Here is a 115,922-nt window from a genome sequence, read left to right on the forward strand (position 1 = left end):
ACACTGGACACTATTCGTAATTGTCACAGACTAGTCTTCACAGTTGGTGTATCTCAACATATGCAAAAAAATAAAAACCTGTGAAAATTTGAGCTCAATCGGTCGTCGAAGTTGCGAGATAAAATAAATAACACCCTTGTCACACGAAGTTGTGTGCTTTCAGATGCTTGATTTCGAGACCTCAAATTCTAAATCTGAGGTCTCGATCAAATTCGTGGACAATTACTTTTTTTCTCGAAAACTACGTCACTTTAAAAGGAGCCTTTCTCACAATGTTTTATACCATAAACCTCCCCCATTACTTGTAATCAAGAAAGGTTTTATGCTTATAATTATTTTGAGTAATTACCAATAGTGTCCACTGCCTTCAAAACGACTCTAGTAATATGTTATTTCATTTCTACAAAAAAAAACATTTCGCAAAATACACCTCATTTTGAATTCATTTTCTAAGCTTATTTCTGGTTTGTTGTTATAAGATCCCTAAGCACCTTCGTTTGTAAATGCGTCCGTTGTCGGTGCTGTTTATTTTGTTACTGATATCATTTATTTATTTATTGAAATCAATTCTCAACAAAATGATATACAACACTCTCCAAGACCCGAACGCCAAAGGAGGATAAACACTCAGGAAAGGGAGATGCAGTCGCACCATGTAAAACAAACAATGATATTTTTGTATCTCAAGCTCGGCCAAAAACTCTATGGAATAATTTATAAAATAATTGAAACCTGACGTTTCGATCATAATACTCTGAATGTCTTCAAGGCTAAACCGGTTTCTTAAACTAACAACCATTTTATTTTACAGACAAATCAGTTGGGAGCACTATGCACATGTGTGGTAATGTATAACATATATAACTTACTTTCTAAAGAGCAATGGAGAGCTGTTGATAGTATACAACATCGTGGGAAACGAGTCCCCTTTAAGTAACGTATTTTTTAAGGAGGTAATTTCTCACAAAAATTTTAAAAGACTTTTTTCGAAGCCTTTTTTTTTTTTGTTTTTTTTTTTCTTCTTTTTTATTAAAACTCGTTGACTGATTGAGCAAAACATTACACAGGGCTGTTATTTTATGCAGGTGTTTGATCCAGCAAGGATTTGAAAACTGTGAACTATCAAACGTGTCCAGTACAAAACAAATACAAATAAAGACAAGTTAATTGCGTGTTGATTTTGTTTTATTTCTGCATTTTTTACGTTTAAAGGCAGTGGACACTATTGGTAATTACTCAAAATAATTATTAGCATAAAACCTTACTTTGTAACGAGTATTGGGGAGAGGTTGATGGTATAAAACATTGTGAGAAACAGCTCCCTCTGAAGTGGAGTATAGTTTTCGAGAAAGAAGTAATTTTCCACGAATTTGATTTCGAGACCTCAAGTTTAGAAATTGAGGTCTCGAAAGCAAGCATCTGAAAGCACACAACTTTGTGTGACCATAGTTATCTCGCAACTCCGACGACCAATCAAGCTCAAATTTTCATAGGTTTGTTATTTCGTGTATATGTTGAGATACACCAAGTGAGAAGACTGGTCTTTGACAATTACCAATAGTGTCCACTGGCTTTAAGTATTTTGTTTACCGTCTGGGCATTTCGGTTCACAAAAGCATTGGCAATAATGCCGCATGATTAAAAATAATTTAACATGCTTAAGATGTCGGCAGACAACCCTACTCAAACCTAACCCCCAGCAATTTGTTTTTAATATGCCATACTCTTTCAACCGTCATCTAAAAGAAAATGAACGCCCCGAGCAGAAGGCTCTCTCGGTTTGAGTCCATTATTAGTTATGGTCCTTCAATTTTCCAAATAATACCCTTTTTTCATTTCCAACTCGCACATTTGTCAGCTTCCATGACACTATAAATCAATCAACTTAAAGGCAGTGGACACTATTGGTAGTTGTCAAAGGCCAATCTTCTCACTTGGTGTATCTTAACATATGCATAAAATAACAAACCTGTGAAAATTTGAGCTCAATTGGTCGTCGAAGTTGCGAGATATGAATGAAATAAAAAACACCCTTGTCACACGAAGTTGTGTGCTTACAGATGCTTGATTTTGAGACCTTGAATTCTAAACTTGAGGTCTCGAAATCAAATTCGTGGAAAATTACTCCTTTCCCGAAAACTACGTTACTTCAGAGGGAGCCGTTTCTCACAATGTTTTATACTATCAACCTCTCCCCATTACTCGTTACCAACTAAGGTTTTTTGCTCATAATCATTTTGAGTAATTACCAATAGTGTCCACTGCCTTTAAAAGATCTCCAGCAAGGTTGCCATCATCTGCGTCTTGCAATCAGTTATACACAAGGTGTAACAATCATGGAGAGACTTAAAATAACATTCAACTTAAAAGAGAAGTTTGCATAATCACGGAGCTTTTCAAATGTGTTTATCATAACATGGACAGATTGATTTACAGACACTGGACACTATTGGTAATTGTCAAAGAGTAGTCTTCACATTTCGTGTATAATGCATAAAATAACAAAATTTGAGCTTAATCGGTCGTCGAAGTTGCGAGATAATAATGAAAGAAAAAACACCCTTGTCACACAAAGTTGTGTGCTTTCACTATGCTTGATTTCGAGACCTCAAACTCTAAGTCCGACGTCTCAAAATTCACATTACTTGTAAAATTCGTTTCTCACTATGTTTTGTACCATTAACCTCTCCTCATTACTCGTCACCAATTAAGGTTTTATGCTAGTAATTATTTTAAGTAATTACCAATAGTGTCCACTGCCTTTATTTTCAGGAATCTATCTGCAATTAGTGCAGAATCAGAGACAGTTGACAGCTCTGCTATAGCTTTGATGACTCAGAGCGTATTACATAATATTTAATCCCATTCTAAAGTGCTCAATGATTAAAGGCCAGTCTAAAATACTACATCCCACACAGTCAGTGTGCTATGTCAGACGCAGCTCAATCATAAGCTGCCCTTTAACATAAACGTACACAAAATCACACATTGGAATCGTTGTGCATAATTACTGCATTTTACTGTCAATAGAGTCCGGGTATTTTGATGAAAGGTCCTCTCAAAGAGGAATCGTGTATCTTCCATCACATAACAAAATGAAGAGAAAAAAACTCATGATATAAACTAACGGTGACTGAAAAATTCGTTACTGCAATACATTAAAGCCACTCGATAAACAGTATTGTCCAAAGGCCCACAATTCGTGAATCTCCACTGCTATATAAAATAACCACTCACGTTTCGCCGTGTCATGAAATGTGTTTAAAATAAATTCGTAATTCTCGATAGCGAGAATTGAAAACTGTTTTAATGTTTTTTTCCAAAAAGTAAATCATTTCATGGAGTGATAATTCAAGAGAAGTCTTTCACCATTACCTTATTTGTATTAAGTTATTTGTAAATCTGTTAAAAAATAAAAATTCTGTTATAAAAGTGTATAATGGCTTTAAGGGGAAGTTACACGTTTAGATTGTCAAACACCGGTCTTCTCACTTGGTGTATCTCAACATTAGCATAACATAACAAACCTGTGAAAATTTGAGTTCAATAAGTCGTTGAAGTTGCGAGGAAATGATTAGGAAAAAACACCCTTGTTGGACGAATTTGTGTGCTACTAGATATGAATAAAATATTTTAGTGAGAAATTACCTCTTTCTCAAAATCTATGCTACTTCAGAGGGAGCCGTTTCTCACAATGTTTTATACTATCAACAGCTCCCCAATGCTTGTTACCAAGTCAGCTTTTAAGTTAATATTATTTGTTTTGAGTCATTACCAAACGTGTACCTTCCCTTTAAAACACAAAGTTGACATGGTCCCCTGTTGTCTTCAAAACTTGTTTGTGTACAATAATAATGTCCGTGCATTTTCTGCACGCACTAAACCATTTCCCTTGGTTATACTATGAAAACGTTCACAACTTGTTACAATTCCATTCAATGCTTGCCAATCAAGGTGAACACATTACCGGCACATTCGGGAATACATCTGTGACGTCACAGATGGATCAGCTGCACCATCATAATTGGTTAAGTTATGTAAATAAAAAAAACAAAGATTACAGAGTAGTTCATTTTCTAAACGCTGTCCGTTCTCCCTCTGCGGATAGTTCTATGAGGTTGTGAATTATGTGACCTGGTTCATCATATATGGTGTGACAACCCATACGTTTCACAAGTGTACGGATACACATACAGATACCGATACGTCGACACTTTGTGACTGTTTACGTGACGCATACCTGCGACTATCGTATTTTGCACACACGTTAGCTACGGATACGGGAGCTCATACACGTCGTAGGAAGACGGATACTGCTTTGCAGACTTTTAGTTGTATTTTGGTCCCAGATCAAAAACATTTCCCACGGAGTTGCTTTCACTGGTATCGTGCTTGATATATAGAAAATTGTTAGTCATTTGCCGGCAAAATTATGAGAAAATGCAGCGTATAAAACACGGGGTCTCTATCGGTCATGTTTGTCAGAAAAACACTCATGATGAATGCGAGCGCACTCAAGAAAAACTTAGTTGGCGAAACGAAATCCAGCACTCGGCAGACGTGAACGGATACGGTTATCATATCCTTATCTGTATCTGTATCCGCACGCTTGCGAAATCTCTAATTAATACATTTTACACATCATTATCAAACTAGCGAGGCATTGAATTGTGACGTAGATCAATGTATTTGTTTTGCGGTAACACCATTGTGTGATATCTTCTTTCTGTCGGACAGATTTTGTTGTCTTGAGAACTTGCCCGGCTTTATTCTGCTGCTATATATATTTTAGTGGGTCGAGGTTGCCGCCGGGGTATGTTCTTCATGGGTCTTAAAGGCAGTGGACACTATTGGTAATTACTCAAAATAATTATTGGCATAAAACCTTTCTTGGTGACGAGTAATGGGGAGAGGTTGATGGTATAAAACATTGTGAGAAACGGCTCCCTCTGAAGTGCCATAGTTTTCGAGAAAGAAGTATTTAGACTTTGATGACCGATTGAGCTCAAATTTTCACAGGTTAGTTATTTTATGCATATGTTGAGATACACCAACTGTGAAGGCTAGTCTTTGACAATTACCAATAGTGTCCACTGCCTTTAACGTTTCGACTCATGCTCTTGTCATCGGCAGTATACTAAACAACGAGACGATGTTCTCAAACGATCATAATTAAACCCAGCAAGTAGATTACACATGGTGCTACACAACATATTCTTATTTATTATCGAGAAAACGCCATCTTGTTCATGTGTCTTGTTTCCAACTGCAGTAACCATTTGATTCACTATGTTCACTGTACACACAAAAAAAGCCATTGCCATTTCTCCTTCCAGCCTCGGTTTGGGATACACGGGGAAAAACCAAGATGGTCGCAACATTTTCCTTCATAATAGTGACAAGAAGTCTAGTGCGAGGGAAGGTTGCAAGAAAACATGCACAACGTAGTTATTTACTGACATGCTTACGGTAACCTTTGATCAATTTCGCAGCACGGTACTTTAACACAGTTTGGTTGTGGCAGTTGCATTTTTCAAAATAAAAAGATTTGTAGTGTTATTATTTGTATAATCTTGTGTATATACAAATCAAACTTACACCTTGACAGCTATCCAAATTTTATACAGTTTCCGTTTTGGAAAATAGGTATTTTTTTAGTATTTAATAATAGCCCTGTTTTATAGTACAGTTTTGATATCCATGGTCTCTTCTTTGTCGTCGTACACACTCATGAAATCATAGTCTTCATCATAGGGTTCCATTTCTCCCTCGATATACGGGTCCGCACTTAGGGCAGCTTTGACAGTTTTACGCACAAAATAAACAATCAAAGATGTGAGGGCGACGTGCCATGCGAAAATAAGGCCGACCGTTAGCCTGACAGCGTCTTCATTCTGCCACTGTCTACCGCTCACGCAGAGCGTGAACCCGACCTGAATACACCAAATTCCCTGCACCATGGTGCAGCCGCAGCGAATCCATCGTATACGTTGCATTTGGGGCAGAAAAGTCTCCCCAAGAATGACCATAGCAGTCGCCAGGGTGAGCAGTAGTTGGGGCTCGTACATCGCGCGGTCCGTTCCAACTGGGAATTTACACACGTGGTCCTTGAGAGCTGTAAAATGGCACAGGAACGTTGCGGCTAGACACAGCCGGCTGATGAAGCGCCATGCACTCGGCGTCCACCAACGGTCCGCGGCGATCCGGGCGAAGGAGTAAGGGATCAACGGCCCCCACACCATCCAAACATTCCACCTGTTTTGATGCCCGGAACTGCGACTTAATCCACTCCGGAGAAGCTCAATGAAGAGTACAAGTCCGGTGAAGCATAGCACGGCGACAGCCTCTAATGAAGACCGTTCGAAGCACGTATCCATCACATTGTTCCGGCATGAGGAGTCGCAATCCCGCGAGAATTCTCGGTAACACCGGCTGAATGTCCAGCCAATCCCCAAGAAAAAGAGAAACAATCCAAGCACGAGAAAATCACTCCAGTTGGTCAGGTTTGTCTCCATCGTTCCCTTCTAAAATACTTTACCCCGACAAAGAAGCTCACCCCAGCAATGCGACTCACTCGCTACGTCTCCACTGATTTCAGTGAGGAGAGAATTAAGCTAATGAAGATGACGATGATGGCAACGGCCAGTGTTTTGGATTGAAGTCAGTTTCCTCTGCCTATGCGACAAGAAAGCCCGCGCCCCACTGCTCACACTCAGAACATCGTCCTCCCCGTTCGCTCACTTCGCCGTCAAATAAGACGGCCCTGTGGGAAATTGGCAGATCGAATGCTGCTGTAATTGCTCTCCTAGTTACACGGTGAAAGAGAGCAAGCAAGATGGAATAGAGCGAGAAGGGGAAGAGGGTAAAATACAAAAATATCCCATCCCCCCATTTTATCTATCAATTCCTATGGGTTCGCAATAATTGTACATTAGAATTGACAAGCACACGAACTCTGTGTACCACCTACGGCAATATCCATTCACGACAAACATTTTCGCAGGGAAATTTCTCTCTTTTGTTGTTGAAGGCTGCTCTTATGAAAACCGTTTTACTATTTTTTTTTTTCCGTGCACCGTACATGTACGCGAGTAAACGCACGCCCGGTCAGCTCTTTTTTGTAATTACATAAATCACCGAGATAAAATCTTTAGCGAGTTGCGCTTATTCCTACGGGCATAATAAACGTAGCGTGGTTACCATGACGTATCTGCAGCCTGTCTACAACTACCATCATGGGATTTTGTTTTCCCTCTTCCATTGAATGTGCAATATTGACTTGCAAATCTAACACCCACTTTAACCCTAAGGGCTGTATGTTCAATACACGAGCTTTGCATTTTCTTTCAACTAAGGTACCATAAGGCTCCTCGAGCCAGTAGACTCGGAGTCCATAAACGACTGCCGATATAAAGTAACTACATCACTCAAAAGACAACAAACCCAGACAATGTGTTACTTCAAAATTAGTTCAGCTGCATACTTGGCAGCCTCACCAAAGGTGTCCAGTATGCATTTCACCTGTGTTATGTATTTTTGATTCATTTTGATTAATCAATGAGAGACTTTCAGGACGCTTGGTGGCAGCAGACCTACCAGGTTACCAATGCGCAAGCGCAGACTGTTGAATGAGTTGCATTGTGGGATATATATGGATCAAATTTGGATACCAGCAAGACCACAATGCACCTAATTCCAAGCTTTACGCGCGCGCCCCGGTATTTTGCGAAAAGATCTATTGTTCTCGATAATGTGCACACGCTCAGAACTACGTAATCAATAGACCTTTTCGCAAATACTGGGGCGCGCGCGTAAAGCTTGGAATTAGATGCATTGTGGTCTAGCTGGTAGCAAAATTTGATTCATATTTATCCCACAATGCACCTCACTCAACAGTCTACGCTTGCGCATTGGTTTTTGCGATAAGGTCTATGGAAATTTACCTGGTAAGTCTGCTGCCACCTAGCGCCTCAAATTCCCCCATTGGTCCGTTCAACTTAGGCCACCCACGCATTATTTTGCATTGAAAATGTTTACCCGGACGCTGACACTGCATGGAATAACCCTTAGTCACCCTCAGTCAGTTCTAGTAGAAAAATAAACAACACTATAAGCAATTATTAAAGGTACCTTTAAACAGGCAAACACTGTTTTCAGTGGACCAAATTGCATTGCCATACCCAAATTATTCATGGGTTTATCTATTTATTTATTTATTTAGCTACTTACTATTTCAATGATTGATTCATTTTGTTTTCATAAGACAAGCGCTCACATCACAGCTTATCAGGTCGTATATTATAATGGATGGGCAACTTTGTTTCCTGATCCACGTTAATGCTTGAACAATATTGGGGGGTTTTCTGTTTGAATAACTCATAAACGGACCTGTTCTAAATAGCTACCTAAACTAGAATAAAGTAAAAATTAATGGATGGTATAATAAAATTAATCTTTATAAAGCCAGTGGACACTATTGGTAATTGTCAAAGACCAGTCTTCTTACTTGTTGTATCTCAACATATGCATAAAATAACAAACCTGTGAAAATTGCGAGATAACTATGAAAGAAAAAATCACCATTGTCACACGAATTTGTGTGCTTTCAGATGCTTGATTTCGAGACCTCAAATTCTAAACTTGAGGTTTCGAAATCAAATTCGTAAAAAACTACTTCTTTCTCGAAAACTACTCCACTTCAGAGGGAGCTGTTTCTCACAATGTTTTGTACCACCAACCTCTCCCCATTACTCGTTACAAAGTAAGGTTTTCTGCTAATAATTATTTTGAGTAATTACCAATAGTGTCCACTGCCTTTAACACTACTTCCTGGTCAGAATGTACCTTATCCGTGCCCAAATGGGCCCGACTCATGTGGTCCATAAGATGTATAATTCCGAGTCAAAATGGCCCCAAAATGGGTCAACACGATCCAGAAATTGGTCAAAGTGACCCTTAGTCACAAAGATAAATCCCATTGGGTTAACATTTTCCGGGTCAAACTGACCCAGACAAAAATCATCCCTACAGCTTCCAAGAACAATTATTCACAAAAGTGGAAAATTTTACCAGCCAAAATTACAAGTGACAGGCAAAGTTGTGTCTGGTGCTCTATTCGTAACATTCACTTGAAGGTAAAAAACAACGGAAAACATTTTTTTTTTTTTTTACAAATATGTGTTGCAGTCCCGCCACACTGTGGGGGACACTCCTTTGTTATGTATCCCCCATAACGGTGTAAAAAACACTGTTTGGAAGTGTGTAGGTTCACTACAAGTTCATACATTGTGTTGACCTTTTTGTAATCGGGGCCCAATTTCATGGCTCTGCTTACCGCCGAATTCTGCGCTTACGATCACGATTCCCAGCTTTGCAAGTGCCGAATCTCTGCGCTAGCCTTGTAAGTGCAGAGGGAGTACGCACGCGTAGAAGCCAAAATTCATCGCTAACCCGTGAAATACGCTTACCGTTAGCACAGAATTCCCTGCTCCCGTAAGCGCTATTTCTGTGCTTACGGTAAGCAGAGCCATGAAACTCGGCCAAGGTCCACACTCCGTTAGCGTCAAAACACCCCATGGAACAATTTAACAAACATCTCAGCAAACAAACAAAAAACAACACCCAAAGCAACATACAACTGCACTCTAAGTCCACAACGCGTCCCTGAAAGAAGAAAAAACACAGAATTCACTGAAACGAGTGGATATCAACTGAGACGCTACCGTAATCTAACTATAATAAAACTCATTAGTTCCGAAGGTCTAGCTGTGATCAAATAACCTACTCAACACAGCGCTTCGACAAGAAGACGTTTGGAAAAGACTTGAGTGGATGTGACTCGAGAAAGTCAATTACACCTCGAGAATGTCAATGTCTTCCTTTCGCTACCGGGTTACAGTCCAGCTTCCGGCTTGCCCATTTTGGGGGTATAGTATTACTTACAAGTAATACCCTACAAGATTAACATGGACCTAATTCAATTTGAATCCAAGTCCAAGACTTAATTGAGACTAATGCAGCAAATGCTAAGTCGGTTTGCGAAATGTTTAGTGTTGCTGAACAAAATAAGCATGTGGTTGGTTACACACAAAGTACACTCATGTTAATCTAGCAAAGTGGGTCAAAGCGAATATTATTTGGAGACATTATAGCAATACTTTAAAGGGACACTATTGGTAATTACCTGCAAATAACAAGTGCTACCATAAAAACGTACTTCCTAACGAGCAAAAATGGTGAGATGTTGATAGTTAAAAACATCTGAAGGAACGCACTTTTTGAGAAAGAGTCTCACTCGCATATGAAACGACTTTAGGCCCGAAGCCTTTTGAAAGACATAGGCCTATGGAAGCACACAAATTTAGGCAACAAATACTTTTTTTTTTCTTCTTCTTCTTTTTTTCTTCTTTTTCTTTTTTCGTTTCTCTTGTTACTTCGACGACTATAATTGAGTTAAAATGTTCACATTTATAATTTTATGCATTGGGATACATCAAATGGGAATACTGGTCATTGACTAAATCAAAGGTGCCCATGGCCTTTAAAGCAAGAATCCAATGGGTTTTTTTCCGGGGTCCATTCCAGTCCCCTAAAGAAAGATGGTGCAGAATCAGAAGTCTTTAATACTTCACGTTAAAACAAATCTGCAACATGACACTGTGTTTTATACGCTTCGGGTGCAATTATTATGCTTAAAAAAACGTTAGATGACGTCACATTTAAAATAGCCGGAAATTATGTTTACCTGAAAATGTTTATGATTGATGTAAGTCAAACAAAAAGGCATTGACCTTTTGACATACCAATAATGTTTAATGCTCGTTAAAAGACTTCTCGTTTCAAAGTTCACTTTGAAAGAGTTTCAAATAAGACGACACGTTACACAAATTTTAAGGCGATGTTGAAGACTTGTAATGGTTAAAGACACTGGACACTATTGGTAATTGACGAAGACCAGGCTTCTTACTTGGTACATCTCAACATTATGCATGAAATAACAAACCTGTGAAAATTTGAGCTCAATATGGTCGTCGAAGTTGCGAGATAATAATGAAAGAAAAAAAAAAACCTTGTCACACGAAGTTGCGTGCTTTTAGATGCTTGATTTTGAGACCTCAAATTCTAAACCTAATGAGGTCTCGAAATCAAGTTCGTGGAAAATTACTTGCGTTCTCGAAAACTACATCACTTCATAGCCGTTTCTCACAATGTTTTGTACTATCAACCTCTCCCCCATAACTCGTCACCAAGTAAGGTTTTGTGCGAATAATTGTTTTGAGTAATTACCAATAGTGTCCACTGCCTTTAAATACACTTCCAGTTCGGTTGGCTTCGATGTTTGATTGCTCGGCTGTTTTATGTACACAAAAGTTGTTTACATTTAAATTTTGTTTAGAGTACTTTATTGCCTGGGGTTAATAGTTTTAATGTAAGGCACTTCGGGATATTTGACAGAAGCCGCCATATAAATGCATGTTAATATTAAAAGAGGCATCCGTGCAGTTTTCAACCACTATATGTATGATTCTAATCACAAATATAAGGATTTTTCTGTAGCCAGCCCTTTCCTATACCGTTGTTCAACAGAGGAATTTACATTTGAAACCAATCACGACAGCAATTTTCCATAACACGCTGAAGTGCCAGAAATCAATAATGTAAATACGATCAAGGGACAAGACATTTTAAATGTTGAAACGGTTACTGTGAACTGCAAAACGATTGATTCGTTTGCGCGGGAAGGAGGCACGCGACTGAATATTGTTAACTGAGGAATTAAATTATAGTAACAATTAATTTAACTTAATTAATATACATCGTATTAAGTTAGAACTTCGGAAGCGTGTTTGGGAGTGAAGATAAACACGAACCAATTCACCCCCTGGGGCGATACTTGATTTAATCAACTCCGAATGAATATAAATAAGTTATTTGGCTTCCCTTCAAGGCACTGGAAACCGTTGGTAGGTGGTGGATGAATAAAACAAGATTTGATCTGAATTAGCTTGTCTCCAGATTCCCAATCTATTTTGAAGCAGTATTATTTTTTTAATAACATTTTTAACGCACCGCCGTGGATTTCACAAAACTCTTCCTAACTTAAGACTAGTCGTAGGACTTAGGACGAGTCCCAACCATTCACTGTAGCATGCAGACCTTAAGATTAATCCTAAGTTAAGACGAGTTACTCGTCCTAACTCGAGATAAGACGAGTCCTAACTCTTTGTGAAATCGACGGCTGGACACCTTTCGTAATTGACAAAGACCAGGGCCCAATTTCATGGCTCTGCTTACCGTAAGCACAGAGTCGGCGCTTACTGAAGCAGGAAATTCTGAGCTTACGGCAAGCATATTTCACGGGTTAGCGGCGAATTTACGCTTCTGCGCGTGCGTACTCCACGTTACTAGGCATTCTACGCTTACAAGGCTAGCGCAGAAATTCGGCGCTTGCACGTAAGCGGGGAATCGTGATCGTAAGCGCAGAATTCGGCGGTAAGCAGAGCCATGAAATTGGGCCCTGTACAATCCCTTTGGGAATCCGAACATCCAACATATGCATGTGCATTACAAGCATTACATTAACAAATCTGTGATTTTATTTAACTCAATTGGTCATTGAAGCTACACGAGAATGATGTCAGAAAAACACCATTTTGCACAATAATGTGTGTGCTTTTGATATGCTAAAAGGCTTCATGCCGGAAATAAAGTTATTAGTTTATTAACAAATTACCCATTTCTCAACAACTACGTTCTTTCAGAAGTAGCTGTTTTACACTATCAACAGCTGCTCTCCGTTGCTCGTAATACCAAGCAAGTTCTCATGCTACTTTTTTTTTTTTTTTTTTTTTTTTTGCCAACAGTGTCCAGTGCCTTTAAAACAAATCATAAACCAGTTAGGTACATGAAATTAAATTACAACAGCCGTGTTGAGATATTTAATTAGCTGAGTTTATTCACACACGGGTGGGATGAAGGGAAACATTATATTTAACTAGAGGTATTTCTTTCTCTCTTTTTTTTTTTCTTTTTTAGAGGGCATGGCTAAGGAGCGTGTTCATGCGAAGGGCAGCCGTTCGTGTTCATGCGAAGGGCAGCCGTTGGTGCCTGCAAGTCTAAGCGCGGCACGGTAGGAAATACCCACGGGTAAATCCGGAACACCGGTATTTTTGTTTTGCTCCTCACTCCACGTGCAATGTTTACATTGTATACGTTGCTGAATATTATATGAGTAAAGTAATGGAGAAAATGAATATTGGATGGCATTTTATTTCCGTTTGTGGACGCAGGGAGAAGAAGGTCCCCAAAGTCTTGGATGCTTGGGCCTGCAGTAAATCCATTTTTTTTTTTTTCGTGTGACTCATATTACATATTTATAAGTATTGGGAAGTTCAATTTGACCAGAGACTCGGATGGGAGGAGGTTATATTTACAGATAAAAAAAAACACATGGCCTCGAGGTTTACAGCTCCTCTCTTATTTAGAGGAAGGCATTCAATTTATTATTTACATAATGGAAAAATAAAATTAAAAACTGAAATAAAACAAGCGTAGTGAACATTGAATGAAGGGACCGGGCTGCCATGTCAAAGTCTCTAGGTGACAAAGGTGCGACAAAGGTGATTTTTTTCTTCCATTATTCTCTGGCAACTTCGACGACCATTGATTACAAATTTTCACATGTTTTTGATGCATATATGTTGAGATACACCAAGCATGCACCAAGTGAGAATTTGACTGGTCTTTGGCAATTACCAAAAGCTGTCCAGTCCCTTTAACATACTAAATATAACAAGAAAGAAGAAGTTATTCGCTGGAGAGCTGGAGAATGTCAACGTAAGTGCACGAATAGGGGGTTCGTGTTTGCAGAACGGATATGCCCTTTCACTGGGTTATTTATATTACTGTATATAGTGCATGATATCTCTTCATCTATTATATTCATACGCTATTCAACTACATATCAGTGCCACAGCTTGGGTAAGTTCCAATTGCGAGGAGGCCAAGAAGATTAATGGTAAACCTTTGGGAAAACGAACATACATCTTTTCAATCTGTACGGGGGTGTGGCATATCGGTTTGGCTCCCTGAAAAGACAAATAAACACCCCTCACAAGCGTGAACAAATTTCTCCTATTTTGCATGATTTACATTGGCTTCCGATAAAACACTGTATTCAGTATAAGATACTTTCATTAAAGTCACCTGGAAATATAATTTTTTTCTTTCAAACATTAGAGTATATGCTTACGAACAATAAAACAATTTGTTTAGTAATTGTTTGTCACGATTTATATGTTTAAAAAATATATAAAGTTGTTTGGGGGCTGACTCCGCCTACCCCTTTTGTGACGTCAATCGAGGCAGACTTTGCCTGCAATGAGTATAGTAAACACACGTGCAAAGTACATGTACGTCTAAGTCGTGGGTTGGTACATTTCAAAAAGTGTTTTTCTGCATTCAGCAGCAATACACCTGGTCGGCATTTTTTTTTTAAACGTACAAACTCACGACTTGGTCCGTACATGTACTTTGCAATTGTGTTTACTCTACGCATTACAGGCAAAGTCTGCCTCGATTGACGTCACGAACAGCGCCCTCTCGGGTCGGGGGCTACTCTTAAATTTGTAAATAACATAAGAACTGATTGTTTACAACCTTAGTTAACTGTTTATTCACATTCCACTCATCAAAACACATATATTAGTGACAAAAGCTTTATTTTGAAAAAATACCACTTCCAGGTGACTTTAACTTTCTTATGTTTGCAAGGTTTAGGCCCAACTTATCTCCAGGAACTCATCAAAAAATATCATCCCGTTCGTAATCTCCGCTCTAAATCCAGGTCTCTCTTAGTTTGTCCCTCGACTTTTACTAAATTTTATGGGGCCAGAGCTTTTGCAGCAGCAGCAAACATAAAACAAGCTCAAACAGTGTATTTATTTAAGACAAAGTTAAAAACACATTTATTTTTGCAATAGCTTTCAGTACTTCTTTCTGTATCAACTAAATGTTGCTTTTGTATTATATTTCACATCTCTGTTAACCTTTACTTCTCTTTTGTTTTCATCTCAAAGCGCATAGGGACGTCTCTGTGATTGTGATATGCGCGCTCTACAAAAATGGTTCATTTTTATTATTATTAATATTATTATTATCCGTGATATTTGTTTTCATCATCTTCTCAAGTCGTTTCGTTGGTACTACGGGGTCTTATGAGAAAAGTCAACAACAGATACTAAACGAATCCATGATGGAGTATGACAAGGTGATGTAAATTGCCTTTTTAGGAAGATTGGATACTTGACTTGAAGCCCAGGTCAAGTAAATCAATTGAATCAAACTATTGAGTGTTGTATTTATTTTCATTTTTCAATATTAAAAAGGGAGTCATTTATTAGGCCTATGTTTTATTTTCGGCAATTTAAATAAAAAAACGCGTTGTATGTAGACTTAAATAAACAAGAAAAGCGAAAAGAGAAGAACACAAGGTGCTTCAAATTTCAAATAAAAAAAAAATAATAATAAAAAAATAAAGTTAGATGCTAACCAACCAAATCTACATGCAGGGTTCATGTGCGAATTTACAATGCCATGCCCAAATTAGTTGACATCATGTCGAGATATGGGATTGAACTAATTAATGTTTTCTAGGCTGTTGTGGCTGTGGAGTGAATCGCATATACAACGGTAGATACATTCCTATTGGGGGTAACATGCCGTCACCAAATCATTCCCAGCAGGAGAAATTTACACATACTATTTTTCTTTATCATAGCATTGGTATTTATTTATTATTTTACAGACATTTATTAGGATCTTATAAATACGTAAGAGTATAGGCACCTGCGCGTTCCCTATACCAATATATCCACTAACAGGATCGGAAGGAGTGCACAACCGGAACGCTCCGTTGAACATTTCGGAACGAATGCACAACCGGTGTCGCATGCAATTATGTCCTCTATGCAATACTATCCGGAGAACATTATTGCATATCCGCCGGACGGTTTTGCATATGCAATCGTGTCCGGCCGGACGCTGCTGCATATGCAATTGTGTCCATATGCAGTTGTGTCCGCCCCCGTGCACAACCGTCATTGCAGTAAATTAAATGCCCTTGGTCGACGGAACACGTTTGCCATTTTGTTTTTCAAGCGAAGTGTATGTCATGAATGACATGGGCAATGTTCGGCCGTTGGGTATTCGCTGCAATCATAAAATACGTGAATATTCATGCTGCATATTATGTAGGTTCAGTGCATGCACGCTCGCTTACCCGTGCACATACATGTACTGAGTCATGTACATGTCCGCCGGACGGTTTTTGCATAGCCCCGGACACGATTGCATATGCAAAAGTGTCCGGAGCGGACGGTATTGTATGGCGGACACAATTGCATCCGACACTGGAATGCATGTTCCTTTTGTCCATATAAACGGATTCCAGGGCCGCTGATTACAACAATTTAAAAAGAATCAGTTTACCGGGAGATGAATTGTAGAAGCATATTAACAAAGTGTACACACCTAGCGTTTGAAATATCTTTACCTCTGAATGACTGCAGTTTCGAAACGAAAGAGAAAAATATTCAAATGCCACGGACAATATTCTCGCAAAACAATAAAAACGTTGCACACACAAATCTGTTCATAAGCGGCTGGTGGGTGTGGTATACATGTAATATCGGTATCCCAACATTACTCGATTTTTAGTTTGTAATCAGATAGAACAAATCGGTTGCTGATTGTTTTTTCCCCATGCAAAAGCGAGCCTATAACTCTCTAAGATCTAAATAAAAAATAGCTATGTAAAATGTTAAAGAAGGTGCACGTTTGGCAATTACTCAAAACAAATTTTAACTTAAAAACTGACTTGGTAACGAGCATTGGAGAGCTGTTGATAGTATAAAACATTGTGGGAAACGGTTCCCTCTGAAGTAACGTTGTATTTGAGAAAGAGGTAATTTCTCACTAAAATAATAAAAGACCCCTAGCTAGAAGTCTTTTATTTTTATCTGAAAGCACACAAATTCGTCCAACAAGGGTGTTTTTTCTTTCATCATTTTCTCGCAACTTTAATGACCAATTGAGCCCAAATTTTCACAGGCTTGTTATTTTATGGTTAAGGTGGGATACACCAAGTGAGAAAACCTGTCTTTGACAATTACCAAACGTGTACCTTCCCTTTAATCTAAGTATTCCAGTCAAATCAGTCGGAAATCGTTGTTCACTTGTTTCAGGGATGCAATTTTACAAAGGTTTTGTTTCACTCGGTTGTTCCGTGGATGAGTTGGGCCTACTGCTAACAAAAAGTTCTAACGTTAGGATCAAAAGTTAAAATAGTATGTTAAAATTATAGCATTTCCACCTTCTGGTAATATCTACCATGTACATGAAGAATATGCTTCTTTTAAGAATATGCTTTATGGGATTAGCATACCACATGGAGGCACATGGTGCATAATTTACACATATCTTGGGGAAAATAACAACTGTTTTTTTACCACCAGTGAGACATACACATTTCGAATTCAGATAAGAATATGTCCTTTATTATCCTTGTTGTTCTGTAGTAAAATGTGGAGATGTCTCCATTTGGCATCTAAGATAGAACCAGCATGGTCAAGCATTGAGCATTTCTCTGACAATCATTTGGCTTGCTTTATGAGTTCTTTTCTATTAGATTTAACACTTCGAATAATTTTCATTTTCATTTTCATTTTCATTTCCATTTTCATAGTCAAACCCAACGACTCAGAAAATTGATGTTTATCAATGTACCAGCCAATAACCAAATGAGTATAAAGACAAACAACTTTTGGTTTTAGTTGTGGGAGGGAAAACCCCAGAGAAATATTCTAGGGAAAGCCCAGGCAGTCAGGTGGGGACTGAAAACCCAATCCAAGAAGTAATTCGAACCAGGGTCCTAGAGGTGGAAAAGGCGAGAGAAGATACCACTATGCCAACCTGTCCAATCACGCAGTTCTTTGCTAATGTCACAATTCCACATGACTGTATATTATCTAAAGCATGTTGTATTACATAGTTGCCTTTCTTTAAAGGCAGTGGACACTATTGGTAATTGTCAAAGACTAGCCTTCACATTTGGTGTATCTCAACCTATGCATAAAATAACAAACCTGTGAAAATTTGAGCTCAATCGGTCGTCGAACTTGCGAGATAATAATGAAAGAAAAAAACATCCATGTCACACGAAGTTGTGTGCGTTTAGATGCTTGATTTCGAGACCTCAAGTTCTAAACTTGAGGTCTCGAAATCAACTTCGTGGAAAATTACTTCTTTCTCGAAAACTATGGCTTTTCAGGGAGAGCCGTTTCTCACAATGTTTTATACTATCAACCTCTCCCCATTACTCGTCACCAAGAAAGGTTTTATGCTAAAAATTATTTTGAGTAATTACAAATAGTGTCCACTGCCTTTATAGACACTGGACACTATTGGTAATTTGTCAAAGACAAGTCTTCTCACTTGGTGTATCTCAACATATATGCATAAAATAACAACTCTGTGAAAATTTAAACTCAATTGGTCGTCGAAGTTGCGAGATAATAATGCGAGAAAGAACAACCTTGTCACACGAAGTTGTGTGCTTTTAGATGCGAGGTCTCGAAATCAAATTCGTGGAAAATTACCTATCTCTCCCAAAACTATGTTACTTCAGAGGGAGCCGTTTCTCACAATGTTTTAAGCTATCAACAGCTCCCCATTACTCGTTACCAAGTAAGGTTTTATGCAAATACTAATTTAGAGTACGACCAAATACCAATAAATTCAAGTGCCTTTAAGGACTCTACCTAAATTCCCGAGGAGTTGAGTCTCTTTAAGTTGTACATAACAAGTCAATAATTTCTTAAGTATGTGAGGAACAATAGTTCGTTATTGCATGAAGCTTATCTTCTCCCTATTTATCGAAATATTCATGTATTGAGAAAAAAACTAAACAGACCTCACCAACAATTTGATATTCAATCCATGATGCATAATCTTCACTGCCAATATTAAATATTTTATGATTATGAGAACGATAATACAATTTAATTTCTATTCACAACAACTCTTTGTGTATTTATCTTTATTTTTATGAGAATCGTGAAAATGATTTTGAGATTGATAATCAAATTCAATTTCCATAGACCACATCTCTTTGTGTATCTATATTTATACTCAGGAACAGAGTATAATTTAACAATCCAGCTTTCATTTGAGTGTGCAGCCATGCAGTTGCTGTCCATTGGTGAATTCATTATATCAATCTAGACACTCAAAGACAGTGCGTTCCAAACGGTACACCTAGGTGAGGAGAAGCACATTATGACCAAGTGCTGTGCCTAAATATATCAAGAAGGTGATTGCATATTTCAATCTCGATACTCAAGAGTAAATTTCCCAACAATACACCTAGGTGAGGGGAAGCACATTATGACCAAGTGCTGTGCCTAAAGATATCTAGAAAGTGATTGCATATTTCAATCTCGATACTCAAGAGTAAATTTCCCAACAATACGCATTATGACCAAGTGCTGTGCCTAAAGATATCAAGAAGGTGATTGCATATTTCAATCTAGACACTCAAAGAGTATGCGTTCCAAACAATACACCTAGGTGAGGGGAAGCACATTATGACCAAGTGCTGTGCCTAAAGATATCAAGAAGGTGATATATCAATCTCGATACTCAAGAGTAAAATTCCCACCAATACACCTAGGTGAGGGGAAGCACATTATGACCAAGTGCTGCGCCTAAAGATATCAAGAAGGTGATATATCAATCTCGATACTCAAGAGTAAAATTCCCACCAATACACCTAGGTGAGGGGAAGCACATTATGACCAAGTGCTGTGCCTAAAGACACACAGACTAGCAGCCTGTCCCTGATTGCCCTAATACCACAAAGTCAATCCAATCAGATAATTCTGATCATTGATTAATTTAGTGCAGTGGCTTAGCAAAAAATTGTGCACTTTTTGAGAAAAGCATGAAACTTCTAGCATAGTTAGGTTGGACCATAATCCACTGGGGGCCAAAGCCTATTCTGACCTACAACATGAAAACATGCCCACTAGCTCACTGGGTTACACAACATGCCCAAACCAAGATATATTCAGCAGTACAAACATGATGAACAAAATATGAAATAAAAATGCTCTCTCACATCTGATATTAAACTTGCAAAAAAAAACGTTATTAGCCAGACATAACTAGCTGAGTCTCTCTCGAAGGCCATACGGATAAACTGAAGTATATTTTGACATTATGCGGCTCCTTGACACCCCCCCCCCCCCCTCCTCTTCTGTAAATACAAGCCATATGGATAAACTGAAGTATATTTTAACATTATGTGGCTCCTTGGCACCCCCCCCCCCTCTATAAATACAAGCAACATGGATAAACTGAAGTATTTTTTGACATTTGTTTTGCTCCTGGGCCACCCCCCCCCCCCCTCTTCTATAAATACAAGCATGAAAAGCTTAACAAAAGAAAATTCAATTTACTTCCCGACCTGCACTCATCATCCTCTTCATCCTTTTGTGTCCATGCACTTTTAATGCTGGGACCATTTAATTTCCTTGATGTCGATGCCTTCCTGTACCATCTCCCACAACGGACTGAAAAGGATTAAAAAACAGGAAGAAAGAAAAACACTCATTGAATCATACATGAACATAAGAGAGAAAAAGACGACACTTGGGATGTGTCCTTGACATATGCCATTAGCCTCTCCATCATATGGAATGTCTAAGGTAGACTTCAATGCACTGGACACTATTGGTACATTATTGCCAAAGACTAGTCTTCTTAGTTGGTGTATCTCAACATGTGCATAAAATAACAAATTTGAGCTCAATCGATCATCGAAGTTGGGAGATAATAATGACAGAAAAAAAAACCTTGTCGCAACATGGTCACAGAAATTGTGTGCTTTCAGTTGCTTGATTTCGAGACCTCAGTGAGGTCTCAAAGTCAAATTAGTAGAAAATTACGTCACTTCAGAGGGAGCCGTTTCTCACAATGTTCCATACTATCAACCTCTCCCCATTACCTGTCATCAAGAAAGGTTTTATGACAATAATTATTTTGAGTAATTATCAATAGTGTCCACTGCCTTTAAAGCCATTATACATACTTTCGGAACAGAACAAAAAAATAAACGTTCACAGATTTACAAATAACTTACAGGGTTTACAGAAGGTAATGGTGAAAGACTTCTCTTGAAATATTATTTCATGAAATGCTTTACTTTTCGAAAAAATATTAAAACAATTATCAATTCTCGTTGTCGAGAATTACGGATTTATTTTAAACACATGTCATGACATGGCGAAACGTGCGGAAACAAGGGTGAGTTTTCCCGTTATTTTCTCCCAACTCCCATGACCTAAGTGTGGGCCTTGGACAATACTGTTTACCGAAAGTGTCCAATGGCTTTAACAAACTCAAATGCCATTAGCATGAGCTTATTTGAGCTAATAATAATTAAAGACTGAAACCCCAAGAACATGGGATAAACAAGTTATGATTTGGAGGGAGAGAGAAAAATGGGGGATATATATAAATCAATAAAAAGTGCTGAAAGATGTTTTGTACAAAAGCTCCAGAATAAAATATAACTAATAATAACTGTACAGGAATACATGGCAATAGAGACTCGCTGTTTTAATTTTGGTTTTAACCCATACACCGTAAAAAACAAATTTAATATTCTTTATCCCCGATGCAAATTTAACATCTCTTATGGAATATTACGGTAGCTGTTGTTTTTTTACCCATACCCCGATGTGTGTTAGCACTGTATACTCAGTACTTTCTGCGAATCCTTCGAAAAAATATCACAGGCATGTTACTTGGGTTGGATTCGAACCCATCACCCTTTTGCAATTCTAGAGCAGTGTCTTACACACTAGACTACCGAGGTTGCCCGGTAGCTACAGAGGCAGTTTAAATCCTATGTTTTTGCAGCGGGTACCACAACGATATAAGAGATGTTAAAATTGCATCGGGGATAAAGAATACTAATTTTGGTTTTTACCCATACACCAATGTGTGTTAGCACTGTATACTCAGTACTTTCCCGATTCCTGTGAAAAAATATCACAGGCATGTTCCTCGGGTGGGATTCGAACCCACGACACTTGCAGTTCTAGAGCAATTTCTATACCAACTATACTACCGAGGTTGCCCAGTAGCTATACACCCACTGTACCAAACAAAATCGTAGCCGTGTACTATATTTGTAGTTTACTAGATAAAATAGTAATTACAACTGATATCTCTTCAAATTTCTTTGGCCTTCGAGAAAGACTCTGCTAGGGTCGAAACGTCAGGCCATTAACTATTTTTTGCAAATATCTGAACAGTACATCTTCACTGTCATTTGAGTTTAAAAATAGACAGTCTTCTTTGTTGAACAGTACAGAGTGTTTCATACAATTATTGACTGCCTAGAGTACTATGGTAAATATGACGTCTCCCAAGGCAGGCTCAAAAATAGACCACTCCAGGTATCACAGAAGGAGTCAAAGTTATATCCAAAGCGCATTTAAGCAAAACCAGTGATTTTTTGTTATAAAAAGACACAAAGGTGTTTTGGGTAGAGTATACTAATAATAATAATAAAAATATAAGTGGCTTCTTATATTGACCCATCATCAGAACAATCTTGGAAGCGCCATTTTGGTGGTCAATGTCAACGTGTGTTATTCAGTGAAGTGCGCATTTTTAGGTGACGCGGCGTTTACACGTAAGCCTATTGACCACCAACATGGTGAGCGTGGCATCAGTCGCCGCGTGTGACGCGCGTGCGAGGGGTCAATAGACCGTATTGAATATGACGTCACCGTTCAAATATAAGATATGATGCCCTACAAGATAGACTGCGAGTGTCTGCGTGTGTGTGTGCTTGCTTGTGCCGAACAAATCAAACCGGCTGCGTGTTTCTTTGATGTACATGTTTAGACGCACATACGGTTTGACCTACAGGATGACGACTTTTCATGGCAAAAAGGGGTTATTCAATACCCTCTAGAGCATGCATATCCGTCACTCAATGACGCTCAAGGACCTGCAAGGTATGTCGGACGCTGCAAGGTACGTCGGACTTTGTTTGGACATTGAATTATGAGATCTAGGGTGGATTTCACAAAGGTAGTCCTACATGTAACTTAGGACTAGTCCTAGGCAATGCTAAGAGATAGGACCAGGTTTAAGTTAGGACCAGTAACTCATCCTAACTTAGGACCAGTCCTATCTCTTAGCATTGCCTAGGACTAGTCCTAAGTTAGGACTACCTTTGTGAAATCCACCCCTACTCCTTTTACATCATATAGCACCATGTTAAAAGGTTTACTGTGGTGCAAAATGCTGCCAATCCAGCCAGAAACACAGGGGCAAACCCCTTCTCTTTTCGATAAGTGAACTGGGTTTTGTTTACGTGTGTTACACAACGCACAGAGCTTTACGTCCGATCCTAAGGTCTTGCTCAAGGACACAAGTGTCACGACAGGAACTCTAACCTGTACACTCCGCTCAAAAACACCAGAGTGGAGTGGAGTTCGGTGCTCTTATTAAGAGCTCGGCCAATATGTGGTTTGCTACGGGTATAGTACATGTACATTAGTTGCTATGGGTTTAGTACACTTTTAGCACAAACACAAGTGTCTCCTGTCCGCGCAAAAGGTATGGACTCCCCCAAAAGGCAAAAAAGGTAGACGTTCTTTGTTCGGAGATGTGAAATGTGTACACACCGAAACGAGACACCGGCTTGACCAGTGCTGAGGAACATACGCTCCTGCATGCTGGACCGGAACATCTGGAGAAAAATCACTGAGCAGGCTCAAGCTTCTAAATGGCGCTCGACTTGATTGATTGAAATGTGTACCAAAATTGCGTGCCTGTTTTGCCATGTACAATGTATGTGCGCTGCGCATAGTGAATTTGTTTTAGAGATGACTTTTCTTTGAACAGGTCAACTTGATCAGAAAACTGCACTTGTATACAAGTCGGACATTTATGTCTTTCACATGGTTTCGAACAAACTTTCAACCTGTTTGTCTTTCATGTCACACAGAGGTCATTCAGACACAGTACGAGGGTCGGTTTGATCATGGTTCAACCCTATTGTGTTTAGACATTTATTTCAATAACTATTGGCAACAACAACAAAACCATCAAATGTAATACAAGCATTATACAGTCTACAGAATTGAGACATAATTATAACATGGCTAAAGATACTCCGTTAAGTTATTACCAACATGCAAGGAAAATTTGAAGCATAGTGCTTTTAAAAAAATATACCCTGGGACAGACAAGACTAGGACTAGACAAGGACAGACAGACGGACGAGACCAGCCAGATAAGTAAATAGGTTTGAGTGAAACAAGATGATTACAATGACATTTAACAGTTATCACTATTGACCTAGTAAATACATATTTAAGAAAGACGTTTTAATTTTCCTTGAGAAACTTTCAAGTTTTACATGTACGTACCTCATATCTCTCAGTTTCTGTGCTTTAGAAATGCACTGCTCCGCTGTGTAGTCAATCTCAGCCTCAGTGGTAAAGCGTCCAATACCAAACCTATACAGGTAGAAATCACAATCAGTACCAAAGAGGTCAATATTAGCAGGTCAATTGAAGAGAGAACTGTCTTAAAGACAGTGGACACTATTGGTAGATGTCAAAGACCAGCCTTCTCACTTGGTGTACATTGTACATGTATCTAAACATATATGCATAAAATAACAAACCTGTGAAAATTTGAGCTCAACTGGTCGTCGAAGTTGTGAGATATGAATTAAATAAAAAATACCCACTTGTCACACGAATTTGTGTGCTTTCAGATGCTTGATTTTGAGACCTCAAATTCTAAACTTGAGGTCTCGAAATCAAATCATGGAAAATTACTTCTTTCTCAAAAACTACTTCACTTCAGATTGAGCCGTTTCTCACAATGTTTTATACCATCAACCTCTCCCCATTACACATTACCAAGTGAGATTTTATGCGGAGTAATTTTTAGAGTAATTACCAATAGTGTCCACTGCCTTTAATTTTTGTTTATAGGGTTTGAGGCATTGCATGGTGAGGTATCAAAATTTGGTTTGCGGTAACACCATCTACTGCTAGGTAGAGTTTGTTCTTAGAGAAATGCCTTGCATTTATTCTACTGCCGCAGAGTAAAGAACTGTCTAGCTTTTAACTATTACCAGGGCGGAAGGTACAGAAAATAGACTTGGACAACTACTTTAGCTTATAATAGGATCGTAATTAACTGTACTGCCGCGGAGTCAGTTCTTAATTGGTCTCAACGTTTCGACTAGATTGCTCTAGTCATCGTCAGTCTCCTGATTAAATGCAAGACAGTTCTCTAAGAACAAACAACTACCTAGCAAGTAGATACACACATGGTGTTACCGCAAACCAAAAATTATAAATTTTTGTTCTAAACATAAAACTAAAAAATCTTCAATACGTGTAAACTGGACTGATGCAGTTTAAATAAATCCAAAGAAAATATAAGTTAATTGCAATTGTAAAGGTTAGGCCTAACTACATGAACTACATAATATTTGTTGCATTGTATAGGCCTAACCCTTTATATAAGTTGAGAAATGCTATTCTGTGTGTTTTGGGGCATCTATTCTAAAGCTATATTTGCCATAGCTTAGATAAATCTAAGGAAAATATAAGTTAATTGCAATTAATAATAATAATAATAATAATTGTGGCTTCTTATATAGCGCACATGTCCGTCACTCAGTGACGCTCCTGGCGCTGTAACACAGTATTTCCTGCAAGATGTGGGACTGTTTTTGAATTATGAGACCTAATTCTTATAGCACCATGTAATGTTTTACAAGGTGCTGTGGCGCAATTTGCTGCCGATCGGACCAGGAACACCGGGGCGAACCCCTTCTCTTTTCGATAAGTGCACTGGGTTCTTTTACATGCGTTACATAGCACATGGGACCAACGGTTTAACATCCCATCCGAAGGACGAAGCAATGGTGAAGTGTCTTGCTTAAGGACACAAGTGTCACGGCTGGGGATTCGAACCCACACTCTGCTGATCAGAAACACCAGAGTTTGAATTCGGTGCTCTTAACCGCTCGGCCATGACACTTCCACAATTGTAAAGGGTTTAGAACCATAATATTTGTTTCACATGTAACCCTGTAAAGCTACTTTGGTATGTTTTGGGGCATCTATTCTAAGCTTATTTTTGGTATGTTTTGGGGCATCTATTCTAAAGCTATATTTTTGTAAAAAGGCCTAAGTATCTAAATCAAAGTTAACAGGGCCTCCCTCTAAAACAAAAGTGGAAAACAATTATTTGTTGTCAAAGTTAAAGTTAAAGACAGTGGACACTACTGGTAATTGTCAAAGACTAGCCTTCACAGTTGATGTATCTCAACATATATGCATAAAAAAAAAAAACTGTGAAAATTTGAGCTCAACCAGTCATCGAAGTTGCGAGATAAAAGTGAAAGAAAAATAACCCTTGTCACACGAAGATGTGTGCGTTTAGATAGTTGATTTCGAGACCTTAAGTTCTAAATCTGAGGTCTCAAAATCAAATTCGTGAAAAATTAACTTCTTTCTTAAAAACTACGCCACTTCAGAGGGAGTCGTTTCTCACAATGTTTTATACCATCAACCTCACTATTACTTGTCACCAAGAAAGGTTTTATGCCAAAAATTATTTTGTGTAATTACCAATAATGTCCACTGCCTTTAACATACATTGTGTGCACCCAACCCAACATGTCAGGTTTGTGGGCCTAGCTTAAATGTTGTTACATATATCGTTCCCTTTACTAAAGAATTTCCTTGTGGATTCCAAGTGGAACAACAAACACTTTGTGGGGCACCTTTTATTCATTGTATGAAAGACCCCACAAGGACATGTGGTAAGCCTACTCTTAAAATGCATGTTCTTTCAATACATGCACAGTGTTGTATAGAACAGGAAGAATACACAAGAACTTTCTCATGTAACTCAACTTCAATACAATATAAATGTCATATGTAGCACCTTCTAACCCCTTATAAGGTGCTAAATAATTGGGTCTCAGAATTCATCACTGCAACAACCTATCTTTCTGAAAGTTTGTATATACTCAGCGCCTTGAGTACCTTGTTTGGTAGATACGTGCGCTATACAAGACTTCGATATTATTATTATTATTATATCGCTTCAATACAATATAAATGTCATATCGAAGTACGTAATACAATTACAACACAATATTCGTGAGACATTGAGGTACGTAACTCAATTTCAATGCAGTATTCAAGACATGTCGAAGTATAAAAATCAATAATAATACAAAGTTAATGTCACTCGAAGAATATAACTCAATTTCAACACTATATTTATGGAGTGTCGAAGTACATAACTCGGTTTCAAAACAACATTCATGTCATAATGAATCACATAATACATAATTTCAGTACATGTCATATCAAAGTCATATTAATTTCACTTCATTTCATACTTCTGTGAAGTAGATTTAATAAAGAGCACAGAATCATCAAAAGCAAGAACAAGCATGACAAGTAGTTTGAGCAAACGGAATAAGCTGTGGAATAAATGCCAAACGTAGATAGTGGCCAAATGTGTTGACCCTCGCAGAGTCTTTCTGTAAAGCTAATTGACAACACAGCACACATAAACAGGCATTCAAAGCAACAGATACAGTCAAATGTAAAGAAAAGAAAATCAAACAATTTGATAAAAAACAAAAGATAATTAATCAGACAAGTTAGATATGCACTGGTTATAAGCAAAATATCAAGAAATACAGCATACATGTAGTGTGACATCTGTGACAATAATTCACAATAAATAAATAGAAGGAGAAAAGAAGAAGACGAGCAGACCAAACTGTTCCAAACAACGGGACCACATTGGCTCTTCTTAGAGCCAACACTCCCACAAAAGAGATTTACACATGGTACCCGCAAGTTTACTTTATTTGCGTAGTTTACGCCTATTCATCTACACCATGCAAAGTGTCAAACAAAACTTAAAACAATTTCATCAGAGCGGAAACTGAGACCTTACCTGATGGAAGAATGAGCAAGATCTTCCTCCGCGCCAATGGCCCTGAGGACGTAGGAGGGCTCTAGCGACGCCGACGTACAAGCGCTGCCCGATGACAGGGCAATGTTCTTCAGAGCCATGAGGAGGGATTCCCCCTCGATGTAAGCAAAGGACAGGTTAACGCAGCCCGGGTATCTCTGCGTTGGGTCGCCGTTTTGAATGACGTCTTTCAAGCTGTTGTTAATCTTAGTGATGAGACGGTCTGCCAGTGCCGAGATGCGGGCATGATCGTACTGCATTTTGAGAAAAAATATTCAGACACAGTTTATGTAAACGAAACTTGTTTTAGGGGTTGAACACAGAATTGACTAGAGTGGGATTCGAACCAACAACCTCTGGATTAACGTGCCAGCACTCTATCAACTGAGCTATCTATCTAGCCCTATATTGGCGGTGTCCCTTTTTTGTCAATATCTTTGCTCGGGGGTGCCATTAACTGCCGTGTAGCCAGGGATCACACCCAAGTTACGATACAACCTGGGATGCAGCAGCCAGGGGATCACCTGAAGGGGATGTGACTTTTTGTTTCAGATCAATATAAACCACAAGGGAAACTGACTGAGTAAATTTTGAAATGAGTATTGAGAAAACGAAACTTAAGATAAACTAAGTCATGATGCTGCTTGTGAACCTGAAACAAAGTCACGATACTGTATCTTCTATTGCTGAAAGTGTCTTTTAGATTTACTTTACATACAAATGAGTCAGTACCCAGTCTAACAATTTAATTTAAACATGGTACTTTTATAAGAGCAATTTTCTTTTCGCCTTGGTGTACTTAAAAACGTTTCTTCATTTGAAGGCACTTTGTCACGAGTAATGGGGAGAAGTTGAAAGTATTAAACATTAAGGGAAATGGCTCCCTATGAAGTGCCGTAGTGTTAGAGAACGAAGTAATTTTCCACGAACTTGTATTTGAGACCTCAGATTTAGAACTTGAGGCCACGAAATCAAGCATCTGTTACCAGGGCCCCCTGCAGGATGTTTTTTCTTTCGTTATTATCTTGCAACTTTGATGACCGATTGAGCTCAAATTTTCACAGGTTTGTTATTTAAAGCATACATGTATCTTAAGATACACCAAGTGAGAAGGCTGGTCTTGGACAATAACCAATAGTGTCCACTGCCTTTAAGAAGCAGTTATCCCGCAGTGTGTTCAAACAAAGCCATTCTTACCTCCATGTCATTCTGCGATATTTCACACGCCTCCCCTAAGCCCACAATAAGGGGTGTTGGAAGAGTTCCACTACGCATCCCTCTCTCCTGGCCACCACCACTCTGGAGTGCTTCGATGCGGACACGAGGTCGACGCCGGACGTACAATGCACCAATGCCTGTCAAAGCAAAAATATCAATAAATTATTATGGAGGTAATGCTTTATACGTCAGTCATGGTGCTTGAGTCCTTGAATCCTTGAGCAAGAAACTTCATCTTAAACTGCTCCTCTGCAAAGCAAAAGCAAGAAGGATACTACTCAAACTTTGTACATATAAATAATAATAATAAAGCGCTGGTATCTAGAAAAAAATATTCACTGCGCTAAAATATGACCATGGGAAAAATTAATGGTAGGCTTGACTGAAGAGGTAAGTTTTGAGATTGGATTTGAACGAAGAAATGTCAGGTTGTGATCTAAGGGTGAGAGGCAAGCAGTTCCACAGGCGGAGGGCTGCAAGTGAGAAACTTCTATCCCTATAAGCTTTCAAACTGGAAGGTGGAACGGCAAGCAAATTGGCATCACTGGACCTTAGTTGACGGACGGGCTTATACGGCAGGAGAAGCCTCTGCAAGTACAACGTGTAAAACAATATTTCGGCTGGCAACCTTTTTCTTAAGAAGAAAGCGGATGAACTTTAAAGAAGCTCTGGAAGGCCCAATGGGAGTCTTCCACTGACCGATTGAAGAGAATGCATTCATATGCACTCAACCTACAACTAGGGGCAAGGTAACTGAGGAAAATATGGTGACGACTGGACAAAACTGGTCGTGGGTGCACAGGGAGGAAAAACGTGGGAGTTGTATTATACTTTTCTTTATAATTTTTATATCAAAGTCTTATATAGTGCACGTATCTACCTTTCAAGATACTCAAGGCGCTGAGTTCATACAAACTTTCAGAAAGATAGGTTATTGCAGTGATGAATTCTGAGACCCAATTACATGTAGTTTGCACCTTATAAGGGTGTACGAGGTGTTATGGCGCATTAAACAGCCACATCCAGGAACACCCTGGCGAACCCCTTCTCTTTTTGATAAGTGTACTGTTTTTTTTTACATAGGTTACACAACACATGGGACCAACAGCTTTACGTCCCATCCGAAGGACAAAGCAATGGTTAAGTGTCTTGCTTAAGGACACAAGTGTTACGGCTGGGGATTCGAACCCACACTCTACGGATCAGAAACACCAGAGTTTGAATTCGGTGCTCTTAACCACTCGGCCAGAACACTTCCATAAACCAATCTAGAACCCTACCTTGAACTGTAATCATGCCAATATGTTTTGTGGGTTGGAAAAAAAAGTGCTAAGCCAAATATTGAATAACACAAACGAGCAGTTGTTTTAATCTCCCCATAGCTGCTGGCGCAAGGGTGCCCGGAGGCTCGCAACTGTTGACCTTCTCATCGCAATCATCGTCTACAAGTGACAAAGTTTACAAAACACATCGTTATTTGGTTTGCAGTAACACCGTCAGGTCATCCAGGTAGAGTTTGTTCTTAGAGAACTGTCTTTCTTTATTCTACTACCGCGGAGTAGATTTATCGGATGTTCAGGAGACTTCTCAGTTCTGAAAAGAACTGTCCTGTTTTTTAACAACTACCCGGACGGAAGGCATAGAAAATTGGCTGGGACTTCTACTTTAGCTTAAACATGTTAAAGGATCGTAAATAACTGCACTACCGCAGAGTCAGTTCTCGAATTGGTCTCAACACACATCCTTACCTTTTGGGGCGTATATTTTGTGTCCACTAATGGACATGAGATCTATGTTCATGGCATTGACATCTACAGGGACCTTGCCAACTGCCTGGGCAGCGTCTGTGTGTAGGAAGATCTTCTTAGCACGACAGATTGCTCCGATCTCGGCTATGGGTTGCTTGACTCCAATCTCATTGTTAACAAACATGACACTTGTCAGTACTGTGTCTGGACGTATTGCATCCTCAAAAACCTTCAAATCAAAGAAAGAGACCATCACACATGTTACATGGCTGAATGTCAGCAAAGGTGAATGATTAAAGGGTGTACACATGTATGTACTTTTTGTAGGACAAAAAAACACAATGTCCACAGATTTACACTAAACTTACAGGGTTTGAAGATAATGATAGTGGAAAGCTTCCCTGAAAATATTACGTGCTGAGGTGCTGTAGTTTTTGGGTAATGAGTAAAACAATGTCATGAAAATAATTTTGGTCTCATGAGACAAAAATTATTTTAAGCATTTACAAATGCATTTTCATTACATTGTTTTACTCATTTCTCAAGAATTACAGCACCTCAGTAAGTAATATTTGAAGGGAAGCTTTCCACTATCATTATCTTCAAACCCTGTAAGTTTAATGTATCTATGGACATTTTGAAAAAGTACCCAAATCCTTTAATCACAAAGCTTGGTATTTAAATGTCCACCAATTTATATTTTATGCAACATAAAACACAGTCATACTCGAGGGCTATACACGATTATGCATTTACCCCAACCCCAACCTTCACAATCAGCTCTTTAGGAGCAATGCATTGAGAATTATTTTTAAACATTGCAACGTTTAAAACATCTTCTTTTTCTCTTTTCGAAACTGTGTAGAATTAGGTTTGCCATTTTGTAAATCTACGAAGCAGCACATCACATCACGCCACTTTATCCATTGAAATACATTGTGCTCCAACAGTGCCAAACACAGGTTGCCTCAAGAGGCTTATCCGTTGACCTAAATGAAGGTTTTTGGATGCATGTCTTGTTTTTAATTTTTCGGAAGTGACGCCTGTTGTTAGGAATTAGTAACCAGGTCTCTCATCAAAGCAAATGCAAGATTAAAAACAATCGATAGTTACATGTACACATGTATTAATGAAGACATCACTTTAATTTGGTATAAGAACATTTTTGTTTAAAGGCAATGTACATATTTGGTAATTGTCAAAGACCAGTCCTCTCACTTGGTGTATCCCAACATAAGCATAAAATAACAAGCCTGTGGATAGGAATAAAAGACTTCTAGCTAGAAGCCTTTTATTATTTCATTGAAAAATTACTTCTTTTTTAAAAACTATGTTACTTCAGAGGGATTCGTTTCCCACAATGTTTTATACTACCAATAGTTCTCTACTGCTTGTTACCAAGTCAGTTTTTAAGTTAATACTTGTTTTGAGTAATTACCAAACGTGTACCTTCCCTTTCAGCAGTCTCCACAACAGCAGTTTCAAATGTCTGAAAAAAAGTTTTGGCTAGAGGGTACAATACATCAGTTTGTGACACGACCGACTATATATTCAATTCAAGACTAGACGATTTGACATAAAGGCATGGCCTGGAACATTCTGTAAGCAATCAATTGACCCGTTTCACCTGACGTCATCATCAGAAAAATCTTGAATGCGCCATACTGGTTGGCAATTTCACTGAGCGTTTTCATATCAACTCTATGCCGTGCATTATGCAGTGGAGTGTGCATTTTAGGCGATGCGACGTTAATACACGTAAACCTAACTGCCCACCAACAAGAAGGTGAGCGTGGCATCAGTCACCGCGTGTGACGCGCGTGCAAGGGGTCAATACACAGTAATTTACAACGTTTTACATCATGTATATTTACCTTCAGATCCAGAAGGCCGTTTGTTTGTACAGGAAGGTAGGTCACATCAAAACCTTCAGCCTCCAGAGCCCGACAGGAATCCAAGACACACTTATGTTCCTAGGGATTCAGACAAGACATTATCAATAAAAGTTGTTGTGTCCTTGGTTAAATACAAGTGCCCCTCTAGTGTTAAGGGGTTTTGGGGGTTACGCCATCTTGGATGGTAGAGTAGTTTTTACATGACATGATATGAACATGATAGCATACTGTTAACTAACTTCTCTGCGTCCTTGTGAATTCCTTACTGACTACACTACAGTAATCAAGTATGGATGAAGCTTTAAGTGGCTGGAAGGTCGTGGACAAGAGGTTAAGAGCATCTCAAGATCTTGTGTTTCTGATCAGAAGCGTGTGGTCTCGTGTACCAGTCATATGGCATTTTTGTCCTAACCATAATGTGTTACCGTAATTTCTCTGTCCTTTGGATGGGACAGTAAGCCATCAAGTCAAATTCAGGCCTGAGCGACTAGTGAAATTTACTACTCGACTATTGCAATTCAATTAACATGAGCCTACATGTAGTCGCGTCTTTTATTACATGTAGCAGTCATAGCAGTGCGGTTAACCAAGTAGTTGAAAAGTGGTAGTCGTGACTGAAAATAGAAGTCAATACACCTCTCTTAATATTCATGCATGGCGATATAATTCTTACCAGAAATGAGGCTATGGACGCAAGTCCCCCATCACTTGCAGTGGCTGCGCCCATCGCCTCGTTTGGAGTTCATATTGTGACGTACCTCATGCATAAATATTAAAAGAGGCCTATAGTCATGACTCTGACACTAGTCATCCAGGCTTAGTCCCATTAACCCTGCGCTACACTATGCCGTTCAAAAGCGTCCGTCCCCCCACCCCCCAAGGCACAGTCGGCAGCTGTACGGTGTGAACTTGCGTGTAAAACTAATTTGGCTGCTCAAAAACACTTCTAACATGGTTTCAAGACTCATTACGAATCACCAAACCCCTAGAAAAAATTGAGAAAAATTTTTAAACATATTTCAATCATATGCATTGTGCCAATATACACATGATTGCGCTTTCCCTTTAATACTGTGCATGGGGATTTCTAAGGGGCTTCGAAGTTAAAGGTGTAGTGAGCTTGGTTACGTAATAAACCATCCACGCATGACTGAGCCTTGGCCGATGCGACCAAGCCACGAGTCAGTTGTGTTCCTGATTTCAACTTGAGTGCTTGCCTCGATTTATTGAGTGTGTTCCACCCTTGGGAAGCAACAGTGTGCAACTCGCCCCTCCAGCCAAGGACTTTTGGTTTATATATACCTAGATACAACAAAGGTGACTGTAGGTCGAAAACTCACCCCAAGCTAATTCTGCTAGTACTACATGTAGTGTTATCTGGCTATGTTCCATTGAGGAAGCGCGATTTTTTACTGTACCGTTAAAGGAACATGTTGCCTTGGATCGATCGAGTTGGTCTTTGAAAAGCGTTTTGTAACCGTTTGTTATAAAATGCATATGGTAGAAAGATGTTGTAAAAGTAGAAAACAATGATCTACACAAATATGCCTCGAAATTGCGTGGTTTTCGTTTTACCTCGTCGAAAGACAGGGTCGGCCATTTATGGGAGTCAAAAATTTGACTCCCATAAATGGCCGAACGTGATAGTTCGCGACTTAAAAAGAAAACCGTCCAATTTTGAGTGATACTTGTGTGGATCATTATATTCTACTTTTAAAATATCTTTCTAACCATATGCATTTCATAACAAACAGTTTCAAACGCTTTTTATAGACCAACTCATCCGATCCAAGGCAACGTGTTCCTTTAATGAGTAAACACAATTTGTTTAAAACTGAACAGTCGATGACTGTGCTAGAGTGCAGCGCAAGGTCAATAGGATTGGTGCTTGGCCAAGACACTCTACAATAAAAACAGTAGGCCCTTACTCAACATAAGTAAGATTTGAAACTTTGCATGGTGGAAATACGATATAGAAAGGTATGCAGTAACACCATGTAATGACTACATGTATCTCTTATGAGTTGGGGTGGTTCTGAAAAGAACCGTTGGTTTCAACTCGATGTTTCGATCAGTATGCTCTGATCGTCTTCTGGAGAAAACAGCTTTCTTCTCCAGACATGCCAGAAGACGATCAGAGCATACTGATCGAAACGTCGAGTTGAAACCAAAGGTTCTTTTCAGAACCACCCCAACTCATTAGAGATAGTCATTACATGGTGTTACCGCAAACCTTTCTATAAACTCTACATAACTTAGTCACTGCAACTATATAAAAGTCCAACTTATGAACTGAAAATGAGTTGTATCATCTTAGAAGACACTTACTGTCTGAGTAGTGATGACGTGCTTCTTACGAGACTTGTAGAATCTGGAGACACCCTACAAGAAATTGACAAATTCAAAAAGGCATTACCTTTGATTATTAACATCAACCAAACAGTTTTTGTTCAATGTAATCTACACTAATGCCTTATGCACATGCTGGGGGAAAAAAAGTTAAACCAAGTTCATGTAGGATTGCCCGGTAGCTAAATGCAGTTTGAATCCCGATGCAAATTTAACATCTATTAAATCAATGCGGTACATGTACCTGCTGCTAAAACATAGGATTCAAACTGCCACTAACCACCGGGCAATCTTGGTGGTCAAGTTGGTGTGACACTACTCTGGAATTGCAAAGGTCGTGGCTTCAAATCCCACCCGAGTTATACGCCTGTGATATTTTTCACAGAACTCGGGAAAGTTCTGAGTTTACTAATGTATACAATGTGCTTACATAAGTCTTTGTAAAGGAAATCATTATTACTATACCTCATACATATTCATGACCGAGAGTCGAGTTCTCTACCAAGTGCACACGTGAGTATTCACGCAAGTGGTAAATGCGCATGACCAGCCATACACTAGCTCCCTGGGAGCTACTCTACTTGTCATGCGCACTACCACTGCGCGACGTCATCGCGGGCGCTATTGATCATGTTGATGTTTTGTATACACGCACGAACAGCGCTCTCTTAGCGACATCCAACACATGAACAAACTTATCATATAATGTGCATTTGTTTTCACAGTCATCATTTTCTTGCTCAAAACTCATGTTCCGGTAACTGAATATGTATGAAGTATAGTAAAACAAATATAACATGGTTTATTTCGGGTGACTAGTCGATGAGCTCCCCTCGGTATTGGAAGTTGACAAACTAGTTCCCTCGGCTTCGGCTCGGGAACTTGTTTGTCAACTTCCAATACCTCCGGGAGCTTACATGTATACCGACTAGTCACCCTCAAACCATGTTATATTTGTATATTAATATAATAAGGAGGGTTTGCTCCGAAAAGAGTTGTTGGTATGGTCTTAAGGTATTGGACAAGATTTACAGATACTTTTGCTTGTCTCAGGGAGGTACATACCTTTACTGAGATGTTGTTGGATTCAGTTGCACCACTTGTGAAGATGATCTCTCGAGTATCTGCTCCAATCAGACGAGCAACTTGCTGTAAACACAAACCAAAAAAAATTATACTAATTATAGTATCAAAGTCTTATATAGCGCACATGTCTACCAAACAATATACTCAAGGCGCCGAATATATACAAACTTTCATAATGAGGTTATTGCAATGATGAATTCTGAGACCCAATTATTTAGCACCTTATAAGGGTTTACAAGATGCTACGGCGCATACAGCAGCCACAGCCAGGAACATCGGGGCAAACCCCTTCGCTTTTCGAAAAGTGCAATTGGGTTCTTGCGTTACACAACACATGAGACCAACAGCTTTACGTTCATCCGAAGGATGAAAATATAAGGATAAATTGAGAAACTGGACTAATGAGATCCTAGGATCCGTTTATACCCAAGGCTGGCCTATCACATCAGCTGTTGGCCCCAAGAACAAATATTTTTGGTTGAAAGAAAGCAAAATTGCCTAGAGCAGGATTTGAACCAACAACCTCCAGATTAATGTGGCAGCGCCAACATAACTGAGCTCCATGTACTTCGAGGTGTATATCTCGGGTATCTCGGGTATCGCCAAGAGTGCTTCCATGCGAGTAGGTCGTCTGTATCGAGCTCGGAAGTTCTTACCTCCTGAGGCTACTCTCTACCTGTACAAGACAACTATATGTACATCCCCTCATGGAGTACTGTTGCCAAATTTGGGCTGGAGCTTCTGCCTGCCTTTTATCTTTACTGGATCGAGTGCAGCAGCGTATTATAAACCTGGTTGGAGAAGAGTTAGGAACTACACTGCAACCCCTTTCTCACCGAAGGTCTGTAGCCAGCCTTTGCCTGTTTTACAGATATTTCCATGATAAATGTTCCACCAGTCTATCCAACCTTGTTCCTCCTGTCAGGGTGTTTGGGTATGTTTTGAAACAGACCAACCTTACACTCAGGTGATACGAGATTGATCTTGATTTTGGGTAAATTTTTTTACCTGATCTGCGTCAAGGACATTGTTGGATGATATTGATAATACTCACAGCCCTGGCTTTCTCTACGGCCTCCTCACACTCCCAGCCATAGGAATGAGTCCTAGAGTGAGGGTTCCCAAAGTACGCCAAGGAGTAAGGCATCATCGCATCAAGAACTCGAGGATCCTGCAAGAAAAGACCAAAGTACAATACATATTACATATTTACCAATGGATCACTGCCTTTGGGTTTTGGATGAGTACAACTTATTTTTATATCTTGTTGTTTTTGCTGATTATCTATATTTTAGATGTTTCTCTGTATTAGCGCCATGGAGCATTGTTTTCAATGGATATGGCGCTATATAAATTTTTACTATTATTATTATTATTAGTACCTTCCTCTTTTTTTTTTACATAAATAAAAAAATGTTTCACAAAAAGTTGTTGGTACACCTTCAGATCACTTGTTCCAGATAACAATATAAGCTCTATACAAATTGGATACAAACGCTGTTCACAAAACGAGCGATCTTACACTGTCTATGCCATTTCCTGGCAAGCAAGATAGGGTCAACCAGTACTATGTAAATGTACACTGTATTGTGACTATTGGACCAGCAACATCGTCCATAATGTCAATGGTCTTATTTTGGCCTGTGTAATGAAACTCACCAAAGGAGTAGTTGACTGTGCGTCCATGTACAGCGCCCTCCCTGGAGAGGGTTCCTCTGTGTCAGTCACCATCTCTAAGAACAAAAAAAAAGGAAATCAAAAATTTGTTTGTGACATGTCTAACATGTGTCTAATCTTATAAATGCTTTTTAGAGTGACAGTGTACAAATGTAAAAACATCACTAATTTGAAGAGAATTGCATCAATAATAGTAAACAAACACTTGCATTTCGACGAGTGCATAATACGCATGACAAGTACTTAGAATCACTAAATAACGTGTTCTTCTGGATTGTTCAAGATCACACTCGCAGCAAAGATGACGCGCTTACAAGCTCCAGAACATTTACAACCAATTACATGTTGTCCAAACCAGGCCCAACCGCGCACCCAAGAGGGGGCTTGGGGGGGCTTAAGCCCCCCCCCAAGAGGGTCCCCCCCCCAAAAAAAAAAAGATGAAAGGAAAAAATCATAATGGGGGAGGGGAGGAAGAGAAAGGAAAAAAGAGCCGAGGGAGAAAAGTCGCAAATGCGTGTGTAGTTTTTGGTTTTTATTTCCGGTGGAAGTATTTTCTTTTCTTCCTTTGCCATTCGCATTTTTTTCCCCTGCCAAAATAACTCTTTTATCTGGGATATTCGCGATAACGCGAGGTGCGAGGTGAAAGATTATGAACACATCTAACTCCCTTGTAATTGTGTAAACTTGCAACAGTAACATAAAGCATTTGAAACCCTTTGTCCAGGATAAAATATATCTCACATCGTTCTTTCATTTTTGAACAGTAATCTGATAAAAAATTATTATTATGGCACCACTTTCACAAAACAAAGGTTTATCTGTAGGTTCTGGGTTTGCCGCCTCCTTATTCATGGAATTTGCCGCACAGTGATGAAAAGTAGGTAGCACCGCCGTTCTCTTTTCAACCATGTCCGCAGCATTACTATTTAAAACATAAACCTTTGCTGACATATATTGATTTGTAAAGTGGGACATTTTTCATAAATACTTAGAACAATATAGTACATGTATATAGATACGATGACGTCTTCAATCGCATGGCACTACAACAAAGTTGGACTTTTCACCGTAATATTATTGCTTCACTAATTATTTAAAATTAAGATATGGGCGATTCCCCCTATAAATACTAGTGCTGGGCGAATAGTGAATTTTTGTTATTCGGATACCGCTGGCCAACTATCCGAAATTAACCGGATATTCGAATAGTTTTTTTTGCCGCTAGAGGGCGCTATTTAAAAAAAAAAAAATTAAAAAAAAATTAAAAATATTTTTTTTTGCCGCTAGAGGGCGCTGTTCGTTTGTGAATGAGATCTTATGGGCGGATTGATATTAGTTTTAGACAGTGTCACTCGGTTCATTCATAAAAATGACCGGATCTAATTTAAAGATGGCGATTTGCTTTTTCTTTTGATCGTGATTGACTCTACGTGATGGAAAACTTTTGTAATCTTTGAACAAATTACGTCAGAAATGTCATTGTTTTAACTCTTCACGGAGGTGAGCATAGTTAAATACTTAATATATGCTGTTTTATGCTGTCTTAATAGAAGTTTCATAAGGATTCAGACAAAATATTCATATCAGTTGTCGCCCGACGTCCGCGGATATTCGGATATTAAAGAATATCCGGTTACTCGGTTGTAATTACAGAATTATCCGGTTTGTAAATAGGTATTCGCGCCCTATGCGGATATCCGGTTAAGAAAAAAAAGGCATTCGCGGTTACGGATAGGAAAACCTATTCGCCATTAACCGGATATTCGAATAATTCGCCCAGGCCTAATAAATACTAATGGCACCGTGGTCTAGTGGTTAGACTGCAGAAGCTTGCAGCCACAAGGTTGTGAGCTCGGAAACCCAGGCTAACTGCTATTTTCACAATGCCTCTATTATACAGTATTGTCATCTGGTTACGAATCACAATTATTGACTGATTTTTGCAGTTCGTAATTATCAACGATACATTTATATGAATCAGAAGTGCTTAAAAAGTATGATTTTCTTCAAAATTTATGAATAAAAAGGCTTGAATTTTCACCCCCAAAACGCCAGAAAGCTCAGAGCTGTAAAGACTAAAAACAAATCTTTTATTTCAAGTATTTGGGTTTGGAATGTTTTTGGCTTGCGAATTGGCTTTTGACAAGATCAATTTGGCACGCTGCTAAACGGATGCAAGGCTGACAAAACCCAAGTGTTTTGCATCCATTGGATAACTTTCAGTAGGCGCACCACCAGTTTTTTCTAGTTTTGTCTTTTGAAATGTCATAATATGTGTGGTCAGAAAAAGACACGATGTTACCAATATATCATTCAACAATGGCAAGCATGGCAAGGGGTAGGTGATAAGAAATCCGGGTGGACATCAAAAGGGTGCATGCTTACTTGTTGACATAATTTTGTGGGGCTTCACAAGACCCTGGCCAGTCGTGCCCTTGTTTAATTAATACAGTAACTGAAAACCGCATATGTTTTTTGTGCTGCGATTCTGCACACGTTTTCATTTAAAGTTATAAACTGATTGTTAAAATTTACCTGGCACAGCAAGGCCTGCAGCAGGCGAAGCTTGCTGCAAAAGGTAGCGTCTTGAAGCACCAGCGACATTTCGTACTGCTCCCACGGAGCTTCGGCAAAAAGCTGGTATCATAACTTCTTAATATGGTGTTTGGTTCGAATAAAAAATAAGATTTGTGTTGAAATGCTGAAGTTGTCTCCGGTGTTTATGCAACATTGGAACGACGACATAAACACGAAATACGCCCTCACGTGGCGTAATGATTAAACCAAATATTTAAGACAGAAGGAAGAGGGCGCACTTCCATTTTACGTTCGGAAACTTACAGTCGCACTGATTCTGTAATAAAAATGAAAATAAAACAACTGCCGAAAACTATTTACTGAGTGAGCAACCAAGCAACTACAGTATGACTGGTAAACTGAGGGCGATTGTAGAAACTGTTTCTTTTGTGACTGATAAGTAAGAAACTCTTAAATCTTTAAAAATAAAGTTTGGATGGCGAATATTTTCCAGAATGTCCGGTATTTGGGAGGCGTGTCGGGGCCAAACTCACGCCGGTTGTATTCGCTTCTGCCCGGCCGAAGAACCAGCGGGCGCCCGGTGAATACCTTAGCTGCTTGTGAGAGATACTTCCACGAGGGACATGGTGTGAAGCAAGACGTCAGTTACTCGAATGATTATGGAACAAGTACAATAAGGTCATGGCAAGCCAAACCTTTCCTTTTGAATAAGTTGTTAGCCGGCAAGTTTTCTTCAGCAGTGCCCAAACAAGAATTTGTTCACAATTTCAAAAGTGTCAGCAGTCAGCCTCGCCGTTTCTTTCAGACAACTTCGCCATGCAGCTGGTATGGACATCTATCAGTTTCCCCAGAGCAAGTTAGTAAAATTCTACATCGACATGAGATTGGCGTCAATGTCGAAAAGGAAAATCTCCGCGTGCAATCGTTTATGAGTAACCAAGTTGCTTCGAACAATCCACTGGAGGACCGTAGAGGTGCTGCTTCGTGCAAGTTGACCAACGCAATGATGTTTGGTGTATTTGACGGCCACCATGGACCGGCCTGTGCACAGGTCATTAGCGAGCGTCTCTTTAATTACATAGCTGCGGAAGTTCTCCCGTACGACATTCTGGAGCATGCGAACCGCATGTTTTCTACCGGTAATCTCACAGAGCTTGTGGACTTTTATGAACATCCCAATGATTACATCTCCCATGATCAGCAGCAGTTGTTCAAAAACAGCCTTGCCCAGTACCTGAAGGACAATATTTCTTTTGACTTTCAAGGAGAGTTTGACTTAACCAACATCTTGATGATCGCGTTTGATCGACTTGACAAGGACTTGACAACGGAAGCATTGAAAACCACCAATGGGGACTTTAATGATGAAGGACTGCATCGAGTCTTCTCTGGCGCTTGCGCTTGCATCGCTTACGTTGAAGGTGATAACTTGTACGTTGCCAATGCTGGGGACTGCCAAGCTGTCCTCGGCGAACAGAAAGATGACAATGTATGGAGTGCTACTTCAATGTCCTTTGAACACAATGCGCAAAACTCTGATGAAGTAAGAAGGATACGCTCATCTCACCCACTCAACGAATCCTCAACTGTCATCAAGAATGGTCGGCTTCTATCAGAGCTTGCCCCGTTACGCGCATTCGGAGATGTCCGCTACAAATGGAGTCGCACCATCCAACACCAGGTCCTTAACCCATGGTTTGGAACCAACGTCATCCCCAAGAACTACCACACCCCACCTTACTTGATAGCCACACCCGAGGTCATCCATCACCAGCTGACGCCGTCCGATAAATTTCTCATTCTTGCTTCGGATGGATTGTGGGATTGCATGACACCAGAGAAGGCGGTTAACCTTGTTGGAGACTTCCTCCTGATGAGCGACAAGATGGGTAGCTTCCAGCCCAAATCGGAGGGAATGTCTCTGCAACACCTTCATCAAACTCTAGCGAGACGTAAGGCAGCCTTGTGGCCTGTGGACACTAACGTTGCAACCCATTTGATTCGCTATGCCTTGGGAGGTGTGCATAATCGTTTTGATCACAATAGGCTAGCCAACACACTCAGTCTACCGGATAATGTGGTCAGACAATATAGAGATGACATTACAGTTACTGTTGTTTTCTTTAACTGAGTTTAACCACACCCAAAAACACACTGATCCAGTACGCTCCATCCCTTGTAATATACTGACCAATCACAACTGGGTATGCAAAGTAATGAGTCAAACATGCTGAATTTCCAATACAACTTAGCAAAAAGATAAAATGTAAACAAGACTTAGAGTCAGAGGCACATCAGCTTACTGTGACAATGAACAGACACATGTTTTAATGTTCACATGTCGCCCCCCCCCCCCCTACTTCGTGTTGGCTTTTTGGTTGTATACTTTGTAGTGTTGCATGGTATCTAAATCTGTGTAGTGTTGTTGTCAGGAGTGAAATTCAAAAAAAATTATCCTGAACCATAACCATTCTAGCATTAAAACAAAACTCATATCAGCCAATGATCTTTACTGGCTTTGAATTCTTTTAGACAGAGTTTGTTTTGGAATGGAAAAGCTTAATATCTGCTTAAACTGCATACATGTACATGTCAACATAATACAATAGAATATACAGTAACTGTGCAATAGTTTGGGCAAGACATTCATTAAACAAAAATTGCAACACCCCCCCCTTTTTGGGGGCGAGGGGTGGGGCATGCCAGACCTCACATTTTACACTGCAATGTACAGATGTATTGTCAAACGAACAAGAGCTGTATCAAAGTACATGTTTATGTATATGATTTGTAACTTTTACGACCAGAAGGCAAAATTCAACTGGCATTATGTTTGTGCAAAAGTTTGAGCAGGATAACTGATCTTCAAACTGATATTCAAATTTTGCGAATATGATATATAGTTCTTGAGATATGAACTTTTGAAATTTTGAACTTCCGGTTTCAACCGGAAGTAAAAGTCACATGAGGTCACGTTGTGCACGACTTTTGTAGCTAATTACAAGACCTTTTATATGCACCAAATATCTTGTGTGTGGCATTTGTAGTTCTCAAGATATGAACTCTCCAATTTTTAGCGTTTTTTTGAACGTAATGACGTCATCAATGACGTCATCATTCCAAAAATGTTGCTGTTTCGTCTACTCATTAAGATCAATATATATGGTAAGTTTCAGGTTCATACAAGCTTTAGTTTTTGCGAAAATCGCGCGAGAACGTTCGAGGAGAAGAACACGCAGAAAAAAAAACCAAAAAAAAAACAGAACAATAACAATAGTTGTTCGGCTGGTGGCCGAACACCTAATTATTTCATGGACTTTTCAGTGATTGGTGTGGATCTTGATTGAGTTGATGATACTATTGTACTATAGATGCATGAATAAATGCACATACATGTATGTAAATAAAGTTGCTTGCACTGTTGTTTTTAAAACTCATTTTGTATTATTTTGTTAAATCCGATTTTGAAAATGACGAGTTCCAAACCCGGGGTCCGGTCATTACCAAAGTATGACCAGGGTACATAGTGGACACTATTGGTAATAATTGTCAAAGACCAGTCTTCTCACTTGCTCAACCATGTCAACATGCACAAAATAAACCTGTGAAAACTTGAGCTCAATTGGTCTTGAGCTTGATATTGTGACCTCAAATTCTAAATCTGAGGTCTCGAAATCAAATTCGTGGAAAATTACTTCTTTCTCAAAAACTACGTTACTTCAGAGGGAGCTGTTTCTCACAATGTTTTATACTATCAACCTCTTCCCATTTACTTGTAATGTTACCAAGTAAGGTTTTATGCTAATAATTATTTTGAGTAAATACCAATAGTGTCCACTGCCGTTTAAGCACAGATTTTACTGCCAGCATCAGCACTGTTTTATTTTTCTATGGCAGAGCCATGGAATTCGGCCCTGTGCCCAATTTCATAAAGCCTGTAAGCACACAAACTTGCTAAGCACAGAATAGCAATCCTGAGCAGAAACGAGTGACCAGCCCCAAAAGTATGCATTGTTTTAGCCGGTGCCTGACTCAAATTTTGCTCGACAAACAACTTTGTCAAGAGTATTTTCTGCTGACAGCTTTATGAAATTGAGCCCTGGTGTTTTGCCAAAACACCAATGTAAACTTACACATAAATAAGTAGGCACTAAGCACAGCCATAAGAGATCAAAATGATTCACTTCCATTAGGCCATATTAAAAAAAAAATTGTCGATCGTCCTTTTTTTGTTTGCGGATGGAGGAGGGAGGGAGGTTAGTTTTGTTGACATGCCAAATATGAAATCAAGAATAAAGATATCATCATAATCACTATAAAACAGAGGGTTTGTGTGTTTTTGATGTTTTCAATAGTTTTGTCAAACAAATTTAACTCCTAGACGAGATTTTCTGTAAACTTTTTCAAACAACTAAGCACAGTGTAGCCGAAGTAAATACTTGAAGAATTGTTCTTGCCTTGCCAACATGAATAACCACCTTCTTAAACACATTTTCAAACCTGTACATTTTGAAAAAAATATCAGCTGAAAAGGTTGTTTTCTAGATTTAAAAAAAAAAAAAAAAAAAAGGGGGTCGGAGGGTTTTGAACGGTCACGATCAACAATTTGTTGTTTGTGTGGCCTTACTAAGAGAAAAGTTTGTAAGGAAAGAATTTGGTCGCTACATGTCAAGCTCATGGATATAATGTGATGATCACAGTTTTATTTACACATTTATTTAATACTTAAAACCTTATCATTTCAATGTACATCTACAGTATCTACACTTGAATGTCAACACACATTTCAAAGCGCATTCATGGTTTACATGTAGCTCTTGAAGACGAAAACATCAACTCATTATGTTTAAAGACAATGAACACTATTGGTAATTGTCAAAATCCAGTCTTCTCACTTGGTGTATCTCAACATGATGCATTAAATAACAAACCTGTGAAAATTTGAGTTTGATTGGTCATCGGAGTTGCGAGATAACTACATGTATGAAAGAAAAAACACCCTTGTCACACGAAGTTGTGTGCTTTCAGATGCTTTGTTTCGAGACCTCAAATTCTTGAAGTCAATTTGTGGAAATTTACTTCTTTCTCCAACACTACGTCACTTCAGAGGGTGCCGTTTCTCACAATGTTTCATACCATCAACCTCTCCCCATTACTCGTTACCAAGTGAGGTTTTAGTGCCGATAATTATTTTGAGTAATTACCAATAGTGTCCACTGCCTTTAAACATTATATACATTCAGATTGTCCGGAAGCCAAATACAATGAAATATCGCATTTAAAAATCACACAAGCTTTGCATACAATTCACAAATGGTGATTCGTCTAATTTCGCTTAAAACACATTACACACTGTACCTACAGAACACAGCACTCTATGTACATGTATAGACATAAATCATACAAAACCATAGATATAGAAGACGGAGAACGCTGAGTGCGTTATTGTGCTTACAACAGGGGCGAGAGTCATTACTAACCAAACAAAATTGAAACTTGGATACAAATTCAAAGGTATGTTGAAATGATGGCATGTCTACCTTTTGGTAACCCCTGGGGTTAGAGATTCCAAGGAGCTTTTGGAAATAGTATCCAAAGCACTAGAGAAGTAGACCAAAGAGTAGGATTTCTTTATTTGTGGAAAGAAATATTGTCTTCACCAGGCCGACATAAAAAGTCTGAGCTCAGCCAAAAGTCTGAACAGTCTCATGCCTGTTACAATTTCATTGTGAGACAATTTTTATGGTTGGCGTACGCATTTTTTTGTATGCGTGTACATGTATAGCAAAATATTCTGCCATACGTAGGATGTCATGAACATTGATCAATGAAATCAGATAGAAATGGTCTATAGATGTGCGTTGCCACTTTGCCATACACGCGTGTCAACTGATGATCTATTTGCCAGGATATGTGACGCATGGTTATTCAGTACGCCGTGCCCACAGCTGACACAGAGGGCGGTCGAGGTCAGCGTTCTCCAGGTTTTTCTAAATGTATAAGTTTATACCATTCAATCAAAAGTTTTTCCAACTAGAGTAAAAATCAAATAAATAAATTGATACGAAGATCACAAAAGATCAGTAGTGTGGCTTGTGCGGGAGAAAGACGACTATGTTTTAAAAATTAATTCACAATTCGCAAAAATTGTGACACCTTCACGTTAGCTGGGCTGGGCGTACATGTATGAGTCAAGCTTTACACACAAGTTTGAAATTGTCAAAACGTTGTACATGTATCTCGCTTTAAAAAGCACACAAAACAAGCTCGCATCGAGATGACATTTGTGGACAAAGTGTTTTTATGCAAGAATCAAAATACAGTTGGTTTGCACTCGTGCAACATTTTGGACATTGTTAACAATTATGATGTGGTCCCCCCAAAAACCATAGCTTTTGAAAACAAATAATACAAGGGAAGGTACACGTTTGGTTAAATTGTCAAAGACCAGACTTCTCACTTGGTGTATCCCAACATACATGAAAGCATAAAATAACAAGCCTGTGAAAATTTGAGCTAAATTTGTCAACAAAGTTGCGAGAAAACGATGAGAGAAAAAAAAACACCCTTGTTAGGAATAAAATACTTCGTTTTAAAGCAGTAAGAAGATTCAAAATAGTTTATCAACAAATAAATCTACATGACCCTTTGCTTCCATAAAAGTACATACCCTGAATATAATTACAAGTTTGATTTTTTGGTCACTATCATGTTTCATCGGTCTGAAATACAACCGTCGACTTATGTGAAGAGATGCGGCTCCTTGCCGTGGACGGATGACTTACACCCCGGTGTCTACTCATCCGGGAGTGGGTCGACTGGTGGCTGCTACCCTGCCGAGGCCCGTGACTCTCTGTCACCACGGTGGCGTCGTCATGGTAGTTAGAACTCATTTGGTTCGTTGGAGAACTTAGTTGGGGATTCAAGCCATTCTCCCCAAAACTCAGTATCGTGTACTGACGCACTGCAGAGAGTTTAAAACGGAGGGGAGATAAAAAAAAGGGGACATTTAATCATTATTGTCTACTGGTCGGTCTGAATAGAGATGGTTGGGACTTGGGTTGTACGGGTGCAAACACACAACTGTTTCAGTGCAACAAAAGAATAGTGCTTGAAGTTTTCATTAGAATAATTATAATTATAATTTGGGAGGCTAATCATCCTTACTCACACTAAGAGCTGAATTGCGAATGGCGCGACTACGTGTTCGAGAAGCTGGCATGCAAGGGCTGCCTTTGGCTGCCAGCCACATCAACCCATTACGACCACAGAGCACAGCCAAAGATCGTTTCCCGGCGGAGGAAAACCAGATGGTCTGGACCCTCATGGCACAGCAGAGAACCAACGCACAACTCAACTCACAAAGGGCCCCGGCCGGGAATCGAACCTGGGTCACCTTGGTGAGAGGCGAGCGCTTTACGCACAAGCCAACCATGCTACCCACGATGGTAGTAGCTTTAGCCGGGCCTGTAAACTCACGACAGGACAAGTCTAGTGGTCTTGTGTTTTTCAATTGAGTCATAAAACTGCCATATGTTATATTTTAAAACAAAAACAAGTGATGTTGAAAAATTGACTTTGAGTCCGACAAACACAGGTTGTTTTTAGAAATGAAAGTGATCTTTATAAATACATGATAAGTTTAAATAATCTGATATTATACATTTGTGTACCACATGTCATAGGGCTTGCCCATTAGAGTGCGTATAATGATTTAATTGCCTTTTTTGTCATGTTTAATGTGTGATGCTATTTGCACAGTGTGTGTCTTCTGATCAGGATGTACATGTAAAGCCATGTCATTAGAGAAAAGGGCACTTTCAATGAAAGTTCTAAAAGTTTATGGGAAAAACTTTTTTTACGGAGGCACCAAGGTCAACACCAGGGCAATGGAGGCCCATGGCATCCAGGTAATTCCAGGCCTGCCACACCCTACATGTGCGTCTTTGTTTGAAAATGCTTCATTTTTAGGGCAGAATTTTTGTTACAGAATAAGCTACAACAATGGGAAACTTAGAAACGGTAGGTGGCAGCAGACTTACCAGGTAAATTTCCATTCTTTACGTAGTTCTGAGCATGCGCACATTACCGAGAACAATGGATTTTACCTGGTAAGTCTGCTGCCACCAAGCGTTCCGAAAGTCTCCCATTAACCTGCATGTACAGTAAGTGTCAGCTGTGATGTTCATGTATGTGCAGCTACATATGTAATACAGATTACACACGATTTGTGATTCAAGTTGAAATTATATGTCATCAGTGGAAAAATAACAGCTGCATCAGAAGCCATGATCATCCTTAAAGAACAATTTCCATGAATAGTGGAAATTGAGACGACCCTGTCTAGAAATGTCCATGTTCTTTCTCTTGAAGACGATCAGAACATACTGAACCAAGCTTTGACTTGTCAGCCACTAATGGACCCTTCTCATGAAATATGCTAATCACATTCACGCATGTGTACATACCCTGTTGGTTGGCAAACGCCATAGAGTTGTGCACTAAGCAGACGCGCAATCGCGTCTGCGTCACGCACCCATTAGCAATGTACAAAACAGCGCGATGTTACCTCATTTTGCCAACCAAAACGTTAATGCGCACTCAATATGTGCAATTTACATATTTCATGGGAAGGGTCTATTGCTCTCAGCACGAACCCCTCCTGAAAAGAAATTCAAACACATGGTGCTATACCGCAAACCTCACCCGACTGTGCTGTCCAGGTTATTGGTGATGAGCCAAACAACGTTCAGACTCTAACTAAACATGGGTGTCTTGCTATGCTAAATGATTAATAGTGCTTGAAAATATCAATTTAACAACTTACTCAAGTTTGCCATTCGTTACTTTGTTAATAGCTTGGTTAGTTTCAAAAAGGAAAACAAACAAAAGAAAATTTCAACTACTGGTAGATTTGTGCAGAGGTGCCCCTGTTGTGCAGAGGCAGATAAAACTTACCCATCAATCACTAGAATTGCAAACAAGGTAGCAAAGCAGAGCAAGCATAAACGGAAAGAAAACAGGCGTCAAGAACACAATAAAGCATGCATACTGTAGTTTGCCGAAAATAATGACACAAAAGGGCATACAAATCTATGAGAAAGACTTATAAAAGGACCATGATGTTAAAGGCAGTGGATACTAAAATGATAATTACTCAAAATAACTATAAGCATGAAACCTTACTTGGTAATGAGTGGAGAGAGGTTGATAGTATAAAACATTGTGAGAAACGGCTCCCTCTGAAGTGACGTAGTTTTCGAGAATGAAGTAACTTTCCTCGAATTTGATTTTGTGACCTCAGAATTAGATTTTGAGGTCTCAAAATCAAGCATCTGCAAGCACATGACTGGACACCTTTGGTAATATTGTCAAAGACTAGTCTTCAGCATAGATGGTGTATCTCAACATAACAAATGCATAAAATAACAAACCTGTGAAAATTTGAGCTCAATTTGTCATCGAAGTTGCGAGATAATAAAGAAAGAAAAAACACCCTTGTTACACTAAGTTGTGTGCTTTGAGATGCTTGATTTTGAGACCTCAAAATCTTATTCTGAGGAGGTCTCAAAATCAAATTCGATGAAAATTACCTCTTTCTCAAAAACTACGATACTTCAGAGGGAGCCGTTTCTCACAATATTTTATACAACCAACCTCTCCCTGTTACACGTTACCAAGTAAGGTTTTTTGCTGATAATTATTTTGAGTAATTACCAGTAGTGTCCGATGCCTTTATTAAGAGTACTCTATGACTTTCTAAATGCATAATTATGCTTACAATATTACAATGAGTTCACTACAATTTTGTGGCAGCACGATGCAGTTTACCATGTTTATTGGTCCTGAATAGTGAACAATAAGAAATAAATACACACATGATTTGACTTTGACTTACTGTTGGGATTCTTGATGTTGTTCAAGTATGGGACATTCTTCTTGGCTACCAGGCAAGGTCTCTGCGATGTACTGTTTATATCATGGATCAGAACAAAACAAAGTTTTCAGTGTTTGTAATAATAAATATTCATAAATACCTCGCACAGTTTCGCTATTCCTATTGGTGGAGAGCACGTCACGAGGATGTGTATAGACCTTTGTTTATGACTGGTTAAAAGTGTTGAAACATGAGCGTGACACGCGAGCTGGCACCTGTGCTTATAAGACAGTCTCTTCATTCCTATTGGTCGAGAACAACACTCAGTATTTTTCTGCAAGTGTTGTGGAGCTACGTTTTTTAAGCATTAGATGTTTTCCTTACATAGCACAATGTAGCGATTGACATGGTGCCCATGGTGCAATTTGCTGCTCACCAGGAACAACGGGGCGAACGAACTCCTTTTTTTTTTTTTTTGCCATTTAGTGACTTGTTTCTTCTGCATGCATTTCACGACACACAAACCAACTGTTTTACGTCCCATTTGCAGCACTGATGGTTAAGTGTATTGCTTTAATTAAGCGGACACAAGTGTCACGACAAGTACTCAAACACACACCCTGCTGATCAAGAACACCAGAGCTTAAAGGAACACGTTGCCTTGGATCGGACGAGTTGGTCTATAAAAAGCGTTTGTAATTGTTTTTTATAAAATGCATAAATCGTTTCATAGTCACGCACCACATGAAACATGTCTTCGTCCAGGGTGGCTTCAAAGCGCAGACAAGTTAGCGCTCTAGTCAATCGCTCTCTGGTTTTGTCACACAAGGCAATTTTGTCGAGCAACTTGGAGGCAACCAACTTCACATAATAACAGCCTTGAAGTATCCTACTTACTCAATCTGAGGGAGGCCGATGTGTTTGTAGTGTTTCCAAGCATCTAAGAAAGGACCTGCCAGGCGATAGTTAGAAGTGTAATACTCAAGAACCTTAAACAAGTACGGATCCTGTCGACACCTTCAAAGTTAAACAAAGAAAATAGTAATGAAACAAGGTTCTTGTATAGCGCTTTATCAAACCACTAGTATTTTTTCCTGCAATACATGTGGAGCTACAGTACATGTACATTCCCCTTTATAGTATTTTTTTGTTTAATGGTTTACAAGGTGCCGTGGTGCAAGTATGCTGCTGATCAAACTAGGAACACCACAGACAAAGCCCTTCTTTCTAGGAGGTTCTTTGCATTGGGTTCTTTTGCACGCATTACGAATCACACAGGACCATCGTTTGACCATACTCACACCATAGTCTATGTTTGACCAGCTACAGCTAGGGCTGGATTAACCACTTTGTTATGCAGGGTGCGTTCGATTAGCTTCCCTGGGTCGACCCCGCAGTGCTCACTCGGGTGAGCCCCTGACAAGGACTAAACGAACGATCACACTCGCCCTCTCGAGGTGACGGCGTGCACCTCAGGTGACGGCATGCACCTCTACAGGTCACCCCAAGTGACCCACTCCACAAGCAGGGCACTGGGGGCTGACCCGGGTGAGCCCCGTCAAAGCTATTTGAACGTACCGCGGCAGACCTGGGTCGACCCAGGGAAGCTAAACGAACGAACCCATAGTGTCGGACTTTTGGTTGCGCAATGGATTGTGATTGGTCAATGGGGTGGAGCTTAATGGGTCGGTCTTTTCTGTTGCAGCCTTACTTGTTCAAGAGCTCCCTCTCCGCTTTATGATTGAAGCTTAGGTAGCCCAGTGCAATGGCGGCTGACCCCCTTACTTGCTCATCTTCTGACAGCATGAATCTACAGAGCTGATGGATTGCGTTGATAGAAATGATTGCAGCTGGGACACCTAAAGATTTAGACACAAAAAAAACCAATAAAATATCATGAATCTTAATCAAAACTTCATGACTCTGAAAGGTAAGCAAAGAATCAGTGCGGACAAAATCAAAGAGGTATTCCCGCTTTATATGTCAAGCGAATTTCACAGGTTAGCAGTTAGCAGGGAATCTTTGCTTAAAATGCATCAGGCTTTGGAATAAGCAACTTGACATGGGATAATCTCTAGACAATGCCCCCATGGGTAGGGATCAACGTCAATACATTCACCTCTCCAAGACCCAAGGATATTCTTGCATAGTATCCTCTCACAAGCCTAACTGCATCTAGGCTACGAATTAAAAACAACACAAAGTATAATCTAGTCCGTAGTCTAAGTTTTCATGCAGAAACCTCCCCCTCCATTAACTGAGAGGTACGTTAACTGTTCTCTGATATTCTGACACCCCAATGATCCAACAACAAACACCTTGTACATGTATCTTACATGATAGGGTTAGGGTACCGTTAGCCCGGTTCATATACCTGCAGGGCTGTATGCTTCGTTTTTGAAAGGGCAAGGGCACCAAGGCATTTTCTCTTTGACAAAGGGAACCCTATGAAGAAATTGTAAATTTCTACTGGAGCATTTCAAGGGCACCATGGCAATGGCAAGGGGCAACGGAGGCAATCGCCTCCGTTGCCTCCGTGAAGTATCAGGTCTGTACCTGTCCTTCCTGTGAATGTAAATGCTTAGCAAATTTTGAGGTCACATGGCTGTTTTCAGTCGCAGCGAATTCGAAATGTTTTGCAGGAGTTTAAATTACTTCAACTGTTCCGAATAATTTGTTACAAACTTGTGACGTCAAAATTTGTATCAAATTTGCTGATAGATGCAGGATACATACAGTAGGCATATACAGTAGGTGTGCCAGAACATGGGGGGTGTCAGAATATTTACGTGTGCGTAACCAACTGAGTAACCATGTAGACATACCTGCTCTTGTGTGTGCCAATCTAGCGAGACAGTCAGATGCCAGCGCTTGGATGGATTCATTCTTGGACGTTTCTAGGAGATCAACGATGAGTTTGATGCCAACTGCAGAGGACGAAGCTTGCTCTTCATCTGGGACGATACGCGCCAAAACTACAACCTGTTGGTCAATGAAAAAAAGTACTGATTCATAAGTAGGAAGTGATACTCCCGTGTTACAAGTAGGAGATTGAAGCATTGGGAAATCAAATGAATAGATATAAAACCCTATTTGTCCAAAAGTCTCGTCAGGAAGCTGTCTGATTGTGGAAGATTGAGGACTGTACAGCATCGGGGTGTGTAGGACCATAGAGCAAGGAACATGGTAGGACCAAAAAACAATAATGCTTATCCCTGCACCAGAGAAATAAATAAGAGTTGTTCTAAAACCCCCTCGACCCCCCACGACCCACGACTCCCTCGACTCTTGTGCAATTTTTTTTTCTGTACACCGAAATTGCCACAGTTCACAACCTCAGCCACTCACGCACACAATTTTGTATGCTGACGTCGACAACCATGCCTCGCACATCACAACAACACAGCGTACGAGACAGACCATACACACGTAGTATGCTCGAAGCAAACTTCGCATGATTGGCTGCTGAGATCAGGCCTGTGGCAATTATGATGTACAGATAAAAAAACATGGCATTTCCACGTGTGTCTCTTGGCCGATCCGAGATTAATATCCCAACTGGGAACATGCGTGTACCGCCCGAATACGATTACGGCCAACTCATTACATGATTATCAGGCAGACCCATTTCTGGCCAATTGCTCCGCGCGTCCTGTGTACTATTCCTCCATGGTACTACTAGTTGCTCTAAGCGGAGCTCAAGGTTGAGACCCGACCGACAAAATGGCCACACGGACGTGTTTAGGGTCCCCAATTGGTGTGCACGTTACGTGCGGAAGCGGAGAGTAAATACTCCCAATTCTGTGTGGCTGGTGCAGATAAATATAACAGCAGTCTCAGACTTGAAGTTGCGTCGCGGATCACACACTGTGAATTCTAAATCAGGGACTTAATTCTTACTCGACGTAAAGCGACATTTTATGAATTCGGAATTGGGACATTCTTCGAACACGGGGCGGACGTCGAGGGGTCGTGGGTCGTGGGGGTCGAGGGGGTTTTAGAACAACCCAATAAATAAAGGAATCAATGTGTGGTGAAGAGGTTTTCAACTAGTGGTTTAAACCCAAGGAATCAATGTGTGGTGAAGAGGTTTTCAACTAGTGGTTTAAACCCAACGAGGACTGGTTCTTGATAATTTTACAGAGACGAAGTCGAGGTAAATTATCAAAAACCAGGCCTCGGCAGTTTTAAACCACTAGTTCAAAACCGATTCAACACACTTTGATTCCATTCATAAATACCTTTTTGGTCTAAAACATCAACACTTTTGGTCAAAAACTGGCAATATTGACACTCAATGTGCTGATTGGCAAATTCTTGAAAATGCAGGTTTAAAGTCAGTGTTTTTCCTTTTCCAGCCAAGTTTAGGCAAGCGATTGCTAACCAAAGCTTGCCCGATTAGCAATTTTAAAAAGGACATACATACCAGTGCATTTCGGATTTTTCTCAGCCAAAGTTTGTTTCCTAGTTTAAATTGTCAGTCTTTTTTTTATTTACTTTGTATTGAGAAACATTTCAGTACCTGGAAAGCTGCATTACATCTGTAGAACTCGTCATCTGACTCAAGGAACGAGACAAAACAATGGTAGCGTACTCCGCCAGAGTCAGCGATTTCATGCTGCTGAGTGGTGTTGTTGAAAGCAAAGGCAGCCAGTGCGGAGCCAGCCAGTAACCTCACAAGGTCATCCTTGGAATACAGGAGACGTAGAATGTGTACAAAGTTGAAGTCCATGTTGTCAGAAATGTCATCCATCACGTTAGGGTTGCCTGCAAATGCAACGGCAGAACAGTTACAAAAATATTACACATTTAAATGTTAGTTAAGTTCAATAAATTTAAACGTCTTTCTAATTAACTGACCTCTATACCAATAATTAATTTGTTTAGATGAATCACACTCACAGAAAAACAGCACGGGCAGAAAATATCATGTTAGTAAAAGTATCAAAGGTACATGTACGGAGGGGAGGTTCATCCATTTGCAGAAATCCATCATGTAAAGTAAACTATTTTGACATGTTTGAGAAAGGATTCCCTTGATGGTTTGGAGAGATTCTTACGCAAAACAAAGACTTTTATAATGACATGAATGAAGGCCTCTACTTGGTTTATAAAGCCCCTTTCACACAAGATCAATTTAGCGAGGGTCCCTTGCTAAATTGTAGCATGGTTGTAACGTTTAACAAAATGTACATCGTGTGAAAGGACAACAATTTTTTGAGTGTCCATGGTCCCTTGTAAAATCTTGTCCAACATTGCCACATTTTGTCGGAGGTCTCATGGAGGTGGACAAACACAAAAGAAAACATGGCGCATAGCTTGTAGGACGCTAAACACTACTGCGCATGCGAAAACTACATGTCATTGCCTTGTTCGTGGGAGAGTGTTTACTCCAGTAATGTAAGAGAACGGAGATATATTTTTTTTGTGCGGTCGGATTATCGCGGCAGCAGACACTGTGCACAAAGAGCGCTTATCGGGTCGTTAATCTGCTAAGCTCATCGGAGGGCTCCATTGGTTTACTGCAGGCCTCCAAACTCGCTAATTGGTCGTAAATTGGCTTAGGATTTCGTTCCAACTCCTTCTATTTCTACCTCCATGGTACTCTATAGCAACCAGTATTAGATGCATACATGTAGAAGCCACTTGGATACTACACCTATAGCAATGAGTCTTGAATTAGGCCTGTACCCAAAACAGGCACTTACATGTTACAGTGAACCCTTAGTGACAACTCAGGGTGTATCCACATATCAACCAGTGTATTACATGTAACTTAGCAACCAAGTGCCTACCCATACCAACCAAAGTAGTAAACCCATAGTGACAACATGTACTAAACCCATAGCAACCAGTGTACCACACCAATAGCAACCAGTGTTGACCCCTAGCAACCAGTGCAGTATACATCCCGTACCTTAACCAATAACATCCAATTGGTACCTAACCTAAACAAAAATTTGTTTGAACTGTTTTGTTTTGAACTGTTTGCAGACAAACACACTTCACAATTTTTAACTTCCAGAATTTTATAAAAACAGTTAGGCCTACCATTTTAAACTTCCAGGATTGTATAAAAACACAGTGTTACACATAGGCTAACACCTTCAAGGTATTAAGGATTGACTAGAATGAACTCTCATGTGACTAGAATGAACTCTCATGTTCCCCCCCCCCACCCTCCATCGTCACCCTGCCAAAAGTTTCCAATCGGCCTAAAAGAGCGGACCCAAATGCCAAAGGAACAACATCCACTTAGAACCCCTTCCATATATCAACAAGGCTTGTACCACCTAGCCCCTGATGACAAAAGACACAACCAACAGTGGTCACAGTGGCCATTTCCATACAACTGTGCTTAAGAAACCCTGCCCCTGATAGCTAATTGTATTCACACACTTATCCTTCTACTATAGACATGAAGAGGTCTTTATAGAATCCCTCAATAATGTTAGCTTGGTAAACAAAAACTGTAACCCCTGCAGTAGTACAGACTTTTCTGTTGTTAGGAATGGTTTACAAAAACTGTTGCCATTTGTTTAGTGCAAGTCATTCAATCATTATCAGAGAGGTAAAACCAGAAGTTTGATAGACTCATGGGATTAATCTATTACTCCTGGCCTTAATGTGCCCCTCATCTACTTAAAGATGCTGGACACTATTAGTAATTGTCAAAGACAAGTCTTCTCACTTGGTGTATCTCAACATATGCATAAAATAACAAACCTGTGAAAATTTCAGCTCAATCGGTCATCAAACTTGCGAGATAATAATGAAAGAAAAATAACCCTTGTCTCACAGAGTTGTGTGCGTTTAGATGGTTGATTTCGAGACCTCAAGGTCTAATCTGAGGTCTCAAAATCAAATTGGTAGAAAATTACTTTTTTCTCAAAAACTATGGCACTTCAGAGGGAGCCGTTTCTCAATATGTTTCATACCATCAACCTCTCCCCGTTACTCGTCACCACGTAAGGTTTTATGCGAATAATTATTTTGAGTAATTACCAATAGTGTCCACTGCCTTTAAGGGTTACCATGGTTGTCCATGAAGTGGCTGGGATCATCCTACATTGTACGTGTACCTCTGTGTGTATGACAGTTGAATAATGCTGAACAAAGCCAATAACCACAATCCATTGATGCCAACACTACTGTGTTACTAACATGACTATAAAGGATTTTCACAATGTGGTACTAATTGATGTATGACGGGAACTTTAGGCCTATTCACCAAGTGGGGTGTAGGACAACTGTGGACATTCTTAGAGGAACACATTACCTTGGATCTGTCGAGTTGGTCTTTGAAAAGCATTTGTAACCGTTGTTATGAAATGCATATTGGTTAGAAAGATGATTGCAATCTAAGTAGAGTACAATGATCCACACAAAATGCCTCGAAATTGCACGGTTTTCGCAAGAAAAATGCCAAAATGGGCCAACGAAAAAAAAAAACCATAAATTTGCTTTGTTTAAAACAGAGACCTCACAGGCCTGTATTTTTTGTTAAACTTCAGGAAACAGAGCACGATCAACCCCACCCCAACCCCCACCCCCACGCTTGATGTCTACAACTGATACGAAATTAATACAGCCTTGATGGTCACCAGTGTTTGTGGTACAGTACCACCACCAACATGTAATTGGATGTTATGGACAATAGTGTAAAGCCTGTTATCAACAGGAATTTATTATCAATAAATTCCCCCCCCCCCCCCCACCCCCCCCACCCGGAGGAAAACTTGTGTTGTTTATACACATTTACTTTTACAATGGATGTTTTTGTGCACAAACAACTTTTTAAAAGGATGAACAATTCCATGCAGCAACATTTTTCAGACATTTCAAGGCCATAAGCGCCCCTCAAAAGCAAAGACAAATCCTGGATACTGACTTTGAATAAGTCTCAAGATAAAACATCCCATAAGTACGTAATCTTTATCATTATCCATCTACTATCTTTAACCTGCGCCATCTATCAATACTTGGTTTGTATAAACCCCAGGTACTGTTGACTGTGCAACCCTACTACTACATGTTCGGTTGCTGTACACTACCAATTAACTGAACGCTTGATGTCTACAACTGATACGAAATTAATACAGCCTTGATGGTCACCAGTGTTTGTGGTACAGTACCACCACCAACATGTAATTGGATGTTATGGACAATAGTGTAAAGCTGTTATCAACAGGAATTTATTATCATTTATGGTCAGAGATTACACAGCAAAGTACATTTCATGGCAATTTGATTTGTAATGGACACCGACATTCCTGTGGATTTGTTTTCTGAACAAATAAAGTTTTTGATCTTAAAGGGACTATCAAAATACTGTGCAGGAAATTTTGTTCAGAAATTTTTTTAGAAAGAAGAAAGAAAAGTTGGTTTTTGAACCAACTAAATGTAAATGTAGCTCTGTAACATTTGTAAAATAATAAACATCACTTTGCTTCTCCCCCAAGCAATTAACCACTTCAAATTAAACGCAATATCCTATCCCAAATTATTTTTGTTCGTCATCTTATTTGGACTGATGGTACAAAGAGTACAAGTCCACGCATTCCGATTTGGGTAAGTTGTGAGTGAGCAATGCGGAATTGCAGTTGCAGCGTACCTAGCGCTAAAGATATTTTAAGCCGTGACCCATCATGGCCATAAGGTTCAGCAAGTTATGGTGGCCACAGAATTGTTTTTAAATACCCTTGAAAAGTGGTTGAGATTGTTTGAAGACCAATCTTACAGAGCTCTTCAAGAAATTTAAATACCTACCGATTGAGCAGCAGCCAAGTGTAAGTGCCGATTCAACTCTGATGAGCTCATTACGCGAGTGAACCATCAGAGCAACCAGGTATCGGATTCCTCTGGAGTTGAGAACTGTGTCTTGATTCTCCTTGTGTGGAATGTAACCGATCCCGACACACAAGTGCCTCAAAGCACGTATGGAGCTCAAGACAATGTGCTCCTTGGGCGAGCGGAGAAGGCGTACTAAGGGCTGGACGCCGTTTGCCTGCGCGATGACATTCTGCTTGTTGTGCGGTCCCCGTGCGAGAACTGCAAGTCCTTCCGCTCCGATGTAATGTAGGATGTCAAACTCAACTGTGCATTCAGGAAGTCAATCAGCTGTACAACTCCAATCATACCTGCCATCGTGCGTTGCTCGTCGACATTTTCTCCGGCTAGCGCCCAGAGAGCACTGGCTGTACAGACTTGGACTTTGGGGACGCTGCTCCTCTTCAAGAGCGTCATCAACGGGATGACTCCACCCTCTTCCAAGATGATCTTTTGTGTGTGCGGATTGTCTTTGGCTAATAAATGGATTGCTGTTATAGCGCTCAGTTGCAGTTCTCTATTCTTTGCACTTGCAAGGGTGATCAAAGCTGAGGATCCACCCTCGTCAACGAAACTATTCTGATTGGATTGCTCATCCTGGACAATTTTTTGAACTGCCGCAGTGAGAGCCATGAGGAGTGCACGCGGCTGCTTGGTTTCTTTGGTTATGCAAGACTCAAACAAACCCACTAAAGCTCGCATGCTGTCTGTAGTGCTCCCGACGGTTTGTCTGTGCTCAGGGCTAGCAGCTGCGATCTCAGATAGAGTGTCCGTCACTTGAACCAACAAATCCTGATCGCTGCTCGTCTGCCAGATTTTGATCAGCGCAGGGATAGCTCCGTGTTGTACCATTGGGTCTACTACTCTCGGACTTTGGAAAGGTGGCACAGCATCTTGGCACCGGCTAGTATCAGTTCCCTTGAGGTACTCTTAAACAGTTCCAGCGACATAGGTATACCACTTTCCTTCACAATTTGTTCTTTAGCCTTCTGCGACTGGATGATGTTCAGGAGCACTGTGTACATGTACAACTTGGCAGAGTTTGACACAAAGGACTTCATGATCTTCATTGTGGAAGGAATACAGTCTTGGTCAACGACGGCCTCCCAGTTTGGACTAAGGGTGCCATCTGGACCAGGTTCAGTCAGTTTGATCAACATTTACCAGCTGACTCGGCCTCCTCGTCGTTATCCGATGAAGCAAACTTGATCAACCTGTTCCACACAGGTAGATCTGGATGGTCCATCTTAATAAAGTACAACATTATCTCCACATTCTGCTTCATACTTGACAGCTCAACTACGCTGAGATTCTGCGCATTCACATACCTCAGATCTGAGCCGAGTTCCACAAGACACTGAACAGTGTCCAGTTTATTGTTGTCGACAGCCAGTAGGAGCGGAGTCATGAGACGATCGTCGTTGGTCGGAAACTCCAGCTGGTCCTCACTCGCTGCTACAAACCTCTGTATGGATTTGATGTAGCCATGGTAAGCTGCATTGTGAATGTGGCTCCAGCCACGCTCATCCAAGTCATTCATGATGGCTCGTTCCTTGGCGAACTCGTCTTTGACCGAGTCGCGTCGTTGTCCACTGGAACAAAAAGTCAAATATTGGTGGATTGAATAAAACAACAATTGATGTAATTGCTTCTAAAGCAGTCTGATAATATCTTAAGTCCTTTATTAGCAAAACTGAAAAATAAAAAATAAACAGACTGCAGAAAACTTAAAAGATGGCCATGGTGGAAACTTCCTCTGCAATGCTATAGTTTTTGAGAACAGAGTAAAACAATCAGTGGGATTCACCGACATCTCAGGGGCAGTCAGCAGAGTCATTTCAATAGTTATTTTAATCGTAATTGTACCCAACACAACATTGTTGAATGTTGAGCAATCTATGTCAGTTAGTCAGTTACACTACATCCATGTAGTGTTAAAAATGTAGCTAGCTAGATGACCAAGTGAAAGAAGCAAAGGCTTCTAAAACTACTATAACCAGATATGTAAACTCTGGCATAAAAACAATGTAAACTCTGGCATAAAAGAAAGTTAAAAAAAAAATAAAAAAAATAAAAATTCGAAACAGTGTACTTGTCCATGGAGGTACCCCCCTCCATGGTATGTCAGAACATAAAATTGTATAAAAAATATTAATTATTTTTATAAACAAGTTTGTAAAAAGAATTTGTATGGTTTCTTACAAAAAAATACAATACTACAATACAATCTACAATACAGTACAAATACAATATCTCCTTCCTCAAAATCCTAGGCTAAATCTAAGAATAAGATGAATGATCTTATTTATTTATAACATTAACAATACTTTAACCTACCCAAACAGCGCCATCTTCGAACTTTTAGGAGCTCGATTTCCAAGAACTAATGTACTTTACTTAGACATTTTTATATTCATGACTACAAAACTAGACCAAAAATGTCACTGTGTCCGTGCATAGTCAGTACACATTCCCTACACAAGTAACTTGTGTTCAATGCAAAGTCTATGGACACAGACACAAGTGCAACAAAACAGCTATCCCCCCTCAGACGAACCGTCATTGTTTCACATCTTTTGTTCCCTCTAATCCTATTCAGCCAGGTAGAGAACACACTCAATAAACTACACTTTAATACTCACCTAAATCAATTATTCAGAACGGGTGATTATTGGCCGGATTCAATCGATGTTTTGGAAACAAAATCGTCTCGGCCTCGGCTTTGCGGCCATCACAATGTGTTTATGCAGCATGCAGCATGAATACAAGAGATCGAGAGCGCAACAACAAAACAGATCCGATTATTTCATTCAACTTCGACGATTCAACTCCGCCCCCTCGTGGTACGGTGCGAATGGTACCCCGACCCTGCACATGGTTACACGCATATTTCTATAGCTATGGATCCGCATTATGCTTAGGGGGACAGACTAGGTGCTTTGATGAAGTGACAATTTTTAGCGTCTCATAGAAACGGATGGAAACTGTCATCGGCATGCATGATCATAAGCCGTGGGTCTCGAAGTCTGGGAATTCATTAAATTCATTGTATTTTTTATTAAATTGCCTGATTTGCAATAAAGCACATAAGCTAGCGTGTAAAGAAAAGTGTTCAGGCATTGATGTAGTAAAGTCACTTTGTAAACTTTCTTGAGCAACCTGTCAACTGCTGAACCATTACAGAGCATGGAGAAATAATATTCCTCCATTTATATGAACAACAGAGCAAGTGTCTGATCTTTTGAAATGATTGGATATTTCTTTTTTGTTCGGTACCGATTTTCAAAAGAGGTTCCCTTTTCGAAACCACGGCTTCCGGTTATTGTTCAGCTTTAGGTTCCGTTCTTTCGTATGAAGCCTGAAGCTTGCTACAACCGCGGGCCAAGGCCAGCTAGCCTGATCCGAAACCAAAGCCGAAGCCGTGGTACCGGTAGTCGAAAACTTTGTTGTGCGTACAACTACTTCTGATAGCGCCCTCTTTTGAACCATCATCCTACAGCTCGCGTTAGCTTAGACTGAACATCTGACCTAAAAATTAATTATAGCCCAGGCCCACACTTTGTGTACCACAACTTCTATATCAAAATGACAAACCTATGAAAATGTATGCTCAATCGGTCATCGGAGTCGGGAGAAAACAACGGAAAAACCCATCCTTGTTTCCGCGCGTTTCGCCGTGTCATGACATGTGTTTAAACTAAATCTGTAATTCTCGTTCACGAGAATTTTTATTGTTATGCTGTTTTCTCAAAAAGTAAAGCATTTCATGGAATAATATTTCAAGAGAAGTCTTTCACCATTGCCTTCTGTAAACCCTGAAAGTTATTTGTAAATCTGTGAACTTTTTTTTTTTTTTTCTGAACCGAAAGGGTCCAATGGCTCTAAAGGAATGTTTGGAATCGACCAACTGGAAATAACGAGCATTAATAAAGGCTGATGATAGACGGTCGTATCGGCATTGAACTAGCATCTACAAAAACTAATTTTGTATTCCTAATTTATTATAATTATTATCTACCCCCATAATGCAGCACGCTAGGTACATTTTAAAGCCATTATACAGGCTTTCAAAGTTCAAAGATTTACAAATAATTTACAGGGTTTACAGAAGGTAATGGTGAATTTTTCTCTTGAAATTATTGTTTCATGCAATGCTTTACTTTTTGAGAAAACATTAAAACAATATCAATTCTCGATAGCGAAAATTACGGATTTATAGTATTAGTAAACACAATGTCATGACACGGCGAAGAAGAAACGCACGGAAACAAGGGTGGGTTTTCCCATTATTTTCTCCCGACTCCGATGACCGATTGAGCATACATTTTCACAGGTTTGTTAATTTATTATATAAGTTGTGATACACGAAGTGTGGGATTAGGACAATACTGCTTACTGAAAGTGTATAGTGGCTTCAAGTGCATTGCATCATCTAATAACAATTGTTGATGATTGTCTGGTTTTGTGAAATTGTTTATTGTTTATTTATTTCTCAATGGTGGGAATTAGTTAATTACGGGCTTGTTGGTTCTGCATGTAGCAGAGTTGATGTTGTCGTTGATAAGGCTGTGTTTGCTGGAAAGAGGTCTACCGACGGAAGAAAACAAAATCACTTTCCCGTGCACTCCCTGTATAAATATTCCCTAAAATAGTGCCCTTTATACTTGGCGTTTTAAGGTCCCTTTATATACCCTAAAATATATATTGAGCATGATAATATACACGCACGCTAGGTGACAATGATTTATGTAGCTTAAGGTGATGTGCTATTATTTTGTATAACTGCGTTCAAGCGTCAACCAGATGTGGGAGAGTTCCATAGCCTGTAATTATTGTTGTTGACGGTGAAATTTATGCAAACTAGTTGAATGGACAAAATCACCCGCACTGCGATAAAAAAAATTTGCACACTATTTTACATAATTATGCAAATTTAAGCGGTAGTTTTGCGTTTATGTTGCTCTCTGCGCAGGAATTTGAGGTGTTGATACTTTCTATGGTAGCTGCTTGTTTCTGGCTGGATTAAAGACACTGGACACTGTTGGTAATTGTCTAAGAGTAAGACTAGTCTTCTCACTAACTTGGTGTATCTCAACATATTATGCATAAAATAATAAACCTGTGAAAATTTGAAGTGGTCGTCGAAGTTGCGAGATAATAATGAAAGAAAAAAAACATTGTCACACGAAGTTGTGTGCTTTCAGATGCTTGATTTCGAGACCTAAAAATCTGATTCTGAGGTCTTGAAATCAAATTGTATGAAAATTACTCATTTTCTCAAAAACTACGCTACTTCAGAGGGAGCCATTTCTCACAATGTTTTATACCATATTAATAGCTCCCCTTTACTAATTACCAATAATTATGGTTTTATAATCAATCATTATTTTGAGTGATTACCAATAGTGTGCTTTTAAGTGAATTACCAAATGGACTGGTCGTTATACGTTTGCGCTTACGTTGATAACTTGCCAGGATAAGTGGGGACGTTCAGACAAGGGTGATTGATTGTTGGCAGAGTGCTGATCGGACACAGAAGTGTTATCTAAAAAAACCTCACTTAAGTTGGGGACGGCCAACACCACAGCTGCGAGCGAGTTCAAACTTTTGACAGTTCTTTGAAAGAAGGAACTTCTATATAGCTGAGTACTGCTTGTTTAGCGGTGTCCAATAATGGGTTACCTTCTCAAAAGTGTTGATTCGGTTGTTAAAATCTTTGAAGATGGCGGCCGTATTGGTTGGCTTGGTGTTCTGGGTTTATTCTCGGGTTGGATTGTATGGATTGGTATGATTAAGGGCCTTGCTGTGATGTTACCGACGCTACAAGAACAATTCAATGCTTCAACTTGGTTGGTTGGATGGATGATTGCTATTACTGAAGCCAGTATGGAGTTTTCAGGTAGGACAAATTGCTTGGATAAGCTTATGTTCAAGTGGTTGTGTTTTTTACTAGTAAAGTAATAATAATAGATAATTGTCATGCGGCATATCAATATTAAAGGCACCGGACACCTTTGGTAATGGACCCTTCCCATGAAATATGCTAATTACATTCATGCATGCGTACAGACCCTGTTGGTTGGCAAACACCATAGAGTTGTGCACTAAGCAGACGCCGATCTCGTGTGCGTCACGCACACATTAGCCGTGTACAAAACAGCGCGATTTTCCCTCATTTTGCCAACCAAAACGTTAGTGCGCACGCGCTATGTGCAATTTACATATTTCATGGGAAGGGTCTATTGTCAGTGACCACCTGGTGTATATCTCACTACACATGCCCAAAATAACAAACCTGTACAAAATTGAATTCCGTTGGTCGTCGAAGCTGCGAGATAATAATGGAAGTTATAACACACCTCTTGCTTGTTCTGTATTCTGGTTGGCTGAAACACGGTCACGTGGCATGAACTAATATAGTCTAGTGTTCGCGCGCGCGTGTTTGCGGGAACTAGTACCCGAGCGGGCACATGTCTTTGAAAATAGTGCCCGGTTAGCGTCCCCTCTAGACCTGAACCGTGAACTACAACTACAAAACTTCCTGTCTTTTCCAAATTTATGTTCTTATTTGACATTAAGACCGAGCTGTGATATAAAACACATATTGACCGGGCCTGTGAGTGACCAGAAGAGAAGCCTATTTCCCTCGGCCTTCGGCCTCGGGAAATATTCTGGTCACTCAAAGTCCCTAGGGGGAATAGACGTACACTAGTTACCTCATTGCCAGTCAATATGTTTATAATAAAACACCCATTTCACAAGAAGTTGTGTGATTTTACATGCTTGAGTTCAGGACATCAAAATCTAACGTCGGAGGTCTCGAAATCAAATTCGTGGAAAATTACCTTTTTTCTCGAAAACTACGTCACTTATAAGAGGGAGCCGTTTCTCACAATGTTTAACAGCTCTCCTTTGCTTTTTACAAAGTAATTTTTTATGCTAACACTTATTTTGAGTAATTACCAATTTTGACCAGTGCCTTTTAAAGATGTCCAAGGCGCAGAGACAATGTGGGCCCATAATCAAACAATATGAAAAGAAAGCAAAATAACATTTTTTTGAAAACATACGACAATGCTAAATATAAACAATGGAAAGCAACAAAACTATTAGAACAAAAACTGAATGACATGTATTTGTTGTTCTTCAGAAGTTTTTTTTATGGAGATAGATTTCTTTCGTGGATTGGTCCTCATATCACAAGGTGATTGAAACTTCGCGCCACATAAGAAGCCACCATTATCTATATGTGGCAGTGTCATGGCCTAGCGGTTAAGAGCGCCGGATTCAAGCACTGGTGTTTGATCAGCAGGGTGTGGGTTCGGATCCCGGTCGTGACACTTGCTACATAAAATTGGGGAGGTAGTCAGGCCAGGCTTCGAATGGATGATACCCAAGCCTACATTCGTATGGACTGTGAAAGGGGTAACCCTGTTTCAGCCCTAGGAGTAGATGGCAACGGCCTCTGAAAAAAAAAGAATTGTAGCCCACACCTTGAAGTGGCCTTCAGGCCTTGTGTGTCAGGCGACTTGCAAAAAGAAAAAAAAAGGTTTGGAATGTCCTCAATTTCAGACCCCGTTTCTTTACCAATTATATACACTTTCTCATAATTGTTTCACAGCTCTATTTGCGTCTCCCTTACGAGATAAATTTGGAGTACGAGTTGTGGTCACTGTGAGTGGTGTACTCATCGGTGGGTCACTGATAGCGTCTTCATTTGCATCCAGTTTGTATCAGATAGCGATCCTCATCACTCTATTTGCAGGTAAGACTGAGTTTGAAAGACGCAGACTCTTTAAAGGCAGTGGACACTATTGGTAATTGTCAAAGACTAGCCTTCACAGTTAGTGTATCTCAACATATGCATAAAATAACAAACCTGTGAAAATTTGAGCTCAATTGGTCGTCGAACTTGCGAGATAATAATGAAAGAAAAAACACCCTTGTCACACGAAGTTGTGTGCGTTTAGATGGTTGATTTCGAGACCTCAAGTTCTAAACTTGAGGTCTTGAAATCAAATTCGTGGAAAATTACTTCTTTCTCGAAATCTATGGCACTTCACAGAGAGCCGTTTCTCACAATGTTTTATACCATCAACCTCTCCCCATTACTCGTTACCAAGGAAGGTTTTGTGCTAGTAATTATTTTAAGTAATTACCAATAGTGTCCACTGCCTTTATAAAGTAAATAAAAGTGAAGAAATGCAATTTGCAGATTTCGGTTTGCATCAACATTAATCGTTGCACTGCTAAAACATAGGATTCGAACTGCCTTTAGCTACCGGGTTATCTCGGTTGTCTAGCTAACAAGACACTGTTCTAGAATTGCAGAGGTCGTGGGTTAGAATCTCAGCCGAGTAATGTGCCTGTGATTTGTTTTTGTTTTCTCAAAACTCGTGCAAGTACCGAGTATGTGCTTACCGTCACATCAGTGTTTATGGGTAAAACCAAGACGAACATCAACTTACTATTCATTTATTGCACCGTGAACTTAACCCATAATATGATGAATCCATGGTAACAGCAAACAAGTTTCGACCTGACACTTTAAAGGAACACGTTGCCTTGGATCAGTCGAGTTGGTCTTTGAAAAGCGTTTGTAACCGTTTGTTGTAAAATGCATATTATTAGAAAGATATTTTAAAAGTAGAGTATAACACCCATGATCCACACAAGTATCACTCGAAGTTACGTGGTTTTCCTTTTACCTCATCGACAAACACGGTAGGGGTGACCGTGTTAGTTCGCAAAGTAAAAGGAAAACCACGCAATTTCGAGGCAAATGTGTGTGGATCATTGTATTTTACTTTTAAAACATCTTTCTAACCATATGCATTATAAAACAAACGGTTACCAACGCTTTTCAAAGACCAAGTCGACCGATCCAAGGCACTGCCGTGTTTCTTTAAAGACACTGGACACTATATGAGTAATTGTCAAAGACCAGTTTTCTCACTTGGTGTAAAAAATAACAACCTATAAAAATTTGAGCTCAATTGTTCGTCGAAGTTGCGAGATAATATAGTGGAAGAAAAAACACCCTTGTATTGTCACTCGAAATTGTGTACTTTCAGATGCTTGATTTCGAGATCTCAAATTCTAAATCCGAGGTCTCGAAATCAAATTCGTTGAAAATTTACTTCTTTCTGGAAAACACCGTTTCTTCAGAGGGAGCCGTTTCTCACAGTGTTTTACACTATCAACCTCTCCCCATTACTCATTATCAAGTAAGATTTTATGCTAATATTTTAGTAAGTACTTAGTAAGAACTTGGCTTATTACTTAACTCTCATAGTGTTCGGATATTGGCGACAACCACCTTCATACTTTAAAAGATTTGGGTACTTTTGTAACACAAAACACAATGTCCTCAAATTTACATTAAATTTACACAGTTTGAAGATAATGATAGTAGGCCCCCAGAAGCGTATATAAAAAATAAGTTGCTGTGGTCCTGTAGTTTTACTCATTTCTCAAAAACTACATCACCTCAGCAACTAATATCATTAATTCTACAATCATTATCTTTAAGTTTAGGGTAAATCTGTGGACGTTGTTTTTTTTTCTCACACAAAAAGTGCACAGACCCTTGCAAAAGTAAAGTATGTTGGCGTCACCACACAAATCTTTTTATGAATTTTAAATACATTAAAAGAAATTTCATCGCAATAAAAAATACGGTACTTTGCAGTGCAGTATTTTTGCATAGTATGAACCAATAAATAAACGAAAAGTACAGCTAGTAACAAATAAAAAACACAAAAAACAGGTTCACAATTAACTATGGTTTTTTATTTTTTGCCTTTTTCGGTAGTATATAGCAAATTTTCTCGAAGATGTTTTCAAAATGTTAAAACTATACTGTTTTTCTCCATAAAATACCTTTAGGAGAACAAAGTCAATATTGAGTGCACAAACTTAGCCAAAAAGAGGAGGGAATAGTTTTGTTTATCCTTTGGTGCTTAAATCAAGCTGGAAGGGATAGATTTAGATCTACAGCATATTTTTCACGATTTGGAGGAAAAAATGGTAGAACAAAAATTTGTTGCTTTATAATCCTGTTTCGAGAGCAATTTACATCCCATAATGACAATTTTAAGCTGTAAGTTTGAAAAATAACCAAATCTAAAAAAATACAGTTAAATATGAACCTGTTAAAAATTAATTATAAATTAATTCATATTTTAAATAGTCGGTTTATCGAAATGCGGGTATCGGTTTTGTAAGCAGTTTTGCGTAAAACAGAGAACTAAAGTCTTTACTGAAAGTTAATGATATCATCAGTGCATACAACTGTTTAAAGGGTGGCTGCAGTGTTTTTTATTATTCATTTAAACGATTAAACATGACTTTTTAAACCTGAAATATTTTTATATATTTTTTATTAAATGCGCAAGTTGTTTAAAAATGGTTTTCAAGAGATTAGGGGAACCCACCCGACCCTAAAAGGGGCCTTCATTTGCATAAACGTGACGTCTTGTCGGTAACCCGAGCCGTCGGGCCCTCCTGGCTGTGTGCATATAGAGACGTGTGCACTGTGTGGCCTGGTACCTAGGCGCGTGTAGTTAGGGACCAGACTCTTTTTGCCGAAGATAATGTTTGAATCCCCGACATGACGGCGATGGTAGGGGCGGTAACAATCCACAAAGGGGGGGGGGCATGACTTATTCGCTAATTACGCAAGTCAGATGTGTCGGGAATAAAAAAAAAATTGATTTTATTAGTTCGATACATATATCAGAAATAAATTACGGCAAAATGAACTGCTTTATTTGAATTCACTGCAGCATCCCTTTAAAACAACTTGGCATAATATTTTTGCCAAGTTGTACTCAACATTTTTTTGTATAGGCACTGTGTCTTTTTGTTTTGCTGTGATATTATTATCACAGCAAAACAAAGAAGACACAAAAACATGTTTAACCTGTCTTGTACTGCGTTATTTGTATTACTTACAAATAATTCCACATGAGTTAAAGGGTGTACACACAAATGTATGTACTTTTTGTAGGACTAAAAACACAATGTCCACAGATTTACACTAAACTTACACAGTTTGAATATAACGATAGTAGAAAGCTTCCCTGAAAATATTATGTGCTGAGGTGCTGTAGTTTTGGGGAATTGAGTAAAACAATGTCATGAAATTTATTTTAAGCATTTACAAACGTATTTTCATTAAATCATTTTACTCATTTCTCAAAAACTACAGCACCTCAGTAAGTAATATTTGAAGGGAAGCTTTCCACTACCATTATCTTCCAACCCTGTACGTTTAATGTAAATCTATGGACATTTTGAAAAAGTACTTTTCCTTTATTAAGGGTCAAACTGTACAGTAGACTCACCTTCCCGAGTTCTGTGAAAAAGTAGGCATATTACTCGGGTGGGATTCGAACCCACAACCTTTGCTATTCTAGAGCAATGGTCAGACCAACTAGACCAATATCCATATTTGTTTTATTCAACCAGGGCCAGCAGTTGGTGTCACGAGTGTAGTGACCAGAGAGATGATTGGTCGTCATTTCAGAGAATCGCTTACAATTGCACTTGGTTTGGGCGGCCTTGGAAGTTCACTTGCCTTCGTCACCATGGTGCCCCTAACACAGTTCTTCTTGGATGCCTACGGTTGGAGGGGAACCATGCTGTTACTCGGTGCGATATTCTCCCATCTTGGTGTCTGTGGAGCTTTGATGAAAGAACCCGCTGTAACAAGAAGTTATGATGAATATCAAACAGTTGATGTACTAGAAGAACCGGCTGTTACCGGTGAAGGAGAAGCAGACGCACCAAACAGTCGTTGTCACTCTTGTCTGGAAACTGTTCACTCATTCTTCAGTAAGACATTCAATATAAGTTTGTTATCATCAACATCATTCTGGCTGATATGCTTAATGATGAACATTTGGATGATTATGTACACAGCTTGGTTCATTTACTTTGTTCCAAACACCATTTCGAAAGGATTTTCACTTAAAGAAGCTTCCACTTGTGTTGTTATTTATGGAATCGGCAGACTACCTGCAAGTGTCACCATAGGTCCATTGGTTCGTAACATCCCAGCTATAAACAACTCGGGTTGGCTAGGCATTGGACTCGTCACACAATGCATTTATTACCTCCTCGATCCATGGCTAATTACTTATTGGCCGATTTTCTGGGCTGCTTTCATCTATGGCTATTTTTCTGCGATGCTCTTGTTGCTATTTGACGTCATAGTTATTGGGATTTTTGGTGCTGATCAGCTGGGATCTGTTCTAGGTTTGATTGGCCCTTTCGCCGGTTTAAGCAGGATTTTCTCTTTGTATTTTCCAGGTAAGTGTTAAAGTAAGTTTGCAGACATTAATTTGTGGCTTGTGAACATTAAGGTCCTGCCACAAGAGGCAATTTATTGGCAACCAGTTCCACGCAATATCCAAGAAGAAAAGCCAGTCACATTTTATTGTTTACCTACTGTTATTACTCGTGGGGATCGTATTAACAAAGACATTGTTTGAAAATTGTACTCATGTGCTACCAAAGTGTTCCTGTAGCATTCACTGCAGTTGGTTGCCTCCAAGTTGCTCATTAAAGTTGCCTCGTCAGACAAGCCCCTTTAGGAAACAGACTGCAAAACATTGGTGGCGTATTTAATCAACGTATTAAAGGCATGGACACTATTGGTAATTGTCAAAGACTAGCCTTCACAGTTGGTGTGAACATATCTCAACATATGAATAAAATAACAAACCTGTGAAAATTTGAGCTCAATCGGTCATCGAACTTGCGAGATAATAATGAAAGAAAAAAACACCCTTGTCACATGAAGTTGTGTGCGTTTAGATGGTTGATTTCGAGACCTCAAATTCTAAACTTGACGTCTCGAAATCAAATTCGTGGAAAATTACTTCTTTCTCGAAAACTACGTCACTTCAGAGGGAGCCGTTTCTCACAATGTTTTAAACCATCAACCTCTCCCCATTACTTTTCACAAAGAAAGGGTTTATCGCTTACAATGGCACTTGGTTTGGGCAGCCTTGGAAGTTCACTTGCCTTCGTCACCATGGTGCCCCTAACACAGTTCTTCTTGGTACAAAAGTAATTCCTTAAAGGAACACGTTGCCTTGGATCGGTCGAGTTGGTCTTTCAAAAGTGTTATGTAACCGTTTGTTATAAAATGCATATGGTTAGAAAGATGTTGTAAAAGTAGAATACAATGATCTACACAAATATGCCTCGAAATTGCGTGGTTTTCTTTTTACATCGTCGACTAACACGGTCGGCCATTTATGGGAGTCAAATTTTTGACTCCCAACATTGGCCGACCGTGTTAGTTCGCGACGTAGAAGGAAAACCGTGTAATTTTGAGTGATGCTTGTGTGGAACATAATATTATACATTTAAAACATCTTTCTAACCATATGCATTTCATAACAAACGGTTTCGAACGCTTTTTATAGACCAACTCGTCCAATCCAAGGCAACGTGTTCCTTTAAGCCTGCGCGCTTTTTTGTCCAATATCCTGATTTCTGTTTTGTGTTTCGTTTTCTTCATTGTGCGCAGGATTAATCTACGACATTCTCGGGAGCTATACCCTAGCCTTTACTGTAATGGGAGGTGTCCAGTGTCTTTCAGTAGTGGCTTTACTACTTCTCGTTTGGTTACAAAGACGCCATCCATCCGGATTCTGATGGGAGATGTCTACTGTCGTGTCAGCTGCATGCAGTTGAGCGAAAGGATGTCTTCAGCCTTCTCGGGAATTGGAAACTCCGATGGTCGTCTTCCACGCATCCCGGTCCAGCATCATCAGCGTCCTAAGCATAGTTGTTTTGACCCTAGACTTGACACAAGTCTCAAACTCGTGAGAGTCTTTTTTGTTTGTTTCAATCCCACCGCCGAACATCAGAAAACTCACCCAGCCTGTGTCCTGCGGGACCACACTAGCTACATTTTGACGGCGGATATACTTGAATCATGTCTAGTACTAAATAAACCCCATGTAGTGTGGGCCGCCATCTTTGACTAATGTGCGCGAGTGAAAAGCTTTCATTGGCTTGTGATTCGTGCTGCTCAGTGCGTAGGCCAACGCGTGCACTTTTCCATTGTTTTAACATCAAAGATGGCGGTCAATGACGTCATGTGGATTTCGACTATAGACCCCGATTAATTTTTCATGTTTATAGTGACGTAACACTATTGGGTGAAACCGTAATCGACTATTGGCATTCTTGTCCTAAATAAGGACTTGACTCCACAAAAATAATGACAATTTCGAGGCATATTTGTATGGATCATTATATCCTACTTTATTAAAACATCTTTCTACCCAATATGCATTTTATGACAAACGGTTTAGAACGTTTTTCATAGACCAACTCGCCCGATGCAAGGCAATTCGTTCCCTTTCAGTAAGGGTCAACAGGTGAGGTCGCTATCATTATGTTGCACTACATGTATACGTTTAATGTTATTACACAATGTATGTAGTTTTGGTTGGGAAGCATTTCTAGGTTTGCTTTTAATTATTAACTAACATTAAAAAAAACAAATGATGCCTGAATCGGTTTATTACAAAAGGTCTTTATCTAAAGGCAAACTAAAATATATTTTCTGTTTTTCTGTTTCTCCAAAAATGATTATTTTACAGTATTTTTGCTAGTAATTTCTTCTCCCAAAAATGCTTAAAAATGTATCCAATTGCTTGCTCGTAAGTCGTATTGTTTTTATAGTTGTTACAGTTTTCTGGTGTTCATGCATCCGTTTTTATTCTCTGTAAGTTTTTGATTTCTATTTTGCTTACATTTTTACTGGTGTACTTTTCTTTAACTGTTTCTGGTGTAAAAAATCATTATGGAACTATAACTGTCATGCGCCCTCGAACAGGCTCGTTCTGGAGAGAGCGCAATATGAAAAATACAAAATAAAATATATTATTATAGGTTTTCTCGGTCAAATTAAGAAATGAGCAGTCAATTTCATTTTCATGCGTTCGAGTTAAAGCAGTTTGTCTCTCCAGTTGTTACTGCGTTTCAAATTCAGAATTCGGCCATTCAGTTTCATTTTGAGTCGAGTCAATTTCCTTTAACACTCTGTTCAATTAAGCGTATCGTCATTCTTTTTCGTGACATACACGCTTCAAGAAGCGTCTGTGAATTTGAATGCTGCATTGATGAATTGTTAAATTGAATGAATATTTTGTTAAATCGAATGACGCATCATTACATTTGATTAATCATAAAATGAAATCGAATGACCCTTTTCACTAGCATTTGATTTCGCGCGAAACAGAATAGCCTGGTGGTTAAATTGGCTGATCATTTGCCGAAATTGACCGAGAAAACCTATATTATCATAAAGGAGAGTACAAAAAACCATAATGAATTAATACGCCACAAACACAATTACTGCAAGTTGTTAATACTAAATACAGAAATAAACTAGTTGCAGGTTTAGATTTTATGATATTATAATCAGATACTGAACAGTGTGCCAGTCGGTAATGATGGGAAGTTGACACCAAAGACTGATCCTTCGCATGAGGTAGGCAGAGGGGTTGATTATAGTCTCGAACACATATATAGATAAAAACGCAGTATAAGCCAATCTACTGGATAATAAAAGTTTATCTACTTTCTAGGTCACATTCTTCCGGCCTGGGCCCAATTTCATAGACCTGCTTAGCACAAAAACTTGCTTAGCATGAAATTTCTTCCTTGATAAAAACAGGATAAAGTTTCCTTTTGTTGCATATTGTTTGTTACAGGTATTCAGTTGTTGTTTGCTTATCCTGAAAATCACGTGGAAATTTGGTTGGTAATCCTGTTTTTATCAAGGCAAGACATTTCATGCAAAGCAAATTTTTGTGCTTAGCAGCTCTATAAAATTGGGCCAAGATTGTTCCCACCACTTTTTTGCTCGACTCGTAAGTCATTATTTTTTAGATGTTATTTATTATAGGGTCCTATGATGTGGGGGCAAGTTCGGAGAAGCCTTCAACTAGTGCGGGCTGATATTAATGGTATTAGTATTGCCACAAACCAAGCCTATTGTAGTGTAGTCAGTAAGAAATTCACAAAGACGCAGAGAAGTTAGTTAACAGTATGCTATCATGTTCACTTCATGTCATGTAAAAACAACTCTACCATCCAAGATGGCGTAACCCCAAACACTAGAGGGCGCACTTGTATTTAACCAAGGACACAACACCTATGTAGTCAGGTATACCCACAGACATAAAGAACAAAAGGAAATTTGATCCTGTTTTAATTAAAGAAGAAATTCCATGCTAAGCAAATTTTTGTGCTAAGCAGCTCTATGTTATTGGGCCCAGTAGGTTCTTTATGTCTGTGGGTATCGTCGACCTCCCCTGCACAATCCTTTGACAATGTTTCTTGGCGTGTTAATATTGTGTGTGCAACGTTTTTTCAAACCACTAACACAAAACAATTTACAAACATAACATCCTGGGAAATGACATTTTATGATTTCATTATATCACTGCTGTGTGCCGTCTGCAAGTATCACAGGCTATCAGCAATATTTTATGATGGCTATGGTGTGCGGTTGAGAACAAGTGCACGGTCCACCATTATTATAGGCCTTTTATAATTATCGCAAAATAAAACTCGCTACGCGTGCGTTAGGCTTGGAATGAGCTACATGCATGTTCTAATTCAAGTTTGATCGCTAGCTAGACCAGCATGCACCCCATTCAACAATTATTAGCACTTGCACTATTATGGGCGAAATCAGGTATCAAGTAAAGCGCCCTCAAGTGTAACCATTGTTGGGACCAATAATTCTCGAATAAAAAAAATACGGAATAATTTGTTTTGTAAATACATGAGTGCGTTTTGGCGACCCAAGTCAGAAACAGGTTTGAGCTTTGGTCACCGGTTGAGCATTTTCGCGTGTTGGGCATGGTTTTCGCGTGTTGAACTGCGGTAACGAGGCTGCTCAGACCAAACGGTAAGTGACTTGTTGCCTCGGTATGGCTAGGTTGGTGTCGCCAAAAACGCTGCACCCTGGGCATATGGGCAATTTCTTTTAATAAAACAGTTTATTGCTCACAACTAATTAGACGGAGAAAAACCACTTCTCCAAGCTAATAGTGAAATCAAAATTCTTTCATACGTCTTGAAGTCTTTTTCGAATGCGTCTTATCTTACCTAGTGGGATCATACTGAAGAAATTTATTTCCCCCATGGCGACTGTTTGTTGACATCATCACTATAACCGAACTTCTCAATAAGTGTTCAACATCCCCAGCGATAGCTATCAGCGGCGTGCTGCTCAAAAACCGTTTGTACGGTTTGCCGTCGTAGCTGATCAGAAACTTCTCAAAGTTCCAGCGGACATCCGGAGCCTTGGGCGGGAGCAGTTTCCCTCGCAGTGACCTGATGGTGGCCGAAGGCTCGTCACTCCAGCCCGGGAGCCTCTGCTTCAGGTACTCGAAGACCGGGTGAGACCGCGGGCCGTTCACTTCGCACTTGCCCATCAGATGGAACTTTGGTGCGAATCCCCGGCCGGGACGGACGTGAGACATGCACAATGGTATCTCGTGGTTGTGCCAGGGTTCTTTGTTACCAAACTGGTCGCAAGGGAAAGCGAGAATGCTCAAGCCACGACAGTCGTACGCGGACACAAACTCATTCATCTGTATAATAAATATATAAAAATATAAAAAATGCAGAGTCCCAACATTTCTTGAAGCTGTTTTAAAACAGAAAAACAACTCAAATTGGCAAAATGTCTTTGCTGGGTATTAATTGAGTGGTGCTCCAGTCGCAATAAGTTTGACTGGTATGTGATAGACAGTATTATGTGCTTCGCAAGTTTTTTTGCTTATGATCAGGCCTTCTGTTCCCAAAACGGAATATTTTATAATAGACCTTTTCCCACCTGTGTGAATTCCCTGGTAGCCTGCTCGTCTCCAGTTGCCACGCACATCACCAGCACCACCCGCCCCTCGAACCGGGAAAACTGCACCATCTTCCCGTTCACGTCCAGGGCAGACAGCTCGTAGAAAGACCTCACCAGTGAAACTGGAACCAACGAACCACTGGACACGAAGTACCCTTCTTCGTCTTCCAGGACGGTCCGCGACACCGAGTCGTCTAAACACCCCTGCCGGTTGGTTTTAAGTTCGTGAGTCACAGCGTTTGAATTTATAGTCGACCGCAGTGATTCAACCGCTCCCTTTTTAACCTGATCACGCTGGACACTTTTCCCGGCCATTATCACTATTCAAGAGTTCTAATTCGTCGGTAACATTCGCCATACAATTTAACACATCATCCAGTTGAAGCTGCTCTTCGGTTCACTTCAGCCTCTGGACCAAGCTTCAGAATGAAGGGCAGAAATGAGAACAAACGAGCTCCCAAAATTTACCACCGACAACATTATTTATATTAAGTCCATAATCAGTTACACAATCTCCTATCGGAATCATAAACCAATGATTTCCATTAGTTATTTATAATGAATGGGCATTGACTGGTCACACTATTACAGAATAGTCCGTTTTCAAAGTACTCATCGCTCAATATTTGTCATGTAGAAAAGAAGTATGAGATAGTTGTTGTATCGAGTATACTCTGGAGGTCAAGATATAGCACACTTCATGTGCAGTGTGCACACAAAGATGCACCCGTTCCAACACTTATTTTGGTAACTACAATACCCCGTCCTGTGGCTAGCAACTGCTTATTATCTCGACTGAGATTGTGTACGGTTAGCAACCCTATCATCCACACAGAGCCAGATATGGAATATTATGTTTAACCAGAGCGTGGCCCCCGGCTAGAAAGTCAATATTGAGTTTGGAATAACATCAATAATTAAACCAATATAGAAGCTGTCGGGTATTGTTTGGGGAGCGTTCAAGTGCACTACTTAAAATGAGGCAATCTGATTTAAACGGATTTTTTCATTTGCAGACTGAATTAAACATAATTTATTTCACAATAACCAATGAAATGCATTAACCTTCTATATACTAGTTTTTAATGTAGACTATGGAGTAAATGGAACGACAAACCGTACAACTATATAATATTTATACACAATAAATTAAAACTATTTAACTATGGTATAGAAGCAATCTAAAGGCATAACATGATTTCGTTACGGCATATTTATGTCAAGATAATTCCATTTCCATGTCACGATAGTGTTACTTTTGTCGGTCACTGTGTTGTGACTCCTTTCATGCCTAGAAACCAAAAAAATGAACACATCAAATCCCATATTAAAGGCAGTGTATGGACACTATTGGTAATTACTCAAAATAATTATCAGCATAAAACCTCAATTGGTAACGAGTAATGGGGAGAGGTTGATAGTATAACACATTGTGAGAAAAGGCTCCCTCTGAAGTGACGTAGTTTTCGAGAAAGAAGTAATTTTCCACGAATTTGATTTCGAGACCCCAGAATTAGATTTTGAGGTCTCGAAATCAAGCATCTGATAGCACACAACTTCGTGTGACAAGGGTGTTTTTCTGTCATTATTATCTCGCAACTTCGACGACCAATATTGAGCTCATATTTTCACGGGTTTGTTATTTCCTGCATAATTATGTTGAGATGCAGCAACTGAGAAGACTTGCCTATGATAGTTTCAAATAGTGTCCCGTCTTTAAGGGACATGTCCTATGAGAAATGACCAAAACGTGTTTATTAGTACTTCATTTGGCAATTTTGTCTAGAGTGGGATACAGTATCCCAGCTCGCAGTTCGGATATAAACGCCACGTGGTTCTTGTGCACTTCGTCCCAGCACTCCTGCCGGCTCACCCTCTCCAACCAGTCAACAACCCGCGGCCAAAGACGGAGTGAGAACCCCAGCCACTCGGACTGCAAGATGACCGTAGCTACAACAGAGTCAGCGAACGTCAGCGAATCTCCGCAGAGGAATTTAGCGGATGCCAGGTAGCGTTTCTCAAGGCGCTCGAGGTATTTTGAGAGTTGTTTAATGCCAGTCTCGATGAGTGCTTCGTTGGCAGGTTCGGGTTGGAGTTGAAATTCTTCGAAGACCTGAGGGTAGGCGCACCGGTAACCCACTATTCTGAATTAATAAGTGAAAAGGCAAACAGATGAATATACTTCAAACAATAAATGTAATGAAGGGAATATCGGCATCTGTCTTTTAATAGTATGTAAATAAGCCCAAATTCAAAGACTTAAACCAACAAGTCGGAAAAGACTGGTCTCAAGAAAAAAATTACAACAACACAAGTTATCACTTTAGTTTATACGCAAGTTATCTTAAAGACACTGGACACTATTGGTAATTTTGTTAAAGACACTTGGTGTATCTCAACATAAGCATAAATAACAAACCTGTGACAATTTGAGCTCAAATTGGTCGTCGCAGTTGCAAGAAGAAAAAAAATGATGGAAAAAAACACCCTAGTCACAGGTCTCGAAATCACATTCGTGGAAAATTACTTCCTTCTCGAAAACTACGTTACTTCAGAGGGAGCCGTTGGTCACAATGTTTTATACTATCAACCTTTCGACATTTCTCGTTACTCTTTATGATTGGGCCCTGGGCCCAATTTCATAGAGCTGCTAAGCACAAAAACTTGCTAAGCATGAAATTTCTTGCCCGATAAGAACAGGAATACCAGCCAAATTTTCATTAGTTGCATGGTGCTTGTTACTGGTATTCAGCTTTTGTTTGCTTATCTTGAAAATCACCGGGTAAACCTGTTTTTATCAACAAGGAAGAAATGTCATGCTAAGCAAATGTTTGTGCTTAGCAGCTCTATGAAATTTGGCCCTGATGGTAACGCCATATGGAAATGTCTTACAATGTTTCCATGTCATATATTATCGTTACCTGTGTAAATCGTTATGTGCCCAAGCGATCAGAGACTCCACCATCATTCGTTCTGCTACAGTTATACCGTAGCCCTTGTAGTTTGTGTAGCGAGTCGAGAGATATCGTATAATAGCCGGCCTGCAAATAAGAGGAGGGAAAAGTTAGTTTCGTTGTGTTAGTTACTAATTCCAAATGTTTCATTAAAGGCAGTGGCAGTTTTGGTAATAACTAAACAAAAATATTAGCATAAAACCTTACTTAGTAACGAGTTATGGGGAGAGGTTGTTGGTATAAAACATTGTGAGAAATAAAAAGGCTCCCTCTGAAGTAACATAGTTTTCGAGAAAGAAGTAATTTTCCACGAATTTTATTTCGAGACCTTAGAGTTAGATTCTGCGGTCACGAAATAAAGCATCGGAAAGCACTAAAAAGGTTGTTTTGTCTTTCAATTTTCTCGCATTTTTGACAACCAATATATGAGCTCAAATTTTCACAGGATACACCAAGTGAGAAGACTGGTCTTTGAAAATTACCAATAGTTGTGTCCAGTGTCTTTCTGAAATAGTAAGTCAATGTAGAAGTTCCAATTAATTTGGGCGCAGCGAGGTAGTATTTTTTTTTTCTTTTTTTTTTCTTTTTTTTAGTACTATGGATTGTCTTACCCTTCGAAGACGGTTACTTCTCCGTCAACCAGTATTGGGACGTCCTGGTGTCGAAGACTACTTGGTAATTCAGGCCTCCGTCCATCGGAATCTACCGGAGCAGCCGGATCAATATCCACCAGGGCATATGGGATCTTGTTCTGGAAATCAATTTGGTTCACAACTGCTCAATTTCAAATTCGTATTCCTTAATGCATCTTCCCAGTTATTGTAAAAATTAAAAACTAATGATCTAAAACACACCGACAAACGCCAACTCTCTAACTGTGACAAACAAATCAACACCCCCACCATCTCCAAACACCTCGACCTCGGAAAAAACCTACAAAATTACCAAAAAAAAAAAAAACAACATGCACAAAATAAAAAGGACACTTAATTTAAATTAAACAGAACCATCCGGTCATTATAGCTGAACCTTGCAGAGCTACTTTAATGATATCATTTGTGAATGGTTTTGTAAAACATCTTTTTTACAAAGCATTTATATTCAACTTGGACTACATAAATTAGTAAGGCAGTGGACACTATTGGTAATTGCCAAAGACTAGCCTTCACAGTTTATCTCAACATATGCAAAAAATAACCAAAACTGTGAAAATTTGAGCTCAGTCGCTCATCGAACTTGCGAGATAATAATGAAAGAAGAAAAAAACACCCTTGTCACAAGAAGTTGTGTGCTTTCAGATGCTTGATTTCGAGACCTCAAGTTCTAAATCTGATGTCTCGAAATCAAATTCGTGGAAAATTACTTTTTTTCTCAAAACCTGTGGCACTTCAGAGGAATCCGTTTCTCACAATGTTTTATACCATCAACCTCTCCTCATTACTCGTCACCAAGAAAGGTTTTATGCTAATAATTATTTTGAGTGATTACCAATTGTGTCCACTGCCTTTAAAGCCATTATACACTTTCGGTAAACAGTATTGTCCAAGTCCCACACTTCGTGTATCACAACTAATATACAAAATAAAAAACATGTGAAAATTTAGGCTCAATCGGACATCGGAGTCGGGAGAAAATTAACGGGAAAACCCACTCCTGTTTTCGCGCGTTTCGCCGTGTCATGACATGTGTTTATAACAAATCCGTAATTCTCGCTAACGAGAATTTATATTGTTTTACCGTTTTCTCTAAAAGTAAAGCATTTCATGGACTAATATTTCAAGAGAAGTCTTTCACCATTACCTTCTGTAAACCCTGTAAATTATTTGTAAATCTGTGAACTTTTTTTTTTTTTCTGTACCGAAAGGGTCCAATGGCTTTAAAAGCAAACGTCCAATGCCATGACCATTGATACACGTTCAGTAACTTTTTGTCAAAACTTTTGGGTGTGTAACAAGCTCTAGTATTAAACTTTCGATTGACGGTTTCAATTTGGAAGTAAGAGAAAGTATAGCGAGATACGACTTTTCATGCTGCCGCCGCTGCGGTGGGCTATTAGGGACTTTTCGTTTTCGACGACGGATGGTTCTGCGACGGCAAAGATGACATTTGGCGTCATCTGCGCATGCGTCGGCTTTGAGGACGGTTGTCCCTCAATTTCTACGACTGTACATGGTGTGAGTCTTCGTTGTGCTGAAAACGACAACGTTTAGCTGAACAACCGTCACAGAACCATCCGTCGTTGAAAACGAAAAGTCCCTATTGACCCCTCAAACGCGCCAAATCTGGCCGCGATTTGGGGATTCTACATGTAAAACGATGGAATGTATTGCAAAAGTGTTGGAAATTGCCTCACGCGCATTGTACAAAAATACAGCCGCCGTGTTGATGTGTACTGGTGGTGGGGAAATATCAGTACAAGTCCAAACAGGTTGGGGTGATTATTTTGTTCAAACTTCTTAACTTTCACCGATACCCTCGCTCTACGTTTAATAATAATGGCAAGTAGCATGTTTGACCATTGACTATAACTTGCCCCTCTTGTTTTATTTAACGGTGGGTACTGGACGTCCATATGCCAATTCGAATTATATTAAAAGCTTCACATTCTTTGACCATGCTTAGTTGCTTGGGACGTCGAAGTTATATCTACTATAGGGGCCTACGAGAATAATTGATTTATTGAGTAAATATTTGGTAGCACTGGGAGGTGTGATTTCTTGCAACACGTGCATTGAATCAATACGACAGTGCAGCGCATGGACACTATTATAATATTCGCAAACATTTTGGTTGTTTAGGAGCTAGGCCTATATCTCATATTCAGTAGACAATGGCGAGGCCATCTTCATTGTGTCCCCATTGTTTGTACATTACACTAAAACCATTCGTCTACCTTGATTTCACCAAAGCCTTTATTTTTTTCGAAACCATGGCTCGGGCTTGGGAGCTTCGGTTTTGGCTCTGTCCATGAAGCTCCAACTTAACAACTACAACAACACACTTCTGTAACTTCTCCAAACGTCCTAGCACCAATCTGAGAGAAATATCCCCATGGCCTCATGGTCAATTCTACACAGCCGGAACCTTCACAAAACTGTGTCCGGGACCATGCCGGAACCCACTGCCAGTTGTTCATGAGCATAACTCTCTCTGCCCAATAGACCATCCCTGTTATATTACACCTTTTCACACTGGAGCCACAGAGCCTGGACTTCACCCAAACATTATTTGTACAGTTTGAAGACAATTTAAAGGCAGTGGACACTATTGGTAATTGCTCCAAATAGTTATTAGCATAAAACCTTACTTGGTGACGAGTAATGGGGAGCTGTTGGTAGTAAAAAACATTGTGAGATGAAGCAACGTATAGTTTTTGAGAAAGAAGTAGTTGTCCACGAATTTGATTTCGAGACCCCAAAATTAGAGCACACAACTTCGTGGGGCCTTGGTGGGACAAGGGTGTTTTTTCTTTAAGTTTTATCTCGCAACATCGAAGACCAATTTGTGCTAAAAGTTCACAGGTTTGTTATTTATGCATATATGTTGAGAACAAGTGCGAAGACTGGTCTTTGACATAACCAGTGTCTTTAAAACATGATAGCGCTCGTTCTATTTAGATTTTTTTATTAACGTTTAATGTGAATAAACTAATTGTTGGTGAACAACTCAAAACTTGTTCACCCGCTGCTTTTTACAACTCTTCGTGAAAATTATGATACAACATGTAAACATTTCCCATAAATTATAGTTATTGTCTGCAAGAATTGACCGAGAAAACCTATAAAATAATATGTCTGTACAAAGTTAACAATTAAATAGAAACATCTTGAAATGAAATTAAAGCAAAAATTGAAGATTGAATAAATTAAAATTGGGAACAAGAACAACCAAGCATGTATGACTGTGAACAAAATATTTCAAATATATTTTAACTAGAAGGATACAATGGTCTATACTTGAATTTAAAGGCAGTGGACACTACTTGGTAATCATCATAAAACCTTTCTTGATTACGAGTAATTGGGAGAGGTTGATAGTATAAAACATTGTGAGAAACAGCTCCCTCTGAAGTGGCGTAGATTTCGAGAAAGACGTAATTTTCCACGAATTTGATTTCGAGACCTCCGGTTTAGATTTGAGGTCTCGAAATCAAGCATCTAAAAGCACACGGGTGTTTTTTCTTTCATTGTTATCTCGCAGCTTCGACGACCGATTGAGCTCAAATTTTCACAGGTTTGTTATGTGATGTTATGCATATGTTGAGATACACCAACTGTGTAGACTAGTCTTTGACAACAAGCAATAGTGTCCACTGTCTTTAATCATTGTCTATTTTTAATCGATTTTTTGAAACTGTGAAACCTTGAGACGGTTCTTACCTGCGCAAGATACAGCCAGACAGCCCTGCAGGGCGGTGATAACCGTATTAAATATAAAGTGACTGGCTTACTGGCGTGTAGAGAAGTGCCATTTGTGTCGCCACTACCCGTTCCTGTAGAGCTACTGGGTGAAGACCGAAACTTTCTAAATATTGAGTCCATTGCGTGTGCCTCCCACTTCGAAACAGACCCCCACAGGAAAAAAAAAACCTCCGTCTGCTGAGTGCTATCCAGCCGGCCACGTACATTCAAGGTTTACCCTCCCATTGACTCATGCAATATAGCGCTCAAAGACATTTCTTGATGATTTCTCTTCCAAGTTTGAAGAGTAAGAATCTCGATCGATGCGTGATTAAGGCTCTCCTCACAATACAATGAGATGTCTCTGCGCAAGTCCTTTCTGTAAACACAAAACTCATTCCATATGTGCTATGTGTGTAATGATGCAATGACCATGACAACTTTGTCCTCGTCTCGTAGTTTACGTGACCTTTACTGTATGTTAGCAAGGAACTCCAAGAATTCGGGCTCGCTCATCACCTTTGACCCCATGTCAACCTTTTGCCCCATACTTTTTGTTTCATCGGGAATTGAGAGTGCGCGCAAATTGAGCAAATTTGTTCAAACCCGAATCAAACATTTTACAATTAGACGGTATGGTGTAAGCCTTGTTTGAATAAAGGGACGTGCGAAGTGATGAAGACAAACATTGAATTAGGAAATCAATGTGTAGTGAAGAGGAATCAACTAGTGGTTTAATCCCAACGAGGCCTGGTTCTTGATAATTTTACCGAGACGAAGTCGAGGTAAATTATAAAGAACCAGGCCTCGGCGGGTTTAAACCACTAGTTGAAAACCGATTCTACACACTTTGATTCCAATTCATAAATACCTTTTCGGTCAAAAAACATCAACACCTTTGGTCAAAAAGAAAAAGAAATGCAAAAATTACAATTGTTCAAAGATTTCTTTCAACACAACACCCCTCCAGCTATGAAATGGCCCTCCGCCGCCCTCGGGTAAATAAAATAAGGGAATGCTGTGCGCGTCGCGCGTATCGCGTGATGTGGCACAACTGTCCTGCTGATGGCCGTTGCTCTCGACCAATAGGAATGAAGAAACTGTCTTATAAGCTCGCGTGTCACGCCCGTGTTGTTAACACTTTTTACTGGTCTTAAACAATGGTTTATACACACCCACGTGACGCGCTCTCCACCAATAGGAATAGCGAAACTGTCGAGGTATTTATGAATACGGAGTAAGACTTCTCTTGCTGAGCTAGTAGTGGTTTGAACTAAATTATCCATTATGTTTGACTAATGATCTTGACCTAACCATGATGTATAGAGAGGCGCAATTTGTACCTGACTCTTCCTGGCATATCCCAATGAAAAGATCGCAAATAAATACAGGTCATTTCGACCCCAGACTGAAGCCGTCAGGCGCAGATCAAGGGGCGGGGGATGTACGCCCCTCCTAGTGTCAGGAAAAAAACAATTTTTTTTATTGAAATCGGAGGTTATATTAGCTATTGTGAAATTCACGTATTGGAGGGTGTCCAAAAGTCGTGTATCTCATACCGAGTTCCACCATCAGGGACGTTGAATGAGTCTTGACTCAAGTCCTTTTATTTCCAGTCCAACTGCCTATTAAACGTCAGAAGAAAGGAAAAAACTGGTTTCTTAGTTATCATTGGATGGAGTTAGTTCCACCCTTCTCAACAATTTCACTGTTTTTCAGGTTAAACTTTTTTTTCGTGAAGGGTTTTTTGTATAAAGTGCGGGTATAAGTTTGGGATCACCACATGCCTCCCTTAATAATTATGCATGATGTACGTCACAATGCTAACCCAAAACGAGGCGATGGGCGCAGCCACTGCAAGTGTTGGCGGACGTGCGGCACCCATAGCCTCATTTTGGGTAAGAATTATGACGTCATGCATAAAATATTAAGAGAGGCGTATAGCGTGCAATTGACGTTTATTCCCCCATAAATGCTATAGGCCATAGAACTCTGCTACCTTAATCACTTTTAAGTTTTCTACTTAAAGTACACTGTTGTGTATTTTTAACAAACCATATTGCTATTTTTGCTCATGTTTTTTAATCCTGTATTTTAATGTTTTTCTTGACTGTACAGCGCTTTGAAACAGTGTTAAAGCGCTTTATAAATGCATTTAAGTTAAGTTAAGTTAAGTTTGACCTTATCATGGATTCGGCATCTTGCTTTTCTTCTATTTGACCCAACGCAACCAAACCGAGGCTTGTAAGAAAAAATAGTGTAATCCCTTTCATGATGACGTGAGAAATAGACCTGGCCCAATTTCATGGCTCTGCTTACCGTAAGCACAGAATCGGCGCTTACGGAAGCAGGGAGTTCTGTGCTAACGGCAAGTCTATTCCACGGGTTAGCGGCGAATTTTGGCTTCTGCGCGTGCGTACTCCACGTTACTAGGCATTCTATGCTTACAAGGCTAGCGCAAAAAATCGGCGCTTGCACGTAAGCGGGGAATCGTGTTCGTAAGCGCAGAATTCGGCGGTACGTAAGCAGAGCGAGGAAAACGGGCCCTGTCATTGTCATTGGTGTGTACGGTACCTGACACAATCAACCACAGCATGAGGTCTGTAGAAATGACGCCCAAGGTCTTTGCCAACCAAGATGGAAATTCTATGGAAAGCCACACATGCAAACTAAAAACAGAATATCTACACAAACATTAAAACAATAATTGTATTTATTTTGTTTGATATAAAGCAACCAATCTTTGGATATAATTATTTGTTTTTAAACTGCAAATGTTCAGAGTGTCGAATTTGGACAATTATCTATTTGGCGAAACATAATTTGCTAGAATTCGGGGTCCATGGCATTGGTTGAGTAATAATAATACAAGCATTTACAGCGCTCTAACTAACAAAATAAAGTACAACAGCGCATCACACATAACTAACAACAAGCGAGGACAAAATTAACAGAAGCAAACGAATCGGATCGTACGTGCAGTGTGCGCGTTTCACCAATAAAATGGGCGCGCGTTTATTCAATAAACGCGCGCCCATTTTGAATTGTTACGTAGTTTGGACGTGTCATATTAATCTATGCTTTGTGACGGTTTACTCGAAAGCTAAGCAACAAATACCAACAAAAGACACAGTGAACTGTAAACAAACCTAAAATAGAAGATTACACTTCTAATCTTGCGAGCGAATAGCGAGCATCGATTGCGAATCTTTCTGAGAATTCAAGTTCAAAGCAGTTTATTTTTACGAATTATATTTTCTCTGTTTAAGAGACACTTTACCCCTTATTCCGGTAAACATGTCCAACCCAAAACCGGTAAGTTATATTCTTGTTTCAACATTTTCAATGGATTTATAAAGACAGTACAATGTCTTCCGACAATAATTATGATACATGTAATGTATATTTATAGGACGAAATATTGAATAATAATTTTAAGCGTTAACAGTATTTCGACCAACATTTCCTTTTAATATCGGCATTGTGTTGGCATTTCGTATCCAACCAATGTTGGCCCTTCGTTTGGCATAACTTTTACGCTGGCGATCAATTTTAACATTTTTATGGAAAACATGTAGTCCTACACCATACAAATCCAGAACTATCAATCGGTTTCTAATGGGACAGCATTATCGGCATTGTGTTGGTTTTTGGATCCAACCAATGGGGGCCTAATTCGGCATAACCACTAATGGCGATCAATTTAAACTTATGTTTAACCTGGATGGAACACACTAAAGGCAGTGGACACTATTGGTAATTACTCAACATAATTATTAGCATAACACCTTACTTGGTGACGATTAATAGTGAGCTGTTGTATAAAACATTATGAGATGAAGCAACGTATAGTTTTTTGAGAAAGAAGTAATTTTCCACGAATTTGATTTCGAGACCTCAGATTAAGAAATGAGGTCTCGAAATCAAGCATCTGAAAGTACACAACTTCGTGTGGCAATGGTATTTTTTTCTTTCATTATTATCTCGCAACTTCAAATACCAATCGAGCTCAAGTTTTCACAGGTTTGTTATTTTATGTATTATGTGGAAAATGTGACAGTATTATTACAGAAGTGTGAATCTCGTGTTTTCTCACAGAAATCCGGTTCCAGCCGAGGCTTACGAGCATGGCTGCGGGAATACGTGCGTCGGCCTTCGGCTGATTCACGACGTGTGTCCCACACGAAAGTACAGGTATGTTTTTTAGGCCATTCAAAAAAAATATAAAACCCAAATATAGATTACAAGTGTTCCTATTTTGGTGTCTATTCAGTATAGGTTTTCTCGGTCAATTTCGGCAAATGAGATAACAATTTAACCATCAAACCATTCTATTTCGGGCGAAATTGAATGCTGCTTAAATTGGTCATTCAATTTCGTTTTGAGCATAGGCAAAAATAATGTTGCGTTTAACAAAATAAACATCTAACTTAACAATCCACAAAACAGTATTCTAATTCGCAGGAGCTTTTCCAGTCCAACCAGCGTTGCTACTAAATGTTATGCTAAATGGAACACATGTTAAAGGAACACGTTGCCTTGGATCGGACGAGTTGGTCTAAGAAAAGCGTTTGTAACAGTTTGTTATAAAATGCATATGGATAGAAAGATCTTTTACTTTGCGAACTATTACACGGTCGGCCATTTATGGGAGTCAAACAATTGACTCCCATAATGGCCGACCGTGTTGGTCGACGAGGTAAAAGGAAAACCACGCAATTTCGAGGCATGTTTGTGTGGATCATTGTATTCTACTTTTACAACATCTTTCTGATCAAATGCATTTTATACCAAACAGTTACAAACGCTTTTCAAAGACCAACTCGACCGATCCAAGGCAATGTGTTCCTTTAAAGAAATTCGAATGACACAAAACTAAATTGAGTGCACAAATTCTGAATTTGAAACGCAGAAACAACTGGTTTGGCAAAATCGCTTTAATTCGCAAGCATGAAAATTGGCTGTACTTTTACCGAAAATGACTGAGAAAACCTATGAAAAAAAATTAAAAACTATCATCAATTCATTGTTTTGTCTAAGGATTTGATTGTATGGGATGTTAAAGTGAATGTAATTCGTCCATGTCCCCAGAATGGTACATTTTTTAGTGTTAGTCTGCTATTGCGCTAGGGGTTGTCTTTTGTTTATTCGATCAAATTCTATGATTTCAGGTGCTTTCGAAAACAACGGGAGATCCATGGTCAAATCCATCTGCCAATGAAAACTTCCAGTATTCATGGAAACGCATCTCTGATATCAGAGGTAAAGATAAGAGCATTGCAACAAGGCTGGAGACCACTGAACTTTCCCAACAAAATGGCGCGAAGGTGAGTGGTGAAAAGAATTAGCTTTGAATAATCTTAGTTCAGTCTGGTTTCCAGTCATTCTCTTGTTGTCTTGCTTTATCTACAATTGTATAGGTTGAAATAAATAAGAAAATGTGTAAGTATTACTTTACTTTCTTCATTTTGACCAAACAGAAAACATCTGATGATGTTCCAGACTGCTCAGGGAAATCATCGAGGAATTCTCGGTCTTTCTGGCAAGCATTACTTGGCAGCAAGGGCAACCGCCGTACAGCCAAAGTAGCACCACTTCCTATCAACAGCTGTGAACAAAAAGGAAATCTTATGGTAAGTTCTAAAATTAACAATAGTTTATAGAATAACTGGTCTTTTTATTAATTTTACAATCTTATTCCTGTTTTTGTGCAACGTATAATTAATGTTATACTTTGATTATCTTTGTATTGAACAGAAAGCTCCAACATCTTCAGGGAAACTACCCAAGGAAAGTGGGTCATTACTACAGATATCTCCGAATAATTGCAGAGAAAACCTAAGTACGGGCAATTCAGCCCCAACTCTTACAGGTGCAAGCAAGTCTTGCAAGAGCAATGGTAACTTTGCTCGAGAGCGAACCACTCAAGATCTTATCCTGTCTGACCTAGATGATGAAACCACACTCAAGAAACCACAATATCTTCATTCAGTTGTAAAACAGCCTGAACTTGGGCAACGAATTCGTCAGTTTGAAATCCTCGGTAATGGTTTGTTGCAAAGAAAACCAGAATCAGGAAAATGTGAGGAAAAGAAGCTGCTCAGTAAGAAACATGAACCAGCTAAGCACTTTAGAGGTCAAGAGAGCCAGATAAAAGTTAGAGGAGAAAGGAGAGTCACGGTTCAAAAGGAAAAGGGGAGCATGATCTCACTTAATAACGGTGACAATAAATCTTACACTTCTCCCGGATTTCTTCTTCATTCTAAACCATCTCGAGGAGGAGCTACATCACCCAGCCGTAGAGGGCGACAGGTACAAGATGTAGACTCCATTCAGCGGGAGCCTACACCATACAGCTGGACAAGTCAGTCCTCGATGTATGACATCTGGAAGAGAACTGGGGAATGTGAAGACAGGACCAAACTGGCAGATGGGGACAGCGAAGAAAGCGTCACATCTTCAGAGTATATAGGGCAAGAAGGCATTGTTAAACCATCTGAGTCTGTTGGTAGATCCCACACCACCATGAAACCAAAGTGGTTCACAGATTTCAACAGGACCAACGACGCGTCTAAGATGCCTAAACCCAAGACTCACCGAGGTCTTGTAGCAAATGAGGCCTGTGGTAAAGAAGACTTGGACTTCTTAAGTCATGGTAAATGCAGTGACAAAATAGACGCTGCACACGGGGAACAAGCGATAGGACTAAATCATCCAATGGGAGATCTCGGAGTCAGTACAGAAACCAAGATGAAAGATATCGACATATGGAGAAATGATTTTGAAGAAAACCAGACTCTTGTAAACATTCTTGAAGAGGAAGAGGATGGTGAACAATCTTCTGTCAACTCGTCAAGTATGTCCGTGTACGATACTTGGTACGGTGGTGATAGATGTGAGGAGAACACCGTGCAGGTTCATGGGGGTCGGAGCTCCGCTACCCCCCACGAGTCCTCTCACATGAAGGCCATGTCTGAAATGGTAGATCGAGAAGACAGTCTCAAACCTTCATCAGAACAAATACGCCAAGAATCCATCACTGGAAAACCATCTCATATTGACAATAAATTCACCGAAAACAACAGCGAGAATGATGAGAGCAAAATGATGGCTCGACCGAAGACTAAGCGCGGTTTAGTGGTGAAAGGGGGTGTTGATAAGAACAGTCCAGCCGAAGAGCTTGGAATCGTTATTCGTGAGATATGCGATGGCCACGAAAATGTGGGTACATGTGGCAGAAACGAAGCACAAAGTTTACTTTTAAGAGGCCAACAGAATGAATTAACAAATGTCGACATCTGGAGAAACAATCATGTTGAACACTATGAGGTTGGAGGACTTGAAAGAAATGTTGAGAAAGGTGAAGACTCTAGGGTTGATAGTGAAGAAAGGGAGCTGACAATAAAGGAACTGGAGAAGTTAAATGAGAGCCAGAAGGAGCAGTGGGAGCTGGCTGCTCTAGGCGAATGGACTGTGATCTGCCACGATGATGAAGATAACGAAGAATCAACCAATATTTACCTTATGAAGGATGAGTTGCATAAAGAGCAAGAGGTAAGACAGAACCTGAAGAGCATCATCTGCGAGTTTCAAGGACTTCAAGTCATCAAAGATTTACAGAAGATGCTGACCTTTGCAGGATGTCCAAGAGAGCAAGTTGAGAGAGCTCTGCGTCAATATGCTCGTATCTGCCATGGGCCAGTTCCGCTCACCGTAGCAGGACAATCAAAAGCAGAGGCGGTTGCATCTCTCTCCATGAACCTTAGGCGTCGAACCAAACGCTTCGTCCAGGATCAACCGTCGTGTTGCTTCAAAGAGTTTGTCAGTGTAATGAAGGAGCTAGATACTCTAAGAGACAGACAAGACAGTGTGGAGGATTACCTGAAAATAAATCTAAGAAAAGAGGAGGCAAGAAGGAGAAAAGTCCAACCGTCTAAGAGAAGAAGAAAGACACCACGATGGGCACCAAGCAGAAAATTGTTTCAATGGGAGATAGACATGATACTCATGGAAACGTATGTCTTTTACGAGGGAAAGATTAAATCTAGCTGTCGTATTGATGTATTGCCAATCATTTTAGAATAAAGTGAGTTTTAAGAATAAAAAGCGGTTACAACGCAAACATTCAGTCATGGAATGTTTGCCTATGGGGGTGGGTTTTAAGCCAGGATTTGATTAAAAAGGGTGTCCAAATTGGCGGGAAATTTTGAAACTTGGTGTCCAAATTGTTTACTTATAACAATACTGTGTCGAGTGATAGGCCCTATTCACAATGTGACAGATGTGGTAGCTACGGGAGTGGGGATTGAACGAGAGCAAGTGATGGTTAGGGCTGCCGTCAGACAAAGTGACTGAAGACACGGGCTGAACTTCATATGTTTCTCAATCAATTTGGAAATAAAGTAAAATATTAGCTACTGGACGATAGCTTTTCATTAATTTTAGACCGATTTCGAAGCAATGTGTGACGTCACAATACAGTACAATGCACTAATAGCAGTATTGGCAGTGGACACTGTTGGTTATGACTCAAAACAATTATCATCATAAAACCTTACTTGTTAACGAGTAATGGGGAGAGGTTGATAGTATAAAACATTGTGAGACACGGCTCCCTCTGAAGTAGCGTAGTTTCGAGAAAGATGTTCCACGAATTTAATTTCGACACCTTAGAATTAGACTTTGAGAGGTATCGAGGGTGTTTTTCTTTCACTATTCACTCGCAACTGCGACGACCAAATGAGCTGAAATTTTCACAGGTTTTTTATTTTATGCAATTATTGTTTGTTTGTTTGTTTGTTTGTTTGTTTGTTAATTAACCTTTTTGTTATGTGTGATTGTTCGTCCTTTTGTCTCTTTTGGTGTCAGTCCTGGCAAACCTGGATTGTTGATGTTTTTCTGTTGCCCTCAGTCGTGTGGTTCTTTGTTTTCTCTTTTACTGCCTGCCCTTTTTATATCTTTAGGTATCCCCCTTTGTCCTGTTTTTCCAACCCAGATGTATAAATTTATATATTTTTAATGTTTTTTTAAGAGTTTTCTCCTTTTCGTATTAAATATTTGTAATTTTTAATTTTTATGTGAATTGCCAAATAAATAATAATAAAAATTAAAATAATAGTAAAGACTTGTTCGTGTCAACAACAAAAAACCACATAATAATGTGGAAATAATTCCTTAAAAATACGAAAAACTTTGAAAGTAAAACAGCATGGTGTATATATACCGTAATACAGTTCTGCTTTGTGTACTTTGTTTAAATTTGTATACCCAAATAACGTAATTAAAAGTGTTGTTTCCAACATCAAATTACTTTAAAATCTCAAGTGAATTTGTCTTCATTATTATGAGCTATTGTAGGCCTACTCCCTCCCTGTACCTACCTTTTTTTTTTCTTTTTTTTTTGCCAATCCACCCCCCCCCCCCGCTCCCCCCCCCCCCTAGTAATATGGAAATAAAATGAGTAGGCCTATTAAAGAAACAATACAAGTGAACGTTATTACTTTCTCAAAAAGGTAGAGAAAGGGGCAAGAAATTACGTTACATTGCACAGAGCATCAAGAGTTCCCCCAAAAACCGCTAGGGCGCTTTAGCGGGCCCGGACCCCCCACGCCGTAAAGGCTTTGCGCTACGTGTTAACATCGACACCTTCCAAGTTTTTCATTGCAGTTATTTTAAGAGTGTTATAATACGAAACCTCGACAAATGACTTGATGTGCTTAATAATTCATTCTGAAATATAATTGTGAAGAAAAGAAGAAAAGAAAAAAAGACGTCGGCCGCTCCTTTTTGGCTAGTCTACCGGAGTCTTTATTCGGGATCGGGCAAGATTCGCAATTGGTCTATTTACAGATGCTCGGCTGACGTCAAGACCGCCGGCAGCAGGCTTTTCGTCCAAATTTGTCTTCGCTCTGCTGCAAGATCTATAGTTTACCTAAATTTTACACGATTCCAAGTATAAGTAATGGCAGATGACTCTGATGAAGATGATTTGGTCACATACGGTACCTCGCTTGAGCCGATCGACGACGGTAAAACAAAAGTTTCAATTCTTCTAAACTACCGTCCTCGCGTGTTAAGTCACATTGACCAGTTACGATATTACATTTTCAGTCCTGTGTTATGCGTAGCAATGGCATGTTGTTGATGAACTGCTGTAATTTAGCGTTAACTTTATACCCATAGAGCAACCAGAGCCTTATCCAAGGCAAAACCCGGAAAAGTTTCCGTTTGGCGCCACCACTTTTTCATTCGAAATAAAATACTATAGTATATCTAATTAACCTGATTGATATATCCCTTTTTGTAAAAATGAGTGAACAAGTGGTGGCGCCATACGGAAAGTTATCCCAAAACCCTTTATTTTTCCTGTTATTATGTTACTGTGTATGTGGTCAGGGCTTTATCTGGAGAATAATAAAATTTATTGTTTTATGCCAGTTTAATAATAATTAATATGTAAAAATGTAGGCAGACCTACCAAGCCAAGTCTCACGTATTAGGCGTGAGACTCACGCATTTAGGCTCTGTCTCACGCTCACGTGCAAAAAAATCTCACGCATAGCTGGCCTCTGGACTTGGCATCTCTTTGATTTGAGGCCAGTTGCGATAACGTAACCCTCCGGCTAACGCAGGAGGGTTGCGTTATCGCAACCAATATTTTTGATTAATGATAAATAAGGGAATAAAGGGTAGCGAACAAGTTCTTGCCTGGCCGTTTAAAGCCGGCAGGGTTGAATTGCTGTGTGACGAAGGCCCGAGCCGAAGGTGAGGGCTTTTCACAAGACCCCTTTCAAACGACCCTGCAAGGTTGTAAACGGACGTTTAAGAACCGTTTAAACATCCGCTCTCCACCAATAGGAGTAGAGAAACTGTCTGGGGGTATTTATGAATAATGTATTAGGTCCCTAATTATTATAATAAAAAGATTTAATTTGGTCATATTTAAACTTGTTAAAACAGTGGACAAGCATCTTGCTCAAGGACACAAGTGTCACGACCGGGATTCGAACCCACACTCTGGTGACTTAGCACCAGAACTTGATTTCGATGCTCTTAACAACTCGGTCATGACACTCTAATTGTCACTTTTCAGACGCAGCTCGACGCAAACCAGTCCTCCTTGAAGATCAGGTGGTTACCGACAAGCAAGGACGTCGTAGATTCCATGGCGCTTTCACAGGTGGTTTTTCAGCCGGCTACTTCAACTCAGTCGGTTCCAAGAAAGGTAAAAGTGTAAAAAGAAATCAGACAAACAAAAATAGCCTTCTAAAAGTGTACTTCTTTAAAGATGTGATAATATATTTGAGTTGTGTCGGTTCTGGAAAGAACCGATGGTTAATAATAATATTAATATAATGTCAAAAGTCTTATAAACATTAGCACACGGATACACCAAGCAAGGTTCTCAAGGCGCTGAGTACAATGTATTTATAATACAAACTTTCAGAAAGTGCAGTGATGAATTCTGAGACCCAATTATTCAGCATCTTACAAGGTTTTACAAGGGTTTACAGCAGCCACAGCCAGGAACATCAGGGCGAACCCCTTCTCTTTTTGATAAGTGCACTGGGTTCTTTTACTTGTGTTACACAGCACATGGGACCAACAGCTTTACGTCCCATCCTAAGGACAAAGCAATGGTTTAATAAGTGTATTGCTAAAGGACACAATTGTCACGGCTGGGGATTCGAACCCACACTCTGCTGATCAGAAACACCAGAGTTTGAATTTGGTGCTCTTAACCGCTCGCCCGCGACACTTCCTTTTTGTTGACAACTCAACTTTTAAAAGCTGAATTCCAAATTGCATTGCTAAAGCTTTCTTACTCTTCCTACTTAGGATGGGAACCATCTACCTTCACATCGTCCAGGGGTCAGAAGTCAGGAGCGTCCAATCAGAGAGCAGAAGACTTTATGGATGATGAGGTATGGTAGACGGACTGAATGCATTTCAGAAAAATAACAGTTCATTAGTCAAATTCCACTGGTCTTCAAACCTATCAGTTTTCAGTTGAAATTCTTAGGTTTGGATCTAGTTCTAGAATTCCACTTGTCTGAAAACCTGTCGTTTTATCAGTTGAACTTTTTGAGCTACATGCAGTTGTTGAAGTGGTAATAATTGGATTCACCCAGTTTTCAGGGAAAGTTACTTTTGGCTTCTGGAACTTCTTGAAAAGAGGCTTACCATTTTTTTAATTTTATTTAATGAGATATTGCCTAAGGGCCATGTCACATGAGGCAATTTAGGGGCAACCAGTTCCGGGCAATCTCCAAAAAGAATAGGCATTCCTATTTGAATGTTAACTTGTTTCTTTTGTGGATCGTAAGATAATGTTAAAAAATTGACTCATGTGCTACCAAAGCAGTCTAGTAGCAAGCACTGCAGTTGGTTGCCACCAAGTTGCCTGTAAAAGTTGCCTCATGTGACTGGGTCCTTACATCACAAGGCCAGACGGACACTGCAAGATGAAGAGTACACTTAAATGATGTGAGCAAATCACCCAAACCAACTGCGACAAGGGGCATGTTCCTGCCTACTCATTTCACTGTTATTAAGACATCCACCAGGAGCCTGGGGCTTTTCTCAAACCTCGGCTTAGGCTCTGACTCAGGCTCGGCGTGCTGATATACAATCAGCAATTCGCGCTGAAAATGCAGGTTAAGGCCAAGCTGCGTCCACAGCACGCGGAGCCGAAGCCGGAGCCCAAGCCGTGGTTTGAGAAACGCCCTTGGCTGGTAGAACTAGTGAGGTGGAACTAGTCTGGGGCCGATTTCACAAAGCAATAAAATTCATTGCAGAAAATTTCTCAGTATCTTCACAGTGATTTGTATCGTGACATCACACTTTACTAATAGCAACTACGATTGATTTGCAGTTACGATCAATCTTTAGATCTTTGTGAAATCAGCCCCAGGTATGAATATGCCTCATACTATCTTCTTCTTTGTTCTGAAGGACTTGGGTGATTTTGGAATTGCTCCACGAAAGATTGTGACTACGGGTAAGTTCACCAATGAGGAGACGCGACGGAAACGTCCAGCGCAGGTTGTCGGCCCTAGCGTTATACCCGGGGAATCTCCATTACAAGATTTGATTGTTCCAAGCAAGTAAGTTGGGTTTTAAGAGATGTTTTTAGGAAGACTGAACCAAAAAGCAGGTTCTTTGTAAGACTTTCTGCGGAAATTATTGATAGGATGTAAGTGTTCTTGCAAACTCAGAGCTGTAGGGACTGTTACACTTTAAAACAAATGTCCCAGAAAAGTTTTTTTTATGTTAAACTGGTCGCCTCATTCTTTAGCAAATTGAATAGTAGGACAACAATAGCCAGATGGAAGTTACAAGTTTTATATATTCAGTGTTTAAAGACACTGGACACTATTTAGTAATTGTCAAAGACCAGTCTTCTCACTTGGTGTATCTTAACGTATGCATAAAATAACAAACCTGTGAATATTTGAGCTCAATTGGTCATCGAAGTTGCGAGATAACTATGAAAGTTAAAACACCCTTGTCACACGAAGTTGTGTGCTTTCCGATGCTTGATTTCGAGACCTCAAAATCTAAGTCTGAGGTCCCAAAATCTTGGAAAAAAACTACGTTACTTCACGGGGAGCCCTTTCTCACAGTGTTTTTTAATATTTACAGCTCCCCATTACTCGTTCCCAAGTAAGGTTTTGTGCTAATAATTATTTTGAGTAATTACCAATAGTGTCCACTGCCTTTAAGTACAATTGGATAACTTGAAAAACCATTGAACTGTTTCTTTGTATTTTCATGTGTTTCTCTGTAGTGATTCCATGGGGGCTAGGCTCTTGCGTAAGATGGGATGGAGACACGGTCAAGGCATAGGGGCAAAGGTCAGGAGAAGGAAGAAGAAAAGCGCCCTCATTGGTGAGTATTGGGTCAGATAGGTTTATCATTATTATTTATATAATTGTGGTTAAGGAAACTAGAGTGCCTCATAAGTGAACTTTTAAAATCACTGTAGCTCACCAGCAGGAAACTTGTACAAAAATTCTTGCAATGTGAACCAATGGGAGTGTCGTGGCCGAGCGGTTAAGAGCGCCGAATTTAAACTCTGGTGTTTCTGATCAGCAGAGTGTGGGTTCGAATCCCCAGCCGTGACACTTGTGTCCTGAAGACACTTAACCATTGCTTCGTCCATCGGGTGGGACGTAAAGCCGTTGGTCCCATGTGTTGTGTAAACGCATGTAAAAGAACCCAGCGCACTTATTAACAAGAGAAGGGGTTCGCCCTGGTGTTCCTGGCTGGATTGGCAGCATATTGCGCCACAGCACCTTGTAAACCATTACATGGTGCTAAGGGACTAGGTCTTATATCTCAAAAATTCGCCCCACTCCTTGCAGTAATAATACCTGGCACTTTGTATCCTTTGACAAAAGGCGCGTTATAAATACGGTTATTATTATTATTATTGTTATTATTATTATTATTATTATTATTAACCAGAATTACTGGGGTTAATCCTTACTGTTCAACGATAAGTGTTCTTGGGTTCTTTTGTACTTCGGACCTACATTTGAAGGACCAAGTACTTTGGACTCAAACCTACACTTTGCTGTTTAAGAAAAACAAGGGCCTGTAAAGCTGTTAAGCAGAGAATACTGCTTGTAAAAAAAATCTAAGCAAAAGTTGAGCGGAGTACCAGTCACAGCAATATAAATTTAATGTAATGTTGGGTGTTAACCTGTTTCTGTCAACCAATAATTTTCTGTGCTGAGCAAGTTTTATTTTTTTTAATTTGGCCCAGAGCTTGAATCCAGGGCTCTCATCCAGCTAGGCAACGACCTAATTTTTTTGTTTTGTGTCAGCACGTGTTATGGATTTGTGGAAATTAGTGGCCTGAGATTTGACCACATTGCTAATAGTGAGTTAGTTCCATGCTACATTATAACCAGGTTATTATACAAAGTACTTTATCACACTCAAAGCGCACAGTATTTTGTCCTGCAAGGTATGTGGAGCTACGTTTTGAAACTGTATGAGACCTATTCCTTTAAAGTACCATGATACATCTAGTTTACTAGTGTGGCAAATTATGCTGCCAATCAAACCAGGAACATCAGGGCAAGCCCCTTTAGAACAGAGACATACGAGATCTTGGTTATTGGAAAGATTTCATAATACTTGTTTGCGGTGCCACAAAGTTTGGTATGAATAGTTACATATCTTTACAGGCACTGATCTAGGAGCACTAGAAAGTGACGGCAGTGGTGGAGAGGAAAGCAACTTCTATCAGGGGTTCCTCTTTGCTCCTGCTGATGTAGATGAGATCGCTATGACGCCCAAAGATGACCACCACGGCATCGGGTACAGGGGTTTAGACCCGACACTGGCTGGTATGGGGCGTCATGTTTCGCTGTTCGAGGAACCTGTGAACAGTCGCGGTGGAAAGCGTGGTATCTCAGGACAGGTGGGTAACAAAATAGTTTAATATTATTATAAATATTAACAAACATGTAGTGTGCCATATCTGACAGAAAGACACTCCTGGGACAAAAAAGGAAGAGCAGTGGACACTTTTGGTATTTACTCAAAATAATTATTAGCATAAAACCTTATTTGGCAACGAGTAATGGGAAGCTGTTTATAGTATAAAACATTGTGAGAAAACGTAGTTTTCGAGAAAGAAGTAATTTTCACCGAATTTGATTTCGAGACCTGAAGTTTAGAAGTTGAGGTCTCGAAATCAAGCATCTGAAAGCACACAACTTCGTGTGTTACAAGGGTATTTTTTCTTTCATAGTTATCTCGCAACTCCGACGACCAATCAAGCTCAAATTTTCACAGGTTTGTTATTTTATGCATTTATGTTGAGATACACCAAGTGAGGGGACTGGTTTTTGATAACTACCAATAGTGTCCATTGTCTTTAATGACCATAATGTTAATGACCATACATGTAAGTTGCTTGTACAAAATAATAATTAAAAAAATTATGAGTTTTTCATTTATTTTCACAAGGCTTTTGGCATCGGAGCTTTCGAAGCAGCTGATGATGAGATTTATTCCTCGGATAATTTGGCCAACTACGACCGCGTTCTTGGAGGGGAGGAGCCGGGGAGTAGCAAGTATGGCTGGACAGCGCCCTCTGATAGGCAAAAAGGTACGAAGAAAGGGAGGTCCGGAGTCATGGGAGTGGGCTTTGCAGCCGGAATTCGGACGATTGATGTGCTGAAAATTTGCACTATCACATGGCCGTCGTCTAGTAAAACTAAGACATATCATGTGACGCGCTCTAAACCAATGAAAAGGCAGAATATTGGTAAGGGATGTTATAATAACAATACATCAACAGTATGTAAGTGTATTCACTTTAATTTGAACCCGCACCCAGATGATTATGCGACTTGAGTCCAGTGCATTTGATCACTCGGCCACGCCACACCCACATTGATTTAAAAAAGGATGGTCAAATTAAAAAAAAACAGGTTCTTCCAAATATACCCTGTGCGTGGGACCCAGACACCCCTCCGATTAAGTTAACTTGGCCCTGACGCAATGCAGGAATGACTGAATACAAGTAGGTAGTTTTAAGTATCCACAGAACTTGATTGTTATATGTGTGTCTGTTTTTTACGTGTAGGAAGTCTTGGAGTGCTGGAAAACTTCAAAGCCTCCGGAGAAAGGAGAAATGCAAACACGGTATGTTTGCAGATGACTATAACGGCTGCACCATTACCAAATCAGTCAGAGAATCCTTTCCCTCTAATTTAGAATTTGCATTGGTGGCAATCGCCATGTTCATAACAAAAATACAATATTTGTTCTGTAAACTGTAGTGTCTCGGTCCTTAAGGGGCTACGTAGTGGTACATGTACATGTATCTTCAGTTTGATTCACAGATGTGAAAACAAGAAACCCAGTATCAAGATGTTTTCCAAAATATTTAAGTTACTTACTATCTGATGTCTTCATCACATTTTGTATATCCATGTACATTGTATAGTGTATAGTCTGTATTTCATTTGAAGCAATTTTTTTTTTTTTAAGTAATTCGTAGATTATGGGAGATTACAACATGACTTATGTAGTTCAAAAAGATTCTTTGTGATCCAAGCCACCTTTTTTTTTGAACCCTCAAATTACCCCCAAGTCACTCAGGCACAACCTCATGTATGTATAAAGACCAACAGGTGTAAGCAATCCTTTTGGCCTAGTGCAATTAAACTTTATAAAAGTATATTGTCAAGATAACTTGGTTTACTTTCTTTTTGTTGTACTTTTTACATACCCTCACTCCTTTAAGGCAGTGGACACTATTGGTAATTACTCAAAATAATGGTTAGCATAAAACCTTACTTGGTAACAAGTAATGGGGAGAGGTTGATGGTATAAACACATTGTGAGAAACGGCTCCCTCTGAAGTGCCATAATGTTCGAGAAAAAAGTAATTTTCAACAAATTTGATTTCGAGACCTCAGATTTAGAACTTGAGGTCTCGAAATCAACCATCTACATGTAAACGCACTCAACTTCATGTGATAAGGGTGTTTTCTTCTTTCATTATTATCTCGCAAGTTCGATGACCGATTGAGCTCAAATTTTCACAGGTTTGTTATTTGATGCTTATGTTGAGATACATGTACACCAACTGTGAAGGCTAGTTTTTAACAATTACCAATAGTGTCCACTGCCTTTAATAATTGTATATTTCTGTACATTTGATATGTTTATTCTTGTTGTTGTAATGCCTGGGGGTGTATGTATTCATGTGATACACATGAAAGACAAATTTCACCTTTTTTTTTTCATCACGGTAATAAATATTTTTAATCTTTAATTTTAATCTTCTTTCATCAAGGTGTACCCTCCTCCTGTTCTTCCAAAAGACTTCCGTCCCTTCCACGTCATGCGGGCATCCTCCAAGGAGAACCAACCGCCGACTACAGACTATCAAAGCCGGTTCAAGCTGAGTGCAACGCAGAGGGGCGCAATGCTCGGCGAAGAAGAGCTTCCCGGTAAGAAATTATGTGTTTCATACACTTCCTATAATGGAGTTTGCAGAATCCTCTTTTAGCTTATGGGTGGCATGGTTGGTGTGTGCATAAAGCGCTCGCCTCTCACCAAGGTGACCCCGGTTCAATTCCCGGTCGGGGCCATATGTGAGTTGAGTTGTGCGTTGGTTCTCTGCTGTGCATGAGGGTTTTCCAGACCATCCGGTTTTCTTCCCTCGGGAAAAATCAAACACTTTTGATCTTGGCTGTGCTCCATGGTCATAGTGGGTTGATGTGGCTGGCAGCCAAAGGCGTCCTTGCATGCCTGCTTCTTGAACAAGTTGTAGCCGCGTCCTTCGCAATTCAGCTCTTAGCTGCGAGTAAGGATGATTAGCCCCCCAAATTATTATTATAGCTTTGGTAACTCTAGGAGGGAAGTTTGAGTTGTGGCGTTTTAGATTCACTCCATTTTGTTTGAGGAGCGACTCAAAACCTATGGAATGATGGAACACTCCTTTAGGACTTCTCCCAGAAAGAATGAACTCCCCCCAGAAGGAGAGTGGAATCAACTGCTCGAAGTTGCTACCATGTCCATAGCAGAACTAGTCTGGACCTATAAACTGTTCTAGTAGGGGACAGGTTTGGACCAACAAAAGATGTATTCTACCTCTCATACTTCCCAATGACATGTTTCAAAAGAAAAAAAAATATCAGTTCTGAATCTAAAGTACATACATGTACATGTAGTCGGCAAAGCATCATTACAGAAACATCACACTAACTTTTTGTAAAGAAAACAATTGCGAAATTTCAGTTTTATACATGGGAGGAAAACCCCTAAATAGGGAAAAACAGGTAGGATCTGAAAACCCAGGCTTCGGTTGCGGGTATCACACCTACTGTAGGTCCACGGAGGTGAAAGGCCGAGACAGAAACCATTGAGCCAACCCGACTGCCCAGTTAACTATTCCTGTTGAGTTGCCTTCTCTGTAGCGCCATTTTAACGGTTGACACTTTCTTTCACAGGACCGTCGTCTGTGTTTGACTTCCTGTCGCCTGAAGATCAGCAAAAGTTAAAAAGTAGGGTCCCTACCCAAGTACCCCCTCAAGAGGAAGGTAAATCTTCCAGTTTACCGCATAGAGGGTTCAGCCAGACACCTCCGTCTGCTGCCACTATTGTCCCTACTGCGAGTGACCCCCAACATAGCTGGGCAGTAGGAGCTGCCTTCAAACCCTTTGCCAGTAACCCATCAAAACAAGAGAGGTACGACAAATTCCTTGCCAAGAAGAGAGATGGAACAGGTGAGTGTCTGAGAAACTGGCGAGGGTTCAAGTGATTATCTAGGGAATCGTTTAAGGAATCTTTGTTAAAACATACAATACAGTACAAGTGGCGTGTTGTAACCGAGTAGGTTAAAGGCAGTGGAGACTATTGGTAATTGTCAAAGACTAGCCTTCACAGTTGGTGTATCTCAACATATCCATAAAATAAAAAACCTGTGAATACTTGCGCTCAATTGGTCATCAAACTTGCGAGATGATAATGAAAGGAAAAAACACCCTTGTCACACGAAGTTGTGTGCATTCAGATGCTTGATTTCGAGACCTCAAGTTCTAAATCTACTTCTTTCTTGAAAACTATGGCACTTCAGAGGGAGCCGTTTCTCACAATGTTTTTAACTGTCCACCTCTCTCCATTACTCGTAATCAAGAAAGGTTTTATGGTAATAATTATTTGGAGTAATTACCAATAGTGTCCACTGCATTTAAGAGCATAGCCCTGGTGTTTCTAATCAGTAGAGTGTGGGTTCGAGTCCCAGTCGTGACACTCGTGTCTTTAAAGTAGTACATTTGACCATTATAGCTGCGTCCTTCAGATGGGATGTAAAACCAGAAACACCAGAGTTTGAATTTGGTGCTCTTAACCGCTCGGCCAAAGACACTTTCTCCCCCCCCCCCCCCCTCCTTGACTTGTTCGAGGAATATTCAGAAAAAAACAAGTACGGAAGTGCCTAAGTCAGTCGCTAATGGGAATTTTATTAATGCTAGGTTGCAGCTGAATTACCAGGTAAATCTTCCATTGTTTACGTCATTCTGCATGAACATACTCACATTTACAAAGAACAATGGATTGGGAAAAGTTTCCCTTGGTCAAATTTTAGTTCACCAAAATCATTATATATTAATATATTTTATACCGCGTGTTGGATTTTCCTGTGATTAAACCAACTTTTTTTTTTTAAACCAATTTCTGGATAGTTTCGGACAAGGGAGATGAAGGTCTGACGGAGTGGGAACGACAGAAAGAAACGGAGGAGTTTAACCGAGCTGCTTCTCTCTATCGTCCACTGAGTGGTCTCATGGCAACCAGATTCGTCACTGCCAAGAACGACGACAATGACGACAAAGTGGATGTACAAGCTGAGGAAGGGGTACGTATAGACCTTATGCACATGACGTCATTTCAGTAGGGCGCCCTCACCTAGAGGTCAAAAGGAGGTTGTTCATTGGCCAATCCTGTGCGCCGTGCGTACAAGTCTTTGCGTTTTGATTGTTTCATCACCGTTTTTCCACTAAGATAGCCGCTGGATGACGTCAACGCATAAGGTTTCGAAACATAAAATTTGTAGTATTATTAGCATTTTTGTCTGGAATAATGAAACAAAGGATGCCTCGTAAGTGAACTTTATCTCTGTAGCTCACAAACTTTGAGGAAACCCTCGTCTTAGACTGAATTTCACGGCTTACCACAAACACAGTCCACAGCATTCTGGAATAGATTAGCGACCATAGCCACCTTCCGTCTTCAAGGGGTTAAGCATTAAATATTGCTTGAAAACAATTTCTCTGCTATAGTAGAAATGAGCAGGATACCGTTCACAAATGTTACACGTGACAAGGTAGTTTGGCTGGTAATCTAATTCTAGTAAGCAAATTATTTTTGTGCTAAGCTACTTTTTTTGCTTAATCAGAATTGAGCCTGGGTGATAAGGTCAGGGATGGATTTCACAAAGAGTTAGGACTAGTCTTATCTCGAGTTAGGACGAGTTACTTGTCTCAACTTAGGACTATCCATGCAATTTGTATATCTCCTAGGACAGGTCCTAAGTTAGGACTAGTCCTAACTCTTTGTGAAATCGACCCCTGGACTTTGTTCTTCGTCCACAGGGAGATAAATCTGAGCAGGCCAAAGCAGCAGAGATGAAGATGTTTGGTAAGCTGACTCGAGACTCCATGGAGTGGCATCCAGACAGCCTCCTCAGTAAACGCTTCAATATCCCTCACCCTTACCCAGGGTAAGACTAATTTGCATTCCCGATGAATATACGAATACTTGACAATGAACACTATTGGTAATTTGTCAGAGACCAGTCTTCTCACTTGCTGTATCTCAACATGTGCATGAAATAACAAAGCTGTGAAAATTTGAGCTCAATTGGTCATCGAAGTTGCGAGATACATGGAATAGTGAAAGAAAAAACACCCTCGTCACATGAAGTTGTGTGCTTTCAGATGCTTGATTTTGAGAACTCAAATTCTAAATCTGAGGTCTCGAAATCAAATTGGTGGAAAACTACTTCTTTCTCAAAAACTATGTTACTTCAGACATGTCAGAGGGAGCCAATTCTCACAATGTTTTATACTATCAACCTCTCCCCATTACTCGTTACCAAGTAAGGTTTTATGCTAATGTTTATTTTGAGTAATTACCAATAGTGTCCACTGCCTTTAAAACTTATTGTGCTGGACTTCTGTGTATCGTGTTGATCAAAGTTTTTTCTAGTTGATTTGCATGATTTATAATGTGTAAACCACCAAAACAAAGCATGATTTAAATATGTAACAGATGTTCTAGTGCTAAGTCAACAGTGTGTGGGTTCGAATCCCGGTCATGACACTTGTGTCCTTGAGCAAAATGCTTTACTATAATTGCTTCTCTTCACCCAGGGGTATAAATGGGTACCTGCGAGGGTAGAGGTTGATATTGTGAATGAAAAAGCCTTTGGAGCGATAAAAACTGTTGCCCAGGTTGTATACTCCCAAGGGAGCTGAGAAACATTTTGTAAAGCGCATTGATACGGTTACTGTGAAATGCGCTATGTACATATATAAATTTTTGTATTATTATTATTATTATTATTATTATTATTATTATTATTATTATTATTATTATTATTATTATTATTATGATGTTAGTTATGCATCAGGGCTCAATAAAATAATTTGTTTTTGCCCTTACACCGGTGTGTATTAAGCACTGTATTATTGTCCTAAAGCCCGGTTCATACCTCCTGTGAATGCGAAGAGAATTTTTGACGTGAATTTGGCGTCACAACCCTCCTTTCGTAGCGATATTCACATGTGAGTTGAGCAAAGTTGAACTGCTGCGAATGTTTCGTTGCGAATGTTTGACGTCAACATTCGTATCACATTCGCATTCGCAGGAGGTATGAACCGGGCTTTACTCCTGTGTTCTGTGAACCACTTGAGTGGGATTCAAACCCAGGCCCTGTGTATGTTCAAGCAGATGTCTTGCCACTAGACCACCGAGCAAGACCGGTGGCTAGAGGCAGTTCGAATCCTTTGCGTTAGCAGCGGGAACAGCAATGAGTTAAAAGATGTTAGAAATATGTTTGAAATGTGTTTTAGAATTATGTTTGAAACATGATTGAAATGTTTCTCACATCAGAACTAAGAAAATCAAAATCTCTCTAACAAAATCTCTCTGAAGGTTATCTTGAGTGTTCAGAGTGTTTTAGTTTAATAAATTGTCATGGGTTAATATTGCTTTGTGTATATTGACACTGCAGCTCCACCACTGTCGGTTTAACCAAGGTGAAGAAAGACAAGTTCTCCATCTTCAATTTCCTCACTATTGCGACGCCAAGTGCAGAACAACCTCCACCCCAAGCAGCCCCTGACAAGGGCAAGGGAAGAGTTGGGTCTCTCGACAGCGAGAATCCCCCGGACGAGAAGGGGTCCCGTTGGGATAAGAGATCTTCCCTTCTTGCAAATGTGGGAGTGTCTGAAGGTGGAGATGTGTCAATCAACCCGAACGCCTGGAAAGGTTCAGAGGAGCAGAGTAAGACGCTGTCCACTCTTCAGGTAAGATGTGTTGTCCGGAAGGTACTACTTTACATATATATGCACATTAAAGACATTGGACACTATTGGGAATTGTCAAAGACTAGTCTTCAGAGTTGGTGTATCTCAACATATGCATGAAATAAAAAACTGTGAAAATTGAAAAACTGAAAGAAAAAACACACAAAGTTGTGTGCTTTCAGATGCTTGATTTGAGAAAGAAGTAATTTTCCCACGTTTGATTTTGAGACCTCAAATTTAGAATTTGAGGTCTCAAAACCTTGTGTGACAGTGATTTTTCATTCATTACCAGCCAGGGCCATACATGTAAGTATGTGAGATGAGTTGTGTGCTGGTTTTCTGCCGTGCCACAACGGTTTTCCAGACCATTAAACACTTTCAATCAAACACTTTCTCTCACTGGCTGCATCCTTCGCAATTCAGCTCTTAGCTGCGAGTAAGGATGATTAGTCGCCCAAATTATTCTTACAATTCTTGTATGGATAACGCTCAAACCGTGTTATATAAACACCTACAAACAAAATTTACTACCAACTACATTTCTAAATAAATAAATGATCAAGGAAGTGTTACTTCTACAGTAGTTTGTGATGAATCTTTTTATTTTTGATTACTAGCCCCTTGACGATCCAGAGAGTGAAAACCGACCTCCAATGGACTTATTCAAAGCCATCTTCGCAAGTTCAAGCGAAGAGGAAGAAAGTAACGATGAGGATGAGGATGAAGAGGAAGGGGTTGCCAAGGAACGGCGAGGTCAAATGTCAAATGGTAAGAAACAGGAATAGACCTTTACACATGTTGCATATCAGTAGGGCGCCCTCACTTAGAAGTAAAAAAGTGGCCGTTCATTGGCCAAACCTGTGCGGTGCGTACAAATCTGTGCGTTGTGATCATTTTACCTCCAAGATGGCAGTTGGTTGTTGTCAATTCATTAGGTCTATATATTATATATTGGCCAATAACAAGGTTTTGAGTTCCAGAGTGTAGAAGCATGTGCCTCCTTGTTTGACTTTGGAAAATCAAGGGTAGTCATATTATTGTTGACAGAATGGTAGGAAAGAGACAGAGACTAAAAAACAAATGCCAGGATTTTGAACTGTCCTTTGAGAGATCCCTGCTTAATCTTCACCACAAAATATACTAGAACAAGCAGAAATGTCAATGCTTTGACAATACGTTTGCCACAAGGTGCTTGCTTTCATTCTTGAGAGATCCAATCGATTTTAACTTTGAGTTGTTTCCATAGATGAAACAAACGGCACAACATCAAAACCCACTGCATTGTCAACGGCGAACCAACACCTTGCCCATGGAATTTCAACAGCCACAAGCTCCCTTCATGCTGCCGGGAAAAGACAGCCTGAAGTCTTACACTCCACTGCAAACTCTGGTTCAGAATCAGACGGGTACTACGGTCCTCAACTTCCCCCTCCCTCGTCCGACCCGACACAACGGGTCAGTGATGAGGTCAGAGGTCACCGGGAACCAGCAGGTTTAAAGAAGGACACGAATGGGGTGCGTGTTAAAGCCAAGACACACCATAAAGAAAAGCGTAGGAAAAAACATGACAGGCAGAGTACGGACAAACACAAACGAAGCAAAGATAAAAAGGTAAGTCAGATGGTTTGGTTCTGTAGTGTGTTGTGGCCGAGCGGTTAAGAGCACCGGATTCAAGCTCTGGTGTTGATCAGCAGAGTGTGGGTTTGAATCCCGGTCGTGACACTTGCTACATGTTGGGAGGCAGTGCTTTCTACCAGCCAGGCTTCTGATTGATCATACCCTAGCCTACATTTATATGGACTGTAAAATGGGTAACCCTGTTTCAGCCCTTTGTGATGAGTAGGTGGCAACGGCCTCTGGAAGAACACAAATTGTAGCCCACACCTTGAAGTGGCCTGCATGCCTTGTGTGTCTGGTGAATTGCATAAAAAAAATATATAACACAAAAAATGAAATGTCTCTAGCTAGTTCATAAGTCAAATAGAGTATTTGCACAATGTGTCATCGACCGCCATGTTTGATGATAAACAATGGAAAAGTGCATGCGTGTAACAGCTGTAGAAAACTCTCAGCCAAGCATGATAGCCTTTCACATCAACAATGATGGTCAATGACGTCATGCAAACCATCTGTAGACCTTTGACGACAACACAGTTTGTTTAACACCACTTTGCAGATGAGTGGGAAACCATTGTCTCTGCTGTCGGAAATGCAGTACCCAGTTACAGCACTTAAGCAATGCAGTCAGCAAACCTTGAAAGCAACAGTACAGGGGTCTATAGACCGTTATCACGGTGCAGCCATCTTGAATTTCTCCCATTGCTATCAATGTTACCAAACCGAGGCTGGAAGAACAAAATAGTCTGGTTCCTAATTTCAAAATGATTATTAGCATTCATTATCATAATTCGATACAAGGAACATGAATAAGATGGAGGCAGTATGATAATGGAAAGGTCTACAAATTACAACTTGGGATGAAAATAGGCTATCAAGATGGTTGTGTCTGCTTCCTGACTTGTCTTTAGACACTAGGCTCAGCAAATTTGTTATCAAAGTATTGACTATCCTATTATTTGTTGACTTATTTTTACCCAGCACAAGTCAAAGAAGAAAAAGAAAACCAAAGACACTAAAGTGAGGCACAAAGGTCATCACCGGTCACCATCAAGGTCAAAGTCAGGTCATAAAGGTCATAGGAGACGGCCAGCATCAGAGAAAGACTACGATGCAAGCGGAGACAGTACAAGCAGTAGTAGTGATTCCAGCTGATAAAGACTTAAGTCAATGTAGCCACAAATCTTACGATGGTACTTGTTTGATATCAAATGAGAATCGGCACACATCAATGCTTATGGAAACTTGACAAAGATGGCGGGAGTATGAAGCCCGGTTCATACTTCCTGTGAATGCGAATGTGAAGCGAATGTGAAGCGAATGTTGACGTCACAAAATTCGTAACGAATTTCGCAGCAGTTCAGCTCTGCTCAACTCACTTGCGAATATCGCTGCGAAATGATAGTTTTTACGCCAAATTCGCTTTGCATTCGTATTCGCAGGAAGGATGAACCGGGCTTGATTCATTTTTCTTGAGAATGAGAAGCCAGTCGGGAGTCCGAAGCATCCATTAACACATGTATGAATCAAAGCAAGCTCGACAATAACTCTTGTAAATCACAACAGATCTTGAACAAATTTTACTTTAATGAGAAAACCTTGTTTTTTTTTTCCTTTTTATAAAATCGTCTTCTTTGAATCAGAGACACTGGTTAATTTTAGCAATCACAAATCCTATAAAATACATGTGAGATTAGTCCGAGCTACTGGACCCAACAACGTTAAACATTATCTGGTGAATTTAGTTTCCATGTGATGTTGTGTATGTCCGTTGGTACCGGTGTACAAATGCCCTACACAACTCAAAACCCAAATTCGCTTTGCATTCGTATTCGCAGGAAGGATGAACCGGGCTTGATTCATTTTTCTTGAGAATGAGAAGCCAGTCGGGAGTCCGAAGCATAGAGTAACACATATATGAATCAAAGCAAGCTCGACAATAACTCTTGTAAATCACAACAGATCTTGAACAAATTTTACTTTAATGAGAAAACCTTTTTTTCTTTTACCTTTTTATAAAATCGTCTTCTTTGAATCAGAGACACTGTCTATTTTTAGCAATCACAAACCCTATCAAATACATGTGAGATTAGTCGGAGCTACTGGACCCATCAACGTTAAACATTATCTGGTGAATTTAGTTTCCATGTGATTTTGTGTATGTCCGTTGGTACCGGTGTACAAATGCCCACACAACTCAAAACCCTAAAACAGGGAGTGACAAAATCTGCTGACCTTTGTAACATATACGTTTCAGATATTTCTGATAACATTTGTTTTAAAGAAAAGTCTTTGACAAATCTAAACCGTCCAACATAGACTGCATAGACTTGCACATTGTGTAAATCTGTACAAGTCATGTGTGGTCAATTTAGGCATCAATTCTGATTTAAAAATATTATTGTAAACATATCTAGCATAACATAATCGTTTTAAGTATAGAGAAGTCTTTGATAGATTTGGGAGAATTGTTTTGTTATCACCCCTGTTTTGAACAATATAGGGCCTTTGTCTACAGCTACTAACAAACATACGAGTATTCAATTGAACTCGTCACGCCAGATCAAGTCCGACATGTTTTAAAAGCATTGCCGGGTCCAGTAGTTAAGACTAATGGGAAATTAGTTTTCTAACACATTTTCACAACTTTGTAGCATGCTTTGCACTTCACAGACATAACGTTTCAGTTAAAAATAGAGTATTGGTCATACAAAAATAATCAAACGGTCAAAGTTTTTGTGTAATAAATCTCCTTGACGCTGATGGTGATATTTATAAATAGTCTCCAGAAAAGTTTAAGAATACAGCTTGTGAATACCTTATCGCTATTTTGTATCCAGCTTGAAGTTGGAAGAAATATTGTTTATCAAAGTACAGTACCAATATAAAAAAAAGGAAAACTGAACGAGCTTCCAGTAAACGAAAAGAAATTGTGATTCATATTTCAAAAAAATATTTCCTATAACATTACATTGAATACAGTATATGAACACATTGTCACTAACATTTGTTAAAGTCTCCACATTTGTGGTAAAAAGGGCGTTTTTTCCCCTTAAAGACAATGAGTACAACAAATAAGTAAAACTTCTCCCTACATTTATTACACAATAGGCTGTGAGTCTGACAGGTCACTAGTCTCAACAAAATGTTTTTAAAGCCATTGGACACTTACGGTAAACAGTATTGTCCAAGGCCCACACTTCGTGTATCACAACTTCTATATAAAATAACAAACCTGTGAAAATTTAGGCCCAATCGGTCATCGGAGTCGGGACAAAAGGACAGCATTTCATGCTACCTAATGCTTCAATATCATATTGCTAGCTTGTTGGACGGCTAAAAATCACTACCCAAATACAAACACATACATTGTTACTTTAATTGTTTAAGTCTTAGTTCCTAACCGGAGCCCAATTCCACGGCTCTGCTTACCACCAAATTATGCGCTTACAATCTCCGTTCTTCACTTACAGGGTAAGGGGCGAAATATCTGCACAAGTTATTTATTAGCAAAGAATGCAAAGTAAATTGGACTATGCGTAGCCACAAGGGCGAAATATCTGCGCTAGTTATTTATTAGCAAAGAATGCCAAGTGAAGTGGACTATGCATAAACACAAACAGAACATCCCGTTGAGACCAATTCAGAACTGACTCCACGGCAGTACAGTTAATTATGATCCTATAAGCTAAAGTACTAGTACAAGTCTATTTTCTATACCATCCGCCCTGGTACATGTAATAGTTAAAAGCAGGACAGGTGTTTTCAGAACTGAGAATTAAGTCTCTCGAACCCCCCGATTATCTACTCCATGGCAGTATAATAAATGCAAGACATAAGTTCTCTAAAAAGAAACTCTACCTGGCAAGTAGATACACACATGGTGTTACCGCAAACCAAATATATACAGAACATCCTGCTAACAACCTGTGGATTACCTGTGAAATAAGCTTGGAATTCCCTGCTTCCAAAAGCGCTGACTAATTGCTTATATGAACCGTCAGAGATCAACAAGGTGTTGATACCCAGGCATAACCAGGGACCAAGACCAAACTATAACAAACAATACTGCACTTTCATGAGTAACAAAACTGCAGTACAAAAAATGACAAAAAGTCAAACAACACTCAACTTCTTTGTAATATAAAATAACTACATAAAAACAACTGTATCAAATACAATATAATAATACTGAATGCTAAAACATGTAATGTATAAATATCAAAATAACTTTACCGAGGCTGTGCACAAAACTTGCCAGTCATACTCTGGTAACATAACTAAGGAAAGGCAAGGTACCAGTCTCGCACTTAAAATACTGACTAGCAGTAGCAATAAAAAAACTTCAAACTTAAAAAGTACGAAAATGTTGCCACCAAAAATCATTTTTGGTCAATGCTGTAGTACTAAAGAAACAAAGTTAACAATATTTTTCACATACAAAGTACTGGAAAGAGGAGGATAGCCCTCCAATAATAACAAATGGTGAGAGGCATAATCATAATGCTAAATTCACTTGGGGCTCATATGTTTGTAAATAAAACTTCAATACCTCTCAATGATTACCAGCCAAGATGCCATAACATCCAATACCTTTTTTTTGTGACTGGTTCCTTGACTCTGCTGATTGATGTAAACAAGATATTTAAAGGAATATTACAGAATTGGTTTTGCAAGCAAATAAGCTGCTGGCAGTGTAAGCACTTCATGTAATCCACCATATACATACATGTACATGTAAAACTGGCAAACCTGTAGACGTTTTGAGATCGATCGGCTATCTGGGTCACGAGAGAATAGTGAAAAACCGATACCAAATTTTGCATTGCATCGATGCCAAAACAAAAATGAATAAAATGCTCACTGAGCGATGAACTCCAAACACAAAATTAGATTATTTATTTCTCATCAAATATGACAATTCAGACAGAAATATTTCAAGGGATGTTTTCAACTATCATCATCATTGGACCATGTAAGTTTTATGTAAATCTGTGATCTTCACAATTGTTATTTCTTACCAATTCTGTAACGTTCCTTTAACAATATTTTTTACATACACAAGTACTGGAAAGATAGCCCTCCAATAATAACAAATGGTCAGAGGCATAATGCTAAATTCACTTTGTTCAGTGTGCAGTCTAGAAGGCTCTATAAATCAAACTTCAATACCTCTGAATGATTTTACCAGACAAGATGCCATAAAATCCATAAAACACATGAATACATGTACAGTAATAACACCAAAGTGCTTGACAAAGCAACCTCAAAAGCAGGATTCTGGAAAAAAAATACCCTAAAAGAGAAGTATTTGAAGTAATACATGCAAATACAAATGAAGTGCTCGAAACAATTCTGGGACTCATTATTCAAAATTGAGTCGTTAGAAAAAAACTTTAATTAAAAATGCTTGAATAATGACCCTGTACACTTCATGTTGACCTTTAACATGACATATCCTTTACAAAACTACAGAGTTACTTTTCTGTTGTAATTTTTTTTCAAATTCAATATTATTGTATGCTGTTGGAAAACAGTTCAAATTTGTTTACATATTAAACAACTTGATTAAAGAATGACCTCAAAAGTGCCATTTATATCTGGTCAAAGTTTAAAGTTCAAATAACAACAATGCTTTGGTGGTTAACTCCAATTCCTCATAAGCAAACAATGGGGAATGTACAAGGTTGCCCTTTTTGCTTAGAACAAACAAGAACTATTTTCACTTCTTGAGACTGGCAAGTCGTCTGTTCCATGCTTATAAATGTCACAACGTCTTTGGTAAAACACTAACACATCTACACCCTTCAAAATCCACAAGGTTTAACCAGATTTTGATGGATTCAGTACTTCAGAATTAAACAATCTATAATAAGACAAGCATAGCAATGTTTTTTTATCATTCAAAAGGACTAATTTTGCATGCAAAAGGACCAATAAATATTACGACCCTGTTTCAGATGTAGAATATTAACATACTGCTTACAAAATACATAGAATATTAACAGACAGTGCCCTGACTTCATGCTGATTTTAGTAATGAAAACCAAGCAGTGATTAACATTCACCACTTGAGGCACCATAGCCTCCAGGAGGCGCACCAGTAAATTAGTCAACTCTGGGAGGTACACCACATACAGTGGGCGAGGCTTTAAGTGTGTCATACATGTACAAGAACCTTCATAGAAGCCCCCTAGATGTTCATATTTTAGGCTCACCACATGGGCTGCAAAATACCAAAGCCCTTTTCACACTACAAATATGTAGCCAGGGTCCCTTGCTACAAAGTTTACGAGCGTGGATTGTTTATTCCGCTAGTGTAACATTTTGTTGTAGGTCCAGACCTCCGTCAAAATGTAGCAATGTCGGACAAAATTACAAGGGACCCTGGACACTCCAAAAATTGTTGCCCTTTCACACAATGTATAATTCGTAAAATTTTACAACCAAGCTATAATTTAGCAAGGGAGCCTTAAAGGTAATGGACACTATTGGTAATTACTCATAAAACCTTATTTGGCAACGAGTAGTAGTGGGGAGCTGTTGATATAATAGTATAAAACCCTGTGATAAATGGCTCCCTCTGAACTTAAAGGAACACGTTGCCTTGGATCGGACGAGTTGGTCTATAAAAAGCGTTTGAAACCGTTTGTTATGAA

At 39.5% G+C, this 115,922-nt stretch overlaps 8 protein-coding genes and 1 pseudogene across 9 annotated transcripts; 4 read left to right on the forward strand and 5 right to left on the reverse strand.

The window, feature by feature from the left end:
• Positions 1-1,460: 1,460 nt before the first annotated feature.
• Positions 1,461-7,531, reverse strand: LOC139935366 (transmembrane protein 45B-like). Its single transcript, XM_071929912.1, has one exon. It carries the CDS (start codon positions 6,513-6,515, stop codon positions 5,679-5,681), a length of 837 nt encoding a protein of 278 aa, XP_071786013.1. The 5' UTR covers positions 6,516-7,531; the 3' UTR covers positions 1,461-5,678.
• Positions 7,532-7,839: 308 nt separating this feature from the next.
• On the reverse strand, positions 7,840-40,829 carry LOC139934415 (cysteine desulfurase-like). 2 transcript variants are annotated; one of them, XM_071928644.1, is made up of 12 exons: positions 40,619-40,829; positions 38,066-38,139; positions 37,461-37,577; positions 36,386-36,469; positions 35,300-35,353; positions 32,951-33,049; positions 31,077-31,305; positions 29,308-29,465; positions 28,093-28,364; positions 24,513-24,602; positions 20,525-20,630; positions 7,840-8,086 (listed from the first exon to the last, which is right to left on the reverse strand). In XM_071928644.1, exons 1-11 carry the CDS (start codon positions 40,728-40,730, stop codon positions 20,567-20,569), a joined length of 1,353 nt encoding a protein of 450 aa, XP_071784745.1. In that variant the 5' UTR covers positions 40,731-40,829; the 3' UTR covers positions 7,840-8,086; positions 20,525-20,566. The 2 variants fall into 2 exon arrangements, with proteins under 2 accessions (XP_071784745.1, XP_071784744.1); XM_071928643.1 differs by lacking the exon at positions 7,840-8,086 and having other exon boundaries at positions 20,455-20,630.
• A 90-nt stretch (positions 40,830-40,919) lies between these two features.
• LOC139934707 (pyruvate dehydrogenase [acetyl-transferring]-phosphatase 1, mitochondrial-like) lies at positions 40,920-43,287 on the forward strand. The gene has a single exon (XM_071929077.1). It carries the CDS (start codon positions 41,097-41,099, stop codon positions 42,750-42,752), a length of 1,656 nt encoding a protein of 551 aa, XP_071785178.1. The 5' UTR covers positions 40,920-41,096; the 3' UTR covers positions 42,753-43,287.
• Positions 43,288-45,295: 2,008 nt separating this feature from the next.
• On the reverse strand, positions 45,296-61,812 carry LOC139934706 (ankyrin and armadillo repeat-containing protein-like; annotated as a pseudogene).
• A 3,188-nt stretch (positions 61,813-65,000) lies between these two features.
• Positions 65,001-72,998, forward strand: LOC139934436 (monocarboxylate transporter 12-like). Its single transcript, XM_071928672.1, has 4 exons — positions 65,001-65,226; positions 66,949-67,092; positions 70,800-71,642; positions 72,871-72,998. The coding sequence occupies exons 1-4, from the start codon at positions 65,001-65,003 to the stop codon at positions 72,996-72,998; spliced, it is 1,341 nt and encodes a 446-aa protein (XP_071784773.1).
• A 695-nt stretch (positions 72,999-73,693) lies between these two features.
• Positions 73,694-77,951, reverse strand: LOC139934811 (glutathione peroxidase 2-like). The gene is made up of 2 exons (XM_071929215.1): positions 77,209-77,951; positions 73,694-76,963 (listed from the first exon to the last, which is right to left on the reverse strand). Exons 1-2 carry the CDS (start codon positions 77,542-77,544, stop codon positions 76,472-76,474), a joined length of 828 nt encoding a protein of 275 aa, XP_071785316.1. The 5' UTR covers positions 77,545-77,951; the 3' UTR covers positions 73,694-76,471.
• A 480-nt stretch (positions 77,952-78,431) lies between these two features.
• Positions 78,432-85,029, reverse strand: LOC139935116 (glutathione S-transferase theta-1-like). The gene is made up of 5 exons (XM_071929585.1): positions 84,563-85,029; positions 80,795-80,934; positions 80,151-80,270; positions 78,957-79,373; positions 78,432-78,754 (listed from the first exon to the last, which is right to left on the reverse strand). The coding sequence occupies exons 1-4, from the start codon at positions 84,722-84,724 to the stop codon at positions 78,995-78,997; spliced, it is 801 nt and encodes a 266-aa protein (XP_071785686.1). The 5' UTR covers positions 84,725-85,029; the 3' UTR covers positions 78,432-78,754; positions 78,957-78,994.
• Positions 85,030-87,762: 2,733 nt separating this feature from the next.
• Positions 87,763-93,695, forward strand: LOC139934819 (uncharacterized). The gene is made up of 5 exons (XM_071929221.1): positions 87,763-87,898; positions 88,682-88,777; positions 89,755-89,910; positions 90,064-90,216; positions 90,341-93,695. Exons 1-5 carry the CDS (start codon positions 87,881-87,883, stop codon positions 92,666-92,668), a joined length of 2,751 nt encoding a protein of 916 aa, XP_071785322.1. The 5' UTR covers positions 87,763-87,880; the 3' UTR covers positions 92,669-93,695.
• Positions 93,696-94,446: 751 nt separating this feature from the next.
• LOC139934739 (G patch domain-containing protein 1-like) lies at positions 94,447-113,791 on the forward strand. Its single transcript, XM_071929127.1, has 16 exons — positions 94,447-94,611; positions 95,676-95,807; positions 96,422-96,507; positions 97,538-97,689; positions 98,373-98,473; positions 99,781-100,016; positions 100,568-100,709; positions 101,190-101,248; positions 102,408-102,564; positions 103,567-103,842; positions 104,800-104,972; positions 105,709-105,836; positions 107,352-107,646; positions 108,264-108,414; positions 108,893-109,257; positions 110,245-113,791. Exons 1-16 carry the CDS (start codon positions 94,545-94,547, stop codon positions 110,416-110,418), a joined length of 2,694 nt encoding a protein of 897 aa, XP_071785228.1. The 5' UTR covers positions 94,447-94,544; the 3' UTR covers positions 110,419-113,791.
• The last annotated feature ends 2,131 nt before the right edge of the window (positions 113,792-115,922 follow it).

This window comes from Asterias amurensis, chromosome 3, assembly GCF_032118995.1.
Source record: "Asterias amurensis chromosome 3, ASM3211899v1".
In the NCBI taxonomy this organism is placed as follows: Eukaryota; Metazoa; Echinodermata; class Asteroidea; order Forcipulatida; family Asteriidae; genus Asterias; species Asterias amurensis.

Bases quoted from the DNA above. Each gene is read 5' to 3' on its own strand.
- LOC139934739 (XM_071929127.1), top strand. From the start codon at position 94,545: ATGGCAGATGACTCTGATGAAGATGATTTGGTCACATACGGTACCTCG. The intron at 95,808-96,421 runs GTAAAAGTGTAA...CTTCCTACTTAG, and splicing joins CTCAGTCGGTTCCAAGAAAG to GATGGGAACCATCTACCTTC. The intron at 101,249-102,407 runs GTATGTTTGCAG...TCTTTCATCAAG, and splicing joins AAAGGAGAAATGCAAACACG to GTGTACCCTCCTCCTGTTCT.
- LOC139934819 (XM_071929221.1), top strand. The intron at 89,911-90,063 runs GTGAGTGGTGAA...TTGACCAAACAG, and splicing joins CCCAACAAAATGGCGCGAAG to AAAACATCTGATGATGTTCC. The intron at 90,217-90,340 runs GTAAGTTCTAAA...TGTATTGAACAG, and splicing joins AACAAAAAGGAAATCTTATG to AAAGCTCCAACATCTTCAGG.
- LOC139934811 (XM_071929215.1), bottom strand. From the start codon at position 77,544: ATGGCCGGGAAAAGTGTCCAGCGTGATCAGGTTAAAAAGGGAGCGGTT. The intron at 76,964-77,208 runs GTGGGAAAAGGT...TTTATTATACAG, and splicing joins CTACCAGGGAATTCACACAG to ATGAATGAGTTTGTGTCCGC.
- LOC139934415 (XM_071928644.1), bottom strand. From the start codon at position 40,730: ATGATACCAGCTTTTTGCCGAAGCTCCGTGGGAGCAGTACGAAATGTC. The intron at 38,140-40,618 runs GTAAATTTTAAC...TTTTGTTCTTAG, and splicing joins TGCAGGCCTTGCTGTGCCAG to AGATGGTGACTGACACAGAG. The intron at 33,050-35,299 runs GTAAGTGTCTTC...CTGAATCCCTAG, and splicing joins ACGTCATCACTACTCAGACA to GAACATAAGTGTGTCTTGGA.
- LOC139934707 (XM_071929077.1), top strand. From the start codon at position 41,097: ATGGCGAATATTTTCCAGAATGTCCGGTATTTGGGAGGCGTGTCGGGG.
- LOC139935116 (XM_071929585.1), bottom strand. From the start codon at position 84,724: ATGGACTCAATATTTAGAAAGTTTCGGTCTTCACCCAGTAGCTCTACA. The intron at 80,271-80,794 runs GTAAGACAATCC...TCTTATTTGCAG, and splicing joins GAAGTAACCGTCTTCGAAGG to GCCGGCTATTATACGATATC. The intron at 79,374-80,150 runs GTAACGATAATA...TTATTAATTCAG, and splicing joins GCACATAACGATTTACACAG to AATAGTGGGTTACCGGTGCG.
- LOC139935366 (XM_071929912.1), bottom strand. From the start codon at position 6,515: ATGGAGACAAACCTGACCAACTGGAGTGATTTTCTCGTGCTTGGATTG.
- LOC139934436 (XM_071928672.1), top strand. From the start codon at position 65,001: ATGGGTTACCTTCTCAAAAGTGTTGATTCGGTTGTTAAAATCTTTGAA. The intron at 65,227-66,948 runs GTAGGACAAATT...ATTGTTTCACAG, and splicing joins AGCCAGTATGGAGTTTTCAG to CTCTATTTGCGTCTCCCTTA. The intron at 71,643-72,870 runs GTAAGTGTTAAA...CATTGTGCGCAG, and splicing joins TTTCTCTTTGTATTTTCCAG to GATTAATCTACGACATTCTC.